Below are 108,368 nucleotides of genomic sequence, written 5' to 3'. Positions count from 1 at the left end.
TTTCACCATGGAGGTGACCTAGAATGGGGGCTGAGAGGGATGGGGACTCTTCATCCTTGGAGAAATTCAAAACTCAGCTTAATCAGGCTTTGAACAATCTGATCCTTAGCTGATGTTGAAAATGATTGTACTTTGAGCTGGAGGTTGGACCACTAATCTCTTACAATCTTTTTTTTCTTAATGCATTGACAAACTCAGATTCTAACCCCCACACGTCAGCATCACTGTGCCTCAGCACGCCACATGTAGCCCACCAGGATGGCTAGGGCCAGTGGTGCAATGGACAGCACACCTGACTATGGATCAGGAGATTGCAGGTTCGACTCCTTGCAGGCTCGACCTTTTCCTTTGCACAGCTTGGCCACAGTGGAAGTGATGGTGATAGTGCCCTGCTTTCTCTTTGGTGGTCACCATTGCCTGGTGCTTCTGCCAGCCTGCTGGCAGATAGCTGCATCTTACCCACAGTAGAGGACAGCTCAGTCAGGGACCACTGCCTTTGAGACCGTTACAGAATCACAGAATCACAGAATCACTGAGGTTGGAAGGGACCTCTGGAGATCATCTAGTCCAACCCCCCTGCTCAAGCAGGGTCACCTAGAGCACATTGCACAGGATTGCATCCAGGCGGCTTTTGAATATCTCCAGAGAAGGAGACTCCACCACCTCTCGGGGCAACCTGTTCCAGTGCTCTGTCACCCTCACAGTGAAAAAGTTTTTCCTCATGTTAAGATGGAAGTGTCTGTGTTTCAGTTTGTGCCCATTGCCTCGCGTCCTGTCGCTCGGCACCACTGAAAAGAGTCTGGCCCCATCCTCTCGACACCCTCCCTTCAGATACTTGTACACATTGATAAGATCTCTCAGCCTTCTCTTCTCCAAGCTAAACAGGCCCAGCTCTCTCAGTCTTTCCTCATAAGAGAGATGCTCCAGTCCCCTAATCATCCTTGTGGCCCTTCGCTGGACTTGCTCCAGTAGTGCCACATCCCTCTTGTACTGGGGAGCCCAGAACTGGACGCAGTACTCCAGATGTGGCCTCACCAGGGCTGAGGAGAGGGGGAGAATCACCTCCCTCGACCTGCTGGCAACACTCTTTCTGATGCAGCCCAGGATACCATTGGCCTTCTTGGCCACAAGGGCACATTGCTGCCTCATGCTTAACTTGGTGTCCACCAGCACTCCCAGGTCCTTCTCCGCAGAGCTGCTTTCCAGCAGCTCAACCCCCAACCTGTACTGGTGCATGGGGTTATTCCTCCCCAGGTGCAGGACCCTGCACTTCCCTTTGTTGAACTTCAGGAGGTTCCTCTCTGCCCACCTCTCCAGCCTGTCCACGTCTCTCTGAATGGCAGCACAGCCCTCTGGCGTATCGGCCACTCCTCCCAGTTTTGTATCATCAGCAAACTTGCTGAGTGTGCACTCTGTCTCTTCATCCAGGTCATTGATGAAGAAGTTGAACAAGACTGGACCCAGTACTGACCCCTGGGGGACACCGCTAGCTACAGGCCTCCAACTAGACTCTGTGCCACTGATCACAACTCTCTGAGCTCTGCCATTCAGCCATGTCTCAATCCACCTCACTGTCCACTCATCTAACCCACACTTCCTGAGCTTGTCTATGAGGATGCTATGGGAGACAGTGTCAAAAGCCTTGCTGAAGTCTAGGTAGACAACATCCACTGCTCTCCCCTCATCTACCCAGCCAGTCATTCCATCATAGAAGGCTATCAGATTGGTTAGGCATGATTTCCCCTTTGTGAAGCCATGCTGACTACTCCTCATCACCTTCTTTTCCTCCACATGCGTGGAGATGGCTTCCAGGATGATCTGCTCCATCACCTTTCCAGGGATGGAGGTGAGGCTGACTGGCCTGTAGTTCCCTGGGTCCTCCTTCTTGCCCTTTTTGAAGACTGGGGTGACATTGGCTTTCTTCCAGTCCTCGGGCACCTCTCCTGTTCTCCATGACCTTTCCAAGATGATGGAGAGTGGCTTAGCAATAATGTCCGCCAGCTCCCTCAGCACTCCTGGGTGCATCCCATCAGGGCCCATGGATTTGTGGGTGTCAAGTTTGCTTAAATGATCTCTAACCCACTCCTCCTCCACCAAGGGAAAGTCTTCCTCTCTCCAGACTTTCTCTCTTGCCTCCAGGGTCTGCGGTTCCTGAGGGCTGGCCTGAGCAGTAAAGACTGAAGCAAAGAAGGCATTCAGTAACTCTGCCTTCTCTGCATCCTTCGTCACCAGGGCACCCACTCCATTCAGCAAAGGGCCCACATTTTCCCTAGTCTTCCTCTTGCTGCTGATGTATTTGAAGAAGCCCTTCTTGTTGTCCTTGACATCTCTAGCCAGATTTAATTCCAAACGGGCCTTAGCCTTCCTCGTCACATCCCTGCATACTCTGACAACATTCCTATATTGCTCCCAAGTGGCCTGTCTCCCTTTCCACTTTCTGTATACTTCCTTCTTCTGGTTGAGTTTTGCCAGGAGCTCCTTGCTCATCCATGCAGGTCTCCTGCCTCCTTTGCTTGACTTCCTACTCATAGGGATGCACCGCTCTTGAGCCTGGAGGAAGTGATGTTTGAATATTAACCAACTCTCTTGAACACTCCTTCCTTCCAGGGCCCTCACCCATGGGATTCCTCCAAGTAGGTCCCTGAAGAGGCCAAAGTTTGCTCTCCTCAAGTCCAGGGTTGCGATCCTACTTGGTGCCCTGCTGCCTCCTCGCAGGATCCTGAACTCCACCATCTCATGGTCACTGCAGCCAAGGCTGCCCCCGACCTTCACATCTTCCACCAGTCCTTCTTTGTTTGTTAGTACGAGGTCCAGCAGCACACCTCTCCTTGTTGGCTCCTCCACCACCTGGGTCAAGAAGTTGTCACCAATGCTCTGCAGGAATCTCCAGGACTGTTTGTGCCTAGCTGTGTTGTCTTTCCAGCAGATATCGGGGTGGTTGAAGTCCCCCATGAGAACCAGGGCCTGGGATCGTGAGGCTACTTCCAGCTGTCTGTAGAAGGCCTCATCGACTTCCTCTTCCTCATCAGGTGGCCTGTAGTAAACACCCACAACAGTGTCACCTCTATTAGCCTGCCCTTTGATCCTTACCCATAAGCTCTCGACTCGCTCTTCATCCACCCCTAGGCACAGCTCAATACATTCCAGTTGCTCTCTCACATAAAGAGCAACTCCACCACCTCGCTTTCCTGGCCTGTCTTTCCTAAAAAGTACGTAGCCATCCATGACAGCACTCCAGTCATGCGAGCTATCCCACCATGTCTCTGTAATGGCAATGAGATCATGGCCCTGCGACCGCACACACATCTCTAGTTCTTCCTGTTTGTTCCCCAAGCTGCATGCATTGGTGTACAGGCATTTCAGGGAGGTGATCGAGCATGCAGGTTTCCCAGGAGGGATACAAGAGGGTCCTCCATAGCCACATCCCATGCGCACTTCCCTGGCTGCATTCACCTGCTGGAGGCATCCTGACTTGAGCAGTCTTTTGCCAACTACCCTGTCACTATAACTCTCCCCTTCCCCCATCTTTCCTAGTTTAAAGCCCTCCTTACCAGGTTGGCCAACCTGTTGGCAAAGACCCGCGTGCCCCGCCTCGTGAGGTGGATCCCATCTCTCGCCATCAGTTGTCGATCTTCAAACAGGGTCCCATGGTCGTAGAAACCAAAACCCTGTTGCCAACACCAGCGGTGCAGCCAGTCGTTAACCTGGAAAGTCCGTCTCCTCCTCCTCTCATCCATCCCCCTCACTGGCAGGATTGAGGAGAAGATGACGTCTGATCTCACTGTGCACACACCTTAGAAGGACTGCAGGCTGTGTGCAAATGTGGGCAAATGCTAGTAGGAAGGGTGAGCCACTAATGGAGGAGGGCAGGAGGGAGATAGGGATGGAGGGAGTGAGGAAGGAGAGGAGGAGGCTGCAGCCAGGAGCTGCAAAGAGCAACCTGAAAGATAACACAGTCTTTAGCACACAGAGGGGTCTTAGGGGACCCTGAGAGACCACAGAAGGCTCTGAGAATTGGTGCAGAAATAGTGTGGATGTTATAAACATCACAAATCCTATAAACATCACAAACACAACCCCCGCTTGGGTCTGGGGTATGGGAGTACCTGGTGCATCTCCTCAACACCAGGTGAGGGAAAGGGGTCATGCAAGAGGTGCCTCTGCTCAAGCTGCTGCTGCAGGTACAGGACAAAGATAGCAGATTGTGCTATCAGAGAGGACAAAGAGGAGAGCAGCAGGATTTTTGCAGGGACCCTGCAGCACCAGAGCACAAGCGTAGGATAAGTGAGGGTGTGAGGAGGCAAGAGAGTGGTGGAGGCAGGAAGCCTGTGACATGTCCCAGGAGGCAGAAGGCTACAGAGGGCACTTAGAGGGAAGGGATTGGGTCTGGCTGCAGGTAAGGAGGATGGCAATCATTGGAGGCTCCTTTGGGCATGGAACAGAGGTCCTGACTGCCAACCCATGCTCTGGGTCACTGGGATCACTGCTTGACTGGCCCTGACCTGCAATGCTGGGCAGAGACTACCAAGGCTCATCAGCTTCCAGACTCTTCCCAGTTGGTGCACGCTGACATGGGCACCAGGGATGCTCTACTGGTCCTGCACCTAACACAGGTTAGCTCAAAGGAAAAGCACAGGCAATACAATGGGAATCCAGCACAGCCTCAAGCCTGACCCAGGTGTGATTCAGGCACACAAATTTCTGATCTGGAGTCAGATGCGCTGCCCTTGCGCCACGAGGTCGAACTGGAGGGATGCAGTGCCCAGGCATGGACCACGGCCAGGGTGTTGGGGAAATGCCCTCCATGGGGCATCCTGATCAGGGTGATGGAGGGGACAGGTGGGTGCCAAGAGAGATGGTGGCCAAGGCCTGGGGTATCCAGGTGGAGGATGGCCACCCAGGGCAGGATGGTGTGGTGGCACAGGGGGCAACATGATCCTAGGGGACCTGGGCTGGCAGCTGAACCCATCCCATCCCATCTTGCCCCATGCAGCGGTCACATGTACTGCACAGGGTGGGAAGGCTGCAGCTATCCTGGCACTCACTGTTCCCACATGCTTAGCACGACCCTCCCTCCGCCTGTGGCTGGCCTGCAGTCCCCCACCAGCATCTTCAGGATGCTGTGGCAGACACTAGCAATGCCTGGAGCAAGCAAACAACCCCTGTCCCTGGGAGAATCAGAGACCTCAGGGCAGCATGTCTCCTGTGGGGCCAGCAGAGTGCCTGCCCAGCACACCCTTGGCAAGAGAAGTCACGCACTGCCAGTGGGTGCCCAGCACCCACCTCAGACTCTGCTGAGGATAGGGGCCCTCAGCCCTTCTGTGTGGCCTGGCCTGAGGCATCAGCCTCCCACAGTCCCTAAGGAGGCCTCAGCCTGCGATGCCTTCAGCTTCCAGCCTCATCCCCTGAGAGCATGTTGCCCCCCTGCGCCACCACCCCATCCTGCCTTGGCCATCCATCCTCCACCTGGACACACCGGGCCATGGTGACCCTCTCCCTGGGCACCCACTCACCCCCTCCACTGCCCTGCTAGGGGAGCACCAGCACACCCCTGGGGTGGTCCCCATGGAGAGCACATCCTCACCACCCAGGCCGTGGTCCATGCCTGGGCATTGCATCCCACTGCTCTGACCTCGTGGCGCAAAGGCAGCGCGTCTGACTCCAGATCAGAAGGTTGTGTGTTCGAATCACACCGGGGTCAGGCTTGGGGCAGGACTGGGGGCTACCTGTGCTTTTCTGTTGTGCAGTTTTCCATTGTGGAGCTTGTCTATGTCACACACAGGGTTTTGCAAGACATTGAGAAACTAGAGCAAGACCAAGACAAGACCTCAAAGATGGCTTGGGGCTGCAGCACATCATATGCTTAGGTAGCCTGAGAGATCTGGATTGGTTTAGCCTGCAGGATGGAAGATTAAGAAAGGATCTTAATTCTGCTTCCAGATTAGCAGTGGTGTTATTTGATGGTGGCTGGGCATTTTGCCCTTTTAGCAGGGCTCAGGTCTGCCATAAGGGCTGGATGAACTCTTTCTTTCCCGTAGGGCAAGAAGCCATCCCACCTTTGCCCTGCAGAAGGCCCAACAGGTGGGACAAGAGCCAGGAGACGGAAGGCCTTTACCGAGAAAGCAGACCACCACCACCACCACCACAAGGGCAGCACAAAACGGGGACAATACAAAAGGCACCTGCTGTTGAACCAAGCCTGACTCTGATGTGATTTGAACACACAACTTTCTGATCTGGAGCCAGACGCGCTGCCCTTGCACCACGAGGTCTGGGCAGAGGGGCACAGCACCCGGGCATGGACCGTGGTGTGGGCATTGGGGATGTGCTCTGCATGGGATCACACAGGGGTGCCCTCATAGCAGGGCCACGGGAGGTGGAGAGGATGGGGGCACCCTGTGAAGAGGGGGTGGACAAGTTCTGGCTGTAGAGTGCAGTCCAGGCTGCAGGATGAATGTGCAGGGCGGGGTGGGGCTGAGGTGCAGAGAGACAGTGAGGGCTCAGCGTACATGGGCAAAGCTGAAGAAGGGGGGATGATGGTGTCCTGGGTCAGGCCATGCAAAAGGGAGGAGTGTCCACATCTGCCACAGGGCCTGAGGCGGGCACTGGGCATCTGCCAGGTGAGTGGAGTCTCTCCCCAGGACGTGTTGGGCAGCCACCGCACCTGCCCCTCAGGGGACACACCTTGCTCAGCACCCTCTTTCCTCTGGCACTGGCCCCGTAGTGCTGTGCTGTGCAGTGCTAGAGTGTGCCATGACCCCGGGGGGGACAGATGGACGGTCTCCCTCAGGGGCCTCTGCATTGCATTTCTCACCCCTACCCTTGCTGTCCTGCCTTATTTCAGCGAGGTGGCATGTTCCGGGAACTGCTTCTCCCAAGACATTGGGACCCAGAAGGAGCAAAGTTGTCGGAGAGGGGAAAGCTGTCCCAGGCAAGGTCAGGTGATTAAAGGCAAATCTGTGCTACCCTTCACCTCCAGCCTGTTCTGGTGAGTCACAGGAAGCCCTGCTGCTGGGGGTGCCAGGCTGTTTGGGGGCCAAGGCCGCTGGTGCAAGAGCCAACCAAGCTGACCATGCATCAGGAGGGTGCAGGCTCGTTCCTGTGTGGCTCAGCCCGTTTCTGCCCACAGCAATGGTGGTGGTGGCACCTGCTTTCTGCATGGCCACTGGCCTGCCCTTTTTGTGCTGGGGCACAGACAAGAGCCCCCTGTTCAGTCATTGCCCCTCGACTAAGCCCAGCTCAGCTCTCCTCAAGTCCTGGCTTGTCATTCTGCTACTCATCTTCCCCACTCCTCTCAGGATTTGCAGATCAACCCTGAAAAGGCTCCCTGCACCCAAAGCCTGCACATCCCCAGCCAGTTCTTCCTTCCTTATCAGCACGGAGGTCTCTACCAGCGAGTTGGGAGAAACACCAGGCAATGGTTGCCACCAAGGAGGAACCAGGGCACCAGACACCATCACTGTGCTGTCCACCATTGCCAGGTTGGGATGAGGAAAAGGTCAAGCCAGGCAGGAGTTAAACCTGCAGTCTCCTGATCCATAGTCAGGCATGTTATCCATTGCGCCACTGGCCCCAGCCCCTGGCCAGCCTGGTGCCCCCGGGGGTCTTTCCGTGGGCTGCCAGGGAGGGTTGGCAGTGAAGGTGGGGAAAGATGATCTCTCCCCTTGGCCATCTTTCCTGAATCCATCACGGCTACCCCTTCTCACCCATGGGGAGAGGGCTGCGCAGCAAGGGCTGCCACTGACCCCCAGCCCCTCAGACACACCGGTGTGTTGGCGGGACATCTTACCTTTCCAAGCTCTGATTCATCACCAATGCAAGCTTGGATCCAGGGCAGGATATCTGGAGCTGTGGTGCCCAGCTGTGGGGTGGGCTGAGCTCACAGGCTGTCTGTTTTTAATGACGCCCATCACCATCTCAGGGAGAGAGCTCCGCCGCTGCCAGTCCCTTCCCAGTGCCCACCTCAGGTTGTGCTGCAGGAGGGGACCTGGCCCCCTGCCTGTGCCCAGCGCTGTGCCCTGCTCTGAGGCACTCTCCTCCCTTGCGGCATCCCTGTGCCTGGCCCTGCCACTGTGGAGCAAGGAGCCTTGAGTCTGTCCGGACTCCTATGCTGTTTGGGCTGGTGCCACCCTGGCGTTGCAGAACGGGCTGAGAAACAAGTGGCAATAAAATGGTAGAGACGTATGGGGAAAAGCAGACCCAGGAAAAGAGTTTGGATGTAGCTCAATTGAAGAACATATCAATGGGTCATGCCTCCGCCCACCAACCACCTAAAAACCCTGGGGAAAAGTGGGATCAGATGGCTGATCATCTGGCTAGAATAAATGTATGATACAATCTGGAGGCAGAATGGCTGGGGAAGTGGTTACACGGATGGCCAGGGCACACCGCGAGTTCGCAGTTATTTCAACAGGCTGCAAGGAGACGATGGCCTGTGACAAAATCATTGGCCAAACACACTGTAGACTCATGTCCTTTTTTTGTCAAGCAGTGGTACAGTACGTGTCAAAAGGAGAACAGGTTGCTAGTCTCGGGGAAGGTCAACTACTCTGGGAAACCTGACAAGTAGATCAGTCCCTTAGAGCAAACACCTGAAGGCTGGAAATACATCCCTCCAGGAGCTGAAAGAAGTAACAGTGTATATGGACTTTGCACCTTCCTCATCGACCTCAAAGTAGTGGGATGGCAGAAAGATGTAACGGACTACTGAAACCACTGCTACACAAGAACGAATCTCTCAATTCCTCTGAGTCGGGATCCTGTTAGCGGGAAGTTGTAAGTCACCTAAATAAGTGACAAACCCCCACGCCAAGTCCCACAGATAAGAGGTTTGTGTCAGTAGCTACAAGAATTCCTGTCAAAAGAGAAGTAAAGCCTCATCTAAATCCTGGAGTTGAGGTCGTGCTTAAACAGTCAATTAGTGTGCATTGCGAGTTGGAATTTTATTTTTGTACTTTGCCAAAGTCATTTTAGGGCACACGATTTGGACACAAGTCACACCACACGCTCCAAGCTGCCTGGGGGTGCCAAAGCTGTGCCACCTTTCTGTCTCTTTTTTAGCTTCCCAGCTGTGGCATTTCTGTATGTATAAAACAAATGTTTGCAATCTATGATGGGCTACATCCCAAAGCCAGCAAGGATTTGGTTAAATTTTAATTGCATAGGGAAGGTAACAGCTTGTGCTGCCCTTTATCTAATATCCATGCATGTTTTGATCCAACCCAATGCAACATTGGTGTATGTTAAACATGCTACACTCTTATTTTGATATAACACAAAGCAATACTGCAGTGACCTACTTACACAACACCTGTCTGGTGACAGAAAAAGCTGGGCAAAGTTGCATTTTGTCAGGAAGCAAGGAACAGGAAGCATCTCCTCTTCTGTGCGCACCGGTGAGCCTGGCCAGGCACCCTGGACACCCCCATCGGGGTGTTTGCAGGGCTGCAGGGAGGAGATTGAGGGGGAGTGAAATTGTGGTGGGAATGAGCGGGAGCGGGTCCCCTCCGCTTGCTTCAGGCTGAGTTTTGTGAATGACTGTCAGCCTGCCCTTCCATAAGCTCTCAAACGCAGCTTTATTACACCACTTTCCTGCACGCCCAGCACCACGGAGCTGAAGGACACTTGTCCCTCAGCGCGGGGAGTGAGCAGCAGCTGCCGCTGCTCTGCTTTGAAGGCGCCCATGGGTGCCCAGCCCTCTGCTCCGAGAAGCTGGCTCCTCCTGCCTGGGCCAGCTCTTCACCTCTGCTGTCTTGCTCAGCGTGGACCAGCCCCTCACAAGGCCCTGCCGGAGCCCTCTCAGCAGCACAGCACTGCACACAGAGCCAAGCAGAGCCCGCAAGAGAGCTCTCCGGTCCTGGGCTGTGCTGGGAGGGGAGGGTGGCTGTGCTCATGGTGGCAGGGCAGCGTGGGGGCCGTGGGTGGGAGAAAGGCCCTCTGCCCAGCTCTGTGCTGAGCTCCCGCACGGGTGGAGAGAGCACGTGTCATGGGCTGCTTTGCCCAAGGAGCCCTCTCACGCCGCTCTGCCCATCTCACGCTTCTTCCCTCTCGCTGCCTCTGTGCCCGCTGTGTGCCCTGGGTTCTTTGGTGCACACACAGGAGAGTCGTGCCCTCCTTGCCTCAGCCCTTCCCAGGGCTGCTGGAGGCTTCTTGACTCTCCCTCAGGGCTTTGCCCACCTGCTCCACATCCAATGGCTCTGTCCAAGAGCAGGTGTTCGGCTTGGTCAAGCCCTGTGGTCCCTGCCTGGCTGCAGAAGGCCGAGAGGTTTTGTGGGCAAAGGACAGGCACAGGGAGTGCTATTTCTGTACTGCTGCAACTGTCCCCGCCTGTGGGAATGGTTCAAGTCAGTTGGTTTGGTGAGTTCTGGGAACAAGTATCACTCTTCTCTCCCATTGAATCTTGCACAGTGGTTTATTACACTGGCCCTGAGGTGACACGTGAATCTAGTTCAGCGGGGCGCTTTCACGGCATATCTGCCAGGCGATGAGCTCTCTGCTTTCATGAGCCAGCAGATTTTCAGAACTAGGCAGCATGAGGTCCTGAGCAATCTGACCTAACTTTGCATTTGCCTCTGCTTTGAGTTGGGGGGTTAGAGCAGAGACCTCCAGAATCCCTTTCAACCTAGATCATTCTACAGTTCTGTGATTCCTGCTTGAAGATAACAGTCTGTTGGTTCAGGGAGAGTTACTTCCAAGACCAAGAGCTTAAATCCCATCTCGGTAGTCCAAAAGTGTTAGAACTGCACCCTCAGATTGCCTCTCAGCACCACGGAGAACCAAACTTCATCCCAATTTCACAAAAGTGTGGAGCAGTACAACAAGCAAGTGTGCCTGTAAGTTCAGAAGCAGCCAGGCTCCTCTCCAAACACAAGGCAATGTTCGGGGAAGGCAATACGCCCACTGACGTCCTTCTTCAACAGTTCAACGCTGCATTCCTTAAAAATGGCTCCTTCAAAGCCTCCTTCCTTTCTCAGTTATGAAAGGCTGCAGAAAGTTTGGATGGCGGAAGTTGAACGCAGCCAGTTTGCACAGGGTCACCTTGGCGCAGGGACTCCCAAGCCTGCAACAGCCCCGCTCGGGCCCCAGCAATCCTGTGCAGCTGAGTGAACGTGGTGCCAGGCTCCCCCCAACCCTCCTGCCTCTCAGCACCCTGTCACACACCAGCTCACCGAGACCCATCCTGAGTCTCACTGAACAGGCAAGGCAGAACCAGCATTTCCACCTCTCTGTAAAAGCTGCTGGAAAACAACCTCCTGGGCAGCACATGTGGTCACTGGCAAAGCCTGCGTTAACTACCACGCAGAGCTCTTTGCAGCATCCAGCATGGGGGAAAAACAAGGGTTAGGCCAGTGCCATGGTGTTTTTGGTAACTGAGCACATGTAATAGTCCTCTTTTTTCTCCCCTCCTCCTCCTCCTCACCCCTGCCATTGCCTCAGCCTTATATTGTATTTCAAGATGTCATTCGGGAGTTAGAGAACTCCCAGGTGCTGGAGGAAATGGCAGGTGCACATCTTCTCTGACTAAATGGTGATGCCTTCACACCTGCTTCACCATGGATAAAATCATCTCACAGCCTGAGAGCCCACAGCCAGGGAGCATCTCCTAAAGCCAGGAGATTCTCATGACACTACAAAAGCCGGCTGCTTCTGGCTCCTAGGCATCTTGACAGACCCACGGCACACCAGAAGGGAGACAAGTCCTTGCTCTGCAACTTTCTAACAACAAGTTTGCTGATGATACAAAACTAGGAGGAGGGGCTGACACCCCAGAGGGCTGTGCTGCCATTCAGAGGGACCTCGACAGGCTGGAGAAACGGGCAGAGGAACCTCCTGAAGTTCAACAAAAGGAAGCACAAAGTTCTGCCCCTGGGGAGGAAGAACACCAGGATGGGCTGGGGGCCAAGCTGCTGGAAAGCAGCTTGGCAGAAAAGGACCTGGTGGGCAACAAGCTGACCACGAGCCAGCAATGCACCTTTGTGGGCCCAGCTGGTGCATCACAATGTGCCGCGGCGGCACCGCGGCGACCTGGCCACGGCCAGCAGCGTGTACCCCGGGTGGGCACTGTGCCAGCACGGCGCAGCACAGGCGGAGGTGACTCCCAGCCCGGCAGCACTGCTCGGCACAGGGACGCGCTTCCAGCCTCACGCAGGCGCGGGACACGGCCGCACCGCAGCCGTCCGCCCGGCCTCGGCGCCATGGGCCAGGCCAGCTGCTGCGGCGCCCGGGGCGCTGCCGGCCCCGCTGCCGGCACGCGGGCACAGCCCGGGGCCCCCGGCCCCGCGCCTCCTGGCGCCCGCCGCCGCCTCTGGGGCCGCGCAGCCTCCCGGCCCCCGCCGCCGCTCGGCGCCTTCGTCTCCAGCAGCAGCCCCCAGCTCCTGCTCGCCCTCCGTGCGCAGGTGACGCGGCACCAGCGCACGCGCCGCAGGCACCTGCTGCTCTTCCCCCACGCGGTCGCCATCGCCAGCTTCAAGTAAGAGCAGCCATCGCAGCCCTCCTTCCTCCCCGACACCGCCTCGGCCTCCACCACCCGTCCCCAGGCACATTCCTCGCCCCAAGGGGTCCTGCGGGATCCATGAATGCACAAAGCATGTCTTTAATGAGGGGAGGTGCAAGGAGAACAGGACAGGCTCCTGCTCTTGTCCTTCTCATCTGCAAGCCTTCACCAAGCATCCCGCTGCTATCATTGCCCAGCAGCGACTTCTCCAAAGTCCTCTGCGTGTGTGCTGCGAAGGAGGCTCATTGCTGCTGCCTGCGGCTCAGGGCCACCATTCCCATGGCTCTGCCCCTGGAAATGGCTCTGCCATGGGGGACAGCTGGGGTTGCCCCCACGGCAAACACCCACAGATGAGTCCCTGCTCTTCCTCCCGGCAGATGCGGCCCCACTTTCCGCCTGCAGCACCGCGTGCGGCTCAGCGAGCTCTGGGTGCTGTGCAGCGAGGAGGCAGCCGCGGCCAGGCCTGAGGACGAGGAGCAGGAGCAGGAGGAGGAGGAGGTCTTCGGCCTCAAGTGCAGCCGCACCCTCATCCTCGTCTGGCCCAGCGACCTCTGCGTGGTCACTTTTGGGTGAGTCTGGGCGACACCTGCCAGGGCCCTGCGCGAGCCCCTCTCCTGCCCCGCACGGCTCAGCCCTGGCCCTGGCACTCTGCCCACGGGGGCGAGAGCTGTTCGGGGCCAGCTCTGTCCCACGGAGGACGAGCAGCAGCAGCAGCAGCAGCGTGGGCTGAGGCCGCTTCTCCTTTGCGCTGCAGGTCGCAGGAGGTGAAGCAGCTCTGGCTGGACACGATGCTCCGGTAAGCTCTGCCGGGGAACTCCGCGTGCCGCCGTAGGGCTGAGAGCGGGCGAGTGCTCCAGGCGGAGCTGCACGCAGAAACACCGGAACGTCGCTGGGGAAAGGGGCACCCGCCGCCCAGGGCAGCTCCTGGGCACAGCGGCGGGACTTGCTCAGCCTCGCGGTCGCAGTCGCCACCGAGCCCAGGAGCTGTCACCGCAGCTCCTCGCCGGCAGGCGCGGGCACCCCGAGCCGCTGCCGTCCGTCCCCACGAGGAGGAGGCCCGTGGGCAGCAGCAGGCAGGGCGGCGCAGAGCGCTGCTCCCAGCCAGCGCTGCCGCAGGCTCTCGGGCTTGGGGGTCCCTCGGCAGCGCGGGGCTGGCTGGCAGCAGAGAGCAGCGAGGGCTGGCGCTGACAGAGCTCTTGGCGTGCCCTTCCCTGTGCACAGGCAGAGCCCAGGAGCCCCGGGAGCCAGGCTCACCCGACTGCCCTCCCTGCGCCTCCTCACCGAGCTCGTCGGCTTCTGCCGTCCCGTAAGTGTCCTCACGCCGCCCGCCGCGCCCCGACAGCGCCTCGGCTTCCCCAAAGGCGCCCAAAGCTGGCCAGTTCCTCACGGCGCCTCTCTGCTCTCTCGCCTAGGAGGTGTCGCTGACGGCGGCGACCGTGGAGACGCTGATCTCGGCAGAGGTGAGCAGGGCTCCCTTTCCCTGCCCGCGCTGCCTGTGCACGCGCGCTAGCTCAGCCCCTGGGGCGGCTCCCCGGGGCGGGCAAAGGCAGCAAATGCCTCGTGCCAGGCAGAGCGCGGCAGGGCGCACCGTCCCCGCGGCCACGGGCAGAGCCCTCGTGCCGCGCTGGGGCTGCTGGGCACCGAAGCAGCAGCCTCCAGCCGTGCGGGGGCTGCGGGCTGCAGGGCCGCTTCGGGGGCGCTGGCTGCGCAGGAGCCTTTGCCACAGCCCCCGTGGCACAGAGGGGCAGCGTCGGGCCCGCACCTCCGGCCTCTCCTCCGCAGCCCTTGGGCGCCCTCCGCTTTGCCCGGGAGCCTCGCGCAGATGCCTGCGTCACTGCAGCAACTCCCTCGCGGCCCCGGCTGCTGAGGGGCACCTCTGTGACCTTCACCCGTTTCTCGCAGCAGGCTGACGCCAAGAAATGCCCCCGCTCGGACCCTCCCGACGTGCAAGAGGGCCTTGGCCACTTGCCTGGTGAGTCTGAGAAAGAGACGGAGCAGCTGCCTTCTGACACGCTGCTTGTTCCCTCCCACCATGCAAAACCTCTGCGCCTCTGCACAAGCTGGAGGAGACCCTGCAGCACAGGGCGCCGCACACACACAAGCGGCACCGTCCGGCTCTCTCCGCCACATCTTCTACACTGAGTTTGGCTTTGCTTTTGCTTGCAGCAGAGGGAGCGAAGGCAAGAAGGCCGCTGATATCTTGGCCACTTGCTCGGCGAGGAGCCTCTGCCAGCGGGGACCGCCCAGGGCAGCTCGACTCTGGCCCCAGGGCGGCTCTCTTTGGCCAGCCTCTGGCAGTGGTCTGCGGGGAGGATGGTGGCCTGCCCCAGCCAGTGCAGGTAAGCAAGCCTGGGGACGGAGGCATCCTGGCTGCTCGTGCGAGGCCGCATGCCCAGCCCTTGTGCATGTCTGTGGTGTGACAGAAGTCATCTGAAGGAATCTTTCAGCAGCAGAAGCATCCAGGGCTTCAGCCGTGGACTGACAAGGACAAGTAGCTGAACGTTATCGTTGGGTGAAAGATGCTCTTGTGAGAGTTTCCCCGCAGAGCTGGCTTTTCCAGCACAGAGGCTTTTCTCTCTTGCAAGCAATCTCTGCCAGGCATCGAGGCTGGCTTGGGAAGGAGGGGATTCGAACATGGTGGCTTGAGGACTCCACTGAAGTCAGGGGGGTTCCCCAGGGCAAAAAGAGGGTGCATATAGGAAATAGCAGGTTCCTGCCAGTGCAATCTGTGTGGAACAAGAAGGAGCTACTAAGCCAAGTAAAGCAGAGTGTGCCTGCAAGAACAAAACTGTCCCTTTCTTCCTGCAGGATCTCCTGGCTCTATTGTACGAGAAAGGGCCTGCCACTGAGGGGATCTTCAGGAGAGCGGCCAGCGAGAAGGCCCGCAAGGAGCTGAAGGAGGTCCTGAACCAGGGCGAGAACGCTGACCTGGACAGCAAACCTGTGCACCTCTTGGCAGTGGTGCTGAAGGTGAAGTCCTCTGACTTTTAGCTCTCAGAGCACGTGGCTAACCTGCAAGGGCCCACCTGAGTGCCCACATTGACCTCAGTGGCACTCAAAGCTAAAACCCTACTGAAGCCAAACTCAGGGGTTCAGGCTGAGCACAGTTGGGCATTTTTCTTCTCAACTGGATTTTCAGTTCCCCTAGTTCCGCCCCGGATTCCCTGCATGCCCATGGCAAACTCACTTCCTCCACCTCCTCCTCACTGAGGACTACTGAGATGCAGGGCCAGACCAAAGGCTCAGATACGAGCTGGCTCCTGCTCCTGCACTCACACCACTGCACTTGGCACGTACTCACGCAGCCCCCTGCACTCTCAGTGCTCAGGAGCACCTTTGGGAGCAGGCAGCTCAAAGCAACCTGCCTCCAAGGGAGCCCAAGTCATGAGGATGCTCCCCCTCTGCTCACTGGTAGTGTCCAGAGCCTCATCTAAGTTCCTTGGCCTTGCAGGACTTCCTCCGAAATATCCCTTCCAAACTCCTCTCGGACAACCTCTATGACGAGTGGATGCTAGCGCTGGAGAAGCCAAGCCAGCAGGAGAAAACTGATGAACTGAAACGGTGAGTTTTGTAACCAGTGCCACCATTCTGGAGGGGCTGAGAGAGGCCAGGGACTTCTCTGGATATTGGGAGTCTCATGTAAAAACCTGTCGTTTCTGTCAGCTTGCTATTGCTGCTGGGGGGGTTGGTTTTGAGGGCAAGTGGCACAGAAAAACACTTCTCTGGCAATAACATTTCCTCAAGGTGTTTAAGATTGCTCTACAAAACATGAGGAAGCAGGATTTCTTGTGAGCTGAAATGAAACTTACTCCAATGAAGAAGGAGCAGCTCCTGCACCCTGCATTAATGTTATGTTTTGTTTGTGTTCCCCAGGGTGGCTGACAACCTGCCAAGAGCAAACCTCCTCTTGCTCCAGCGCTTGCTTGCTGTGCTCCACCACATCAGCGAAAACGTGGAGACCAGCAGGATGGACGCCAGCAACCTGGCCATCTGCGTGGGGCCAAACCTGCTGAGCCCCGGCACGGACAACGGGCTCCCGCTGGCAGTGCAAAAGGAGCGCAATGACAAGGTCTCTTGAATTCACCCCCTCGCTACCGCCTTGGGGGCAGCTCTGCGCCATGCCCACAGAGACCCCTGCCCTTGCAAAAGCTCACCAAAGCAGCACCTCTGAACGCTGGGGGCACCCCTCACCGGCACTCTCTGCAGCGGCACAGGCAAATCTCTAAATCCGTGGTTTTCTGTGGGCAGGTGACAGCACTGGTCGAGTTCCTAATAGACAACTGCCGAGCAATATTTGGGGAGCACATCGCCTTGCCCTTCAGCCCCTCGGCCGAGGAGTCACCGGAGCGCACACACAGCTCCACAGGTAGGAGGATGCACTGATGATTGTCCCCGGCCAGGGCTGCTGCTTTGCATTCTTTCACTGCATGTCGGAAGACATCTGTGGCCATGCAGAGAGGTGCAGAGGGTTTAATATGGTATTGCAGTGTTTGCCTCCTGGAACGCTTTCCAGGAGCTCGGAAGGACAACACTCACAAAACAACCCCCGTGCCAGATGGTAAACGTCTGCACAGCTCTGCTCCTCCCCTAGCTGCTGACTATGGCCTAGAACTGCACTCTCGCAGGACATTGCCCTCTCTGCCTCCTTAACTTCTCCTCTAGCTCGTCGGCAGGAAGGTTGCATTTGGCAAAGTGTGTGGTTGCACAGGGAAAGTCCCCTGGTACCTTCAGAGAGTACCTAAAAAGCACCTAACAGGCTCCTTCTCCCCACAGCACACCCAGGGGCTCCTCAGCACGACAGTTCTGCCTGCAGCAGCCCAGAGGCGGGAGCTGAAGGCAGCACCCCTACATTGGAGACGGAGCAGCCCAACGGCAGGAGCAGCAGTCTCGGCAGACCATATCCAAAATGCGTCTCTGCCCCTTCCCTGAGCAATGTGATGAATGACATCAGCAGGATGCAGAGGTGGTTCTCAGAGCCGGACCTGTCCTTGCACAACCGCTTTGAAGGCACAAGCAGGGAGCAGGAGCCGAGCAAAAGTGAGGGCAACTACGAAGGCACGAGCAGGGAGCAGGAGATGAGTGAAACTGACGGCAATTATGAAGGCACGAGCAGGGAGCAGGAGCCGAGTGGAAGTGAGGACAATTATGAAGGCATGAGCAGGGAGCAGGAGCCGAGTGAAAGTGAGGGCAATTAGCCCATCCACCAGTAACAGCTAAGGCTGGAGAAGGAGGCACTTGATAAAGCACCTTCCAATATTGCCTTCACAATTATCACACAGCTCTCTATACTCAAAACATCCTCCAGCTGCTCCCTGCAGAGCTACTTTCCTCACCTCATGCCTCCGTCTTCACCTGCTCCACACTGCTTTCACCCTCTACTCCACAAAATAACTTTTAAAATAGGCCCCAGGCTTCTTCCACCGAGCGCACTGAGGACAGCAGCAGACACCTAGCAGAGCCATCGAAAAGCACTCCATGTCATGCCATTTGGCCAACTGCAGGAAAAGGTGCGCAAAAAGCCTCCAGAACTGGGCGCCTGGGACCACATCCAGCAAGGAAAAGCATCCTATGTTTAAATAGCCTGTCTCTCCTCTGGGCACTCTCCAAAGTAAAGGTTGTAAAAACAGTGTCTTGCCTATCCTTTGAAATATTTTACTTTCAATGGACAAAGAATAAGCTAGCTTTGCAGGAGCATTTTTTTCTTGAGAGGCTCTCCTGAAGTCGTCATCAGCTTGCGATATCACGTTCTTCCACCAGAAGAGGTGGGGCAGAGAGGCTTGTGTGTGACTCTGTACAAATAGATGTAAAAGTGCTGTCTATTACCTATTGTGTGGGAGAACTAGGCAGTGATTGATCAACAGTGTTGTATTTGTCTTCCAAAAAGGACAATTTCCAAGCTGGCAGCTCCAAAACTTGTCCCACCTTCCCTATGCTCTTGCCCAGCATTTACCAGAATTAAATATTATCATTCCCTGCTCAAAATGGCAAGGAGCAAGTCAAGATAGGACATTCCTTGGCACCTGATGGATGAGATGATGGAAAACTCTGCCAGAATCCATATGAGCAGCCATACCCAATTCAATATGCACCTCAGAACCAAAACATCATGCAGCAATAAAGGCTTTAAAAAATGAAATGTTTGCTTTCTCATCGAGGGGACCAAGCTTCACGCCCATTTACAGTACATATAGGCATAGGGGATAAGGGATGTCAATAATAACTATGGCAATAAGATCTGCAAGATACAAAGAATTAACCAAGTGACCTTTGGCCCGAAATCCTGCTAAGGCTCTGTAGTGAGAACACCTGCAGAAGATCTGGCAAGGAGTCAGTGAGTGGCAGAGTAGGTGGTAGCAGGCCCAGTGTGTGAAACTACACACTGACCAAATTGCCATCAGGGCCAGGCATGCATATTCCATTTTGTCAGCAACCTCTGACTGCTTCCCGTACAGTAGTTTCTGCTCCTGGGGGTCCCCATGCAGCTTAGAGCGTAAGTCCTTTATTAAATCTCTCCTGCTTAACCCCTCATGAACCTTGAGTGTCTCTCTACACCAACAGCTGACCCTCTCTTGCCCACCTGGTGGTCACAGGCTCTCAGCAAAACTCCACTCCCCTATAGAAAGTGCTCTTAGCTGCAGAAGAAGGGCTGCTAACTACCAAGCCATTAACTCCAGAAAGGAAATCAAGCTGCCTGGGTCAATTCTCATTTAAAAAGCGATTGTAACTGGTAAGCCCTTAGCCCTTAAGGGCAGCACAAAAGACTGCTGTGCAGTGATGGCCTTTGTGCATATATTAGCGGGTAATGAGGAATGTGTTGGTGGTCCCCATGGACAGCACATCCCCACCACGCAGGGCACGCTCTGTGCCTGGGTGCTGCATGCCTCCAGCCTTGTGGTGCAAAGGCAGTGTGTCTGACTCCAGATCAGAAGGCTGTTTGGCCGACTCACATCAGTGTCAGGCTTGGTTAAGCATCTAGCAGCAGTTGTATTGCCTCTGCTTTCCCGTGGGGCTAGTCTGTGTTAGGTGCAGGACTTTGCAAGGCATTGACAAACTGCAGCAAGGCCAATGCAAAGCCAAAAGGATGGTCAGGGGCCTCGAGCACATTGTGTATGAAGACAGGCTGCAGTGGCAGGGTGTGGAAAGCAGCTTTGCCAAAAAGAGCCAGGGGCTCCTGGAGAACAAGCTGAAGATGATTCAGCAGTGTACCCTTGTGACAAAGAAGGCCAACAGCACCCTGGGCTGCGTTAGGAAGGGTGCTGCCAGCAGGTGGAGGGAGGTGATCCTTCCCCTCTGCTCAGCACTGCTGAGGCCACGTATGGAGTGCTGGGTCCACTTTTGGTCTCCCAAGTGCAAGGAAGACACGGACCTACTGGAGCGAGTCCAGTGGACGGCTGCTAAGATGATTAGGGGACTGCAGCATCTCTCATATGAGGAGAGGCGGAGAGAGCTGGGACTGTTCTGCCTGGAGAAGAGAAAGCGCAGAGTGGATCCTGTCAGTGTGTCTAAAGATCTGAAGGGAGGGTGTAAGGAAGACGGAGACTCTTCTCAGTGGTGCCCAGTGACAGCACAAGAGGCAACAGGCACAAAATGAAATACAATGAATTCTGTTCAAACATAAGAAAAAAACTTTTTTTCTCTCTCTTTTTTTTTTTTTTTTATTGTAAGGGTGACTGAACACTGGGACAGGTTGCCCAGAGAAATTTGGCAGTCTCTGTCCTTGGACCTATCTGCTGTAGACGACCCTAAGAGGGTTGGACTAGACATTCTCCAGAGGTGACTAGATGATCTCCAAGCTCAGGGATTCTGTGTTCAGACTTCTGTCTACAGCTATGTAATGAGTGGCTATAGAGTAGCTGCAATGAGACTCTTCTCAAAGAGATGAGGGGAACAAACAGAAATGCTATGGAAGAAAATTCCAATTAAATATAAGAAAATTTCAGCAGGAGGGTGACCTAGAATGGGGGCTGAGAGGGATGGGGACTCTTCATGCTTGGAGAAATTCAAAACTCAGCTTAATCAGGCCTTGAGCAATCTGATCCTTAGCTGATGTTGAAAATGATTGTACTTTGAGCTGGAGGTCGGACCAGAGTTTTCTTGCAAACTTTTTTTTTTTTTAATGCATTGACCATCTCAGATTCTAACTCCACATCCCCTCCATGTCAGCATCACTGTGCCTCAGCACGCCACATGTAGCCCACCAGGATGCCAGGATGGCCAGGGCCAGTGGTGCCATGGACAACACACCTGACTACGGATCAGGAGACTGCAGGTTTGACTCCTTGCAGGCTCGACCTTTTCCTTTGCACAGCTTGGCCACAGTGGAAGTGATGGTGATAGTGCCCTGCTTTCTCTTTGGTGGTCACCATTGCCTGGTGCTTCTGCCAGCCTGCTGGCAAACAGCTGCGTCTTACCCACAGTCTTACCCACAGTAGAGGACAGCTCAGTCAGGGACCACTGCCTTTGAGACCATTACGTCTGATCTCACTGTGCACACACCTTAGAAGGACTGCAGGCTATGTGCAAATGTGGGCAAATGCTAGTAGGAAGGGTGAGGCACTAATGGAGGAGGGCAGGAGGGAGATAGGGATGGAGGGAGTGAGGAAGGAGAGGAGGAGGCTGCAGCCAGGAGTTGCAAAGAGCAACCTGACAGATAACACAGTCTTTAGCACATAGAGGGGTCTTAGGGGACCCTGAGAGACCACAGAAGGCTGAGAATTGGTGCAGAAATAGTGTGGATGTTATAAACATCACAAATCCTATAAACATCACAAACACAACCCCCGCTTGGGTCTGGGGTATGGGAGTACCTGGTGCATCTCCTCAACACCAGGTAAGGGAAAGGGGTCATGCAAGAGGTGCCTCTGCTCAAGCTGCTGCTGCAGGTACAGGACAAAGATAGCAGATTGTGCTATCAGAGAGGACAAAGAGGAGAGCAGCAGGATTTTTGCAGGGACCCTGCAGCACCAGAGCACAAGCGTAGGATAAGTGAGGGTGTGAGGAGGCAAGAGAGTGGTGGAGGCAGGAAGCCTGTGACATGTCCCAGGAGGCAGAGGCTACAGAGGGCACTTAGAGGGAAGGGATTGGGTCTGGCTGCAGGTAAGGAGGATGGCAATCGTTGGAGACTCCTTTTGGCATGGAACAGAGGCCCTGACTGCCAACCCATGCTCTGTGTCACTGGGATCACTGCTTGACTGGCCCTGACCTGCAATGCTGGGCGGAGGAGACTACCGGGGCTCATCAGCTTCCAGACTCTTCCCAGTTGGTGCACGCTCACACGGCCACCAGGGATGCTCTGCTGGTCCTGCACCTAACGCAGGTTAGCTCAAAGGAAAAGCACAGGCAATACAATGGGAACCCAGTGCAGCCCCAAGCCTGACCCCGGTGTGATTCGGACACACAACCTTCTGATCTGGAGTGAAACGCGCTGCCCTTGCGCCATGAGGTCGAGGCAGAGGGATGCAGTGCCCAGGCATGGACCACGGTCAGGGTGTTGGGGAATTGCCCTCCATGGGACACCCTGATCAGGGTGATTGAGGGGATAGGTGGGTGCCAAGAGAGATGGTGGGCAAGGCGCAGGGGGGGCCTCTGCCCAGCTCTGTGCTGAGCTCCCACACGGGTGGAGAGAGCACGTGTCATGGGCTGCTTTGCCCAAGGAGCCCTCTCACGCCGCTCTGCCCATCTCACGCTTCTTCCCTCTCGCTGCCTCTGTGCCCGCTGTGTGCCCTGGGTTCTTTGGTGCACACACAGGACAGTCATGCCCTCCTTGCCTCAGCCATTCCCAGGGCTGCTGGAGGCTTCTTGACTCTCCCTCAGGGCTTTGCCCACCTGCTCCACATCCAATGGCTCTGTCCAAGAGCAGGTGTTCGGCTTGGTCAAGCCCTGTGGTCCCTGCCTGGCTGCAGAAGGCCGAGAGGTTTTGTGGGCAAAGGACAGGCACAGGGAGTGCTATTTCTGTACTGCTGCAACTGTCCCCGCCTGAGGGAATGGTTCAAGTCAGTTGGTTTGGTGGGTTCTGGGAACAAGTATCACTCTTCTCTCCCATTGAATCTTGCACAGTGGTTTATTACACTGGCCCTGAGGTGACACGTGAATCTAGTTCAGCGGGGCGCTTTCACGGCATATCTGCCAGGCGATGAGCTCTCTGCTTTCATGAGCCAGCAGATTTTCAGAACTAGGCAGCATGAGGTCCTGAGCAATCTGACCTAACTTTGCATTTGCCTCTGCTTTGAGTAGGGGGGTTAGAGCAGAGACCTCCAGAATCCCTTTCAACCTAGATCATTCTACAGTTCTGTGATTCCTGCTTGAAGATAACAGTCTGTTGGTTCAGGGAGAGTTACTTCCAAGACCAAGAGCTTAAATCTCATCTCTGTAGTCCAAAAGTGTTAGAACTGCACCCTCAGATTCCCTCTCAGCACCACAGAGAACCAAACTTCATCCCAATTTCACATAAGTGTGGAGCAGTACAACAAGCAAGTGTGCCTGTAAGTTCAGAAGCAGCCAGGCTCCTCTCCAAACACAAGGCAATGTTCTGGGAAGGCAATACGCCCACTGACGTCCTTCTTCAACAGTTCAGCACTGCATTCCTTAAAAATGGCTCCTTCAAAGCCTCCTTCCTTTCTCAGTTATGAAAGGCTGCAGAAAGTTTGGATGGCGGAAGCTGAACGCAGCCAGTTTGCACAGGGTCACCGTGGCGCAGGGACTCCCAAGCCTGCAACAGCCCCGCTCGGGCCCCAGCAATCCTGTGCAGCTGAGTGAACGTGGTGCCAGGCTCCCCCCAACCCTCCTGCCTCTCAGCACCCTGTCACACACCAGCTCACCGAGACCCATCCTGAGTCTCACTGAACAGGCAAGGCAGAACCAGCATTTCCACCTCTCTGTAAAAGCTGCTGGAAAACAACCTCCTGGGCAGCACATGTGGTCACTGGCAAAGCCTGCGTTAACTACCACGCAGAGCTCTTTGCAGCATCCAGCATGGGGGAAAAACAAGGGTTAGGCCAGTGCCATGGTGGTTTTGGTAACTGAGCACATGTAATAGTCCTCTTTTTTCTCCCCACCTCCTCCTCCTCACCCCTGCCATTGCCTCAGCCTTATATTGTATCTCAAGATGTCATTGGGGAGTTAGAGAACTGCTCCCAGGTGCTGGAGGAAATGGCAGGTGCACATCTTCTCTGACTACATGGTGATGCCTTCACACCTGCTTCACCATGGATAAAATCATCTCACAGCCTGAGAGCCCACAGCCAGGGAGCATCTCCTAAAGCCAGGAGATTCTCATGACACTACAAAAGCCGGCTGCTTCTGGCTCCTAGGCATCTTGACAGACCCACGGCACACCAGAAGGGAGACAAGCCCTTGCTCTGCAACTTTCTAACAACAAGTTTGCTGATGATACAAAACTAGGAGGAGGGGCTGACACCCCAGAGGGCTGTGCTGCCATTCAGAGGGACCTCGACAGGCTGGAGAAACGGGCAGAGGAACCTCCTGAAGTTCAACAAAAGGAAGCACAAAGTTCTGCCCCTGGGGAGGAAGAACACCAGGACGGGCTGGGGGCCGAGCTGCTGGAAAGCAGCTTGGCAGAAAAGGACCTGGTGGGCAACAAGCTGACCACGAGCCAGCAATGCACCTTTGTGGGCCCAGCTGGTGCATCACAATGTGCCGCGGCGGCACCGCGGCGACCTGGCCACGGCCAGCAGCGTGTACCCCGGGTGGGCACTGTGCCAGCACGGCGCAGCACAGGCGGAGGTGACTCCCAGCCCGGCAGCACTGCTCGGCACAGGGACGCGCTTCCAGCCTCACGCAGGCGCGGGACACGGCCGCACCGCAGCCGTCCGCCCGGCCTCGGCGCCATGGGCCAGGCCAGCTGCTGCGGCGCCCGGGGCGCTGCCGGCCCCGCTGCCGGCACGCGGGCACAGCCCGGGGCCCCCGGCCCCGCGCCTCCTGGCGCCCGCCGCCGCCTCTGGGGCCGCGCAGCCTCCCGGCCCCCGCCGCCGCTCGGCGCCTTCGTCTCCAGCAGCAGCCCCCAGCTCCTGCTCGCCCTCCGTGCGCAGGTGACGCGGCACCAGCGCACGCGCCGCAGGCACCTGCTGCTCTTCCCCCACGCCGTCGCCATCGCCAGCTTCAAGTAAGAGCAGCCATCGCAGCCCTCCTTCCTCCCCGACACCGCCTCGGCCTCCACCACCCGTCCCCAGGCACATTCCTCGCCCCAAGGGGTCCTGCGGGATCCATGAATGCACAAAGCATGTCTTTAATGAGGGGAGGTGCAAGGAGAACAGGACAGGCTCCTGCTCTTGTCCTTCTCATCTGCAAGCCTTCACCAAGCATCCCGCTGCTATCATTGCCCAGCAGCGACTTCTCCAAAGTCCTCTGCGTGTGTGCTGCGAAGGAGGCTCATTGCTACTGCCCACGGCTCAGGGCCACCGTTCCCATGGCTCTGCCCCTGGAAATGGCTCTGCCATGGGGGACAGCTGGGGTTGCCCCCACGGCAAACACCCACAGATGAGTCCCTGCTCTTCCTCCCGGCAGATGCGGCCCCACTTTCCGCCTGCAGCACCGCGTGCGGCTCAGCGAGCTCTGGGTGCTGTGCAGCGAGGAGGCGGCCGCGGCCAGGCCTGAGGACAAGGAGCAGGAGCAGGAGGAGGAGGAGGTCTTCGGCCTCAAGTGCAGCCGCACCCTCATCCTCGTCTGGCCCAGCGACCTCTGCGTGGTCACTTTTGGGTGAGTCTGGGCGACACCTGCCAGGGCCCTGCGCGAGCCCCTCTCCTGCCCCGCACGGCTCAGCCCTGGCCCTGGCACTCTGCCCACGGGGGCGAGAGCTGTTCGGGGCCAGCTCTGTCCCACGCAGGAGCAGCAGCAGCAGCAGCAGCGTGGGCTGAGGCCGCTTCTCCTTTGCGCTGCAGGTCGCAGGAGGTGAAGCAGCTCTGGCTGGACACGATGCTCCGGTAAGCTCTGCCGGGGAACTCCGCGTGCCGCCGTAGGGCTGAGAGCGGGCGAGTGCTCCAGGTGGAGCTGCACGCAGAAACACCGGAACGTCGCTGGGGAAAGGGGCACCCGCCGCCCAGGGCAGCTCCTGGGCACAGCGGCGGGACTTGCTCAGCCTCGTGCTCGCAGTCGCCAGCGAGCCCAGGAGCTGCCACCGCAGCTCCTCGCCGGCAGGCGCGGGCACCCCGAGTCGCTGCCGTCCGTCCCCACGAGGAGGAGGCCCGTGGGCAGCAGGAGGCAGGGCGCCGCAGAGCGCTGCTCCCAGCCAGCGCTGCCGCAGGCTCTCGGGCTTGGGGGTCCCTCGGCAGCGCGGGGCTGGCTGGCAGCAGAGAGCAGCGAGGGCTGGCGCTGACAGAGCTCTTGGCGTGCCCTTCCCTGTGCACAGGCAGAGCCCAGGAGCCCCGGGAGCCAGGCTCACCCGACTGCCCTCCCTGCGCCTCCTCACCGAGCTCGTCGGCTTCTGCCGTCCCGTAAGTGTCCTCACGCCGCCCGCTGCGCCCCGACAGCGCCTCGGCTTCCCCAAAGCCGCCCAAAGCTGGCCAGTTCCTCACGGCGCCTCTTTGCTCTCTCGCCTAGGAGGTGTCGCTGACGGCGGTGACCGTGGAGACGCTGATCTCGGCAGAGGTGAGCAGGGCTCCCTTTCCCTGCCCGCGCTGCCTGTGCACGCGCGCTAGCTCAGCCCCTGGGGCGGCTCCCCGGGGCGGGCAAAGGCAGCAAATGCCTCGTGCCAGGCAGAGCGCGGCAGGGCGCACCGTCCCCGTGGCCACGGGCAGAGCCCTCGTGCCGCGCTGGGGCTGCTGGGCACCGAAGCAGCAGCCTCCAGCCGTGCGGGGGCTGCGGGCTGCAGGGCCGCTTCGGGGGCGCTGGCTGCGCAGGAGCCTTTGCCACAGCCCCCGTGGCACAGAGGGGCAGCGTCGGGCCCGCACCTCCGGCCTCTCCTCCGCAGCCCTTGGGCGCCCTCCGCTTCTCCCGGGAGCCTCGCGCAGATGCCTGCGTCGCTGCAGCAACTCCCTCGCGGCCCCGGCTGCTGAGGGGCACCTCTGTGACCTTCACCCGTTTCTCGCAGCAGGCTGACGCCAAGAAATGCCCCCGCTCGGACCCTCCCGACGTGCAAGAGGGCCTTGGCCACTTGCCTGGTGAGTCTGAGAAAGAGACGGAGCAGCTGCCTTCTGACACGCTGCTTGTTGCCTGCCACCATGCAAAACCTCTGCGCCTCTGCACAAGCTGGAGGAGACCCTGCAGCACAGGGCGCCGCACACACACAAGCGGCACCGTCCGGCTCTCTCCGCCGCATCTTCTACACTGAGTTTGGCTTTGCTTTTGCTTGCAGCAGAGGGAGCGAAGGCAAGAAGGCCGCTGATATCTTGGCCACTTGCTCGGCGAGGAGCCTCTGCCAGCGGGGACCGCCCAGGGCAGCTCGACTCTGGCCCCAGGGCGGCTCTCTTTGGCCAGCCTCTGGCAGTGGTCTGCGGGGAGGATGGTGGCCTGCCCCAGCCAGTGCAGGTAAGCAAGCCTGGGGATGGAGGCATGCTGCTTCTGGCTTTTCCTGCACAGAGGCTTCTTTTTCTTCCAAGAAATCTCTGCTGCGCATTCAGCCTGGCTTGGGAAGGAGGGACTTCGCACCTGAAGCCTTGACCTGTGCCTCATTTTCTGCTGGAAGAAAGCAGGGATGACTCCACTGAAGTCGGTGGAGTTCACCAGGCCAAAAAGAGGGTGGGCTGGGAGACAAGCATGTCACTACCACTGTAATCGCCATGGAGTGAGAACAAGACACTAACCCAAGCAAAGCAGAGCGCACCCCAAAGTCAAAAACTGTCTGCTGCCTCCTGCAGGATCTCCTGGCCATACTGTACGAGAAAGGGCCTGCCACTGAGGGGATCTTCAGGAGAGCGGCCAGCGAGAAGGCCCGCAAGGAGCTGAAGGAGGTGCTGAACCAGGGCGAGAACGCTGACCTGGACAGCAAACCTGTGCACCTCTTGGCAGTGGTGCTGAAGGTGAAGTCCTCTGACTTTTAGCTCTCAGAGCACGTGGCTAATCTGCATGGGCCTCCGTCAGTGCCTCCACTGACCTCGGTGGCACTCAAAGCTAAACCCCTACTGAAGCCAAACTCAGTGGTTCAGGCTCAGGACACTTGGGCCTTTTTCTTCTCCACCGCCTTTTCAGTTCCCCCAGTTCTGCCCCTGATTCCCTGCATGCCCATGGCAAACGCACTTCCTCCACCTCCTCCTCAGCATCCTCCTCTCCTCACTGAGGACTACTCAGACGGAGGACCAGACCAAAGGCTCGGATATGAGCTGGGTGCTGCTCCTGCACTCACACCGCTGCACTTGGCATGTTCTCGTGCAGCCCCCTGCGCGCTCAGTGCTCAGGAGCACCTTTGGGAGCAGGGAGCTCAACGCAGCCTGCCTGCTCGTGAGCTCAAGTCACGCGCACGCTCCCTCTCCGCTCACTGGCAGCGCTGAGAGCATCATCTGAGTACCTTGGCCTTGCAGGACTTCCTGCGAAACATCCCCTCCAAACTCCTCTCGGACAGCCTCTACGACAAGTGGATGGAGGCGCTGGAGATGCCAAGCCAGCAGGACAAAATTGACCAGCTGAAAGAGTAAGACTTTGAAGCAGGCCCACCATTTTGGAGGGAACTCACACTCGCTCCAGGGAGGAAGGAGCGGCCCCTGCACCCTGCATTATTAACGTCACATTTGGTTTGTGTTCCCCAGGGTGGCTGACAGCCTGCCCAGAGCAAACCTCCTCTTGCTCCAGCGCTTGCTTGCTGTGCTCCATCACATCAGCGAAAACGCGGAGACCAGCAGGATGGACGCCAGCAACCTGGCCATCTGCGTGGGGCCAAACCTGCTGAGCCCCGGCACGGACAACGGGCTCCCGCTGGCAGTGCAAAAGGAGCGCAATGACAAGGTCTCTTGAATTCACCCCCTCGCTACCGCCTTGGGGGCAGCTCTGCGCCATGCCCGCAGAGACCCCTGCCCTTGCAAAAGCTCACCAAAGCAGCACCTCTGAACGCTGGGGGCGCCCCTCACCGGCACTCTCTGCAACGGCACAGGCAAATCTCTAAATCCGTGGTTTTCTGTGTGCAGGTGACAGCACTGGTCGAGTTCCTAATAGACAACTGCCGAGCACTATTTGGGGAGCACATCGCCTTGCCCTTCAGTCCCTCGGCCGAGGAGTCACCGGAGCACACACACAGCTCCACAGGTAGGGGGATGCACTGATGATTGTCCCCGGCCAGGGCTGCTGCTTTGCATTCTTTCACTGCATATCGGAAGACATCTGTGGCCATGCAGAAAGGTGCAGAGGGTTTAATATGGTATCGCAGCGTTTGCCTCCTGGAACGCTTTCCAGGAGCTCAAAAGGACAACACTCACAAAACAACACCCATGCCAGATGGTAAACGTCTGCACAGCTCTGCTCCTCCCCTAGATGCTGACTATGGCCTAGAACTGCACTCTCGCAGGACATTGCCCTCTCTGCCTCCTTAACTTCTCCTCTAGCTCGTCGGCAGCAAGGTTGTATTTGGCAAAGTGTGTGGTTGCACAGGGAAAGTCCCCTGGTACCTTCAGAGAGTACCTAAAAAGCACCTAACAGGCTCCTTCTCCCCACAGCACACCCAGGGGCTCCTCAGCACGACGGTTCTGCCTGCAGCAGCCCAGAGGCGGGAGCTGAAGGCAGCACCCCTACACTGGAGACGGAGCAGCCCAACGGCAGGAGCAGCAGTCTCAGCAGACCATATCCAAAATGCGTCTCTGCCCCTGCCCTGAGCAATCTCACAAATGACATCAGCAGGATGCAGAGGTGGTTCTCAGAGCCGGACCTGTCCTTGCACAACCGCTTTGAAGGCACAAGCAGGGAGCAGGAGCCAAGCAAAAGTGAGGGCAACTACGAAGGCACGAGCAGGGAGCAGGAGCCGAGCAAAAGTGAGGACAATTACGAAGGCACGAGCAGGGAGCAGGAGCTGAGTGAAAGTGAGGGCAATAACGAAGGCACGATCAGGGAGCAGGAGCCGAGTGGAAGTGAGGGCAACTACGAAGGCACGAGCAGGGAGCAGGAACCGAGTGAAAGTGAGGACAATTTTGAAGGCATGAGCAGGGAGCAGGAGCCGAGCGAAAGTGAGGACAATTTTGAAGGCACGTTCAGGGAGCAGGAGCCAAGTGAAAGTGAGGACAATTTTGAAGGCGTGAGCAAGGAGCAGGAGCCGAGCAAAAGTGAGGGCAATTACGAAGGCACGAGCAGGGAGCAGGAGCTGAGCAAAAGTGAGGGCAATTTCCCAGTTCTTCAGTAACAGCTAAGGCTGGAGAAGGAGGCACTTGATAAAACACCTTCCAATATTGCCTTCACAATTATCAAATAGCTCTCTATACCCAAAACATCCTCCAGCTGCTCCCTGCAGAGCTACTTTCCTCACCTCATGCCTCCGTCTTCACCTGCTCCACACTGCTTTCACCCTCTACTCCACAAAATAACTTTTAAAATAGGCCCCAGGCTTCTTCCACCAAGCGCACTGAGGACAGCAGCAGACACCCAGCAGAGCCATCGAAAAGCACTCCATGTCATGCCATTTGGCCAACTGCAGGAAAAGGTGCGCAAAAAGCCTCCAGAACTGGGCGCCTGGGAGCACATCCAGCAAGGAAAAGCATCCTATGTTTAAATAGCCTGTCTCTCCTCTGGGCACTCTCCAAAGTAGAGATTGTAAAAACCATATCTTGCCTATCCTTTGAAATATTTTACTTTCAATGGACAAAGAATAAGCTAGCTTTGCAGGAGCATTTTTTTCTTGAGAGGCTCTCCTGAAGTCGTCATCAGCTTGCGACGTCACGTTCTTCCACCAGAAGAGGTGGGGCAGAGAGGCTTGTGTATGATTCTGTAAAAATAGATGTGAAAGTGCTGCCTATAACCTATTGTGTGGGAGAACTAGGCAGTGATTGATCAACAGTGTTGTATTTGTATTCCAAAAAGGACAATTTCCAAGCTGGCAGCTCCAAAACTTGTCCCGCCTTCCCTATGCTCTTGCCCAGCATTTACCAGAATTAAATATTATCATTCCCTGCTCAAAATGGCAAGGAGCAAGTCAAGATAGGACATTCCTTGGCACCTGATGGATGAGATGATGGAAAACTCTGCCAGAATCCGTATGAGCAGCCATACCCAATTCAATATGCACCTCAGAACCAAAACATCATGCAGCAATAAAGGCTTTAAAAAATGAAATGTTTGCTTTCTCATCGAGGGGACCAAGCTTCACGCCCATTTACAGTACATATAGGCATAGGGGATAAGGGATGTCAATAATAACTATGGCAATAAGATCTGCAAGATACAAAGAATTACCAAGTGACCTTTGGCAAGAAATCCTCCTGAGGCTCTGTAGTGAGAACACCTGCAGACGATCTGGAAAATGAGTCAGTGACTGGCAGAGTAGGTGGTAGCAGGCCCAGTGTGTGAAACTACACACTGACCAAATTCCCATCAGGGTCAGGCATGCATATTCCATTTTGTCAGCAACCTCTGACTGCTTCCCGTACAGTAGTTTCTCTTGGTTAGCACAGCTGAAATAAGAAAATAGTTCTAGGAGATTTAAGGGGCCCTTAGGATACAAGGAATCGAGTCCCGCCTGGGCATCCGAGCCGTGCGTCCAGCCCATAGGTCCAGCAGCCTGCCATCAGTGACCCCTCTGTGCAGCTCCTGGGGGTCCCCATGCAGCTTGGAGTGTAAGTCCTTTATTAAATCTCTCCTGCTTAACCCCTCATGAACCTTGAGGGTCTCTCTACACCAACAGCTGACCCTCTCTTGCCCACCTGGTGGTCACAGGCTCTCAGCAAAACTCCACTCCCCTACAGAAAGTGCTCTTAGCTGCAGAAGAAGGGCTGCTAACTACCAAGCCATTAACTCCAGAAAGGAAATCAAGCTGCCTGGGTCAATTCTCATTTAAAAAGCGATTGTAACTGGTAAGCCCTTAGCCCTTAAGGGCAGCACAAAAGACTACTGTGCAGTGATGGCCTTTGTGCATATATTACCGGGTAATGAGGAATGTGCTGGTGGTCCTCATGGACAGCACATCCCCACCACGCAGGGCACGCTCTGTGCCTGGGTGCTGCATGCCTCCAGCCTTGTGGTGCAAAGGCAGTGTGCCTGACTCCAGATCAGAGGGCTGTTTGGTCAACTCACATCAGTGTCAGGCTTGGTTAAGCATCTAGCACCAGCTGTATTGCCTCTGCTTTCCCGTGGGGCTAGTCTGTGTTAGGTGCAGGACTTTGCAAGGCACTGACAAACTGCAGCAAGGCCAATGCAAAGCCAAAAGGATGGTCAGGGGCCTCGAGCACATTGTGTACGAAGACAGCCTGCAGTGGCAGGGTGTGGAAAGCAGCTTTGCCAAAAAGAGCCCGGGGCTCCTGGAGAACAAGCTGAAGATGATTCAGCAGTGTACCCTTGTGACAAAGAAGGCCAACAGCATCCTGGGCTGCCTTAGGAAAGGTGCTGCCAGCAGGTGGAGGGAGGTGATCCTTCCCCTCTCCTCAGCACTGCTGAGGCCACGTATGGAGTGCTGGGTCCACTTTTGGTCTCCCAAGTGCAAGGAAGACACGGACCTAGTGGAGCGAGTCCAGTGGACGGCTGCTAAGATGATTAGGGGACTGGAGCATCTCTCATATGAGGAGAGGCGGAGAGAGCTGGGACTGTTCTGCCTGGAGAAGAGAAAGCGCAGAGTGGATCCTGTCAGTGTGTCTAAAGATCTGAAGGGAGGGTGTAAGGAAGACGGAGACTCTTCTCAGTGGTACCCAGTGACAGGACAAGAGGCAACAGGCACAAAATGAAATACAATGAATTCTGTTCAAACATAAGAAAAAAACTTTTTTTCTCTCTTTTTTTTTTTTTTTTATTGTAAGGGTGACTGAACACTGGGACAGGTTGCCCGGAAAAGTTTGGCAGTCTCTCTCCTTGGACCTATCTGCTGTAGACGACCCTAAGAGGGTTGGACTAGACATTCTCCAGAGGTGACTAGATGATCTCCAAGCTCAGGGATTCTGTGTTCAGATTTCTGTCTACAGCTATGTAATGAGTGGCTATAGAGTAGCTGCAATGAGACTCTTCTCAAAGGGATGAGGGGAACAAACAGAAATGCTATGGAAGAAAATTCCAATTAAATATAAGAAAACTTCAGCAGGAGGGTGACCTAGAATGGGGGCTGAGAGGGATGGGGACTCTTCATGCTTGGAGAAATTCAAAACTCAGCTTAATCAGGCCTTGAGCAATCTGATCCTTAGCTGATGTTGCAAATGATTGTACTTTGAGCTGGAGGTTGGACCACAAATCTCTTACAATCTTTTTTTTTTAATGCATTGACCAGTTCCGATTCTAACCCCCACATGTCAGCATCACCATGCCTCAGCAGGCTACATGTAGCCCACCAGGATGCCCAGGGACAGTGGTGCAATGGACAATGCACCTGACTATGGATCAGGAGATTGCAGGTTCGACTCCTTGCAGGCTCGACCCTTTCCTTTGCACAGCTTGGCCACAGTGGAAGTGATGGTGATAGTGCCCTGGTTTCTCCCTGGTGGCCACCATCGCCTGGTGCTTCTGCCAGCCTGCTGGCAGACAGCTGCGTCTTACCCACAGTCTTACCCACAGTAGAGGACAGCTCAGTCAGGGACCACTGCCTTTGAGACCATTACGTCTGATCTCACGGTGGACACACCTTAGAAGGATTGCAGGCTGTGTGCAAATGTGGGCAAATGCTAGTAGGAAGGGTGAGGCGCTAATGGAGGAGGGCAGGAGGGAGATAGGGATGGAGGGAGTGAGGAAGGAGAGGAGGAGGAGGCTTCAGCCAGGAGTTGCAAAGAGCAACCTGACAGATAACACAGTCTTCAGCACATAGAGGGGTCTTAGGGGACCCTGAGAGACCACAGAAGGCTGAGAATTGGTGCAGAAATAGTGTGGATGTTATAAACATCACAAATCCTGTTGTCTGTTGGAACAACCACCACTGGCTTCTACACAGTCCTGACCCAGTTGGGTCTGGGGTGTGGGAGTACCTGGTGCATCTCCTCAACACCAGGTAAGGGAAAGGGGTCATGCAAGAGGTGCCTCTGCTCAAGCTGCTGCTGCAGGTACAGGACAAAGATAGCAGATTGTGCTATCAGAGAGGACAAAGAGGAGAGCAGCAGGATTTTTGCAGGGACCCTGCAGCACCAGAGCACAAGCGTAGGAGAGAGGAGTGAGGGTGTGAGGAGGCAAGAGTCTCCCTCAGTGGTGGAGGCAGGAAGTCTTTGACATGTCCCAGGAGGCAGAGGGCACTTACAGGGAAGGGACTGGGTCTGGGTGCAGGTGAGGAGGAGGATGGTCCAACCTGGGCCAGCCCCATATGCCTGACCTCGTACACTGAGATAAGGCAGTGGGTGGCAATCGTTGGAGACTCCTTTTGGCATGGAACAGAGGCCCTGACTGCCAACCCATGCTCTGGGTCACTGGAATTGCTGCTTGACTGGCCCTGACCTGCAATGCTGGGCGGAGGAGACTACCAGGGCTGATCAGACTCTTCCCAGTTGGTGCACACTCACGTGGGCACCAGGGTCCTACTACTGCTGGTCCTGCACCTAACACAGGTTAGCTCAAAGGAAAAGCACAGGCAATACAATGGGAACCCAGTGCAGCCCCAAGCCTGACCCCGGTGTGATTCAGACACACAACCTTCTGATCTGGAGTGAAACGCGCTGCCCTTGTGCCACGAGGTCGAGGCAGAGGGATGCAGCGCCCAGGCAAGGACCACGGCCAGGGTGTTGGGGAAATGCCCTGCATGGGGCACCCTGATCAGGGTGATAGAGGGGACGGGTGGGTGCCAAGAGAGATGGTGGCCGAGGCCTGGGGTGTCCAGGTGGAGGATGGCCACCCAGGGCAGGATGGCATGGTGGCACAGGGGGCAACATGATCCTAGGGGACCTGGGCTGGCAGCTGAATCCATCCCATCCCATCTTGCCCCATGCAGCGGTCACATGTACTGCACAGGGTGGGAAGGCTGCAGCTATCCAAGCACTCACTGTTCCCACATGCTTAGCACGACCCTCCCTCCGCCTATGGCTGGCCTGCAGTCCCCCACCAGCATCTTCAGGACGCTGTGGCAGACACTAGCAATGCCTGGAGCAAGCAAACAACCCCTGTCCCTGGGAGAATCAGAGACCTCAGGGCAGCATGTCTCCTGTGGGGCCAGCAGGGTGCCTGCCCAGCACACCCTTGGCAAGAGAAGTCACGCACTGCCAGTGGGTGCCCAGCACCCACCTCAGACTCTGCTGAGGAATGGGGCCCTCAGCCCTTCTGTGTGGCCTGGCCTGAGGCATCAGCCTCCCACAGTCCCTAAGGAGGCCTCAGCCTGCGATGCCTTCAGCTTCCAGCCTCATCCCCTGAGAGCATGTTGCCCCCCTGCGCCACCACCCCATCCTGCCTTGGCCATCCATCCTCCACCTGGACACACCGGGCCATGGTGACCCTCTCCCTGGGCACCCACTCACCCCCTCCGCTGCCCTGCTAGGGGAGCACCAGCACACCCCTGGGGTGGTCCCCATGGAGAGCACATCCTCACCACCCAGGCCGTGGTCCATGCCTGGGCATTGCATCCCACTGCTCTGACCTCGTGGCGCAAAGGCAGCGCATCTGACTCCAGATCAGAAGGTTGTGTGTTCGAATCACACCGGGGTCAGGCTTGGGGCAGGACTGGGGGCTACCTGTGCTTTTCTGTTGTGCAGTTTTCCATTGTGGAGCTTGTCTATGTCACACGCAGGGTTTTGCAAGACACTGAGAAACTAGAGCAAGACCAAGACAAGACCTCAAAGATGGCTAGGGGCTGCAGCACATCATATGCTTAGGTAGCCTGAGAGATCTGGATTGGTTTAGCCTGCAGGATGGAAGATTAAGAAAGGATCTTAATTCTGCTTCCAGATTAGCAGTGGTGTTATTTGATGGTGGCTGGGCATTTTGCCCTTTTAGCAGGGCTCAGGTCTGCCATAAGGGCTGGAGGAACTCTTTCTTTCCCTTAGGGCAAGAAGCCATCCCACCTTTGCCCTGCAGAAGGCCCAACAGGTGGGACAAGAGCCAGGAGACGGAAGGCCTTTATGGAGAAAGCAGACCACCACCACCACCACCACCCCAAGGTAAAAATGTCAAGCCAGGCAGGAGTCAAACCTGCAGTCTCCTGATCCAGGCGTGTTATTCATTGCCCCACTGGCCCCAGCCCTTGGTCAACCTAGTGGCGCTGGCAGACTTGTCCCTCACTCTGTCTCATCCTCTAGGCTGTTAGTGAAGACATTAAACAATATAAAACCCCAAATCAGACACTGAGGTTGCCAAGCAGACTTCCAGCCATTAACCACCAACCTGGTGGACTAGCAAGTCTTCCACTCACCTTGTGATTCACTTTGTTCTCTCTGTTGCTGTAGTTTGCTGCAGTGATACTGTAGGAGACCATGTCAAGGGTCTTCTCAAAATCAAGAGAAATGGTGTTCCTTGGTCTCCCCTTGACCACTAAGGAAGTCACCTCTTCAAAGAAAGCAAGTGGGTTAGTGAGGAATGGTCTGCCTCTGGTGAATACATACTCATTGTTTTCAGTCATCTTCATGTCCTTCATGCATGCGGACATGGCTTTCAGGAGTATTTGTTCCATCATCTTCGTCTGACAACTGCAGTGAGGCTGACAGAACCATAGATCGTTCTTTTTGCCCTTATTGAAGATGGGTCAGATGCTGACCTTTCTCCCATCATCAGCAAACTCCTCCTATGGCCAAGATGAGGGCAGCACAAAACAGGGACAATACAAAAGGCACCTGGTGTTGAACCAAGCCTGACTCTGATGTGATTTGAACACACAACTTTCTGATCTGGAGTCAGACGTGCTGCCCTTGCACCACGAGGTCTGGGCAGAGGGGCACAGCACCCAGGCACAGACCGTGGTGTGGGCATTGGGGATGTGCTCTGCATGGGATCACCCAGGGGTGCCCTCATAACAGGGCCACGGGAGGTGGAGAGGATGGGGGCACCCTGTGAAGAGGGGGTGGACAAGTTCTGGCTGTAGAGTGCAGTCCAGGCTGCAGGATGAATGTGCAGGGTGGGATGGGGCTGAGGTGCAGAGAGACAGTGAGGGCTCAGGGTACATGGGCAATGCTGAAGAAGGGGGGATGATGGTGTCCTGGGTCAGGCCATGCAAAAGGGAGGTGTCCACATCTGCCACAGGGCCTGAGGCAGGCACCGGGCATCTGCCAGGTGAGTGGAGTCTCTCCCCAGGATGTGTTGGGCAGCCACCGCACCTGCCCCTCAGGGGACACACCTTGCTCAGCACCCTCTTTCCTCTGGCACTGGCCCCGTAGTGCTGTGCTGTGCAGTGCTAGAGTGTGCCATGACCCCGGGGGGGACAGATGGATGGTCTCCCTCAGGGGCCTCTGCATTGCATTTCTCACACCTACCCTTGCTGTCCTGCCTTATTTCAGCATAGTGGCCTGTTCCGGGAACTGCTTCTCCAAGACATTGGGACCCAGAAGGAGCAAAGTTGTTGGAGAGGGGAAAGCTGTCCCAGGCAAGGTCAGGTGATTAAAGGCAAATCTGTGCTACCCTTCACCTCCAGCCTGTTCTGGTGAGTCACAGGAAGCCCTGCTGCTGGGGGTGCCAGGCTGTTTGGGGGCCAAGGCCGCTGGTGCAAGAGCCAACCAAGCTGACCATGCATCAGGAGGGTGCAGGCTCGTTCCTGTGTGGCTCAGCCCGTTTCTGCCCACAGCAATGGTGGTGGTGGCACCTGCTTTCTGCATGGCCACTGGCCTGCCCTTTTTGTGCTGGGGCACAGACAAGAGCCCCCTGTTCAGCCATTGCCCCTCGACTAAGCCCAGCTCAGCTCTCCTCAAGTCCTGGCTTGTCATTCTGCTACTCATCTTCCCCACTCCTCTCAGGATTTGCAGATCAACCCTGAAAAGGCTCCCTGCACCCAAAGCCTGCACATCCCCAGCCAGTTCTTCCTTCCTTATCAGCACGGAGGTCTCTGCCAGAGAGCTGGGAGAAACACCAGGCAATGGTTGCCACCAAGGAGGAACCAGGGCACCGGACACCATCACTGTGCTGTCCACCATTGCCAGGTTGGGATGAGGAAAAGGTCGAGCCAGGCAGGAGTCAAACCTGCACTCTCCTGATCCGTACTCAGGTGCGTTATCCATTGCGCCACTGGCCCCAGCCCCTGGCCAGCCTGGTGGCCCTGGGGGGCTTTCCGTGGGCTGCCAGGGAGGGTTGGCAGTGAAGGTGGGGGAAGATGATCTCTCCCCTTGGCCATCTTTCCTGAATCCATCACGGCTACCCCTTCTCACCCATAGGGAGAGGGCTGCGCAGCAAGGGCTGCCACTGACCCCCAGCCCCTCAGACACACCGGTGTGTTGGCGGGATGTCTTACCTTTCCACAGCTCTGATTCATCGCCAATGCAGGCTTGGATCCAGGGCAGGATATCTGGAGTTGTGGTGCCCAGCTGTGGGGTGGGCTGAGCTCACAGGCTGTCTGTTTTTAATGACGCCCATCACCATCTCAGGGAGAGAGGTCCACCGCTGCCAGTCCGTTCCCAGTGCCCACCTCAGGCTGTGCTGCAGGAGGGGACCTGGCCCCTTGCCTGTGCCCAGCCCTCTGCCCTGCTCTGAGGCACTCTCCTCCCTTGCGGCATCCCTGCGCCTGGCCCTGCCCCTGTGGAGCAAGGAGCCTTGAGTCTGTCCGGACTCCTATGCTGTTTGGGCTGGTGCCACCCTGGCGTCGCAGAACGGGCTGAGAAACAATTGGCAATAAAATGGTAGAGACGTATGGGGAAAAGCAGACCCAGGAAAGGAGTTTGGATGTAGCTCAATTGAAGAACATATCAATGGGTCATGCCTCCGCCCACCAACAACCTAAAAACCCTGGGGAAAAGTGGGATCAGATGGCTGATCATCTGGCTAGAATAAATGTATGATACAATCTGGAGGCAGAATGGCTGGGGAAGTGGTTACACGGATGGCCAGGGCACACTGCGAGTTCGCAGTTATTTCAACAGGCTGCAAGGAGACGATGGCCTGTGACAAAATCATTGGCCAAACACGCTGTAGACTCATGCCTTTTTTGTCAAGCAGTGGTACAGTACGTGTCAAAAGGAGAACAGGTTGCTAGTCTCAGGGAAGGTCAACTACTCTGGGAAACCTGACAAGTAGATCAGTCCCTTAGAGCAAACACCTGAAGGCTGGAAATACATCCCTCCAGGAGCTGAAAGAAGTAACAGTGTATATGGACTTTGCACCTTCCTCATCGACCTCAAAGTAGTGGGATGGCAGAAAGATGTAACGGACTACTGAAACCACTGCTACACAAGAACGAATCTCTCAATTCCTCTGAGTCGGGATCCTGTTAGCAAGAAGTTTTAAGTCACCTAAATAAGTGACAACCCCCCACGGCAAGTCCCACAGATAAGAGGTTTGTGTCAGTAGCTACAAAAATTCCTGTCAAAAGAGAAGCAAAGCCTCATCTAAATCCTGGAGTTGAGGTCGTGCTTAAACAGTCAACTAGTGTGCATTGCGAGTTGGAATTTTATTTTTGTACTTTACCAAAGTCATTTTAGGGCACACGATTTGGACACAATTCACACCACACGCTCCAAGCTGCCTGGGGGTGCCAAGGCTGTGCCACAACGAGATGGCAATAACAGCCGGGCTTGCAATTTGCCAGGATCTGCAGGTGTCTTTCCTGGCCCTTCCCATGGATGCCCCTTTATGCTCCAGAACAAGTGTTTCCAGGCCCCTGAGGCAGCAGCGGAGGGGGCTGCAGTGGGCGGCTGGTGCATGTGGGGTGTCACCGGCACAGAGCCCGCTGCTGGAGCCGGGAGCTCCTCAGACACCAGCCCCATCTGCTGCCTTGCCCCAGACTGCACACGCGGAAATCCCGCGGGGTCGGAGGCGACGGAGGCTGGGAGACTCCCCCTTGCTGCCGCAGCACCGGCCCGCGCCCCCAGGGCTGCCCCCGTCCCGGCCGGCGCATCACAATGTGCCACAGTGTCACCACAGTGGCACCGCGGTGACCGCGGCCACGGCCAGCAGCGCGTGTCCCCCAGCGCGGCACTGTGCCGGCGTGCGGCCGTGCGGACAGAGGTGGCTCCCGGCCCGGCGTCGCCGCCGCCTCGGGGACACGCGTCCGGCCTCTCGCAGGCCTGCTCAGCGCCCGGCGCTGCCCGGCGCGGGACACGGCCGCACCGCAGCCGTCCGCCCGGCCTCGGCGCCATGGGCCAGGCCAGCTGCTGCGGCGCCCGGGGCGCTGCCGGCCCCGCTGCCGGCACGCGGGCACAGCCCGGGGCCCCCGGCCCCGCGCCTCCTGGCGCCCGCCGCCGCCTCTGGGGCCGCGCAGCCTCCCGGCCCCCGCCGCCGCTCGGCGCCTTCGTCTCCAGCAGCAGCCCCCAGCTCCTGCTCGCCCTCCGTGCGCAGGTGACGCGGCACCAGCGCACGCGCCGCAGGCACCTGCTGCTCTTCCCCCACGCGGTCGCCATCGCCAGCTTCAAGTAAGAGCAGCCATCGCAGCCCTCCTTCCTCCCCGACACCGCCTCGGCCTCCACCACCCGTCCCCAGGCACATTCCTCGCCCCAAGGGGTCCTGCGGGATCCATGAATGCACAAAGCATGTCTTTAATGAGGGGAGGTGCAAGGAGAACACGACAGGCTCCTGCTCTTGTCCTTCTCATCTGCACGCCTTCACCAAGCATCCCGCTGCTATCATTGCCCAGCAGCGACTTCTCCAAAGTCCTCTGCGTGTGTGCTGCGAAGGAGGCTCATTGCTGCTGCCCGCGGCTCAGGGCCACCGTTCCCATGGCTCTGCCCCTGGAAATGGCTCTCCCATGGGGGACAGCTTGGGTTGCCCCCACGGCGAACACCCACAGATGAGTCCCTGCTCTTCCTCCCGGCAGATGCGGCCCCACTTTCCGCCTGCAGCACCGCGTGCGGCTCAGCGAGCTCTGGGTGCTGTGCAGCGAGGAGGCGGCCGCGGCCAGGCCTGAGGACAAGGAGCAGGAGGAGGAGGAGGTCTTCGGCCTCAAGTGCAGCCGCACCCTCATCCTCGTCTGGCCCAGCAACCTCTGCGTGGTCACTTTTGGGTGAGTCTGGGCGACACCTGCCAGGGCCCTGCGCGAGCCCCTCTCCTGCCCCGCACGGCTCAGCCCTGGCCCTGGCACTCTGCCCACGGGGGCGAGAGCTGTTCGGGGCCAGCTCTGTCCCACGGAGGACGAGCAGCAGCAGCAGCAGCGTGGGCTGAGGCCGCTTCTTCTTTGCGCTGCAGGTCGCAGGAGGTGAAGCAGCTCTGGCTGGACACGATGCTCCGGTAAGCTCTGCCGGGGAACTCCACGTGCCGCCGTAGGGCTGAGAGCGGGCGAGTGCTCCAGGTGGAGCTGCACGCAGAAACACCGGAACGTCGCTGGGGAAAGGGGCACCCGCCGCCCAGGGCAGCTCCTGGGCACAGCGGCGGGACTTGCTCAGCCTCGCGGTCGCAGTCGCCACTGAGCCCAGGAGCTGTCACCGCAGCTCCTCGCCGGCAGGCGCGGGCACCCCGAGCCGCTGCCGTCCGTCCCCACGAGGAGGAGGCCCGTGGGCAGCAGGAGGCAGGGCGCCGCAGAGCGCTGCTCCCAGCCAGCGCTGCCACAGGCTCTCGGGCTTGGGGGTCCCTCGGCAGCGCGGGGCTGGCTGGCAGCAGAGAGCAGCGAGGGCTGGCGCTGACAGAGCTCTTGGCGTGCCCTTCCCTGTGCACAGGCAGAGCCCAGGAGCCCTGGGAGCCAGGCTCACCCGACTGCCCTCCCTGCGCCTCCTCACCGAGCTCGTCGGCTTCTGCCGTCCCGTAAGTGTCCTCACGCCGCCCGCCGCGCCCCGACAGCGCCTCGGCTTCCCCAAAGGCGCCCAAAGCTGGCCAGTTCCTCACGGTGCCTCTTTGCTCTCTCGCCTAGGAGGTGTCGCTGACGGCGGCGACCGTGGAGACGCTGATCTCGGCAGAGGTGAGCAGGGCTCCCTTTCCCTGCCCGCGCTGCCTGTGCACGCGCGCTAGCTCAGCCCCTGGGGCGGCTCCCCGGGGCGGGCAAAGGCAGCAAATGCCTCGTGCCAGGCAGAGCGCGGCAGGGCGCACCGTCCCCGCGGCCACGGGCAGAGCCCTCGTGCCGCGCTGGGGCTGCTGGGCACCGAAGCAGCAGCCTCCAGCCGTGCGGGGGCTGCGGGCTGCAGGGCCGCTTCGGGGGCGCTGGCTGCGCAGGAGCCTTTGCCACAGCCCCCGTGGCACAGAGGGGCAGCGTCGGGCCCGCACCTCCGGCCTCTCCTCCGCGGGCCTTGGGCGCCCTCCGCTTTGCCCGGGAGCCTCGCGCAGATGCCTGCGTCGCTGCAGCAACTCCCTCGCGGCCCCGGCTGCTGAGGGGCACCTCTGTGACCTTCACCCGTTTCTCGCAGCAGGCTGACGCCAAGAAATGCCCCCGCTCGGACCCTCCCGACGTGCAAGAGGGCCTTGGCCACTTGCCTGGTGAGTCTGAGAAAGAGACGGAGCAGCTGCCTTCTGACACGCTGCTTGTTCCCTCCCACCAGGCAAAACCTCTGCGCCTCTGCACAAGCTGGAGGAGACCCTGCAGCACAGGGCGCCGCACACACACAAGCGGCACCGTCCGGCTCTCTCCGCCGCATCTTCTACACTGAGTTTGGCTTTGCTTTTGCTTGCAGCAGAGGGAGCGAAGGCAAGAAGGCCGCTGATATCTTGGCCACTTGCTCGGCGAGGAGCCTCTGCCAGCGGGGACCGCCCAGGGCAGCTCGACTCTGGCCCCAGGGCGGCTCTCTTTGGCCAGCCTCTGGCAGTCGTCTGCGGGGAGGATGGTGGCCTGCCCCAGCCAGTGCAGGTAAGCAAGCCTGGGGACGGAGGCATCCTGGCTGCTCGTGCGAGGCCGCATGCCCAGCCCTTGTGCATGTCTGTGGTGTGACAGAAGTCACCTGAAGGAATCTTTCAGCAGCAGAAGCATCCAGGGCTTCAGTCGAGGACTGGCAATGAACATTATCGTTGGGTGAAAGATGCTCTTGTGAGAGTTTCCCCGCAGAGCTGGCTTTTCCAGCAGAGAGGCTTTTCTCTCTTGCAAGCAATCTCTGCCGGGCATCGAGGCTGGCTTGGGAAGGAGGGGATTCGAACATGGTGGCTTGAGGACTCCACTGAAGTCAGGGGGGTTCCCCAGGGCAAAAAGAGGGTGCATTAGGAAATAGCAGGTTCCTGCCAGTGCAATCTATGTGGAACAAGAAGGAGCTACTAAGCCAAGCAAAGCAGAGTGTGCCTGCAAGAACAAAACTGTCCCTTTCTTCCTGCAGGATCTCCTGGCTATACTGTACGAGAAAGGGCCTGCCACTGAGGGGATCTTCAGGAGAGCGGCCAGCGAGAAGGCCCGCAAGGAGCTGAAGGAGGTTCTGAACCAGGGCGAGAACGCTGACCTGGACAGCAAACCTGTGCACCTCTTGGCAGTGGTGCTGAAGGTGAAGTCCTCTGACTTTTAGCTCTCAGAGCACGTGGCTAACCTGCAAGGGCCCACCTGAGTGCCCACATTGACCTCAGTGGCACTCAAAGCTAAAACCCTACTGAAGCCAAACTCAGGGGTTCAGGCTGAGCACAGTTGGGCATTTTTCTTCTCAACTGGATTTTCAGTTCCCCTAGTTCCGCCCTGGATTCCCTGCATGCCCATGGCAAACTCACTTCCTCCACCTCCTCCTCACTGAGGACTACTGAGATGCAGGGCCAGACCAAAGGCTCAGATATGAGCTGGCTCCTGCTCCTGCACTCACACCACAGCACTTGGCACGTACTCACGCAGCCCCCTGCACTCTCAGTGCTCAGGAGCACCTTTGGGAGCAAGGAGCTCAAAGCAACCTGCCTCCAAGGGAGCCCAAGTCATGAGGATGCTCCCCCTCTGCTCACTGGTAGTGTCCAGAGCCTCATCTAAGTTCCTTGGCCTTGCAGGACTTCCTCCGAAATATCCCTTCCAAACTCCTCTCGGACAACCTCTATGACGAGTGGATGCTAGCGCTGGAGAAGCCAAGCCAGCAGGAGAAAATTGATGAACTGAAACGGTGAGTTTTGTAACCAGTGCCACCATTCTGGAGGGGCTGAGAGAGGCCAGGGACTTCTCTGGAAACTGGGAGTCTCATGTAAAAACCTGTTGTTTCTGTCAGCTTGCTATTGCTGCTGGGGGGGTTGGTTCTGAGGGCAAGTGGCACAGAAAAACACTTCTCTGGCAATAACATTTCCTCAAGGTGTTTAAGATTGCTCTACAAAACACGAGGAAGCATGATTTCTTGTGAGTTGAAATGAAACTTGCTCCAGTGAAGAAGGAGCAGCTCCTGCACCCTGCATTAATGTTACATTTTGTTTGTGTTCCCCAGGGTGGCTGACAACCTGCCCAGAGCAAACCTCCTCTTGCTCCAGCGCTTGCTCCCCGTGCTCCATCACATCAGTGAAAACGTGGAGACCAGCAGGATGGACGCCAGCAACCTGGCCATCTGCGTGGGGCCAAACCTGCTGAGCCCCGGCACGGACAACGGGCTCCCGCTGGCAGTGCTGAAGGAGCGCAATGACAAGGTCTCTTGAATTCACCCCCTCGCTACCGCCTTGGGGGCAGCTCTGCGCCATGCCCACAGAGACCCCTGCCCTTGCAAAAGCTCACCAAAGCAGCACCTCTGAACGCTGGGGGCACCCCTCACCGGCACTCTCTGCAACGGCACAGGCAAATCTCTAAATCCGTGGTTTTCTGTGGGCAGGTGACAGCACTGGTCGAGTTCCTAATAGACAACTGCCGAGCAATATTTGGGGAGCACATCGCCTTGCCCTTCAGCCCCTCGGCCGAGGAGTCACCGGAGCGCACACACAGCTCCACAGGTAGGGGGATGCACTGATGATTGTCCCCGGCCAGGGCTGCTGCTTTGCATTCTTTCACTGCATATCAGAAGACATCTGTGGCCATGCAGAGAGGTGCAGAGGGTTTAATATGGTATTGCAGCATTTGCCTCCTGGAATGCTTTCCAGGAGCTCAGAAGGACAACACTCACAAAACAACCCCCATGCCAGATGGTAAACGTCTGCACAGCTCTGCTCCTCCCCTAGCTGCTGCCTATGGCCTAGAACTGCACTCTCGCAGGACATTGCCCTCTCTGCCTCCTTAACTTCTCCTCTAGCTCGTCAGCAGGAAGGTTGTATTTGGTGAAGTGTGTGGTTGCACAGGGAAAGTCCCCTGGTATCTTCAGAGAGTACCTAAAAAGCACCTAACAGGCTCCTTCTCCCCACAGCACACCCAGGGGCTCCTCAGCACGACGGTTCTGCCTGCAACAGCCCAGAGGCAGGAGCTGAAGGCAGCACCCCTACATTGGAGACGGAGCAGCCCAACGGCAGGAGCAGCAGTCTCAGCAGACCATATCCAAAATGCGTCTCTGCCCCTTCCCTGAGTAATCTCAAAAATGACATCAGCAGGATGCAGAGGTGGTTCTCAGAGCCGGACCTGTCCTTGCACAACCGCTTTGAAGGCACAAGCAGGGAGCAGGAGCCAAGCAAAAGTGAGGGCAACTACGAAGGCACGAGCAGGGAGCAGGAGCCGAGCAAAAGTGAGGACAATTACGAAGGCACGAGCAGGGAGCAGGAGCTGAGTGAAAGTGAGGGCAATAACGAAGGCACGAGCAGGGAGCAGGAGCCGAGTGGAAGTGAGGACAAATGTGAAGGCATGAGCAGGGAGCAGGAGATGAGTGAAAGTGAGGACAATTTTGAAGGCATGAGCAGGGAGCAGGAGCCGAGCGAAAGTGAGGACAATTATGAAGGCACGTTCAGGGAGCAGGAGCCAAGTGAAAGTGAGGACAATTTTGAAGGCGTGAGCAAGGAGCAGGAGCCGAGCAAAAGTGAGGGCAATTACGAAGGCACGAGCAGGGAGCAGGAGCCGAGTGAAAGTGATGGCAATTATGAAGGCACGAGCAGGGAGCAGGAGCTGAGCAAAAGTGAGGGCAATTTCCCAGTTCTTCAGTAACAGCTAAGGCTGGAGAAGGAGGCACTTGATCAAACACCTTTCAAGATTGCCTTCACAATTATCACACAGCTCTCTATACCCAAAACATCCTCCAGCTGCTCCCTGCAGAGCTACTTTCCTCACCTCATGCCTCCGTCTTCACCTGCTCCACACTGCTTTCACCCTCTACTCCACAAAATAACTTTTAAAATAGGCCCCAGGCTTCTTCCACCGAGCGCACTGAGGACAGCAGCAGACACCTAGCAGAGCCATCGAAAAGCACTCCATGTCATGCCATTTGGCCAACTGCAGGAAAAGGTGCGCAAAAAGCCTCCCGAACTGGGCGCCTGGGAGCACATCCAGCAAGGAAAAGCATCCTATGTTTAAATAGCCTGTCTCTCCTCTGGGCACTCTCCAAAGTAAAGGTTGTAAAAACAATGTCTTGCCTATCCTTTGAAATATTTTACTTTCAATGGACAAAGAATAAGCTAGCTTTGCAGGAGCATTTTTTTCTTGAGAGGCTCTCCTGAAGTCGTCATCAGCTTGCGATGTCACATTCCTCCACCAGAAGAGGTGGGGCAGAGAGGCTTGTGTGTGACTCTGTACAAATAGATGTAAAAGTGCTGTCTATAACCTATTGTGTGTGAAAATTAGGCAGTGATTAATCAACAGTGTTGTATTTGTGTTCCAAAAAGGACAATTTCCAAGCTGGCAGCTCCAAAACTTGTCCCACCTTCCCTATGCTCTTGCCCAGCATTTACCAGAATTAAATATTATCATTCCCTACTCAAAATGGCAAGGACCAAGTCAAGATAGGACATTCCTTGGCACCTGATGGATGAGATGATGGAAAACTCTGCCAGAATCTGTATGATTCAATATGCACCTCAGAACCAAAACATCATGCAGCAATAAAGGCTTTAAAAAATGAAATGTTTGCTTTCTCATCTAGGGGACCAAGCTTCACGCCCATTTACAGTACATATAGGCATAGGGGATAAGGGATGTCAATAATAACCATGGCAATAAGATCTGCAAGATACAGAGAATTAACCAAGTGACCTTTGGCCCGAAATCCTGCTGAGGCTCTGTAGTGAGAACACCTGCAGAAGATCTGGCAAGGAGTCAGTGACTGGCAGAGTCCGTGGTAGCAGGCCCAGGGCTAGTCTGTGTTAGGTGCAGGACTTTGCAAGGCATTGACAAACTGCAGCAAGGCCAATGCAAAGCCAAAAGGATGGTCAGGGGCCTGGAGCACATTATGTATGAAGACAGCCTGCAGTGGCAGGGTGTGGAAAGCAGCTTTGCCAAAAAGGGCCAGGGGCTCCTGGAGAACAAGCTGAAGATGATTCAGCAGTGTACCCTTGTGACAAAGAAGGCCAACAGCATCCTGGGCTGCGTTAGGAAGGGTGTTGCCAGCAGGTGGAGGGAGGTGATCCTTCCCCTCTGCTCAGCACTGCTGAGGCCACGTATGGAGTGCTGCGCCCAGTTTTGGTCTCCCAAGTGCAAGGAAGACACGGACCTAGTGGAGCGAGTCCAGTGGACAGCTACTAAGATGATGAAGGGACTGGAGCATCTCTCATATGAGGAGAGGCGGAGAGAGCTGGGACTGTTCTGCCTGGAGAAGAGAAAGCGCAGAGTGGATCCTGTCAGTGTGTCTAAAGATCTGAAGGGAGGGTGTAAGGAAGACGGAGACTCTTCTCAGTGGTACCCAGTGACAGGACAAGAGGCAACAGGCACAAAATGAAATACAATGAATTCTGTTCAAACATAAGAAAAAAACTTTTTTTCTCTCTTTTTTTTTTTTTTTTTTTTATTGTAAGGGTGACTGAACACTGGGACAGGTTGCCCGGAAAAGTTTGGCAGTCTCTCTCCTTGGACCTATCTGCTGTAGACGACCCTAAGAGGGTTGGACTAGACATTCTCCAGAGGTGACTAGATGATCTCCAAGCTCAGGGATTCTGTGTTCAGACTTCTGTCTACAGCTATGTAATGAGTGGCTATAGAGTAGCTGCAATGAGACTCTTCTCAAAGAGATGAGGGGAACAAACAGAAATGCTATGGAAGAAAATTCCAATTAAATATAAGAAAATTTCAGCAGGAGGGTGACCTAGAATGGGGGCTGAGAGGGATGGGGACTCTTCATGCTTGGAGAAATTCAAAACTCAGCTTAATCAGGCCTTGAGCAATCTGATCCTTAGCTGATGTTGAAAATGATTGTACTTTGAGCTGGAGGTCGGACCAGAGTTTTCTTGCAAACTTTTTTTTTTTTTAATGCATTGACCATCTCAGATTCTAACTCCACATCCCCTCCATGTCAGCATCACTGTGCCTCAGCACGCCACATGTAGCCCACCAGGATGCCAGGATGGCCAGGGCCAGTGGTGCCATGGACAACGCACCTGACTACGGATCAGGAGATTGCAGGTTTGACTCCTTGCAGGCTCGACCCTTTCCTTTGCACAGCTTGGCCACAGTGGAAGTGATGGTGATAGTGCCCTGGTTTCTCCCTGGTGGCCACCATCGCCTGGTGCTTCTGCCAGCCTGCTGGCAGACAGCTGCGTCTTACCCACAGTCTTACCCACAGTAGAGGACAGCTCAGTCAGGGACCACTGCATTTGAGACCATTACGTCTGATCTCACGGTGGACACACCTTAGAAGGATTGCAGGCTGTGTGCAAATGTGGGCAAATGCTAGTAGGAAGGGTGAGGCGCTAATGGAGGAGGGCAGGAGGGAGATAGGGATGGAGGGAGTGAGGAAGGAGAGGAGGAGGAGGCTTCAGCCAGGAGTTGCAAAGAGCAACCTGACAGATAACACAGTCTTTAGCACATAGAGGGGTCTTAGGGGACCCTGAGAGACCACAGAAGGCTGAGAATTGGTGCAGAAATAGTGTGGATGTTATAAACATCACAAATCCTGTTGTCTGTTGGAACAACCACCACTGGCTTCTACACAGTCCTGACCCAGTTGGGTCTGGGGTGTGGGAGTACCTGGTGCATCTCCTCAACACCAGGTGAGGGAAAGGGGTCATGCAAGAGGTGCCTCTGCTCAAGCTGCTGCTGCAGGTACAGGACAAAGATAGCAGATTGTGCTATCAGAGAGGACAAAGAGGAGAGCAGCAGGATTTTTGCAGGGACCCTGCAGCACCAGAGCACAAGCGTAGGACAGAGAAGGAGTGAGGGTGTGAGGAGGCAAGAGAGTGGTGGAGGCAGGAAGCCTGTGACATGTCCCAGGAGGCAGAGGCTACAGAGGGCACTTAGAGGGAAGGGATTGGGTCTGGCTGCAGGTAAGGAGGATGGCAATCGTTGGAGACTCCTTTTGGCATGGAACAGAGGCCCTGACTGCCAACCCATGCTCTGTGTCACTGGGATCACTGCTTGACTGGCCCTGACCTGCAATGCTGGGCGGAGGAGACTACCGGGGCTCATCAGCTTCCAGACTCTTCCCAGTTGGTGCACGCTCACATGGGCACCAGGGATGCTCTGCTGGTCCTGCACCTAACACAGCTTAGCTCAAAGGAAAAGCACAGGCAATACAATGGGAACCCAGTGCAGCCCCAAGCCTGACCCCGGTGTGATTCGGACACACAAATTTCTGATCTGGAGTCAGACGCGCTGCCCTTGCGCCATGAGGTCGAGGCAGAGGGATGCAGTGCCCAGGCATGGACCACGGTCAGGGTGTTGGGGAATTGCCCTCCATGGGACACCCTGATCAGCGTGATAGAGGGGATAGGTGGGTGCCAAGAGAGATGGTGGGCAAGGCGCAGGGGGGGCCTCTGCCCAGCTCTGTGCTGAGCTCCCACACGGGTGGAGAGAGCACGTGTCATGGGCTGCTTTGCCCAAGGAGCCCTCTCACGCCGCTCTGCCCATCTCACGCTTCTTCCCTCTCGCTGCCTCTGTGCCCGCTGTGTGCCCTGGGTTCTTTGGTGCACACACAGGAGAGTCGTGCCCTCCTTGCCTCAGCCCTTCCCAGGGCTGCTGGAGGCTTCTTGACTCTCCCTCAGGGCTTTGCCCACCTGCTCCACATCCAATGGCTCTGTCCAAGAGCAGGTGTTCGGCTTGGTCAAGCCCTGTGGTCCCTGCCTGGCTGCAGAAGGCCGAGAGGTTTTGTGGGCAAAGGACAGGCACAGGGAGTGCTATTTCTGTACTGCTGCAACTGTCCCCGCCTGTGGGAACGGTTCAAGTCAGTTGGTTTGGTGAGTTCTGGGAACAAGTATCACTCTTCTCTCCCATTGAATCTTGCACAGTGGTTTATTACACTGGCCCTGAGGTGACACGTGAATCTAGTTCAGCGGGGCGCTTTCACGGCATATCTGCCAGGCGATGAGCTCTCTGCTTTCATGAGCCAGCAGATTTTCAGAACTAGACAGCATGAGGTCCTGAGCAATCTGACCTAACTTTGCATTTGCCTCTGCTTTGAGTAGGGGGGTTAGAGCAGAGACCTCCAGAATCCCTTTCAACCTAGATCATTCTACAGTTCTGTGATTCCTGCTTGAAGATAACAGTCTGTTGGTTCAGGGAGAGTTACTTCCAAGACCAAGAGCTTAAATCCCATCTCTGTAGTCCAAAAGTGTTAGAACTGCACCCTCAGATTGCCTCTCAGCACCACGGAGAACCAAACTTCATCCCAATTTCACAAAAGTGTGGAGCAGTACAACAAGCAAGTGTGCCTGTAAGTTCAGAAGCAGCCAGGCTCCTCTCCAAACACAAGGCAATGTTCGGGGAAGGCAATACGCCCACTGACGTCCTTCTTCAACAGTTCAACGCTGCATTCCTTAAAAATGGCTCCTTCAAAGCCTCCTTCCTTTCTCAGTTATGAAAGGCTGCAGAAAGTTTGGATGGCGGAAGTTGAACGCAGCCAGTTTGCACAGGGTCACCGTGGCGCAGGGACTCCCAAGCCTGCAACAGCCCCGCTCGGGCCCCAGCAATCCTGTGCAGCTGAGTGAACGTGGTGCCAGGCTCCCCCCAACCCTCCTGCCTCTCAGCACCCTGTCACACACCAGCTCACCGAGACCCATCCTGAGTCTCACTGAACAGGCAAGGCAGAACCAGCATTTCCACCTCTCTATAAAAGCTACTGGAAAACAACCTCCTGGGCAGCACATGTGGTCACTGGCAAAGCCTGCGTTAACTACCACGCAGAGCTCTTTGCAGCATCCAGCATGGGGGAAAAACAAGGGTTAGGCCAGTGCCATGGTGTTTTTGGTAACTGAGCACATGTAATAGTCCTCTTTTTTCTCCCCACCTCCTCCTCACCCCTGGCATTGCCTCAGCCTTATATTGTATTTCAAGATGTCATTCGGGAGTTAGAGAACTCCTCCCAGGTGCTGGAGGAAATGGCAGGTGCACATCTTCTCTGACTAAATGGTGATGCCTTCACACCTGCTTCACCATGGATAAAATCATCTCACAGACTGAGAGCCCACAGCCAGGGAGCATCTCCTAAAGCCAGGAGATTCTCATGACACTACAAAAGCCGGCTGCTTCTGGCTCCTAGGCATCTTGACAGACCCACGGCACACCTGAAGGGAGACAAGCCCTTGCTCTGCAACTTTCTAACAACAAGTTTGCTGATGATACAAAACTAGGAGGAGGGGCTGACACCCCAGAGGGCTGTGCTGCCATTCAGAGGGACCTCGACAGGCTGGAGAAACGGGCAGAGGAACCTCCTGAAGTTCAACAAAAGGAAGCACAAAGTTCTGCCCCTGGGGAGGAAGAACACCAGGATGGGCTGGGGGCCGAGCTGCTGGAAAGCAGCTTGGCAGAAAAGGACCTGGTGGGCAACAAGCTGACCATGAGCCAGCAATGCACCTTTGTGGGCCCAGCTGGTGCATCACAATGTGCCGCGGCGGCACCGCGGCGACCTGGCCACGGCCAGCAGCGTGTACCCCGGGTGGGCACTGTGCCAGCACGGTGCAGCACAGGCGGAGGTGACTCCCAGCCCGGCAGCACTGCTCGGCACAGGGACGCGCTTCCAGCCTCACGCAGGCGCGGGACACGGCCGCACCGCAGCCGTCCGCCCGGCCTCGGCGCCATGGGCCAGGCCAGCTGCTGCGGCGCCCGGGGCGCTGCCGGCCCCGCTGCCGGCACGCGGGCACAGCCCGGGGCCCCCGGCCCCGCGCCTCCTGGCGCCCGCCGCCGCCTCTGGGGCCGCGCAGCCTCCCGGCCCCCGCCGCCGCTCGGCGCCTTCGTCTCCAGCAGCAGCCCCCAGCTCCTGCTCGCCCTCCGTGCGCAGGTGACGCGGCACCAGCACACGCGCCGCAGGCACCTGCTGCTCTTCCCCCACGCGGTCGCCATCGCCAGCTTCAAGTAAGAGCAGCCATCACAGCCCTCCTTCCTCCCCGACACCGCCTCGGCCTCCACCACCCGTCCCCAGGCACATTCCTCGCCCCAAGGGATCCTGCGGGATCCATGAATGCACAAAGCATGTCTTTAATGAGGGGAGGTGCAAGGAGAACAGGACAGGCTCCTGCTCTTGTCCTTCTCATCTGCAAGCCTTCACCAAGCATTCCGCTGCTATCATTGCCCAGCAGCGACTTCTCCAAAGTCCTCTGCGTGTGTGCTGCGAAGGAGGCTCATTGCTGCTGCCTGTGGCTCAGGGCCACCATTCCCATGGCTCTGCCCCTGGAAATGGCTCTGCCATGGGGGACACCTGGGGTTGCCCCCACGGCCGTGCGGGGGCTGCGGGCTGCAGGGCCGCTTCGGGGGCGCTGGCTGCACAGGAGCCTTTGCCACAGCCCCCGTGGCACAGAGGGGCAGCGTCGGGCCCGCACCTCCGGCCTCTCCTCCGCGGGCCTTGGGCGCCCTCCGCTTTGCCCGGGAGCCTCGCGCAGATGCCTGCGTCGCTGCAGCAACTCCCTCGCGGCCCCGGCTGCTGAGGGGCACCTCTGTGACCTTCACCCGTTTCTCGCAGCAGGCTGACGCCAAGAAATGCCCCCGCTCGGACCCTCCCGACGTGCAAGAGGGCCTTGGCCACTTGCCTGGTGAGTCTGAGAAAGAGACGGAGCAGCTGCCTTCTGACACGCTGCTTGTTCCCTCCCACCAGGCAAAACCTCTGCGCCTCTGCACAAGCTGGAGGAGACCCTGCAGCACAGGGCGCCGCACACACACAAGCGGCACCGTCCGGCTCTCTCCGCCGCATCTTCTACACTGAGTTTGGCTTTGCTTTTGCTTGCAGCAGAGGGAGCGAAGGCAAGAAGGCCGCTGATATCTTGGCCACTTGCTCGGCGAGGAGCCTCTGCCAGCGGGGACCGCCCAGGGCAGCTCGACTCTGGCCCCAGGGCGGCTCTCTTTGGCCAGCCTCTGGCAGTCGTCTGCGGGGAGGATGGTGGCCTGCCCCAGCCAGTGCAGGTAAGCAAGCCTGGGGACGGAGGCATGCTGCTTCTGGCTTTTCCTGCACAGAGGCTTCTTTTTCTTCCAAGAAATCTCTGCTGCGCATTCAGCCTGGCTTGGGAAGGAGGGACTTCGCACCTGAAGCCTTGACCTGTGCCTCATTTTCTGCTGGAAGAAAGCAGGGATGACTCCACTGAAGTCGGTGGAGTTCACCAGGCCAAAAAGAGGGTGGGCTGGGAGACAAGCATGTCACTACCACTGTAATCGCCATGGAGTGAGAACAAGACACTAACCCAAGTAAAGCAGAGCGCACCCCAAAGTCAAAAACTGTCTGCTGCCTCCTGCAGGATCTCCTGGCCATACTGTACGAGAAAGGGCCTGCCACTGAGGGGATCTTCAGGAGAGCGGCCAGCGAGAAGGCCCGCAAGGAGCTGAAGGAGGTCCTGAACCAGGGTGAGAACGCTGACCTGGACAGCAAACCCGTGCACCTCTTGGCAGTGGTGCTGAAGGTGAAGTCCTCTGACTTTTAGCTCTCAGAGCACATGGCTAACCTGCAAGGGCCCACCTGAGTGCCCACATTGACCTCAGTGGCACTCAAAGCTAAAACCCTACTGAAGCCAAACTCAGGGGTTCAGGCTGAGCACAGTTGGGCATTTTTCTTCTCAATTGGATTTTCAGTTCCCCTAGTTCCGCCCCGGATTCCCTGCATGCCCATGGGAAGCTCACTTCCTCCACCTCCTCCTCACTGAGGACTACTGAGATGCAGGGCCAGACCAAAGGCTCAGATATGAGCTGGCTCCTGCTCCTGCACTCACACCACAGCACTTGGCACGTACTCACGCAGCCCGCTGCACTCTCAGTGCTCAGGAGCACCTTTGGGAGCAAGGAGCTCAAAGCAACCTGCCTCCAAGGGAGCCCAAGTCATGAGGATGCTCCCCCTCTGCTCACTGGTAGTGTCCAGAGCCTCATCTAAGTTCCTTGGCCTTGCAGGACTTCCTCCGAAATATCCCTTCCAAACTCCTCTCGGACAACCTCTATGACGAGTGGATGCTAGCGCTGGAGAAGCCAAGCCAGCAGGAGAAAATTGATGAACTGAAACGGTGAGTTTTGTAACCAGTGCCACCATTCTGGAGGGGCTGAGAGAGGCCAGGGACTTCTCTGGAAACTGGGAGTCTCATGTAAAAACCTGTCGTTTCTGTCAGCTTGCTATTGCTGCTGTGGGGGTTGGTTCTGAGGGCAAGTGGCACAGAAAAACACTTCTCTGGCAATAACATTTCCTCAAGGTGTTTAAGATTGCTCTACAAAACACGAGGAAGCATGATTTCTTGTGAGTTGAAATGAAACTTGCTCCAGTGAAGAAGGAGCAGCTCCTGCACCCTGCATTAATGTTACATTTTGTTTGTGTTCCCCAGGGTGGCTGACAGCCTGCCCAGAGCAAACCTCCTCTTGCTCCAGCGCTTGCTCCCCGTGCTCCATCACATCAGCGAAAACGTGGAGACCAGCAGGATGGATGCCAGCAACCTGGCCATCTGCGTGGGGCCAAACCTGCTGAGCCCCGGCACGGACAACAGGCTCCCGCTGGCAGTGCTGAAGGAGCGCAATGACAAGGTCTCTTGAATTCCCCCCCAGCTACCCACTTTGGGGCAGCTGAGGGCCATCCCCACAGATCCCCCTGACCTCGCAAAAGCTCACCAAAGCTGTGTCATGCCAGATCCAGCTGAGCTATAGAGCTACAGCTGTCAGTACAGAAATGTCCATCAGGAGCAGAAAAGGTTGCTCAACACATTTTCAGCCCCTCAGACTAAAATCAATGTTTTTCTGCGGGCAGGTGACAGCGCTGGTGGAGTTCCTGATAGAGAACTGGACAGCAATATTTGGGGAGGATGTTGCCTTGCACTTCAGTCCTTCAGCCAAAGAGTCACCGGAGCACACAGACAGCTCCACAGGTAGGAGGATGGACTGATGATTGTCACAGACCTGGGCTTCTGGCTCAAATGCTTTAATTGGATATCGGAAGACATCTGTGGAAATGCAGACAGGTGCAGAGGGTTTAATCCATTATTGCAGTGTTTTTCTACTGAAACCCTTCCTAGCAGATGCAAAGGACAACACTCACAAGACAACATTCATTACAGATAGTAAACATCTGCACACCTCTGCTCTTCACCTTGTTGCTAGCTATGGTCTAGAAATGCACTCTCCCAGGACATTGTCATTGGTGGTACTTGTGTTTCCTTAACTTCACTGCTAAAACATAGGTACTAAGGATGCATCTGCCCAGGGTGTGTGGTCCCACAGGGAGAGTCCTCTTCTATCTTCAGGTGGTCAGTAAAAACTACCAACAGGCTCTTTCTCCCCACAGGACACCCAGGGGCTCCTCAGCACAACGGTTCTGCCTGCAGGAGCCCAGAGCCAGGAACTGAAGGCAGCACCCGCATCTCGGAGATGGAGCAGCCCAAAGGGAGGAGCAGCAGTCTCAACAGACAATATCCAAGATCCGCCTCTGCCCCTTCACTGAGTAATATTAAGAATGGCATCAGCAGGATGGACAGGTGGTATTCAGAACCGGACCTGTACTTCCAGAACTGCTGTGAAGACAGGAGAAGGGAGCAGAGGCTGAGCAACAGTGAGGGCAATTTTCCTGTTCACCAGTAACAGCTAAGGTTGGAGAAGGAGGCAATGGAAAAACATCTTGCAGCATTGCCTTTGCAATTATCAAATGGTCCTCTACACACAAAACATCCTCTAGCTGCTCCCTGGAAAGCTCCTTCTCTGATCTGAGGACTCCATCTTCACCAGCTCCACACTAGTTTCACCTTCTAGTCTACAAAAAACCTTTTTAAATAGGCCACAGGCTTCTTCCACCACAACCACTCAGGACAGCATGACACCTAGCAGAGAAATCAAAAAGCACTCCATGTCGTGCTCTTCAGCAAACAGCAGGAAAACACTCACAAAACCCCAGAGCTGGAGGCCTGGGACAACATGGTGTTTCAGAGAGACAGCACAAGGAAAGACAATCAGTTCTCCTCCTGAATTGTCCAAGAAAATGGGCTAGGCGCTAACAAGCCATTGCCTGTGCTGTATCAGCAAAGCCCCATTTCAGGTAAGCTGAAGAAGTGTTTAGAGAGGAGGGCGCACCAGAGGAATCCTGGAAGACCACCCTCTTACAGAGAGCCTTCCACAACCTGCCTTACCACGAAAGTTCGCTCCTACAGCTTCACAGTGCCAAATGTGAGAGCCACAAAGTCCAAGCAGGATGCTTTGCTGCCCCACCCATGCAACAGCCACACACAGGGCACAGCAGAGATGGCTCCAAGGCATCTGCTCAGGGACAGAGTTTCTGCACTGAAGGATTCTGAGGTGGAAACTGCAACCCGCAAGGTTCCTGCTGGAATAAACTCCCTTGAGAGTTTATCTGAGATGCCTGGTACTCATCAGCTGAGAGCCATGTCTGAGTCCTTTCAAAAGAGCAAACATGAGGATGTGTCTCAGTGGTGCAGCCAGCCTGTTTTTGAGAGAGACCAGATCCAGTAGGCGAAAGAATCCTATGTTTAAATAGCCTGTCCCTCCTTTGGGCACTCTACAAAGGAAAGATTGTAAAAATGGATGTCTTGTTCATCCTTTGCAATATTTTACTTCCAAAGGACCAAAGATAAGCTAGGTCCGCATGAACATTTTTTCTTGGGGGGCTCTCCTGAAGTTGTTGTCAGTTTGACACATCACGTTCTTCCACCAGAAGAGGTGGGGTGGACAGACCTGTGTATGATTCTGTAAAAAGAGAAGTCAATATGCTGTCTATAAGCTGTTGTGTGGGAATACTAGGCAGCTGTTGATCAACACTGTTGTATTGGTATTCCAAAAAGGACAGTTTCCAGGCTGGCAGGTGCAAAACCTTATGCTCTTGTCTAGCATTTACCAGAATTAAATACTATCATTCACAACTCAAAATGGCAAGGACCAAGTCAAGAGATGACATTTTTTGGCACCTGATGGATAAGAGGACGGAAAACTGTGCCAGAATATATAAGAGCAGCAATACCAAACATTCTCACACCTTCTGATCAAAAGAATTGAGAGCTTGATTAGGAGATATGGGGGTTTTGAAGTCACACGTGCCTGGATTCAGTATTCTAGGAAGATCTATGTATGATTTGCTGAAGAAAAACTCAATATGGACCTTGGAACCAAAACATCATGAAGCAATAAATGCTTTAAAAAATGAAAGGTTCGCTTTCTCATCTGTGCAACCCACCCACCACCATTTACACTACATGTAGGTATAGGGGATAAAGGATGTCAATAGGGATTATGGCAACAGGATGCGCAAAAGTAGAAAGGATTACTCCATTACCTTTGGCCCTATATCCTGGCAAAGTTCTCAACAAAACTACACTGCCTTGGAGAAAATGCTATTAGCTACACAAAAAGGTCTGCTAACTACTGAGCCATTAACTCAAAAAAGAAAATCAAGTTATATGTGCTGATTCTCATTTAAAAAACAATTGTAACTCATAAGCCCTTAACCCTTAGGGGTAGTACAAAAGACTGCTGTGCAGTGATGGGCCTTCTGCACACATCAGCGGGTAACAAGTGATGGGACAAATGAAGGAAACATATTATCAGAGAGGGTAGAACAAATTGGGATTAGACCTACTGAGTGCTTCCTCTGCCCTCCTTCCTGATACCTGACACACCGCCCTGGGACAGCAAGACAAGAGCGGGGGTGTGGGTCCCAGACAGGAGCGCCAAGCAAGTGGTGAAACAAGGAAGAGGCAAAGCTTCTGGTCCAGTGGTAGTGACCAGAGAAGCTTTCACAGAGGCAATGGATGGCTCAGCCCCACTGGTAGAGCTCACAGCTTTGGAGATGGCCCTGGAGCAAGGAGACCCTGGTGTCTCTAGAGACTCCTATGCTGTATGGGCTGGTGCCACCCAGGGGCTGAAGAACTGGGTGAAAAACAACTGGCAAGAAAATGGTAGAGACATATGGGGAAATACAACACTGAGGAAAAAGTTAGGATATAGCTCAGTCGAATAACATATCCATAGGTCATGCCTCTGTCCACCAAAAACCTAAAAACCCTGAGGCAAAGTGCAATCAGATGACTGATCATTTAACTAGAATAAATACATGACAAAATCCAGGGCAAGCTGTGAGTTTGGATTTATTTCAACAGGTTGCAAGGAGAGGATGGTCTGAGACAGAAGTGCTGGCCAAACAGTTGTAGACTTATTCCATTTTTGTCAAACAATCGTTCAGTACAAGGGCTTGCCAGTCTCAGGGAAAGTTAACTACTCTGGGAAACTTGGAAAGTAGATTATATTTGTCCCTTAAAAGAACCAATATAATCTACCTTAAAGGGAACACCTGAAAGCTGGAAATACATCCCTATGGGAGCAGAAATAATTATGAGTGTAAGGACTGTGCACCCTACCGAGATGCTACTGGTCTAGCAACTGCTGCTGGTTTACACCAGTGCTCTGCTGCTTTTCCCTTGCCCAGAGAAATGCATTCGGATAACGTATCGTATTTGAAATATAAAGAAGTGAAAATTCAGTGTGCTTCAAAGGGAGTACAATGGACTTTCCACCTAGTGCATTGACCTCAAAAGAAGGGGAGAGTGGAAAGATGGAATGAACTGCTAAAACTACAGCTACACAAGAGTGAAACTATTAATTCCTCTAAGTGGGGATAACATTTGTGGGGAGTCGTTAAGTTGGCTAAATAAGTGACAAACCACCACGGGAACTCCCATGGATAAGGAGTTTGCGACATTTTCTTTTCTTGGGGGCTCTCCTGAAGTCGTTGTCAGCGCAACACTGCACAGTCTTCCACCAAGAAGTGGGGCGGACAGACCCAGGTATGGCCGTGTAAAAACAGAAGTGAATATGCTGTCTACAACCTGGTGTGTGAGAAAACTAAGGAATAGCTGATGAACACTGTTGTATTATTATCCCAAGAAGGACAACCTCCAGGCCGGCAGGTGCAAACCTGTCCCACCTTCCTTTTGCTCTTGTGCAGCATTTAATTAAATATGAGCATAGCAGTGAAAAAAGAAACGGACACGCACTGCTCTTTTCGGAGGAAGCGGCATTTGTGCGAGTTTAAAGGAAGGCTGCCGAAAGAAAGAAGACTCCCCTCAGAGGCGGCCGCCGTTGCCCTCCCGTCCCCTCCCCCCGCTCGAAACGGCGCCACGAGCGGCGCCTTTTCCCGCCTCTGTCCCCAGTGCGCACGCGCGCAGCCTCCCTCCCCCCCCGCCCCCCGCCCCCCGCTGCGCTGCGGCGCATGCGCGGTGCCGCCCCGCCGGGGCGTCCTGCGTGGTTCCGCAACCGCGCGGGGCCGCGGAGCGCGGGCCGATGCGGGGGATGTCGGTGGAGCCGGAGAGGCCGGAGCCGGCGGGCGATGGCGGTAGGTGCCCGCTTCCTTGATAACAACCCAGCGTGGCCCGAACCGCGCGGGGGGGGGGGTTGGTGGCTGAGGGGCGCGAGGGCTCGGCGGGGGAAGGTGGCGCCCCCCCCCCCCCCCCCCCCCGCCATCCCGCGAGCGTTGGCGTTGGGCTGCGCATGCGCACAGCCTGGATTGGGGGTGGGGGGCGACACATCGGCCATAGCCTTTGGTGTGGTTTAGTTTGGTTTTTTGCATCAGGGGACCTGCGTGGTGTCACCCAAACTCGCCATCAAAGGGCGGCTGGGGGATGCTGCACTAAGTGGCTGTTGGTTACATGGTTCTTAAAGCTGCTGAAGAATTACAGTGTCAGTGTTTAAACGTAAATCCCGCAGGCTGCATCCTTCAGGATCTTGTGCGGCAGCTGCAGAGATTCTCGCTCAGCTTGTGCGAAAGTAAATTTTTTTGTGTGAAAAGAAAATCACTGATGTGTTTGCGCAGTATGGCAGGCATATGTGATGGTGTGTGGAAAAGCAAGTCCTGAGAGCTGGGCAGTCCAAACAGGTGGACAAGATGAGTAATCTGTATTTCTGTGTTCCTTTCGCCTTGCTCCAAGTAGTAGCAATAAAAAGTGTGAGGAAACAAACTTAGTTACATCCACTGAGGGGAGGTATGCAGAGCTGCCACTAAGGAGGGCCTTACAAAGAAGGGAGAGGGGACTTTTTTTGCTTTGTACCACGGTTAATTTTTACAACACAGATTTCTCTTTGTGTTTTGGAGTTTACGTTGTGTTTTTCCAGATTCTTTTTCAGCAGGGCAGTAAAAAGTTTGATGACTTAAGATAGTGGAGTCTAGTGAAGACAGTGCTGGGATTTGAAGATCAAGTTTCTGTTCCTTGATGCTTTGTTGACTTATTGTATTACCTTCACCAAGTCACTTTCTCACTTTGTGTTTTGTTGCCTTTCCTTTCTAGTATCTTTTCCTTTTTATGTTTCAATTCTCAGGTAATACAGGAGTGAGCTCCGCAACGCGTATACAGTTTCTGTAGAGACCCGGTTTCAGCAGTGAATGCTAGGCACTTCTAGAATGCAATTAAATGATAACGTTTTCTTCTGTTCCTGATGATGAGGGTTGCAGTATGGCATAGACTTCAGAGGTCCAGATGGCGTAGCTGCAAACAGCAATGATGTATGACAGCTCTTATGTGTACGTGGAAAAGTTGAAGAGATAGAGGTGCTATATCTTGTAGGTGTGGGATAGTGCTGTGCTATGTATTAACCTGTAGTTTTAAGAAAATCAATTGCTTTTGGTGTTTTCAAAACAGTATTAATACTTTCTTTTTCTGTCCTCAGGGTCAGATGTTTTTGAAATTGTTCTCCCAATCACTGTCTTTGTGCTGAGTGATGATGATTTTCTCCAAGATGACAGTGAAGAGCAGGCAATGTTGTCTCCTGAGCTGAATGAAAAGGATGAGCAAGAGGCTAACTTAAATAATAGCAGTTTCTTAGAAAGCAATGTGATGCTTTCAAATGAAAACAATAGTTTAAGGAATTGGGAAGAAAAGACTCTCTCAAATAAGGATGATCATATAAAATACTTTGAAGAAAAATGGGTTGCCCAGAGTGTGTGTGAAAAATCAGAATCGGCCTTATCTTCTTTAGGTGATCAGTGTGATCTAAGCAAGGATAAATACAATCAAAATGATGTATTGCCTACATCACCTTGCAAAACAGACCCTGCAGAGATAAATGAAACCAGTGACAGCCAGGAATGTGACGATGATGACAGTTTTCAGAAGACTCCTCTTCTCTCCTCTGCTGGCAGTGAGGGCAGAGATGAAACCATCAGTACAGAAGGAGAGTTGACATTAGCAACAACATCCAAAAATGGAGAAGAACTTGCCAATACTGCAAGCATTCTTTCTGATGGCAGTCAAGAGAAACAACTGGAAATCCACACAGAGATGGAGACAGCTGTTGAAACGAAAGGTGACTTGCTAATAATATGAGTGCAAGGTTTGAAGAAATCTCATAGATTTCAAGTTTGGAGTAGGTAGGAAAGTTTATAGAAAGGATGCCAAAAACATTTATGTGAGCATAAACATTCCAACCTAGACTAAGATCAGATGCAGCAGAAAGTGAATACTGACTGGAGTGTGTTTAGTTCATTCACAGACCCCTGTGAAAAAATGGTGAAACCTCAATAAATTGGTACTATTTCATTCTACTGCAGCTTGAGGAAAGGGCTGCTTTTCATTAGGGAAGAGGATCTGAAAATCTTGGGGTAAAGGTTTTTCTCTCGCAGATAGAAATATTAGGGAGACAGAAGCAACAGGAAGTTACACTCATCAACATAAGCAGAGACTGGGAGGGACATAATTTGGATTTAGACTCCACCATTTCCTGTAGCAGATTACCCCTTCCTTTCTGAAGGACTTTGAGCAGAAGAGTACCAAGAGTACTTTCTCTTTTAAGAGACAGAAGATAGCAAATTGAGCTTTGTACCTCTGAGATAACTAAGCTGATTGCTGAGGCTCTGTTCTTCAGATGGCAAATTTCATCAGCAATGCCCTGTTAGGAGTTCTGGCATAAAGTTGTTTCATGAAAACTTTAAGGGATACGGTATTGTGTCCTGTGAAATTCAGAGCTCTGAGCAAAAGAAGGAAGTGGACAGAAGGAAGCTTCTAATTAGGATTTCTTTTCTTACAGTATTATTTAAAGGATGGGTGGGTGGGGTGTAGAAGAAAGAAGTGACCAGAGAAGAAGAAATGGAGGTAGGAAAATACTAAGTAAGCAAAAAGAGTGAAGAGCAAAGAAGTAAACGGTAGACAATTTGGGAGTATTACTACAGATTAGTCATGAACATTGGTTAATGTTGATGTAATGTAAATCTCAGACGTGATTTGTTTTTTTTTCTAGATACTGATTCCTCAGAGAATGGAAATAATGAAGTTAACAGAACAAGAAAGAGAAGCAAATCTGAAGATGAAACTCAGAGTTCTCTTTTGGAGCATGACTTGAAAGGAGAACTGAAGCTTACCCTTAGTAGTTCTGCTCCAGTTATTAATGGATTTTCTCCCAATTCAGAATTGCTAAAAGATGTAGGGAATATGGAGATGAATGCTTTTCTTTGTGATGAATCAAATGCTCCCAAAGAGCATGTTTATCAGTCATTAACTCCATTTTCTAAAAAAACGGAGCAGCAACAAAATGCGATTTCTCCTCATGCAAGCCCAAAAGAATTACAAGGCCAGCAAGAAGATTTATCATGGCTAAGTAACAGTGTGAGCATCAAACCTCTTTCTAAGGGATCTTGTTCTATAAATAAGCATGAAAAGTTAAATTTGAAATGCAGGTTCTGTAGTTCTGTGTATAAATGTACTGCACTTCTAAAGAAGCATGTTTACTCAGCTCATAAAGATAAAAAAAAATATAAATGCTGCTTTTGTAAAAGAACCTTCTTCTTTTCTACCAACCTTAAAAATCACCTTAAGTTTCATAAGAAAATTACCAGGTTGCAAAAGGCAAGAAAAAATAGAATAAAAAGAAGGCAGAGAAGAACTGAAGAAAGAAAATCTGAAATCAAGAAAAAGGAAAGCAAATACAAGAAATTTTTCATCAAAATTGAAAGGGACTTTACTCCTCTGGGGGTTCCTGTTATTTTTTCCTGCAAAATCTGTTTCTTTGCTTCATCAAGTCCTAGGATTTTTATCCATCACATGAAGGGGCATAAAGAGAGACCACCTTACCAGTGTCCTCAGTGTGATTATTCCTGCATTAGCTTATCCTATATGTTAAATCACATGTACTGGCATGCTGGGTATAAGCTGTATAAGTGCAGGTTCTGCACCTTTTTTTCGTTGTATTTTGCAAGCATGGTAAGGCATAGCTATATCCATATGGGAGCTAAGCCATATACCTGCGAGTTCTGCCAGTCAGCATTCACAAGCACCAGTGGATTAAAGAGACACAGAAGGTTACATGCTGGCAAGGAAACATGCCAAGGGCAGCAACTCATTGAATTTGTAAGTGGAAGAAAGAGAACCCAAAGACCTTTAAAGAGTTATGCATGTGATGAGTGTAACATAGTGTTTTATACTAGGGGACATCTCAGCTTTCATAAGAAATTTCATGAACAGACTAATGGTTATATGGATCAGAGTAATGAATACCGTGAAACCAAAATATTTGAAGTTGACAGTGATTCCCGGGACTGTGTTTCTCTGTCTCTTCCTGAGAAAGATGACGATCATCCAACTGGGGGAATGTGTAAAATGCTGGTTTCAGAATTAGACTTTAGGCAGGCAGGTGACATGTGGGACAATAAGAAAATGTGCTCTGGAGAGAAATTCCCTGAAAACAGCTATGGAAGCAACAGTTTGCCTGCTACTGAGAATGGATCAGAAGTTTTTCCAGAGTCATACAAAGCAGACACTGTGATTTGCAAAGAGGAACCTCTCTTCAGCCCTGAGGCCACTCATTCACAAGTTCAAGATGATAATAAAGATGATACATACCATAAATGTGTGGAAAACTTTAAGGATACCTGGCCTTCCAGTTTATCTTCATTCAAAATGTACAAGTGTAAACAGTGTGATTATGCTACTGCTGCTTATAGCAACCTTAAGCTGCACCTAAGAATACATAGACATGAAAGACCATTTGAGTGTAAAGAATGCAGTAAGGCATTTAGAACTTCAGGCCATTTGCAGAGACACAGCTGTCTTCATGTGAAGAATCATTATGAGTTTGGCCATTGCCTCTGTGTCGATAGCCATTTAGAGAATCTTGAATTGCATCATGAAAGGCATGTAGGTATGTGTCCTGAAAGAGATTTTGGTTCCTCGGAAGGTTTAAGCACTGTCCATTCCTTGCTTTGTTTGGAAGCATGCGGAGAACAGACAGAAGTCCAGAGGAGCAAAGAAAGTGATTTGGCAGCCCAGAGTCAGCCACAGTTCTATCAGTGTGTGGAGTGTGAGTACACTACTTACAGTTTAAGCAACCTTAAGCTACATGTAAGAACTCATACAGGTGAGAGACCTTACAGCTGCAGTGTTTGCCAAAAGAACTTTCGTACTTCCAGTCACCTGAAACGACACAGGGTCGTGCATTTTAATGCGGAGCATCTCAAATGCAGGAACTGTGACTATTCAACAGACAAATGGCTATCCTTGAAACAACATCTGGCTTCACACTCTGATAAGGAAATCTCAGCTACTGGCAGTCTCTATGAACAAAAGGCGCTACCTGTCAAAACATACACGTGTGAAGAGTGTGGCTATACCACAGTCCACAATGGAAACTTTAAGCAGCACTTGAGAATTCATACAGGGGAGAAGCCATTCAAGTGTAGTCAGTGTACTGTTTCTTTCCGCACATCTAGCCATCTGAAGCGCCACTTGCTAACTCATCTAAAGTTGCACTGCAAAAGGTGTGAATTTTCTACGCTAGATAGATATGCTATGCAAAAGCATGTGAAAACACATAAGGATAAAAAAGCGTACAAGTGTAAAAAGTGCAGTGTCACATTTTCTACCAAAAAGCTTCTGGAAAAGCATAAACGACAACATTTAAGAGCTGGAACATAAACATGGATTTTGCAAGTTGAGTCTCAGTTCTGGAGAGCTTTGCATGTTTTGAATTTATTCATTGCTTTCAGTCATCTCCTCTCCCCAGAATGATGGCTGGTAGTGGGTGCATATAGTGTTTTGGTCCAGAGAACAAAATCAAGATTGTCTTGCTCCTGGTTCTTCTGAGAGCTTCCATTCCAGCAAAGGTTGCGCTAAAGAAGTTCCTGGAGCCACATTTTCATGCTTGAGCAATTTTTCTTTTCTCTGAGGTCAGAGCTATGATTTGCCCTATCCTCATCAGTTGAAACACCCTCATAAAAGGGTGATCTTATTCTGTGTTACTTTTTTTTGGTAGCTAAACTGGACTCTTGTTTAGCTGAAAGAATGTTTAAAGGGAGAGGAGGTCATATTATATTGCAAAGTAATAACTTTTGAATTAAAAATTGTCAGTGTAGTTGGAGGCTTAATGCTACCTCCCATCTGCTGAAACTTACATTCCCTCCTGCAAGGTTCTCTTGCAAAAACTGCAGGAGAACAAATTAGAAGGTATTTCACAATATTACAGAAACAAAGATTCACGTAATCACTGGATAACTGGGATATGAAAATCTTTTATGTATATATATGTATATACAAAAAGGTTGTTAGACAGTCAATCTTGTCTGCAATTGCCCTTGATAATTCTTTGAGTAGTCTGTCAAAAATGATAATGTTGCCCATTAATCAGATCTTTTAAGATACTGAGAAACCTCAAATCCATCTTTATGAGTTTTATGTAGATGCCTAATACTAATCTAGTACGAAATGCCTTATCTTTTCTCAGGCTGGTAAATGTAGTTACTATGCTCTTTGGAAAAAAATCATAGTGTCTATTTTGAGAAACAAAGAATATCTCCATTAATTTAGCCACTTCCTTACATATTGCAAATACTATCTGGATTACATTGAAAACTTTAGAAATATCTTGAGCTGTCAAACTTATTTTGTTAATTCAAGAGCTTTTCTGTGCCTCTGAAATGACATGTATAATGACATATACCAAATTGCAGTTGTTATTCTTCACCATACTATATTTCTATTACATGAGAGAGATGGATGTTTCTTCCACTTTGTAGTCAAGCTTGTTTTGAGTTATACAGTGCTGGAGACTGTGTATGGAAACCACTAACTATATGTTCAGTGGTATTTATAACAGCAGTATTATCTTCTTGTGTGGAAAAAAATGGCAAAGGATTGATACTAATTATCCTTTAATATTATGGTTCAGTCTGTGAAACAGCAGAGTAGGCCTATAGCTTAATTTAGAGAATGTTAACATTAACTGTTACTGTTATGTTACTGCTTTCAAATTTATGCTTTTCCTTGTTAATATAGATGATACCTTGCAGATGCTCTTTGGCAAGGTAGAAAAGCAACTTTCCAGAAGAGTGGACTGAAACTTATCAATAGATACATGTATTTAAGGCCAGATCAACAAAGGAATTTAAATGATCTAGTTCTTGGTTTCAGTAGAATCAGACAGTTAAATGTCAGTGACCATGAACCTTAGTGATGTTACAGATATTTTTACTATAAGCTGAGAAATCACCATTAGGAAATGCAAGAAGAAAGATTCAGATCCTAAAGTGACTGAGCTAACAGTTGGATACAGCTGTGAGAAAGAAGTATGTTATCTTAATATGAATGAGGCAAAGCATTTCTGGGAAATATTACCACTATTATACAGGCATGGATAACTTCTTACCTGGATATCTCTACAATTCTGATTGCATATTTAAAGAAAATTCAAAAGAACAGATGGAAAGAAGTGATACAAAAATGATGACAGGAATTGAAAGCCTGTATATCAGATGAAACTAGGAAAACTAAATCTGACAGTGTAATTATTTATAAGTATAATGGAGAAAAGGAGAGCTCAGTGTAAGGGATAAATATACTGTGAATCAAATCAGACAGGAAATAAAGCAAACTTGTAAACACTGGAGTTTCTTTTAGTAGCCAGTAAGGAGAACACAAGACATTCTCAGATGGAGCTTGGTAAGTTTGTAAAAATAACTATTTCAAGTTGCTGCCTCTAATAAAAAAAGAAAAAGAAAAGACTCATGAGGTTCCCCTCTGTCCTTAGTTCCTTCCTAATGCAAATGCACAGTCCTTCATGGAATTAGAAGTGGTTCTCAGTATGCCAAGTCAGAGAGATTTAAACTTAAATGCATATCTACTTTAAAATAAGGACATTGGCTATTTCTGATTTTTATTTTTTGCTAGTTAAAGGTGTAATATTTTTTGTCCTTGCAGAGTTTTAACAAGAAGCAAAGTCTTTCCTAAATCATACTATGAAGTCTTTTACTTGAGCCAAAACATTTGCTTGGTTTTCTTTATTAACACACCCTGAATTTGGAGAAAACAGTAAAATGCAATAGCAAATCACATTAGTGACAAATTCCTTGAGCAGATATGTAGAGATCATTTTCTTTTGTGTGTCTTCTACATAAGTGAATAATAAAGTTAAACTTGAGGTGAAGTAAATGAATATAGGTGATTTAGACCATGCTGCAATATTGGTAACCAGTTTTATCTACAGTACATGGAAGGAAATATGACTTTTTTTTTTTAAACTTGAAAAGTAAAAACTGTCCCTTGCTGTATTCCTCAATCTCAGTTCAGTGCCCCTAGGGCAGAGAAAACTAGTAAATTTTATTACTAAAGCTTTCACTTGGGCTTTTAAAATTGTGAACTGAGAGAAAAAAAATACACAAAAAAGTGTGCTTCTAAAAGAAAAATACATTTGGAGGCGTCTTTGTGGACCAGATAAATTATGCTTCTTTCTGTTTCCTCACGAACCAGAGGCCTTTTGGATATGTAGACACAGAGATGAGAAACGTACATTCCTCAGCTCTCCCTGCACTTTCTAGTAAAGATGAGGGTGGGTTTTTTTGTGTAAGAAAAAGCTTTCACTGTCCAGCTTTAAAGGCATGTGTCTATTTTTATAAATTGACTATAGTGTTAAGGAAGGTTTGTACTGTCCTAGGCAGAGTAGGAAGGGAGGAGGAAGCTTGTTGCCCAGCTGGTTCTCTCCTTTAAGGACTCAGCCAGGGGTTGGAGCAGTTAAAACAAGGAGCTCATTTTGTTCCCATAACCCTAGGCTAACTCGCTGAGGGCTCTCCAGCTTTTCAGCCTAATGAGATCTTCACCCAGCTGACAAAATTGCTTCTTGGAGGCAAGAATCCAGACCATGCCTGTGACAGGGGCATCAGGAGGAGACAGTGATTTTTTTCTGAAGCCTGGCCCGAGTTCTGTGTCACTTAGAGCTGTAATCCTGTGAGATAGGGCTGAAAGCTCAGCTGCCATGTTTTAATAGCAGAAACAGTTGCAGGAACAGGGGATTAGACAATGCCAACAAATAAGTTAGGATGGGAAACACGCTAGCAGCTTGGTACATTAGTACCCAATTGGGAACTTCAGCTTCAGTTTTAAGAGGTTTGGGGGTTTTTTTGGTTTGTGTGGGTTTTTTTTTTTTTTTTTTTTTTTTTGATTATTGAAATGGAAGATCTGAAACCTGACGTAAACTGTAAGGAAGCTTTGCAGTAAAGACCACAGTATGTAAAAGAGTCCAATAATAACAGAAAAGGGACATGGGAAATCTGGATGTCACTGCTCCGGTTTTCACTTGGGCATTTCACATTGTGTAAATGTGGATGTATGGTTTTTTTTTTCAAATTAATTTAGCAAAACACAGTGTAAAAGCGACACTGGTGAAATCTTACTTCTGCTCTTCTGTACCCATCTTTCCCCATTTTTGTCGGTTTAGGAATCTGGCAGAGCTTAATGAATAGTCAGCTTGTCCTTTAAGATCAGCTGTGCTTCCTGTATGCTTCCTCACAGAGTAAAGAAGAAAAAGATGACCCACAAATATTAAAACAAAACAAAACAAAAAAAGTGTTTTCTCTGCTCGGGGTCTTGTTCCGCTTCCTCGAAGAAGCCCCCGGACGGCTCCGGGCCCCGCCCCCGGCTCCGGGCCCCGCCCAGGCAGCGCGGCCGCCCTGAGCTTGGCGCCTGCGCGGAGCCCCGAGCCCAGCGTCCTCCCCGCTGCGCGTGCGCGAACGGTGCCGTCACCTCCCCCCGCGCTGCCTTTACCGCATCGCCTTTGCGCCTGCGCAGAGCATGCGCCCTTCTGGGGACGGCGCCTGCGCGGGGTCTCGACCGGCCCCGCTGTGACGAGCGGCGTTTCCCTGCTTTCACCCCTTTTTCCTGTGCCGGACTTCGTGCCCCTTCGCCGCCAAAATGCCGCGGATTATGATTAAAGGCGGTGTGTGGCGGAACACCGAGGTAGGAGCTGGTTCGCTTTAATCCCCTCCCCCCGCGGGGTTGGGGCCTGCTCAGCGGTTGCGGGGGGGGGGGTCCTGCGTGGGTGCGCATGCGCTGTCGGAGCGGTCGTGATGCGCATGCGCGGAGGAGCTTCCGTAGTAGGGTCCCTTGCTATGGCGGGGGTGGGGGGTCGGAGTCTGGGATCTTCCGTAATCCTCTGTAGCGGGGAAGTAAAGGGTTGGGGCTTTGCAGGTACCGTGGCTCTGGTAGGCTTGCTTCCTCTGCAGACTGGACCCCCGTCCTTGTCCCCTGGCCTGGTCGACAGAGTCAAACCAGTGCTATTTCTCTTGGGGGCTACGCGCTGGGGAGGCGAGGAAGCTCGACCATGTGGAGGCCCTGGCACGCAGAAACCGCCGCTGCAGCAGCTTGAGCTTCTCTGGGGATTTGCCCGCACCTCGTTGTGCTCGGAGGTGTTGCTTTTCTAGGCTGGAACCTGTCATATGCTGTACGGACAGGGTTCTGACTCCCTTGGGATATGAAAGAGCTGGAATTTTTTCCACTTGAAGACCCTTCATAATGCAGAAATGCTGAAGATAGGTATGGGCTCTTCATCTGCAGCCCAGAGTGTTTTGGGACAGAGGAATCTGTTGGCCAGAGTTTGAATGTTGTTAGCACAAATGTTTCCCTGTGTCTAAAGAAAAAGAAAAAAAGATGGTATCTGACCTGTTTTAGCCCTCACATTTTTTCAGAACTATAAATAATAGTAAAAAAGAAAAAACATAATGCAAGAAATAAAGATTTCAAATAAATTTCACTAGGTGTCGTGTTCAAAACAAAAGAGGTACTTGACACTGTAAACTGTAGAACTCTGCCAGTGTGTATTGTGGACACTAAACATTTGCAAAGTTCAAAAAACAGTGGGAAAAAGTAATGGAAGATAAATCTCCTATGCTCTCTTAAATACCAGCTCTGCATCAGGAGGCTGTTGAATTGCAGGTCAGTGGAGGATAGGAAGTATCACTGTGTGCTTGCCCTGTTTCTACCATCTTCCATAGCTGACTAATTTTGGCGACTGTTTGAGAAACAGCAGTGGGTTAAATGGATCATTGTTTCTCCTGTTTCTGTATATCAGAGATGAAATAGAAAGCTTTTGTATTTGCTGCTATTTTTATGATTAATGTAATATAAATGTACAATATTAAAAATACAGAAAGTAGAACTAGTTGATGGTCATTAGAAAAATGACTGATTACTTGCAAATCAGTCTGCTAGTGTCGTCAGTATGGCTACTGCATGCCATATGACAGCAAGTAGAATTCAGAAACCAAGAGAAGATTTATAGAAGTTTGGATAACATATTTTGGTTTTTTTCATAGAAATTATATGAACTGTTTCTTGTAGCAGCTCAAGCCAAAGCTCATCAGTTTACAGTTAAAGCTGCTATGTGCTGTGAGAGCTGTCCGTGCTAGACAGAGTGTCTGTCATTGATGACTAGCATCTGCACTGTGCAGCTGAACAGATTCTGAACACAACTACAAGTGCTTATTGGATATAGAAGAACATCCGTGGTTGACAAGGCTATAAAGAATAGCTGTGAAGTATTTAAAATACCATTTTCTGACTTGTGAGGAAACCAGAAATAACCCATTGTCTGGAGAAAGGAAGAGAGGAGTGGATGGATGGGTTGACAAGAAAATAATTACAATTTTTAGCTTTTGATCATATCTCTGTGCACAGTTTGATATATATGAACAGCCTGGCCTCCAAGCTGAAGTAATCATAACTGAATCCATTACATATTTTTCCCCATAAGCTTGCAGGCGTTGGGTTCAGCATTTCTGGATGTAACATTCTGAATATTTAAGTGGTTTATTTTAAGATTTGTTTGGAGTAAAGGAACTTCATATTTTGTCGTGTATTTTTTTTTAATAGCTTTTTCCATTGAGAGGTAAATATTCCATCGCAACACAGGTTTGCATTAAAATGTGCAAAAAAAACCCACTTCGGGTCATTATTTAAAACAAGCCACCTCAGAGGATCTGTCCTAATTTTTTTTTTAATGTTATGTCACTAACAAACAAATAAATATCTCCCTACCTCTTTATTGCTGTCCTTCAAAAAAGACCTACAGAACCATCAAAAACTGCATGTACTGAAACTGTTCATTTTGAAAGTTCAGTCAGGTCTGTGAAGTAGGCCAAAATAATCATTCCTAGTCTTTTTCATTTAATCTCTATCAATTTCAGTGGACTTTGGAGTACAAATTTTCATTCATCTTGAAATAAAATGTGGGAAAGAAGCAGCAATGCTTTGCCATTTCTACTGGTTCAGCCCTTTAGATGAAACCTACGGTATTCTCTCCTGCTTGAGCTCAGTCTTTCCACTTTGTGAGTTTTTGGTGATTCATAACAACATAAATCATTTTTGTTTAAAGGATGAAATTCTGAAAGCAGCTGTGATGAAATATGGCAAAAACCAGTGGTCTCGTATTGCTTCTTTATTGCATAGGAAATCAGCAAAGCAGTGCAAAGCCAGATGGTAAGTGAGAAATACCATGACTGGGAATATGAGATTCATAGTTACTATGAGTTTAGGAGTTACTGCAGATTAATTTATGCCCACAGAGGAACAATCATTTTAAGGTTGTCTGAGTTCCATTTTTGTGGATATTACAAATTCCTATTTCTTGAAAGGAATGTGAAGAAGAATAGCCAAATGATCACTTTGCAAGTGATGGCAGTGTCATCAACTACAGGATCACTGAATTTACATATGTAATTTCTTTCTGTATTTACAGGAGATTTAAATCAAAATGAGTGTTTTCAATGAAGTAAAATTGTCAAATAATAATTTACAGATAATTTTCTATTTTTTGATAATAAGAGTTTGGCTTAAGGATTGATATTTAAAAATTACACTGCAAAATTTCAATTTATATCAAAAAAGGTAGCATAAAACTGATGCAAATAACGCAGCCTGAATCCATTTAAGAATCAGACTTAGTTTCTCAAGTATTGAACTGCACATATTTCTCAGAATGTTTCTGCCTAAAGGTAACAGTACTGATACAGTTAAAGATAAATAAGACAACCCTTTGAAGGATCCAGACCAAACAAGTCTACTCCTTCTGGTAACTCTGGTGGTTGTGAGTCTTACCTTTCTTTTTCTGAGTTAATTTTATTATTCTTTACTTTGTCAGAAGAGAGGAAGGGAATGGAAGAAGAGGTGGTATCTGTAGGAAAAGTGGTGAATTAATAATACATTTTAAAGTTCAAATACATATATCATGAAAATACTTTATAGTAACATCCTTTTATACAAAAAAAAGTCTTAAATATATATATGTGTCAAAATTATGAGATCTTATCGCGATGATGCTTGGGAACACTGTTGTGAGTTAATTCAAGATAGATCAACGGATTGCTTGCAACTATCCCTCTTAACTATTTCACTTTTTAACAGGTATGAATGGCTAGACCCAAGCATCAAAAAGACAGAGTGGTCACGGGAAGAAGAGGAGAAACTGCTGCACCTGGCAAAGCTGATGCCCACCCAGTGGAGAACCATTGCCCCAATTATTGGAAGAACTGCTGCGCAGTGTTTGGAACACTATGAATTTCTGCTGTGAGTTACTATTCTGCTAGAGGTGCATAGCAGGAAAATCTGTGCAGTTTGTTGTATTGATGTGTCATTCTCTTCTCCCAGGGTGCCAAAGTACAATGGTTTCAAGTTGGCTGAGGTCTTTTGCAAGCAATCTTTCCATTTTAAGTTTACTTGGTAGTTTTTTTGACTAGTTGATCAGCGTAAATGTGTGTGTGTGTGTGTGTGTGTGTGTGTGTGTGTGTGTGTGAACAGATAGACAAAGACAGACAAAAAGACAGAAAACACGTTATTGAAATGGCTGAATGTGCAGCCATTATCTCTGTGCACTGTGGAGAGTTTCTTTGGGTCAGGAGAAGAGAAGGAAAGTACTGTCTTCCTTTGTGAGCTTTTTTAGTTCTGATGTGATTGGTAGCATTTAAAAGCATAATGTGAAACACTTAAGTATTCATGTTGTCACACTGCTTGATTTCTTGTCCTCATTGTTAAACTTTAACAGATTACAAAAGCAGAGTTCACTGCTGTCAGCTTTGTCAATATTGTATTTTATGTAATATTATATTGTAGTATAATACTATATAGTTTCTTTCTGCTAACTTATGGTTATTTAGGTAACTGTACCATGTTCAAGAATCTTTTCTGCAGTGAATAATTGTATAAAGTTTACTGTATGGTACATGGTACAAGCTTATTTTTCTTGGTCAGTCTTTGGGACGGTCTAAGAAAGGGATGACTATTATCTGCCCAGGGGAAAACGAAAAGCTAATCGTGATACATACGATGTGTTTTCAGGGACAAAGCTGCTCAGAGAGACAATGAGGAAGAAACTGCTGATGATCCTCGGAAACTTAAACCTGGAGAAATTGATCCAAATCCAGAAACCAAGCCAGCCAGGCCAGATCCTATTGATATGGATGAAGGTAAGAAAGGAATTTATTTACTGTTTTTGGCAGAAATCCGATGTCTTGAGTTTTTCTTTTTATACACCTTCTGTACCCATAAGAAAATCCATAAGAAAAACATGAACAATTTTTTTTTTCTTGTTTTTCTTATGAATTTTATCTTATTTTTGTATCTGGCCAGTCTGTTTCTACTCTGTCTTGGTTTTCTCTTGCCTTGACTGGCTGTTCTTTGCTTTGACAACTGCCTGCTCATGATCATTCTTCTTTCTGTATTTTCATCTTTTCCCATCAGCTAAAACCTTCCAGATGAATCCCTACCAAACCACAACACTATAGGCTTTTCTTTCTTGCACATTACGATGTTAGGGACTAAGTACTGGACTTCGGTAAAATTTCATGAATGGACAGAGTGTTTTGCAAACCTGTGGCTATTCAAAATACAGTGCTCTGGAACCAAATATAAAATGAAATTAACAAGTTCCACTAATATAGTACTCTTGGATCTAGATGTAAATGAAATTATAATTTCATTAGTGTGCTCAGTTTGCCTCTTTCTTTACGTGTTCTGATTTGATGTAGAAATTAGTTGAATCATTTTCATCATTTTGGCATTTTTTCTTGAAGTCTTGATTTCATCTGGCCAATGGTTTAGAAAATGTTTTTGAGAAACTTGGAGAAAAGTAAAGTTTGGAGATCATACAGAATTCCTGCCAAAATATTGATCCTTGGAGCTTTTCAAGAGTGCTTTCTCATCTTAACATCATCTTTTCCCTTACTCCCATCTTTAAGTGCAAAACTGATACCTGTATTTATCTGTACTTTTGCAGATGAACTTGAAATGCTCTCTGAAGCTAGAGCTCGTCTAGCCAATACACAGGGAAAGAAGGCCAAAAGGAAAGCAAGAGAGAAGCAGCTGGAAGAAGCTAGGTAAATTTATGTTTAGTTTTATGTAGTGGGACTCCTTCCATTGACTTGGGAGCATTTACAATGCATCAAGTCAGGCACAGGCTTAAGTCTTTGCAGAATCAGAGATTTTGACAGTAATCCATGAATCTACTCTTGTATAAATATGTACAGCCCCTCTCACAGCAACAACTGATAGCAGGTCTTAGGATACAGCAGTTGCCTACAGGTGTGCACTTTAAATCATGTAGTATTATTGCATTTCCTTAGACGTCTTGCTGCTCTCCAGAAGAGACGAGAACTTCGAGCTGCTGGGATTGAAATCCAGAAGAAAAGAAAAAAGAAGAGAGGAGTGGATTATAATGCAGAAATTCCATTTGAAAAGAAACCTGCCCCGGGTTTTTATGATACATCAGAGGAAAACTATCAGTCACTGGATGCAGATTTCAGAAAGCTACGTCAGCAAGACCTGGATGGAGAATTAAGATCGTAAGTGTGTATGTGTGTGTGTGTTATACTAAGTAGGGAATACTGTATCAAAATACATGTATAAAAAAATAAATTTAGGCCCTGGAAATGTCTGAAATATGATATGAGCAGGAGTTGTATTTTCCGTAGGGCAGATTCTAGCACATGCTGCTTCTACCTTTTCAGTCTCCTGTATTTTTTATTTTACTAAGGGATCTAGTTGGCATTTTTCCATGAGAATAAAGGCCCCCACACTCACTCTTTAGATGGAAATTTTAAGATGTTTGTTCAGGTTCGTCTTCTCATGATGAAGTACATCTACTCGTTATGGGTAGGTTCATTCATAATAATTTCAGTTCTTTCTGAACAGCTTTATTTAAATTGCTTGCAGGAGTAGCTTTTATTTGTTTTAATATTACTTTTGATGGAATTATTCTAATATTTTGGTATAATGCTATTAACCAGAATCTCCTTAAATGCTTGATCCTCACCCCCGCAACATGTACATCATCAACAGCAGTATGGCACATACTTAATTATACAATTACATTCCTATTATGTGTTCCAAGTGCTTTTTATTGAGAGATCAGATCCAGTACTACATCCGGTTTGTTTTTTTTTAGCTTTTGATCTAATTAATTCTTTCTGTATAATTCTTAGTTCAGAGAGTCTGACAGGAGTTTCAGACTGTTATGATTTACTAAACTATAATTTCACAGGCTCACTGCATTGCTGTTTGAAAAAAAATAACATATTCATTAAACACCAAAGAGAACTTGGTTCCTATATCCCACAGAGAATGTTCTTCTTCCTTTATCAACTGCAGGAGGAAGAGGGACTGCTCATATCCACTGATTCCAGCTATCTAAATTCTTGGACTGACATGTTTTCTTACTCCAGTGTCCCTGTATTGCCTGTAGCTGAAGCAACCACCCATTGCCTAATTCTGTAATTTAGAAGCGTCACATTGCTTTGTTGTTGTAGGTTCTGCTGTGTGATCTGCAGGCTGTGTCTAATCACATAACTTCTAAACCACGAGGCGGTTCGCTCTTCCTGCAGCATGTTTTATTTCAGCATATCCAGCTTTTGATTAGGGCACAGACTCTGTTCTTCATTGATCTGCTTGTTTATTTTACTGTGTGGCTGTTCTGTGTGTTCTAAAATGGCTGTCTTGTCCATAATGACAGTGAAAGGGAGGGAAGAGAGCGCAAAAAAGACAAACAACATATGAAACGGAAAAAAGAATCAGACTTGCCTTCAGCTATTCTACAGACCAGTGGAGTGTCAGAGTTTACAAAAAAAAGAAGTAAACTAGTGCTTCCAGCTCCTCAGGTAAACTGTGCCTTGATCAGTAAATAACTTGTAAGGGCAGTGCTAATCAGCAATTTCTGTTTTATTGGGAGGATCTGGTGGTCATATTTTATCTTGCAGTGCCTTGGAATTTTCTCTTTGCTGTAAAACATGAGCTGACCAAAACCAATATCTCAGAGTGATTTTAAAGCTAGTTACAGGAAAATGTTGGGGAGAGGTATGGGTTATCATATGTTTATGCTTTCTGTAGCATGTAATTGGGCTGTCTCGTGACCATGACATTTAGAGACTGGTGTTTTTTATTTTTTTTCTTGAATAGACATAGTCAGTAACCAGCTAGACAGCATTTTAAGTTGTACCACCCAGTGTACACTGTGAAAGGGGTAAGGGTGAGAGAAAGCCATTCTGTAGTGCTATCAAAGCAAATGCCAAGTATTTTCTGACATGCAGCTAAGGATGAAGTTCTTCTAAACACAGTGCATTGTTTGTTATTGTTTTCCTTTTAAAGATATCTGATACAGAACTCGAAGAAGTTGTAAAAGTAGGCCAGGCAAGCGAGATTGCACGCCAGACTGCTGAGGAATCTGGAATTACAAACTCTGCCTCCAGCACTCTTCTGTCTGAATATAATGTGACAAACAACAGCATAGCCCTAAGGACTCCCAAAACTCCAGCAGCACAAGACAGGATCCTGCAGGTGAAGTATAAATTTACAGAACAGGCTTTTGGTTTTAGTGCAATGATGAATTGAATAGGAGATGTTAGTACCATAGAAAGCATTTCTCAGATTTTGTGCAATAATGGGGTTTGAATTGGCGCATAATCTGCAAGACACATGGAAAAGGGTAAAAGCAGATCCACTTCTACGTGATCAGTTGTTTGGCACCGCGCTTCAAAACATTATGTTTTTTTTATTGTTATATATTGCATGTCATTTTTAGCATTCAGCCCTCTCTTGGTGTTTTATATAATTCTCCTTTTCTTATGTTCATGTCCTTAAAACAATTTCTTGCATGTCATTTGCTATTTAGTTTTGCCATTCAGCTTTTATTTCAGTTAATCAGAAATAATTAACTGAAATAATAAAAGTATATTTTTCTAGCACTTTATTGGCCTAAAAACTCTTAAGATTAGGATTGTCAAAAACCTACCTTTGCAACCTCTGGGTTATTTTTGGATTGCATTGATCATATGAGTGAGTGTCTGGGTTGTTCCAAAAACTGGTAGTGCTATGTGTAATGTTTTGTTAGGTTTGTGGAGATGGCTAAATGAAGTCAGTGCAGCCAGTCTGTAAAAATGCAAAACATGCTGATTTGATAACAAGTTATGTTTCATTAGTTTTTGTTTCCTGATAGAGTATCATGATCTGCAGAGTCAGGAACTTTCTCTTTTCTCATAGCTCTCTGTGCAGTGTTTGCAGAAATGGCCACATATGTCACCTTGGGATGGAATACTCTGACATCACATAAGCTTCAAATGCCTGAGTAGATGGATCGTTAGTATTCAGTGAAGATAATTATGATATGGAATTGCTTCATTATATCAATTCATTCTCAGGGTGCCTAATTTTTTTTTATCACCAAAAAGGCAAAACCTTTTAAAAAAAGAGGGTATTCGTAAAAGCCCTCATGGACCAAAAATCTGAAATGTGATCAGGTATTTTGGAACCTTCTATTTGAAGTGTGGTTTGGATAAACTTACGCCTTTATTGGCATTGGTTTTCGGAAGGCAAGTATGCTGTTCCTTCTGAAAATCAGGATCATTAGGATGGTTTGAGTCACTAATTCAGTCGCTAATGAATCTTGCAAATATATGGTATCTGCCAAACTGGAGGAAACTGAAATGTTAGGCAACCCACTCATTTTTGGAATTCCAGTTTATAAAATACTTTACTGGAAATAAAGATTAAAATCCTTTTCAGCTGAACTGTAGGGTTTGTAAGAACCCTGCGTATGGGTCTTAAAGTTAAAAAGTGTTAACTGTTTTCCACAGACTATTTTGATATTCAGATAACTCTTTGCATTTCCCGTTGCCACTGAATCTGCTGAATGTGTGTAGAAGAGAGTGAGTCTGAAAGTCTTAGTAACGTACTCCATGTGTTTTTTGTTACACAGGAAGCGCAGAATTTGATGGCTCTCACAAACGTAGATACCCCCCTGAAAGGAGGTCTTAACACTCCCTTGCATGAAAGTGACTTTTCAGGAGTAACCCCCCAGAGACAGGTTGTTCAGACTCCAAATACTGTGCTTTCCACGCCCTTCAGGTAAAGCAAACACTTCCCTAATGGCTGACTGGCTGTGCATGTAGCCGGTGGGGTGGAGGAAGCAGATGTCAATGTGTGAAATAGTGGGATTTGATAAATGCTTCATAACCAATTTCAATCTGCTTTTATTTAAAGCCCTATTATACAGCTTTTTCATTTTTTGTGTCTTTGGCAAGCTCAGCCACATCATCTTCATCTATATTTGTACATCGTACAGCTCACTGGGATTTTGGTCCAAGATGAGGGCTTCGGTGGTCAATATTAATTATACTGGAGTATTCACAGGAGTATAAATAGTAAGATGAAATGTCATTCTGTGTGTGGATCCTAGCCTTTCCAAAGTGTTACCTCTGAGTCAAAGGTGTGGGAGGTCTCCTAGTCAAACCCACTTTGAACATTTGAAAAATTAGGGTAAATGTTTTATAAGTCATAGATATCTAAAATAAAGTATTTCCTATACTGCCAATCTAAATATTATGGAATTGTTGGTTTAACTCTTACAGTGGGTCCTGAATAAATATATATTCCACAAATGCCAAATACTATGGAACTAAAAAATATTACACTTTGTGTCTGTCAATTTTTTTCAGCTCAGGTTCTAATTTTACTTGTATCATGGCAGCTTTTCAAAAGCAGCTCCATTTTGTTGTTTAAAAAATTGTATGCAGAAGCCATGCTCTTGTAATTGGATCTACACAAGTTAATCCTTTTTTGGAGATCTACTGAAGTCAGTGGGATGCAGAATGAATATAGTTTGGCCTGGAGTGATCTGGCTGATTTGGATTATTTTGTATTACTAAATGAGGGTTTTTTTCTTTTTTAAAAATTGTTTTTAGCTTCTGAAGTTCAAGTTTGTACATGTAAATAGGGTAGTTTTGTGTCGACTTTGCTTGCAGAAATGCCATATCAGTGTGACAATCCAAGATCTTGAGCAGAAAAAAAAATCTGTTAAGTGGTTAAAAATAAATAAAAGGAAGCCATAATTGTTTTAGGAGACAGAGTAGTGAAGTAGAGTAGCATATAGTTATCTAGCCCAACAGATCGAGTACTTTATTTAAGTACACTTTTTTTCTGTGATAGTATGAAATTTGTAATATTTTGGTGTTTACTGAAAGGTAACAACTTCCATAAGAGATTTTTACTATGTGTTAGTTGTAATAATTTTCTTATATGATATTAAATTTAAAAATGTTATGGGGTTTTAAACATTGCATGGAACTGGGACAACTGTGGGGGGTAGAGAGGAAGAGGGAGAGAGAACCACTGGCCTGGAAGTTGTTTCTTCTAGGAAGTCAGAATAGTTTTTTTCTACTAGTATAATCAGCAAAGTAAATATATCCTATAAAACATTCATTTGAAAACACACAAATCAGTTTGGCTATTTTTTCTAAGTGTTACCCTGCGAATGTTCTTGCTTTGGTAGCCTAAATGTGAGCTCATAAGAATCTGTGCACAACCTCAGGCAAGGGGAAAGAATCACTTGCCACTCACTCACAGACATACCCAGTAAATAGGGCATTACGTTATCCCTCCAGACAGGAGCAGTAGTGTGTGTCGGGCCGTATATACAATTGTCTACATCCACCATTATGGCATCTTATCTTCTTCTTATTTATGAGACTGGCATTACAGAATTACAGTAACTAGTAGTAGAAATTATGTATTAAATCATCTCATCCAGTCTGTCTCTGCCAGGATTATTCTCTACAGCACACGTTCTTTTCATTGCTGTCTGAAAAAGTTTACATCTTCTAAGATGGCTGCCTTAATGTAGGCTTTTGTCTACAAGTTTTTCCCCTTCCTGATCTTGTTTCCTTTGGGCATTTAACAGCATTTTGTCAGGTTTTTATTAATTATTGTGTGAAACATCATTGTAAGTGCGTAAGAGAAAACTTCTAAGTGTCTCTATCCAAGGCATTATCTGCATGCCTTATCATCTTTCATATAGTTAACCCCCAGAAGCTTGTTGGGATAGAGAACAATATTTTTCCCCACTCTAGAGGAAAAGGAACTGAGGCCCAAAAGGTCTGAGACTCCATTCATCTTGCCTAACCGTAGGTACTTAGAAGTAATTAGTGTAATGTAATTACTCCTTCAATAATCAGTGAAAGGAAAGAGGCACCTTCAGTGATTCATTCAGTTGTAAGATGGGAAGGCTGTTAAGCAAGATGAATTCAGAGAGAATGACTTGCCCCAGGTGGTAGGGAAATCAGAGGTTGCAATTAAATCCTGATTGCTGAATCCCAGAGTAGTGCATGGTGACTGGGTAATCTTTTCTCTCAAAAGTAGTGATGGGAAATGGTGTTGGACTAATTCCTGAAACTTCTCTTAACGTAGTGACATGCCTAGATTTTAGTTTGACAGGTCCTTCATTATACCTTGACAAGTGTAAACAGTTTGTTTTTGTTTGATCCTTTTAATCATGTATTATGGTTTCACTGTCTCAAAAAAAAAATCCGTATTGAATTTAATAACTGTACAAATGATAAACTTCACTATAAGTTTTGTTTATATTAATTTATTAATTTATTATTTATTTTTACTATAAATTTTATTAACTATAGATTCTTACAGCATTCAGACATTTGAAATAGAGCTCTTTGAGGAGGGGGAAATTAACTGTGTCTGCATTTTCTTAGAACACCTTCTCAAGGATCAGAAGGCTTAACTCCTCGTGGAGGACTAACTCCAAAACCTGTAGTTGGTACAACGCCTGGTAGAACTCCACTGCGTGATAAACTGAACATCAACCCAGAAGAGGGTATGGCAGATTACAGTGACCCATCTTATGCAAAACAACTGGTAAGAAGTGCATGAGAAGTGGAGATAAATGGATTTTCAGGAATTTTAATTTCTTATCTCCTGAACAGAATTTTATTTTATAACAAGTGTTATTTCTACCGCTTGTCTAGAAGTCTATACTCCTCACATGATAAAATCAAATCTTTGCATTATTGTAATATCAGGAACTTATTTGAAAGAACAGAAATCTCAGTACATAAGCTCAAAACAGCTTTGAGTGTGCTCGGTGAAAGCACTCCAGGACTAGTCATCAAAGAAGACATAATTATGTTTCAGTCATACTTATATCTTTGAAGCTGAGCAGGAAATACTCCCGTCTCGAGGAAAGATTCGTTTTTCTTGCAATCCCACTCAGCCCTCAAATCCCTCATCATCTTGGCTTCCCGATTTACCTACAGGACCTTTTCATCAGTCTTTCCTGTTGACAACATTGAGTTAAAGGAGTTTAAAATTTGCCATTAGGAGCACTTGCTTTTGAGATGTCCAGTAATCTGAGTCCTGTCCAGATTCTTTCATCGCCTTTGGCAACAGATGTTTCCATTCCTGGATATTCAGCCAGATGTACCCTGCCAATTAGACATGGTATAAAAGGGCATATAACTAATAGGTAGCACCTTGAGAACTCCTTTTATGTGGCTGATTCTGCAGCCTTAACTGTGGCTTTGGATATCTCCCACCAGAGCTATTGACATTTTTCTTTTTGGGCTAGCTAAGGATATCCACTCAAAGTTTTCGGCATGTTCTTCTCATGAAAATAACGCTTTGATTCCAGAATTTTAGATTTTCCCTTAGCATAAAGGACAAGGTTTATTTTATGTCCTTACACTTATTTTGGTTCTATCTTAGCCTTTTTATGGTAAGCCTGGCTTTCTGCTGTTAGGGGTTTCAATTTCCTGATGGACTTCCCAGGTTTCCAGATATGCTGCTCTTTCGGTCATTTTTGTACTGTGCCACAATTCCCAGATCTGTGAGCAACTGAATGGAAAAAAGTAAGGTCTGAGGGAGAATCTTCCAGGTAGACTTGCAAATAGACCTGTGTCCATCATCACTGTGGACAGATTTTCATGCATCATTTTCAATTTCTTGAAATGCATGTATGTGAATCCCCACTGTTGCCCTGAAGCTACCAGGAAGTGAAGGTAGCATACTGTTTTCCTCCTTGGATATTTTCCAAAAATTGTGCATGAAGATTTCCTTAGCTGTCTTTAAGTGAGTTGTATGTTGTCTTGTAGCATCAGAGACTTCCTGTGCTCAACAGTGCATAAACTCTGGGGTGGTGGTCAGTAGGCCAATCTGGATTAGTAATGTGCCCCCCTTTTGTCAGATCTCAAAAAAATTTGGTTTCTCTTAGCTTTGTAATGGACTAAGATTGCCAGATGATATTACTCATGTGTTGTTTGCATCTATTAATGTAGGCAAATGGAATTTTGCCATATCGTGTATCTGTGCATGAATTCAGAAGCATTATATCTTACTACTGTTTCAACAGGAAAGAGAATCTCGTGAACACCTGCGCCTTGGGCTCATGGCCCTTCCAGCTCCAAAGAATGACTTTGAGATTGTTTTGCCTGAAAATGCAGAAAAAGAACTTGAGGAACATGAAGTAGATGAAGCCTTTGTAGAAGATACTGCTGATATAGATGCTCGCAAGCAGGTAGGTATGCGTAATGCAGCTAGTGCTTTTTGTTTGTTCTCTCTATATTTTTCCCATAGTTTCATACATGTTTAGCGGACGTGGTATAGTTTCTACTGAATAATAACATTAGATATACTTGTTTTCTGTGCTGCCATCAGAGTACATAGAGACACACAGGCTAAATCAGTCTCTCTGAATCGTTTTCTTAATTCATTAATGTTATGTATTACACATCATTTTTTATAATGAAGTCTTTAAGAATGTGTGTGTCCTCTCTCCTGCTGTTGTTCCTCAAAAAGATGAAAATATAATTAAAATATAATTACAAGCATCTTTCTGCAGAGGTATATGCTTAATTTTAAGCACATGAATATTGTGCTTTTTGCAGTTTCAGGTTATTCTTTCAAGGTCAAAAGCTACTGTTTGTGAAATGTAAGACAGGTATATGTAAATCGAGGCAGGCTGGTAGAACATACGTAGAGATTTTCTATGGAGTGAGCTGGTCTCTTATGTACAATTTGTACCAGAGGATTACCAGAGAGCCCAGTTTTGAATGGATCCCTGGCTTTTTTGGTTTGAGAATCAGAGATGGTTCAACACAATGGTAGAAGCACTCTTGTGTTCTGCTGGTTACACAGTGTGCTAGCCAAACTTTTCTGTTTATGTGAGCAATCACTTTTCAATTCATTATTTGTCCTAAGTACAGTGTGATGCAGATCTGTTTTTGTTGCATACATTATAGGTTTGAGATTGGAGGGGTTTTTTGCCAACTAAAAAAAAAAGTTGAGCTCTGATATCTGTTAATATAACAAACATTTTCCAGAATTAAAGATTCCTAAAATGTCCCATTTGGAGAGGAAAAAATTGTACAGGTGCAGACACATGTCTCTATGTATTTGTGTATAAAAATAAAAAATATGTGTATATACGTGTTGATAAAAACTCTGCATAAATATGGACAATTTAGATGTATAGACTATATAGAGAAAAGAATATGAATTATAAGATCATACAATAGAATGGCATTCTGCCTTTCCAATGAAGGTGTGATATGGCTAGGATTAGAACTTGGAAGATCTTGGTCATCATTCCTGAAGTTTTAGACAACACTGCCTTTTCATGTTATCTATAGCCTGTTGCAATACAATAGTCTTGCCTCTCCTAACAGGTTTCCTGTCTGGAATTGCAGGACAGATGTCAAACTTGATGTGAAGAAATTTTTGAAGAACTCTGTCTTTGGGCATGAGACTGAGGGAGAATATGATGGCTGTAAATGACTTTTTAGGATATCTCTCCTGTTAGAGATAGTCTGTACTCTTTCTGTTAACTTTAGTGGCACTAAATTATGATGTCGTCCTATAGCAAGTGACCTGTTACTTAGCTCTGGCTTTGTAACGTGATATTTTTATACTGTAAGGAATTTTCGCTGCAGTAATGAAATAGTGTCTATGTCACTCATTTGTAGGAAGCATCTGATTGTATTGCAGTAGCTGGAGTAACATTTAGCGTGTTTGTCTAGGCTATCCGAGATGCAGAGCGTGCAAAGGAACTAAAGAGAATGCACAAAGCTGTTCAGAAGAATCTACCACGGCCCTCAGAAGTAAGTGGAAACCAAACTCACTTTTCAAAAAGAAAAAACAAAAATAAAGATTGTATTGTAGGAGGAAATACAAACCAGGTAGATCGTGAAAGAATGAAATTCTCTCTTGAATATGCTCATTTCATAATCATGGGAGACTTTCACAGTTAAATTGTCATTGGGTATTTCATTTGCACAACTGAAAGCAAAATTGAATGTATGGATTACTATGCCTCTGTCACACAGCAAGAGTTTTTAGCGCCTGTTCTGTGTAGTTTGACTGATGCATGAAACTTCTGCTCAAATGGAAGTAGGTGAATTTAATGTGGTCTGTGGTGATGTGTGATGTTTCTAAACATTTTTCTTTTATTTCCGGGCAGGTTAATGAAACTATACTAAGACCTTTAAATGTGGAACCACCTCTAACAGATTTGCAGAAAAGTGAAGAGCTCATAAAGAAAGAGATGATTACTATGCTTCATTTTGATCTTTTACACCACCCATTTGGAGAACAGCCTGTGGGTAAGAAGGGGAAAGGCCCAGGATTTGGAACCAACAGTGCAGAACATATGGCTTACCTGGAACAAAATCCTTATGAGAAGTTCTCCAAGGAAGATCTCAAGAAGGTGAGAATTGTATGACCTAACTACTACTGATGTAAGGTCTCCTTGTGTCATGGTCCAGTCATCTTTCAAAAACAGTGGATTCAAGCCTGCCCAGAACTTATTTGGGAGATCTCCACAGTGCTGTATAAAGGGGCTGTATAGATAATTAAGTAGGCATACTCTTTCCTGTGAGCTGCTGTTAATTTAGGCACTCAACAGGATGATGGGGCTGTCATATTTGTGCAGAGTCATTATCTGTTAGATACAATTTTAAATGTGTTGTGATTTCTTATCATTCTAAGTATCCTCCAACAGTTGTCAGATTCTCCTTTGTTCCTGTAAAGTGATGTTAAATGACTGAGATTTTAATTAGGTGTGATCTCCACCCTCTCATGGCTGTATAGTTTGTTGATACAGAAGTATTAATTATCCTTTTTTTGTAGCTTTGCAGATCAAGTATGACAAAGGTAGCAGCTTGTAACTTGGAGCAGCAAATCAAGCAGCTTAATTGTGGTTTCCAAGCTTGATCTAACAGAGCTGTGCTGATGCAGAGCGTGGGGGGGCAACTGATCTTAAAGCATGCCTAGTTAAAGGGTGCTGAATAGGCAGAATGGGTTGTCACTGGAAGAGCTCAGTAGGCCGTGGGCAGTCTGTCCTGTTTTGCATTGTAATCCCAAGTGAAATAGCAGTCCTGTACCATGGGTTCTAGTTCAGGATGTTCATTTGTTTAAATAGCTGCAGATGTTCCATTTTGCCACCAAGTTCACACGCGTAGTGCTGTGTTAGCTCTTTCAAAGAGTTTTACCTGTGAAGTTTTGCCAGTAACCTTTGGCCAAATGCTTACAGGCATAAAAATGAATGGAAAGGACAAGTCATGTGTCACCAGATCATCTGAGTTTTATGCAGACTCTGGCTATCTGAGACTTACACTTTGAACAATAGCTGTGGTATCTCGGCACCTAAATCCCATGTTCTTTAAAGTGACTCTAAGGATATACAAACAGATTTTAAATCTGTCTGCCTGAGCATATCTGATTCATGCTTCAAGAGTCTAAAAAGAGAAACACTGAACAGTATGTACTTCCAATTTGTTGTTAAATGAAAAATTATACTTGAAGATTTCTTAGCAGGAGAAGTTAAAGATGGAAAATACAGTTAGATCATGAATTTCTCTGCCCTGCCAAAGTGAGATTGTTCCCTTAGGAACACTCTCTGAGTGCTTTCTCTGGTTTGTTTTGAAGTGCAACAAGAATTGGGTTTTCTATCACTTCCCTTAGAGACTATTACACAGTCCAGTAGTTTTTGTCTGGAAACTTTCTTCAGAGTCCCTGGAAATTTTCTTAACTGATAGACAGAACTTTTTTGCTTCTTTGCTCCTGCTTGCTGTCTAACATTTAGAGTCATATCCCGTCTTTGTCTAAAATCAAATGAGTTTATGATGAACCAGGAAGCTTTCCCATCTCTGAGCTCTCATCTGGGGCTTTTTTTTTTTTTTGCTTTATTTCTTCTTCTTTTTTTTCCTTTTTTTTTCCTTTATTTCTTTATTTTTTTTTTAAGAATATCTTCCTACTAAAATCCCTTCATAAAATGTTCCTTTCTTTTCCTGATGTGTAGTCCTCTTTTGGGAAGGATTAGCAGTGGTGCTAAGCACAGCCCTCTAAGCTCATAAAGCTGTGGAACTCTTTTGCTATCACAACTAGATATTCTTAAGTAATTCCTCACAGTGTACAAATAGAAGCTAATTGAAAGTGAACCTTTTTAGCAACGTCTGGTGATGCTTGAATTACTTACTTGCCCGTGTTCTGTTCTAAAACATAAGTCTGCTTGCTGTGATGAGATATCTGATATGGAAATTTGTGGTGTGCATGTAAATCTGTTGAAAGGAAGGAGGTGCACTTACAATCAATGAAGTCCAGATTTGCAAAGATGTTTAGGCCTTAAGCTACAAATGAAATCTGGAGGTGCCTACATAGTTTTGTGGACCTGACTCTTTGCTAAAAAATTAGCATTGCAAGAACAACATGAATCTTTTCAGTTCACCTTAACTTACTTCATAAACTGCACTGGAAACAGCAGCATGCCCAAATCCCACAACAGAAACACAGAACAAACAGAAGTGTTTTAACTACAGTCAGAGGATTCTTTCCTTCATTGAATCTTATACAGCTCATCCGTTAATATTTAGAGTTGACTTTCCAGATTGTGTAGATTTTGCAAGCAAAAGGAAATGAAAAGTGATTTTTGTTTCATAGAACAGCTGCTTCTGCATGCGCAGTTGTCCCTCCCTTCTAGGTCCTCGCTTTTATCTCCGTTCTTCTGCAACAAGATGAGGTATCTAGCTGTGCCACTGCTTTCATTAGCTACAGCAGAGTGATGTCAGGTTTGGCCAAATTATATAAAATGAGGGATAGTTGCTCTGCGAGTAGCCTTCTAGCCTGGGTTTCATTTATAATCCACAGCATCTGTGTTAGATTTCATAGTTAGCTTAACCTGATGGTGAGCTTTTAGTATGAAAAGAGAAACTGCCCCTGTGAATTGCACACTGAAGGATTGAAAACAACAAGAGGAATTTTCTTGTATCCTGTGTATTGTAACTGCAATTTATTTCTCATCATTTCCAACAGGCACAAGATCTACTGGCACAAGAGATGGAAGTGGTAAAGCAAGGAATGGGGCATGGAGAGCTCTCAAGTGAAGCTTATAACCAGGTGTGGGAAGAATGTTACAGCCAGGTGTTATATCTGCCTGGACAGAGCCGCTACACAAGAGCTAACTTGGCCAGCAAAAAAGACAGAATAGAGTCACTTGAAAAGAGACTTGAGGTTAGTGTCACTTTTTCTCTGCTTTTGTGCTTTTTTGTGCTTTTTTTTTTTTTTTTTTTTGGTAACTTCTCCCTGGGTTTGGGTTTTTGTTTCATTTACTTTAAATAAGAGTTACAGGTTACTCTAAATTATTTGGATCTCTTGGTGGGTTTCCTTTTGAAAAGGTTGTTAAGAAATTCTCCAAGGGACTTTGTAGATGCTCTTGAGGTTTAAAACATCTTCTCTCATCATACTCCTTCTTTCTTAAAGTATTCCTAGAGTATTCTCCTACATAATTTCCCTTTCTACTATTAGATGTAAGACTCCTTACCTTCTTCTCAACTGGAGAGAAAGTCAGGCTTTATTCTGTTTTAATTCCATGTGGATTCTTTGCTGTTTTCTTGATCTCTGGATCACATACCTGATCTCTCTAGTTTTGCACTCTGTCTTAGATAGTGGCTGGTATGAGATATTTCACAGAAAGATGCTAAAAACACCAGCCTCCCTCTCCCAAAACTCTTCTCAAGTTCTCTTCTGAATTGCTTATGCTTAGGGCTTGGTTTCTGATTTATGAGAATTTGTGGCATATACCTTCCAAATACTTTACCATTGACAATTACATAAATAAAAGTCCAGACCCCACTGAATTCTTGCCAGACTGACATCCTCTGCGAATGCCAGTGATCCCCTAAAAAAGAGGACAGTTGATGTTGTGATTCCATTCCATTTTATCAGAAAATATTAGGCTTCCTTATGTATGTATTTTAAACTCAAAGTTAGAGTTTGGTGTTGTGTGTTTGCTTAACAATTTTTTTCTGTAAGTATAAAATGCTAGAATTTAGATAGCAACCTCTCACTGATGTGTCTGCAGTTTGAGTACTATAGGAGGACACTGGTACCAGGAGACCAGCAAATGAAACTAGACCCTTCTCTGCTTTCAGAGAGCCAAAATCTGCACTTCCTGGATTACTGCTCTTCCTTTGAGCTCCTCCGTAGACTGCTTCATACGTTTAGCCTCAAATCTATTTCTTGTCTTCCATGCCAGCTCTGCCCAATTCCTCTGTCTTACTTGTTGCTTGTAGGTAGAATCCAGTATACCTGCCCAGTTAACTGGTTGAGACTAAGCTGCAAGGAGGGCACGTGCATGCAGAGTCTCCCCCAGTCAGGTTAATGTCCTGGTCTGTATGGAAAAAATACAGTCTCTGCAGATTACTCTTACTTCTCAGATCATTTTCCTGATCCAGTTTGTGATGTGGCTTTGAGGACCCCTGTGCTAACAGGGTACTGAGATTGGGTCACTCTTGTTTGGGGGTTTTGGTTTGTTTCAGAAGCAGTGCTAGGTCAAATTATTGTCAGATTATGGATAAGGGTTTTGGGGGGTTTTTTTGTTTTTTTTTTTGGTAAAGAGCAAACTTGCAGTTTCCTGATATGATTAGCTTGGGGGAGGGAGAGGAGGGAAAGGGAGAGATCATCTGAGGTATGTTGCACTAAGTAGAAGAAAGCAGTTCAAGTCTTTTGACATTGATTTCCCTTGTCCTGTCCCATCTTCATAGTATTTCAGCCAAATACTCCCCACAAAATGCAAAAATACACAGCTTTCATGAGACAGAGTTTTAAATGGTTTCTTCCTGCAGAACATGTGTTGGTTCAGACTTAGAAGAAGTTATTAACTGTTTCTCAAAATACCATTTTAGCCTAAAAGTCTCTTCAAATTATGCAGGCATGAGACTTTTCTTTTTCAACAGTAAAAGGAAACTCCATTTTAAGTGCTGTTGTGTTTAACATGAACATGCCTCCTGTTGCTAGAAGTAAATGTTCTTGAACAGCTACTACCACAGAAATAAACCGGAAAGGCTGACTTGTCACTTGATTCATATATGTGAAATGCAGAGTGAATGCATGTTCTGTAAAGTCTGTTGGTCAAGAGTGCCCTCCACATGCACCACTCGGCGGCTGTTACTCAGCCGTTTGGGCCAGGAGCAGTTCACATCCATGTAGCTTATTTGCTGGGTTAAGCTGCTGCATAGCATTAATAGAAGAGCACTTGTCATGCTGCTGCTCACCCAGCAGAGAGCACCGTTGCCCTGCCTAACGCTGCCTGCTCATTAAGGCTTTCGCTCACAGACGCTGCTCTACTGTATTTTCATAAAAACAGTATCCGAGTGCAGCAGCGCCCAATTTGCATGGCAGCAGGGGCTGTGCTGGCATCATGCCAGCAATCTGAGGGCTGTACCTAATTTGTGTACAAATGCTTTTGAAATTTAAATATCTTACGCCCAAAACTACATTAGAAGTACGTTATTAAAGTTGCAAAGTCAAGCAGTCAAAAGTTAGGGAATGCACAAGCAGCCTTACTCTGGCTGCCTTAATTTGCCTATGCATACACATTATGAGACAGTCTTTAATTACGTGATTACAGCCTAGTTTTTCCACAGACTCATTTACTGCACAGGGTGAATGATGCTTGCTTAATAAGTAGCTATTGAATATTTTGTTTTTCTCTTTATTGTTCAAGTGTGTGGCCCTGTGTCTTTATGCTGCATACTATTTCTCGAGTCTGAATTGGTTACTTCTGTGTGGGCTTTCTTGTGCTGGTGATCTCTGTTCATCTCCTCCCCGTATTTCAATGACGGGTTGTTAGTGGTACACTCACTAAGGATACCGAGACAAAGAAAGTAAGATCAAATCATCCATTCATCAAACTGCTGTTGCTTTCATTCGCTCTGTAAGTGTGCATTGCTCGGTAATCACAAGATGGTCACCCAGAAAGCAAAGCGCAAATCAGAGGGCCAGTCTATGAAGAATCTGATTTCATGTATTTACCCAACATTGCTCAGAACTCCATAGAAGAGCTAGTTAACAAAATCCAGCTATGTCTACGTTCAGTTGCTACAATCATGGGACTTAGTGTCTCACTAGTGTAGCTGCAGGTCTTCAGATCAGCTGGGAGCTTTGAGCAGTGCTGGAAAAGGGTGTAATTGCTTGGTGCACGGGTAGAGTGAGAGACCAAGCTTGGGTATGCCTTCAAATCACCACATACCCCAGATCAGTCAGGTGTCCAGGGTCTGCAGAGCTTGCCGTGCCCCAGAGCTGCAGGTGCAGGGAAAATACTGCGCTGCCTTCTACTAGCATTTGTTGAGCGTAGGTACAATCTTGGTAGAGTTAAGTTTGAGCTGAAAATCTCTCCCAAATATGTGCAAACTGCAGTTTACCGTGGTTCTGTAGCCTGACCTATTTAGAAGGTTCTTCTCAAAAGCAAGGAAGCATATAGTTTTCAAAGTACAGGTCACCAGTTGAATCTTTTTTTTTTCTTTTTAATAATAAATAAAAAGCATAGCAATTTAAGGAACAAATGAATATACAATGAAAATGAAAAGCACAGCAATTATTTTTTTTCTACCCTTATTCTCAAAAATGGTAAAACCACCTTCATTTTAATGTTTTTTCCAAGGAAAGTTGTCTGAAAGCAATATCAGTTGAAATAGATATTTTAATGGGAAGTATCAGGCAATCTTAATGAAAAGCAGGGATATTAGCTCTGCTTTCAGTACCCCAGGATATTTGCTTGTACTCTTGCATCCTTTGAGAGAGGAGTAGAAACTGTAAAACACTTTGCCAGCAGCAGAAACTGCTGTTGGTCAGCTTTTGGGGCTGCCTCTTCCTCTTCAGACTGCACTAAGAACTGTAGCAAAAAACGTGAGAGTTTAGTAGTATTTGCTAGAGACAACTGCACATTGGGGTAGTCGCTGCATAACACTTCCATATGGGACTGCAAACACCCTGCAGATCTGGTGCAAAAAAGCCCGTTATTTCTAGTGCTGTCTTCACTGCTTAGAGATTGCTGGGTGGATTGATGGCATGAATGAAGGCTCGTCTTTTCCCTAATTGGCCTCTTTTCACTGCCTGAGTGATTTAGTGATGGTGGTCTCGTGTCCGCTGACATGACATTTGTCTCGCTCAAATTGATTGGGATATCGCGAACAGATTTGTGCTGTTACTGATGGGCTCGGGCAGGCAAAGCAGAGCAGTTGTGGAGAGCTGCTGTTTGGCGAGATACCCTGTCCAGGCATAATCAGCGATAAGGTGCAATTCAGTGATAATTTTAATTTTTTGATGTACTGTTATGCATTAGTAATACTTTTCATTCTTATTTTGAGCATTTTAGACTCTTTGAATATGGTACTTATTTTGCCGAAGAGTGTTACAAGGTTCATGTATGAACTTTTTCATGTTACCAGTAGACAGTTTCAAGCCCATGCAAGTTGGTCTCCGTGACCTCACTGTATGTCTGTGGTACAACTTAGATTTGCTTGACTCCAGGTGGGATTTTTGATCTTTCCAGCAACTTCTAGAGGTTTAGCATATTTGCTCAAGACTAGACTAGCCTGCAGGGTTAAATCCTTTCAGGAATGGGAGTTCTCTGAGGTGCACAGTGGCATTTAGTGCTGCTACAGTTCTCTGCAACACTTGGTACTTCCTTCTCTTCCGAGCAGCCTGTTTATAAAGTAAAATATTCCTACCTAAACTTCCTAGTTTAACATACACCCTATCAGGTAAAGTGAGATAGTAGAGGCATCTATTTAACAAGCTAGTTGCTTCCCTTTGTAATTCAGAACATAACAACTTCCTGCCAGCATTACTTTGTCTTTGAAGAGTGTTCATAATGTTGGCTTGCAGCATACAGATACTTTTCTACCAGTGTGGTAGTTATGTCATCATTTCAGTTGATTGCTAAATTATAAACATTATTGAAAGTCTGCGGGGGAGGAAACTCCAGTTACAATGTATATGCAAAGCACAGTGAATTATCCATCCCACAGTAAGATTTGCAATATCTTGTTGTGTAACCACAATGTACTGAAGCTGCATTGGCTAGTGCTCTTCTCTTGCTTGCTACTTTGTACACAGTCCTAATGAACAATATGGTAATTTCCCAGACCAAAGAGGCCATTTTTGCTTTTCATTGCAGCCCAAGCCCTCTGAATTAGCTTTCACTGGAAACCAGTGTCCTAGCTGGATTTTTGTGGATTGCATGCTATGTTCTACTACAAGGTGTTTCAGTTAACTAGTTTACTGGAGATTGTATTTTTATTTTCTCTAGCTTCCATGTTTCTAAAGCTTGCAATTTCTGTTGCATTTTCAGGTGTGCTGTTATTGAGCTAACTACCTGTAGAAAATAAGAGAAGAAATTAAATAAGAATTTATGAGAGAAGTTAGTCATAAGACTAAAATATGATGGCATCTATGGAGAAGTTGAGCAGTAAACTTTTGTGGTCAAATGTATTCATTTGTACTACTGTGTTACCTTAGTGAAACCCCCTTTTTTTAACAAGGTCTGTGGAAATACAGTTGGCCGCAGAGGATCATGTCACAGTTGTCAGTATTCTTGAATATTGACTGTTCAAATTCTAATAGAGAAATATTTATGCAAGACAGCTATTGTTGTGTCTGATCTCTGCTTAATGTACAATTGATCATCACTTTCCAAGTCTATTTAACAAAATAGTTTTGGAGAGAACATACTTTTCTTGCACAACATAAATAAATGGCAGATCCTTCAGGAATCATCTTTACCTGTGTGTGAAAACACTTTAGCTGCTGCCAGAAAGGAACAGTGCTACATAACGGCAGGAGGGAGCTGGAGAGAGTTACATCTGCCCTTGCACCAGTGCTTTTGTAACTCTGCAGTAATCTGGTCCAGTTCATTGAACTGGTAGAAAAATAATTAGATTAAGAAGCAGGTCCCTTTCCACAGCAGCTGGCTGTTAGTTCAGCTTAGCCATAACACGAAGTCACAGTTTTGTTCGCAAAATTTTGGAATATTTGTGGGACCCGTAATGAAGTTACTACCCCTAACCTTGCTGATGAGGAAAGCAGTAAATAAAAGTTAATCTGTTGCCAAGTATCAATGTCTACAATAAAAAATATATATCTTTTAAGGAAAGATAAACTGATTTAGTCTGAAATCTTCAGTTTTCTTTCTAGCGCAACTGAATATTCAGTGCCTAGTTTTGAGCAAGTCCCAGGAGTTCAGATTCAATGCACCTCGTTTTAGCTTCCTAACTAAAGCAAATGGGATAGGACTGTAATTGCCTTAGGCTCCCTTCATTGTTGGTAGAGAGACAAGGTACCTCCTGAGAGCAACTTGGCCCACTTAAGCATTGAATTTCCCTCTTGAGGCACCTGTTTTTCTCTTTTTGATTACAGAGGCACCTAGAGTGCATCAGATAAGTGAAACAGAGCTAGGTCTTAATGCCTCTCCGTCCCTAGAACAGGAGTAATGCCTGCCTTATAGGGCACTGCGGTTTTGTTTGTGAAGCCCTTGTAGGGCTGTGATTGGAAATCAGTATCTAAAACTGCCAAATTTTAAGTATGCTTGTAATACCTGGAGAGCAGTGGTCTTTTCCAATCACAGCTTGTTGAGTGGAGCTGGAGCTTTGCATCTTTGCATGTGGCAAGTCTGGAATAAAAACCATTGTCCACTGTGCTTGTGATGAATTAATTTAAATTTGAGACTTTTTGTTTTTTCCCCCACAATTTACATTTGCAGTCAGAAGCCCCCCCAGCCTCTCTTCATCACCATGAGCATGTTCTGGGGTTTGAAGTCTGCTTGGGAAGGAGGGAAGAGATCCAATTGTATTCAAATCTTAGTAGTCCTCTAGGACTTCAACTCTTACAGCAATGACATTTCCCACGCTGCCTGTTGAACAGCTTTGGGAAACAGAACTATTCTGCTGTTAAACTGTTATTTTCAAAGGGAAATGCAAGTAGTTGGGTTTTGTACCAAGTCCCTGACTGGTAAGACTTATTTTGGGACCTTTGGAAGGAAACAGATGAATGCTAATAAGACAGTTCTTCATATTCCTGCTTCTGCAACCTTGCCTGTGTATCAGAAATTGGTCTTCAGATTAGCCTGGTATGTTGTGCTTGCTTTGTTCTTCCTAGGTCATGATGTCTGTAGGGTTGGATAACTCTTCTGTATAGAAACGAGCCTTTATCCAGTTGATGGACTTGATGCTGTGAGTGTAATAGAACTCATTCCGTGTCCCCAGTCCAGGATGTGCCAACACATCTAAATGGATCAGGAAATGGACACTTGAAAAAACGTTTTTTAAAAATGAGATTAAATTGGGTAGCAGATACCATTTGGCCAGTTGCTTGTAAAGTGGTGGAAATTCCACCCTCGCCCCCAATCTCTAAAACCACTAGTTTCTTATGTGTTGCTGTGGTGAAATCAGGTTATACCTTTGGAAATGTAATTCATAAGGGGAACCCATGTGTTTAGGAATAAAGTTCAGCATCACTGTTGAAAAATTTTTTTTTGACAGAGAAATATATAAATTAATACGATCAGTGGCTGGAAGCCACCTCACCAGCAGACCTGTTAGCTCTCCAGAGGCTATCCTAATGCAAAGCAGTCTCATCATTTGTGAATGTTGTGCCAGTGTGAATTGCTGCTGCTGAAGTAACTTGCTTCATTGATGCTTGCCTAACGATAGCTGCAGGAATGGAGTAGTAGTGACTGCTGCAAGCTGTTAACTCGATTACATCAAGTGGCTTCTGTCATGTATTAAGAGGGAACCAAGCTATCTGCTAACTTGTTTGTTGCACGAGCTTCCACAAGATTGTTAACTTCTTCTCTGGAAGAGACCAGTCTGAGAACTCTGGATTTCCAGTGATAATTTTTGAAGGTAGTTCTGCTGCACTTGTTGCCATATTGTCTTATCAGGCACAGTAGTAATCCATTTGCTTACAGTTAATCAAAGCTGCTAGCTTGAGGTGGTTGTTCCTGTCTGTTATCCTATTGTATTTTTTTTTTTTTTTTTTTTTTACCAGGGAGAGATGGACAGATTTCAGAAAAGCTGAGTAAAAATACGTTACTTGTTCTTGTCTTTAATCTGTGCTCTTCTAGCTGTGTCCCTGCTGTGATTGTGATACATGGGTATCACTGATAATACTGCTAGTCTGAGAAGCAATTCCCAAATAAAGGTACTCAAAAGAGGCTCTAATCTACATCACTTTAGATCAACAGTGATTGCTAACTTATCCAGTCGTTTTCTGTATTATTATACATCTAGATAGTTGGAAGCTGTGAACTTCTATGGGACCACTAGCTCTTGATATTCTATGTGCTTTGCACTATCTTTACTCAAAAAACAGTCCTACCAAATCATATTATGATATTTGAAGGCGAGTTGTCATAATTCTTGAAATGTATTTCACATTGAAATTACTGTTGGTTTATTAGTTTTGACTATGGGTAGAGAGAGTAGCCTTCTACAGATATCAGTAAATCATAGTGATATATGATCTACATAATAAAGTACAAAATAGTAGTTTATCCTGAGGCCTCCCTATTTAACCAGGAGAAGGCAGCTTTATATTCCTGTGCAGTCTATGAACATTTGGACTAATTTCAAGTCTGAAGTTGCAGTTGTATACAGCACTACCTTAAATCAGGGGACACTTGTGACTGAATTTTTTAATGAAAAACTCAATGTGGTCTGAGTAAGTTAGAATTAGATCATACTTTGCCATCTCAAAATTACACACTCTGTACCTTTTTAACTGCTCTGATACTGATCAGTACCTTCTCTTAATGATCCTTTATCCTCGTTACATTAAGTAAGCACCATCTTCAGTGTCACAGAAAAATGCTGAAATTGTGTTAAGCCCTGGAGTAGATACTGTTGGTTAGCTGAGCTAATGCTAATGATGAAGTCAGTTTGATAGATTTGAGCCCATTTATATTCTACATTTGATTTGATTTGAGCCCATATTATTCTACATCAGAAATGCAATTGTTTGTTTGACAGTAGCTCCAAGAGCCTCCAGCTGAGATGACTGTTCTCATTAGCTAACCTAGAGGTAGGCACACATGTTGTGGTAGAGTGCATCACCGCACTTGTTCAGGCAAATCCCCTAAACATGCAGAGGATGCCCTGGCGTTACAGTCATCGTTATCCCTGGGATGGTTTGAAATGCTGGTGAACCTGTTCACTGTAACCTGGTGTTGAGCGGAAAGCTGTGCTCTTGGTGTGAATTACCTCATTCCAGCTATTCTGGTTGCCTGAGTCCAAATGTGGCAAGTTCACAAACCCTGCTACTTTAAGTTAATCCAGCTCATGCCAACAGAATTGAGTATGGGAGGGCTGCTTGTGGGTCTGAGTTGAGGAGGGAAGTTATAGTAACATTTTGAGTGTTCCTATATAGATTCCAAGAGTAACCTATGCAGCAGCATAACTGGAGCTGACAGGGGATTTCTCTGCACAAGCTAAACAGCTTTATGATGATATGTGGATTCTCCAAGGTCATGAAACAAGTTGATTTACTTTTGACTATGGCTCTGGTACAACACTTCTGTCACGGTTTTTTACCCATCCGGCATGATCCTAAAGATCAAGAAGAAAACAAGAATATCTGCTGGTGTAATGGAGAGAAAACAAAACAAAACACTGTGTATGAAAAAACACTCCTCTGAACTGAGGAGGAGTGTCCTCAATAGATGTAGTGATACAAGGAACTGTGCAAATGTAGTGCTAAATGAGCTTGAAAGGTTATCTAGAGCCCTGCTTCATGGTCAGTTCTACCTAAAACCTTCCCAGTGGATGTTTGTTTAATCTTAAAGGGAGATTAGTTTAATCTTAAGAGGAGATTCCATAATTCCCATAGGCAGTCTTTCCCAATTCTTTCTTGTTGTTACAACTGACCTTCTATCTAAAATTTCCTTGCTAAATTTAAGTCTCTCCTCCTTTTTGAGTGGACATAAGAATTCTTTGTTCACAGTGATCTTTTGAATATTTAAAATATGTTGTTGTTGTATTTTCACTCATTTTCTCAATTTTGTTGGATTAAAAAGACCCTCCTTTTTTTTTAATCCTCTTTTTTAAGTCATGTTTTATAAACCTCTAATTACCTTTGTTGTTCTGTTTTGGATTCTTCATTTGGTGTCTCATGCAGTACCAAAAACTGGACACAATTCCCTAGTTCAGGCCTTACTAGGCATGAGGGAAGGCTCTTATATAAAAGAGGCTTGGGATGAGATGAGGCTCTTACACTTGCCCTAAAATCATGTATCATTCTACCCCTTGCCCGTACATGCTGTTCCGTTTTGCTGTAGCCAGTACAAAAGTCAGTGGAACCAAAGTTGGCCAAGAAGCAGTACAAAATAAACAACTAAGTAGAGAAATCTTTCAGATGTCTTTACAATTTCTGCTAGATTCATGGGGGAAATGGTTGTCAGATTTTACTGAAATGCATTTCTTAGCTTTAAGCAAATAATGTCGACTACTGTTTAAACACACCTCTTCATAACTGCTTGGAATTTTTAACTTGGTATCTGAGCCTTAAAATTTTACGAAGCTTGAACTAAAATTATATGCAGTTGTTGGCATTAATGCAGCAGTCAGCAATTTTTATTAAATAGTATTTGTTAAAAAAGTTGAGACCTGCTTTTGACCTTTCCATAGTAGGTCCTAAAACCCTGTAGATGGGAGGGAGGAGGAAAGGTGGTGAGTGTTCACATTTCTCTCTACAAGCTGGGAAGGAAGAAAGGGCCCTTATTTCTGGTTTCAGATACCGTGCTTGGAAGACTTTTTTTTTTTTTTTTTGTTGGACAGCAGTTGAGGCCTATAGTAATCCAAATGGACAAGGAGCTGAGTAGAAAAGCAAAGTCTGAATAGCAGTATGCAAACTAAGGCTCTCTAATAATTAAAAATAAGAATATCCAGAAAAATGCAGAAATACTAAGTCCAGTTCTCATTATCTGAAAATTTGAGCACTTAATAATAAACCTTGGATTTGGACTGGCTTCATCTTTCTTGGAGAACAAAAATGCTTCAATGTATCTTGCTCACTAGACCAGTAGACCCTTAGGGTGGGATTCATCTGCCTGACCTTAGGCAGCCACTTCTGAGCCAGCAGCCTGTGCTCCCCTCGCAGACGGTGGAGAGGAATAAGCACCTCTGTGTCAGGCTTAGTCTCGTTCTAGGGCAGTTACCTTCCCTGGGTTAGATGAGCCATGTCCTAGAGCTGCCGGTTTCTCTCCTGTTTATGGAAGGATCTGGGGTGACAAGCTCAGATATTGATGTCTAAAGCCAAGCAAGGTGAATCCCAACTGAGGTATGTAAAAAGTGTGGGACCAACCGAGTACTGCCACTACTGGTGGTATTTGAAGCGTACTGACCCTTCAGGGCTTCTGACCCCAGTGCCCTGCCCCAGCCTCCTTTCTGCATGATGGAGATTTATAACTGTTTTGCATGTCCTCAAGTACTTGGTGTTTAACATTTGAGTAGAAAATTAAGTTATTGACAGATTTGCACTCAGAAAGACAGAGTAGCAGGACTTTTCTAAATGGTCTATTTTAGAGACCATTGTGTCCTAGAACAATGTCATTTTGCTTGGAGATTCATTTGGCACCAAACATACCCTATGTAGTCTGTAATACAGTGAAACAACGCAGGACAGCCTTTCTTTGTTACATTAGACCTCTGCTGAAATAAAATTCTGTTTGTCTGTACATCCATTTATTCTATGGTCTGTAAATGTCAGTGGTTCTCAACGCACGTTTTTCATTCAAGGAATAGTAATTGGAAAATAGTTCATTTACCACACAGCTGTATTTGTTGTTGCAGTAGTAGCATATTATTTACCAGTGAAGACATTTAAAGCTTTCATACTTTTCCATCAGAGAGTATCCTCACAAATCCCTAATCTATTTATTTAATTTTCTCTAGATTTATATAAATATTGAAAAAGAGGCGCCTTTCTGTATGCTTAAAGCACCTTGGGCATAACTTAAAACTGCATTGCAAACAGTATCTGAAAAGTGTAGCAGTCTGCATCTGTCTCCTCAGGAGCAAACTAGACAGCTCAGAAGGTCAGATTTCTCTTTCCCTCCTCCATTAACAGTTTTCTCCTTTTCCAGTCGCTTTGTTTATCTCTGCTCTGCATACTGAAACTGTTTTAAACAAGGGAATAAGTTGTTAAGGAGTAGGGCATTTTCAAAAAAACATGTAGCGATGTAATGAAGTATATTAATAAAGTTGGAATATTCAAAGGTTGATGAAATGCACTTTGCCATAGCTTGGTTCATAAAGCTGTAAAGACTATGACAAGTCCTAGTGGTTGGGGTTATCTGGCTCACTGAACTTATCACTGTACAGGACAGATTATAAAGTAGTTCTTTCCCTAGGGAGTTTAGTTTCATGGGTAAAAGTGGATGATACATTAGGTAATCACAGGTCTCAAAGCAATGAAAAGTTTCTCTTTGGTTGATGGCTGTAATTTTTGTGTATGTAGGAATGTTAGCGAGCAAAACTTTGATTTTTAGTGAAACAAGGCAATGATTGGTGATGTAGCTACTGTGGTTCTAAGTTAAACTTGTGTTTTAATAGTTGGGAGACTTGAACATTTTTCTGCATCTCCTGCTCTAATACACCTTCTACTGTGGCAAAGCGCAAAATCTGATAAGCCCGATTCCTACTTTGTTGAGCTCAACATCTTTCACACAATGCTTTCTGGAAGGAAAAAAAAAAATTTTTTTAAGAAAGAGCCTAAATCAACCAGGAATCCATACGTCCATATTTAGAGATGCTACACCTCACCGCAGCTTTGTTCAGTGGTATGTTCCTGTGTCATTTGTTGGTTTGTGATTCAGTGTTAAGGATTACCTTGGTGCTGTCCATCAGGCTTTAAAACTGCTGACAGCTATTTCAGTGCCTTGACTGTCCATTTAATTTTGCCCCACTGAATAAATGTACAAAAATATACAAAGGATTTTGGTACTTTTCACGCGTATAAATGTTATATCAAACATTTACAACATGTTACTGTGACTATGATTGTTTTTTTATTTTGTTGTGTCCCAGGTTGGCAGAATTTTGTAGTTTACACGTCCATTTCAAATTCTAACTCTGAGTTATGGCTTTAGAGGACTGACTTGGACTCCCTTGGGGAACCAAGACATGTAAATCCAGAGTGCGATGGGTAGCGCTTACCAGAATGATACAGGAGAGAGAGCTTGACTTCTAACACACTAATTGCTTTGTGGTTTTGATATCACATTTTAATCTCATCACTTTGTCATATCTGCCATGTACCGTATCAGATTGTAAAGTGTGGCTTTTTGCTTTTGACTTTTTCCAATGACCCTAGACAGTTAATTCATCTTTCTAACTCAATATCTGGCTGCCATTTGAAGATAATCTTATATTCTCACTTTGAGATCCATAAGGGGAAAAGCCCTGTGTGAAAGCAATGTTACTCTTGAGGCCACTGATGATTTCCATTTTTTTACTACAGCATAAGAGGGATTAATGTTGGAACATTATAGCAGCAATGTAGTAAGGCTGAATGGGTGTTAGGTAGGCGAAGTTACTTTATTTTAAAACAAAACCAGTTTCATCCACTTGCAATCTCATACCTGCATGTTCGCAATCACCAGGACATGTGTCCAGCATTCAGGTACCAAGCCACTTGCATCCAAGTGGTCTGTCCAGGATTCCTTGTGATGATACAGGGAACGAAGGGATACCAGCTGTTGAGGCCTCATGTTTCCTGGGTTCTTCTGAGGTTGGTGACCATATGCTTTTTATTTTAGATGTGTCTTTCTTACCTTTTAGTAGCTGATGGTTATTGGTGTCTCCATCCTCTGTGAGTTATCAGGATTTACTTTGCCCTTTGTCTCTTGAGCTGGGTGTCCCGAGAGGGTGCATGTAGACAGGTGATAGGACCTAGTTGCCATTCTGATAGTCCTTCTGATGTTCCTTGTGGTGCTTCCATACTTGACGTTGCCGTTAATTGTCCGGTCAGACTGTTCTTAATGTTTCTGTTATGATTCTCGACCAGAAAAGTACAGATTCAGAACTGCATTAAGGTTCCTGCTTGCCTTTTTACATTACAGAATACAGTCTAGATAAATTCTGTTAGAGTAGGCAGAAGGATCGAAAGATGTGGCTGGTTTTCCAGGTAAAGAATATAATATATAAAAAGGAGGACATTGATCTCTATTTAGTTTTCCTTTACCAAGGTGCAAAACATCTCCTATATAAGTGGAAAGTTGCATGTCAAACTATTATATCTTGGCTGCCTACTTAGCTCAGCAACTGCAGTGATTCCTGTCTATAAAGCCTGTCTGTTCATACACCATGTAATCACCCCTGTTCTGGCTAGTGGATGTCACTCCTGGACTAACCTACTTCTAATGGAAAGGTCTCGATCCAGAAATCCTTCTTAGGTTGTTGTAAAATGTGCAGTGTGTGATTTGTCAATAGAAATCAGGGAACTGTTTCTTCCATTAGCTCTATACAGTTCTGCATAAATAAATATCTTTACTACTTTTTTTTTTTTTCCTTTGAATTCTGGACAAATAAAACAATTCCTGATTTTGTCCTGACAGATAAATAGAGGTCACATGACAACTGAAGCAAAAAGGGCTGCCAAGATGGAGAAGAAGCTGAAGATTTTGCTTGGTGGTTATCAGTCTCGGGCAATGGGCCTCATCAAGCAGTTGAATGATTTGTGGGACCAAATTGAACAAGCTCATCTGGAGCTACGTACATTTGAGGAACTGAAGAAACATGAAGATGCTGCTATCCCACGGAGGCTGGAGGTGAGATTCCTAAGTGTAACCCATTTGGTCAAATACATACCTTTTTTACAGTGAATGGGCTCTGAAGTTCACAGCCAGAGGTTTTTATTAAGTTTTTTAATGATCTTTTTAAATTATACTTTTGGCAATTACAAGACTCTTCTGCCTTCCCCTTCAATATCAAGGATGCTGTGACATACATTGCTGTGGCATTACAAGCTGGGACTGATCTGCTAGTGGCTTCTTTTCCTTTGTTTTTGTTTGTTTTTTTTTTCCCTCGTGGTTTATTTTATTAATATTCTACAACATAGGTCTTCTACTGTTCCATGTCTATCTTAAATTTGGTTTGGTTTATGTTTTAATTACTATTAGAACATCTTACTGTAGATCTGAAACTTGTGTAAAGCCTCCTACTTCTGTGAAAGTCGGTGGTGAATGCCAGTTTGCACTAGCAGAGGATCTCCTTTCTTGTCACATGTTGATCATATTCTTCCCTTAAGCTATTTGCAGCTGTCAGAGTTGTAGATAGTTGCGCTTTCATAAATCAGTATGATAACCTCATTTCAGGACTAGCTTTAAATGTGGCTCCCACTTTCAAAACCTGAGCAGTTCTGTAATTTTAGTTCTGAGCTATCCTCAGAGATCAGGCCCTTTTCCTGCAGTCCTCTTGCTGGCTAACTACACTGTGCTGTGCACTTGTGGTTTGGACATTGCTCCCAAATAACAGCCTGCGTTGCCAGTCTCGATCTGGTCATCATGGCTATGAGGAGGAAGATCCATCCTGCTTTCTCTTGAGCAGCCTTGATATAGAAGTGGCAGAAACAGGTACACTGAGATGCCTGAAAAACATGCCTCGGAGCCACCATACTTAGTTTAAATATTTCCAGGCGACTTGTTCTCTGTTTTATTCAGCTAACAAGCCAACCCTCACTTGCACAAACCTCAGCCAGTCCTCTGACAGTTCCCAGACTCAGGCTTGCTTTCCAAGGTTTTCTTTACCTCTTTCCGCCACTCCCTTTTTTTTCCAGAAAAGAGGGTTCTATAGTCTCAAATTTTCTCAAGGACTTGCTATAACTTTTTGCTATAACTTGCTGTAACGTGTGTGGGTTTTTTGTTTTTTTTTTTAAGATAAAATTTGTCAGTTCTTAATACTGATTCTGTCAGGATTGTTTAGAAATGCTGATAGATGTGTTTACAAACCAGGAAGTAATTATTTGCAAACATTAACAGTAAAATGTATTAAATAGCTTGATAGCTACTAGCAACATAGCTGTTTTTAGTAAATGACACTTTACTTGAGTCGTAAGCCTGAAGATGTGGCTTTCAAATTTATACAAAAATATTTAAAGAACAATGAAGATGTCCCATAACTAACCCTTGTGAAAGAGGTGAGCAAACTTGAGGCTATTCTAGTCTTGGCTTAAGTGATCCACTCCATCTACTGTGGCAAAGTCCCCAAACTCAGCAAGTGATCTTGATCTGGCAGGATTTCTAATATTTTAAGGTTATTGGGGGAGGAGGGGGACGGTTTATATACTGAATTGGAGAATGAGGATAAGCAGCCTTTGAATTGGCTGCAGCTTGGTCAGGAGAGCTACAGAAAAGCCCCAGTATCATCTTCTCACTTTTGTGCGTGTTTTATTTCAGTTAAGGTTTTATTTTGAAATCTCAATTAGAGGACGATGTATGAATTGGGAAGAACCCATATTGATTTTATTTCTTTTTTCAGATATCCAGCTTTATGTGTGCACAGGGTCAACAATTAGAATCTGTTTTGATTTTTATAATAAAGCAAACTCTGTATGGAAGTCATTAAGGAGAGGAAAGATGGACATCCTGTGTGTATCTCACGCAGTTGCATTTCCCAAGCATGTTTTAAACAGCTAGCACTAAACTGTAGATTATTGACTATTATACCACGTCAGCTAAATATCATCAGCAGTACTATAAAGGCAATTTTCAATACCTGGATGTATTTACCTCTCTAAAAAGAGGTTTTTATTTTTAAAAACTGCCGTGTTCTTGCGTTCTTACCATATTTTTTCATCTAAAATACATGCAGTGTGTTTCTTGCAATATCAGAGGTATTACAGATGGATTAACCAGGCTGCATCCTCATGTTTAAAAATATCGTTTCTACTTTTCCAGTAAAATGACCAGATTTTGATGCCTAATACAGGTATCATTACATTTGCTAAATACTACCCTGATTTTGGTGAGTGCTTTATCCTCCCACCTCTGTAAGTGAATCTGCTGTTGAACCTGGAGTTTGTTACATCATTAAACCACTTTTTGGCTATTTACAGTTATCTTATGATCTATATAATAGGTTTAATTTTTGGAAATTTTCCTAAGTGTTGTGTTAGCAGAGCTAGGGATGTACAAGTAGAACTGCAGCGTGCTTCTTTTCGAATGCGTTGTACTTGCTTGTTAACTTGTTGCAGTGGCTCAGCATGATCTATAGCAAGTGTAGCTTCAAAAAATTGCCATCTCACATTCTCTCCATTCTCCTATGGTTGAAGGCTGCCCCAGCTGTTTTAAAGCAAACAGTCTCCTGAGCCGAACTGTGCTCATCGGAGATGTTGCTTCATGGGTTATACAAGAAGTCTTTTTCATAATTCAGCTGAAGAGTTAATGCTTATTAATCACTGTGTAATAAAGTGGCAGATGAATATCATCATAGATGAATGTGAAACAATGCAGATGGAGGAAAAAACATCAGAACTTTGCCTGTATTGACTTTTACCACTCGGGAATACCATTGTGGTCTTAAAAAAGACAAGTCTGTGAAAACATCATCTCAGTAACAGTTCACAAAAAATAAATTTAGGAGTTACAGGAGGGAAATGGCATAGTAATAATTATTTTTGTTGTATCTACATTCACCTCTGACTCCTGAGTGTGGTTATGGTTCCCCCTTCCTCTCCATCCAAATCTTAAAAGGATGTCATAAAAACTGTACAAACAAAAAGCTACATGTATTGCAGAGCTGATCTTGGCTATGGAATGGCTTCCAAGAAAAACAAACAGACAAAAAAATACATGAGGATTCTTCAACCTGGAAGAGGAACAGGTTATTTCTATAAAATCTTTAGTGGCATGAGGAAGGAGTACAGATAAAAGTGTTTACTGTCTCTTCTGATACAAAAGCGAAGGATTATCAAATAAACTAGCAGCTGACAGTTTGACAATAACCAGAAGTATGTGTACCTTCAGACAGTGCACAGTTAAGCTGTGGAAGGCCTGGTCTCAGGACACTGGGTTAATAAGGAAGTTTACTTAAAAATATGTTTTGAACAAACTCATGGAAGAAGAATCCATAGATACCTGTTAAATGCAAAGACACTGCTTATGGGAATGTTTCTAATTTGAAATCTCTTCTTTGAAGCATTTGATATTAGCTGCTGTCAAAAACAGGGTGCTGAAGTAAGATGACCGTGATTCTTTGTCAGTCGCTTTGTTTTTAAACTAATTTCATCGCTCTCCTATCTCAGCCTGACCTTTGCTAACAGTCTGCAGGGGTGTGACTATTGGAAGAACTGACCAGTTGTTTAATTATGTTTCCCTTTCAGTGTCTGAAGGAAGATGTGCAGCGACAACAAGAGAGAGAAAAGGAGCTCCAGCAGAGATTTGCTGACTTCATGTTGGACAAAGAGACTTTCCAAGCAAAATATTAAAGCGCAAAATTCCTTTCTTCACTGATGTATCATTTTTAAAATGTACAGATACTTCTCAAGCAACTTTTGCCATCTGCCGCGGAAATCAAGTGTAGTCTGCTGTTTGCATCTTGTCAAGTTTTGTTCCTTTAATGGACTCTTCCAAATGCTCTAGGTATGATTGGCTTTGTCTAGTATTAAAAAATTGGATTGAAATGTCCAAAATTTTATTAAAAGAAAAAAATCACTCTGGGATGATTTTAGCCATGTCTTCATTTGCTAGGGTTATCACATTATTCCTCGTGTTTTGTCATTCTTAAGACCTGTAAGATACATGCCTGCAGAGTAATGTCTTTTGAATAAACCTGGAATGTTAAAAATAATTAAGAAACAAAATGCCTGTCTTTTAACTAAAGTGGAATCCCCTCTCCCCCCCACCCACCCCCAAGTCTTTTTCATGTTTCTGGTAAATCAGCTTTCTTTGCTGCACCTGCTTCATATTTTATTTTCAAAGACTGTCATTTGTAATAGGTAGGAGCTGGGCAGGGTAACCAGGGTCCATATAAAACCATGCTCCCAAATCTTTTCTGTGCCTTTGACTCAACACTCTCTTTTATATCAGGGGTTGTTCACATGGTAATACTGGCAGTAAGGATATCTTCACCATCCTGGAACAGATTAGGTTTAAGTTTTGTAAAAACATGCAGCATAGCCTAACTGTTCCCCTAAATTGCAGCTGAAAACATACCTTTGAAATTTCTCAGGAGTATTAATGCTTTTAAAATCCTCAGTGCATAACATGTTCCCTCCCTCTGGTTGATGAGCTTTCTCTTGCACTTTAACTTTCATACATTGTGCTGAAGGACTCAGTTAACGTCAGAGTTTTACCTTGGCCCTGACCCTGTGGAAGATGGTTACAGAGGCTGTATCCGTATGTCTTATACATTAGAGGCACGGGAACTCATTTGCTTGTTCTGCTCAGGTTTTAGAATCATCCCTCGCTCCCTTCTGGCTCTGATCAACTGGCATCTTCAAAGCACCTCCTGGACACAGTTTGGGAATTTGTGCAGGCCAGGAACAGTTCTCAATAAGTAAAGTGGATGTGGCTGGCCTTGGTAGAGTTTAATTGCACGAGTGTGTCCATGCTGTGCCAGATGGCCTTAGTGCTAGGGAACGCGTCCTGAACATTGTTTAACTTATCACTACAGACATAACCAGATTGTCTTGCAAGGTCACCCTTGCAATCCGTTCCATAGGGGTTTCTGGAATACATCCTTAGCACATAGTACTTTGGAGATCTGTGGCAGTATATTCCGTAGCTCTTCGAGAGGGGGTTAGTCAGCATGTTTTATTGCCCAGAGCAGCCCTGAAATGGGATGGAGGAAAAAAATCTCTATTTACTCCTTCTCTCATGTAGCCACGTCTCAGAACAGCATTCCGTTTTCTGTTTTGATTGTTTTTCTAAAGGCCAAGGTTGGGATTATCAAAAGGGCTTTTCCATGTAGGTTTTCCTAACTCACTGGGATACTTTTTCAAATCTCATCCAAAATCTTTCTTTGTTGAATAGATTTAGCAAGAACGGAGTGAAACGTTAAAAATTTAGCAGCTATTCCCAGCAGTTTTAATGCGTGCATTTGCCTGAGTCAGGCATCTGGTTTAGAGGATTACTTTCGTATTTTTATTTCTGTGGAGGTGTTAATCGCTTCTCCAGGGATCCATCTTATTCTCAGCTCTTATGCTTTGGGTGTTTTGAGCAATTGTTTGTGGAAATGCATTGGGGAAAAGAGGCAAAACAATGTATGCATTGTTAACAACACAGAATTTAGCAATTAAATGCATCGAGTTGGTTTTGACATCATGTAATTTTGCTTTTATATATTTGAATTTAAGTAAGGGCTTTGCTGTTTGCAATTTTACCACATTACAAAATGTCACTCTTGTAAGCCTTGGGAAGATTATTAGGGGGACAGTGTGAGAGTTGTGGGTGTGCAACTGTTTAAATACCAGCTCCTGTGGTAATCTTCACTGGTAATCAAGGAAGTTTTCTAAAGGCAGCCTGTGTGATTCCTGCTAATCAATGATGGGAGCACGTTACACAGCCAGCCTGAGAATATCTCCCCCTGTATTCGCCAGAGGTCGTTCTTCTGAAGCGTTAACACAGTTGTAGACTACATAT

The 108,368-nt window shown here is 48.3% G+C and overlaps 3 protein-coding genes, 2 non-coding genes and 4 pseudogenes across 6 annotated transcripts; 8 read left to right on the top strand and 1 right to left on the bottom strand.

The window, feature by feature from the left end:
* Window positions 1-221: 221 nt before the first annotated feature.
* LOC136991632 (uncharacterized) lies at window positions 222-1,149 on the bottom strand. Its single transcript, XM_067294616.1, is given in 4 exon segments — window positions 222-296; window positions 619-994; window positions 996-1,089; window positions 1,092-1,149. Coding segments are annotated over 4 exon segments (603 nt in total).
* A 4,480-nt stretch (window positions 1,150-5,629) lies between these two features.
* TRNAW-CCA (transfer RNA tryptophan (anticodon CCA)) lies at window positions 5,630-5,701 on the top strand. Its single transcript has one exon. It is a non-coding gene; the product is annotated as a tRNA-Trp (tRNA).
* An 808-nt stretch (window positions 5,702-6,509) lies between these two features.
* LOC136991631 (T-cell activation Rho GTPase-activating protein-like) lies at window positions 6,510-18,073 on the top strand (annotated as a pseudogene).
* Window positions 18,074-19,574: 1,501 nt separating this feature from the next.
* On the top strand, window positions 19,575-30,135 carry LOC136991630 (T-cell activation Rho GTPase-activating protein-like; annotated as a pseudogene).
* Window positions 30,136-31,782: 1,647 nt separating this feature from the next.
* LOC136991629 (T-cell activation Rho GTPase-activating protein-like) lies at window positions 31,783-45,879 on the top strand (annotated as a pseudogene).
* TRNAW-CCA (transfer RNA tryptophan (anticodon CCA)) lies at window positions 35,100-35,171 on the top strand. The gene has a single exon. It is a non-coding gene; the product is annotated as a tRNA-Trp (tRNA).
* A 6,806-nt stretch (window positions 45,880-52,685) lies between the features above and the next one.
* On the top strand, window positions 52,686-56,375 carry LOC106495193 (T-cell activation Rho GTPase-activating protein-like; annotated as a pseudogene).
* A 2,772-nt stretch (window positions 56,376-59,147) lies between these two features.
* On the top strand, window positions 59,148-66,750 carry LOC106495212 (zinc finger protein 184-like). Of its 2 annotated transcripts, none has more exons than XM_067294409.1 (3): window positions 59,148-59,226; window positions 60,555-61,190; window positions 62,121-66,750. In XM_067294409.1, the coding sequence occupies exons 1-3, from the start codon at window positions 59,175-59,177 to the stop codon at window positions 64,787-64,789; spliced, it is 3,357 nt and encodes a 1,118-aa protein (XP_067150510.1). In that variant the 5' UTR covers window positions 59,148-59,174; the 3' UTR covers window positions 64,790-66,750. The 2 variants fall into 2 exon arrangements, with proteins under 2 accessions (XP_067150510.1, XP_067150511.1); XM_067294410.1 differs by lacking the exon at window positions 59,148-59,226 and adding an exon at window positions 60,365-60,435.
* A 2,191-nt stretch (window positions 66,751-68,941) lies between these two features.
* Window positions 68,942-106,575, top strand: CDC5L (cell division cycle 5 like). The gene is made up of 16 exons (XM_067294408.1): window positions 68,942-69,097; window positions 71,511-71,614; window positions 72,539-72,700; window positions 73,469-73,596; window positions 74,406-74,505; window positions 74,752-74,970; window positions 76,137-76,281; window positions 76,769-76,957; window positions 78,375-78,523; window positions 81,163-81,325; window positions 82,815-82,979; window positions 84,481-84,561; window positions 84,921-85,166; window positions 87,770-87,967; window positions 102,345-102,557; window positions 106,109-106,575. The coding sequence occupies exons 1-16, from the start codon at window positions 69,053-69,055 to the stop codon at window positions 106,211-106,213; spliced, it is 2,412 nt and encodes an 803-aa protein (XP_067150509.1). The 5' UTR covers window positions 68,942-69,052; the 3' UTR covers window positions 106,214-106,575.
* The last annotated feature ends 1,793 nt before the right edge of the window (window positions 106,576-108,368 follow it).

The sequence above is a fragment of the Apteryx mantelli genome, chromosome 3, assembly GCF_036417845.1.
Source record: "Apteryx mantelli isolate bAptMan1 chromosome 3, bAptMan1.hap1, whole genome shotgun sequence".
Classification (NCBI taxonomy): domain Eukaryota; kingdom Metazoa; phylum Chordata; class Aves; order Apterygiformes; family Apterygidae; genus Apteryx; species Apteryx mantelli.
Note: the sequence above shows the minus strand (reverse complement) of the source record. Positions and strands in the feature narration are given on the sequence as shown.

Coding starts and splice junctions, on each gene's coding strand:
- LOC106495212 (XM_067294409.1), top strand. CDS start 59,175: ATGCGGGGGATGTCGGTGGAGCCGGAGAGGCCGGAGCCGGCGGGCGAT. Junction 59,227..60,554: donor GGAGCCGGCGGGCGATGGCG/GTAGGTGCCCGC, acceptor TTCTGTCCTCAG/GGTCAGATGTTTTTGAAATT. Junction 61,191..62,120: donor GACAGCTGTTGAAACGAAAG/GTGACTTGCTAA, acceptor TTTTTTTTCTAG/ATACTGATTCCTCAGAGAAT.
- CDC5L (XM_067294408.1), top strand. CDS start 69,053: ATGCCGCGGATTATGATTAAAGGCGGTGTGTGGCGGAACACCGAG. Junction 69,098..71,510: donor GTGTGTGGCGGAACACCGAG/GTAGGAGCTGGT, acceptor TTTTGTTTAAAG/GATGAAATTCTGAAAGCAGC. Junction 82,980..84,480: donor ATATAGATGCTCGCAAGCAG/GTAGGTATGCGT, acceptor GTGTTTGTCTAG/GCTATCCGAGATGCAGAGCG.